This window comes from Pongo abelii, chromosome 7 (genome assembly GCF_028885655.2).
Source record: "Pongo abelii isolate AG06213 chromosome 7, NHGRI_mPonAbe1-v2.0_pri, whole genome shotgun sequence".
In the NCBI taxonomy this organism is placed as follows: Eukaryota; Metazoa; Chordata; class Mammalia; order Primates; family Hominidae; genus Pongo; species Pongo abelii.
In genome coordinates, this window is record NC_071992.2 from 75,271,181 (window position 1) to 75,386,662 (window position 115,482).

General features: G+C 40.1%; 1 pseudogene; it reads left to right on the forward strand.

The window, feature by feature from the left end:
- The first annotated feature begins 4,954 nt into the window (after positions 1-4,954).
- On the forward strand, positions 4,955-105,106 carry LOC100462004 (phosducin-like protein 3; annotated as a pseudogene).
- The last annotated feature ends 10,376 nt before the right edge of the window (positions 105,107-115,482 follow it).

Genomic DNA, 115,482 nt, shown 5'->3' on the forward strand with positions numbered 1-115,482 from the left:
GTAAATAATGAAGTGCACACATTGCATAACAAACAGGAACTCTTCTGATCCAAAGAGGTGGCATTGTTACCCTTAAACGTACTTCTCAGTCTAGTGTTAACGACTTCAGACATCTGTTCCTGCGCCTTTTAAAAGCCCTGGTCAGTAACCCCTAAATAGGTTAACTCCACATTTTTAGAAGATATATGTGCACAATAAACTCGAGTTAGGACCTTAAGTACAGTTTGTTTTTTATATGCTCTGGTCATTCATGAAGATGTCTATTTGCAGTTTGAATAACCTGTTCCTAAATCACAGCAGCCTTATGAATGCATAATTCCTCAAATAAGGATGGAAGTAATCCGTTTGGGAATGTTTAGTTTCTGTGCTCATATCCTTTACTGCCTGCTAAGCACCTCCACTTTTTAAAAAGACACTTCATAGCCTTTAAAAAAAAAAAAAAAAAAACTATTACAAACTGCTCCAGAAAGTACACTGAGATGGAAAGAAGTGGAGGGAAACCTCAACTCACTCAATTCTGCCACTTTCTGGAAGGTTTAACTAAATATATGGAAAACTACTGGCCAACATTAGCCTGGAGGATAACCGGTGGATTTTAAGCATTCATATAATTTCTCTTTTCCTTAACTGTGCAGAGGACTGAACCAGTTTGAGAAACTAAATTCATTCTTCACTCACTGCATTCTGGGTGTTCTTTAGTGGATGCTCGTTTGCATCTTTGCAAGCCTGGGACTGGCAGAAGCAGAAGCCTACCCCAAAGCCAGAGCTATTAAAAATAATAAGCACTACTGAAAATATTAACTACTTTTCACTGAAGGTCTCCTGAAAGGAACATTTATTTTTCCTCTCTTGAAAACTTTTTTGTAATCTTCTATTTATTTTAAGTTTCTTTTTAGAAGTATGTTCACACGTTAATTAAATGCCGCAGCTAAGGAAGCCCATACAAAGGCTATGAAGGACTTGGATAATAAAAGCACTGCCACTCTGAGCTCATCAGCAATGGCCTTTCTCCTCTGTCCCCCAAATGTGCCTAAGTATGACATTGTAGCCATTGTGTGACCACCAACTGTGTTTAAAATATCAGGTGAGCATATTCTCACTCATAGGTGGGAATTGAACAATGAGAACACATGGACACAGGAAGGGGAACATCACACTTCGGGGACTGTTGTGGGGTGGGGGGAGGGGGGAGGGATAGCACTGGGAGATATACCTAATGCTAGATGACAAGTTAGTGGGTGCAGCACACCAGCATGGCACATGTATACATATGTAACTAACCTGCACATTGCACACATGTACCATAAAACCTAAAGTATAATAATAAAAGAAATAATAATAATAAAATAAAATAAAATAAAATATCAGGTGAATCATAGAGATGTTTATCAAACCAGAGGATGGTACAATCACCGTGGTAAAAAACTGAATTTTCCATGAATAAATAGTGTGCCATATTTACAAAAGATAGGCTGAAAGATTGAATTATTAGTGTTTACTTTTACAGTAAAAAGACAATTTTGCATATAGCCAGCAATGTATTACTATTCAAATATGCAGTTGACTACTAGACAAACATACATTGGCCTATATTTGCTCTTTTTAAATTATTCATGATTATTCGTAGAATGTAACTCCTGTATGCAAGCCTAGGGTTCCCTGTCCAGCCACATATGAGCCAATCCTCTGAGCATCCAAATATTCAATTAACAGCCTTAATTGCTTTGAGACTGTGGGGTTCAGATTTTTGCTAATTAACAGCACCTTAAGACCTTCTCTTCTCAGGTCCCTGCACTATATTACCACCAAAGATGGAATTTCTATTTCTAGTTATTATAAGGTGTCTGTCACTAAAAAAATCTAAACACACAGATCAAAGATATAGGCCAATTCTTTGTTTTACAAAATAGAACAAGCACATCTAAATCCAATACCAGAGAATCTAAAAATATTCATACTCTGTATTATGAATATGTCTTCCATATATTCCTCCATAATTTTAATAGGCTTTCAGCCTAATATTATATTTCATCCCTTAAATTAACTTTATATTGCTCACATTTAGTGCTTGCATAGCTAAGACCAAACCATATTAGTAGAACAATTTATTAAAACTAAGACCTATATAACTACCATTTGATACTAAGAGAATATAAATAGAAATATCTAAAAGGGACAAACTAATCTAGATGTCAGAGGAACCGAAGTACTAAGGTCGCTTCCCAGAGTCCAGAACCTAGACAGCCCTCTCCTATCTTTCCTCACTGCTTGTCTACCGTACCAAAGCTTTCTTATTGTAATGGTGAGTCTAGGCCCTAGAGTCATAAATATGACCTCCTCTTATGTGCACGTTATGCTCTGGGATCACCTCAAGGGTACAACTAACATGCATGTCGCATGGCTCCTATACAAACTGTAATTCATAAACTTCAACAGCAATGAATTGGGTTCCTTCATGTGCGCTGCTCTGGACTAGGCACTGTGGGAGAACCAAAAATAAAAAATAAAATACTTCTTCTGCTCTCAAGGAACTCATGGTTCTCTGGGGGGAGGAGAGAAGTAAATAATTATAATACAAGGCAATATGCAATATTAATATGTTAAATAGAAATGCAGGTACCACTACATCTAAGGAAGATGGAATTGTCATACTAATGGGAATGATTTAGAAAAGTTGAACAAGATGGCATTTGGGGCAAACTAGAGGAAATGGGCAGAGTTTGGGTGGGCAACATGTGAGCAAATAACATTCCAGGTGTGAACAAAGATGCCAAATCATGCAAGTGCTCATTGCGGATCTATTTGCTCCCTCAAATGCCATCTGTGACTGCCAAAACCAATTCAGATACACTAAAAATAAGCACTTCTCTAGGCTTATGTCTCAAATAAGGCACTTTTTCCTATGGTTGTTTAATTCCTTATGTCTAGTTTTTCTTTTGTCAGGAAAGACAGCAAAATTTTCTTCGTTATATATATTTTGATTTCTGAAGGTTTCAAACTTTGTTGATAAAAAAATTTACCTCTTCCTTTTAAATTACTTTTTTCAACTGATTAATCTTTTATTTCACCTGCTTAAAGTTACATTTACAAGCCTTCTTTTTGTTTGACCTCTTCTTGGTCTTTTATCTTCAGAAACAAACGACTAGGGCTCCATGTAGTCATTGGAGATGACATCATTGTCTCTATCATTTGCTGCCCCTTCGCTACTTGACCATGTGACTTCTTTGACCAATTAAATATGAGTAGAGGTGGCATGTGCCATTTCCTAGAAGAAAGATTTAGGCGTTATCAAAAGCAGACCTAGTAGCCCATCAAGTAAAGGTGAGTTCAAGGATAATTTTTATTTGCTCAAATGCTGTTTTTGCCTTTATCTTTTTCTTCAAAGAAAAAAAAAAAGTACCTCTCTGGCCTGCAAAGAAACCAAACAGTCTAGTACAGTGCCCTTATCTTCACCTCGCAAATTTCTTGGATGCCCTAACTCCAGCTAGGGCCCTCACCACTTCATGGCAGAATGAGAAAGCCCTTATCCATAGAAAATCCCCATCTTCTCTAAGGAACATGGACCGCAGCTCTCTTCCCCTCTCTCAGACCATGCCAATTATGCCTGAGGCCCTACATGAATTCAGCACCAAAATGACTTATGCTGAAATAGGAATGTTTAAGATAATTACGTTGGTAACTCCCAAGTCACCAAAATCTCTAGGGCACCTTCTGCCAAACAAAATCCCTTATGTGTTTAAGCCACAGAGGTTAAAGTTACCTCTTCTTAGTGCTTTCACGATGCCCTGTATAGATCTCTAACCCTGAAGTTAAGATTGTATTTTAAATATGTATTTTATGAACTTCTCCTCTAAACAATGAGCTCCCAAAGAGCAAGGCACTAGGCAGTGTGGGAGAACCAAAAAAAAAAAAAAGAAATAAAATACTGCTTTTGCTCTCAAGAAATTCACAGTTCTCTGGGGGAGGAGAGGAGTAAATAATTATAATTATTAAAACTATAATACAAGTAAATAATTATAACTATAATACAAGTAAATAATGATAATACAAGAAATATGTTAAATAGAAATGCAGTTACCACTACATTTAAGGAAGATGGGATTTTCATACTAATGGGAATGATTCAGAAAAGTTTCTTGAAAAAGATGGCATTTGAGGCAAACTGAAGGAAATGGGTACAGTTTGGGTGGGCAGCATGTGAGCAAATAACATTCTAGGTGTGAACAACGATGCTGCTTTGTGTGCCCCCATGTAGCACATGGTAGGCACTTAGGAATTCGTTTCCCTGTGCCATCAGCCATACAGTGACCTGATTAGCCTGGATAAATATATTAGTGCAATAAAAGTTGTGGTTACTAAGGTGGAAGCTTTCAAGGCACAGTAAAGCCACAAAAAAGGGGAGTGATCAAGTTTACCTGGTGGCAGATGTGTCAACAGGGGCTTCATAAAGGAAGTGACTTGGAAGCTGGGCCTTGGGAGATAAATAAGAAACGGAAGGGGAGGAGGTAAAAAAAAAATACATTCCTCAAAGCATGATGTAGACTGATAAGAAAAAAGAAGGAAAAAAAGAAAGACATTCCAATAAAAGATAAAACAAAAGCTCACATATAGAAGCCAGTGTGGGTTCACTTTTTTGATCAAGTTAATTTTCTTTTTTCCATGGTATTAATAAAAGGGAAAACAACATATTGAAATCTTATGTCTATGTTTGTTTTAGTGTTTTTTTAAACATGTTTCAAAACAATAATGACATGAGATTAAATACAAAGCAGATGGAATGCTTAAGTCAGTGCCCGTTGTTGGCAGAATGGCAATACTGAAAATGTATTGGACCTTTGTCGACTTTAAGAGAAGATGTATTAGACCTTGTTGACTTTAAGAGAAGGTGCCAAGTTAGAATAGCCTCAAGGCCACACCTATTCCTTAGTTCCCACAGCTCACTCTGCCCTACAGCATGCTCTTGGCTGTCAAAGATGCTGCTATGCCTTTTAGGCAAGACAGCAAACCAAAGCACAGGAAAATAAAAACTTTAGCGCTGTGGTCACCTCCAAAGATGGCTGCCGTAATTCCCGCCCTCAGTAGGCATGTGCTGTTCTTCTCGTTTACAGGGGAGACTGTTTCCCCTTGAAGTGGAACCACGGCTGGTTTTATGACTTGTTTCATCTCCATTGGACTAGAGTGACACTATGCCAGTTTAGGGCTGAGACTTTAAGAGGGCTGGACAATTTCTCTTTGCTCTCAAAAACCAGTCAACATGTAAGAAATCCTGAGACCACTATGCTGTGAAAAAATCCAACCTAAGCCAGCCACAGGGAGTGAGAAGACGTGGAGGAACATTGAGGCACACTCATGTGAGTAAAGCTCTCTCAGATCTTCCAACCCAGTTTAGCCACCAGCTGAATGCAGCTGACACTATGTGGATCAGATAAAATGTCCATCAGAGTGCTGCCTGAATTCCTGGCCCACAGAATCATGAGAAATAATAAATCAGTGTTTTAAGCCACTAAGCTTTGGAGTGGCTTATTATGCAGCATAAATAATGGAAGCAACACTTACTATGAACCAGATATCATGCCAGACACTTCCCATAGATTATTCTCTTTAATTCTCGTAAGAAGCTCAGTAATCTCATGCAGTGTTCAGATGAGAAAATGAAAGTTTAGATGCGTCCACCACCACAGACAGAGGCAGTGAATGGTCTGAGAGGTCTGTGTCACTCCAGAATCCGTGCTCCTGGCCACCAAACCCTACTGCCTTCAGAGAGGGTGAATTCAGCCAAGGTACTCCATCTCCACCAAACACTGTTTGGAATCAAACACCAACTCACATGCACACTCCAGTCCAATTGCATCCTTCCTGGGCAAACCATGAGATATGTTGGACCAGTCTTGGCCGCTATGGTTAGAAGGGTCCAAAAAGGAGGAATAAAGGAAGCTGGGTTGGAAAACTACAAGAGAATTTTTTTTTTTATTGGCAGACTTTCTTTTTCTTTATTTTTTTATTTTTTTATTTTTTTGAGGCAGAGTCTTGCTCTGTCACCCACGCTGGACTGCAGGACGCGATCTCAGCTCACTGCAACCTCCGCCTCCTGGGTTTAAGCGATTCTCCTGTCTCGACCTCCCAAGTCGCTGGGATTAACAGGCGGCTCCCTGTCCACCACTTACCTTCAACCTCAGGCTTGTACCACTCAGACCAACAACCCAGGAAATGATGTCTGTTGATAGGTTGCAGAGTTCTCTCTTATTGGGGGTTGATTTACTAATTACCTATTATATATTATGTGTGCAACATGATTTAGCTAATTAATTCATAATAACATGACAAAGGTATTTACAGATGAAACTGAAACACAGAGAAGTGTTTTTCCCATGATCACACAGCTAACGAGTGGAGGAGTTAAGATTTGAACCTAGGTCTAACCAGCTCTAAAGCCAGAGATCCATAACCCTTTCCCAGCTCACACCTCAGAGTCAGCTTTTAGTCACTATTGTGCCAAAAATCCCATTCAAAGTGTCATTAGTTATTCATCCATTCACATTTGCAACCAACTCTCCATGGGATACGAATGGTTAAGTGCATACTTAGCAATCTAAAAAGCTACTCCTCAAAAACAGAAAGCATTCAAGATGTTTTATGTTAAATATTTCTATTCCATAAAGAGTTTGTGTAATGAGGAGGAACCAGGGACACTAATGAAATACACAAGACAGTAAACATTTCTAATGCTAATGGAGCACAGCATGTTTACATTATGATTGGAACCCCATTGATTAGACTTCACTGAATATAACTTTTAGCATAATTATCAATGATGAGAGACAGTCAAGCTTGGTGCTGAGTACATGCTGAGCACTAAAGACTGACTACACTACTTTCAACTGGTCCTCAATTATTTAAGGGGCATTAACACGACATGATAGCTTGATATTTCCGATCTTGACAGTGGAGATAACAACAGAAAAATGTGCTAAAACTATCGGGGAACCTGCCCCGATAGTCATGTAGGTTCTTTTCTATTTTCCCTAAGCGTCGGCTGGTTTGAGAAATAAAGGGGCAGAGTACAAAAGAGGGAAATTTTAAACCTGGGCATCCGGGAGAGACATCACATGTCAGTAGGTTCCATGATGCCCCACAAGCCACAAAACCAGCAAGTTTTTATTAGGGAGTTTCAAAAGGGGAGGGAGTATACGAATAGGGTGTGGGTCACAGACATCAAGTACTTCACAAGGTAATAGAATATGACAAGGGAAATGGAGGCAGGGCGAGATCACAGGACCACAGGACCAGGGTGAAATTAAAATTGCTAATGAAGTTTCGGGCACCATTGTCATTGATAACATCTTATCAGGAGACAGGGTTTTGAGAGCAACTGGTCTGACCAAAATTTATTAGGCAGGAATTTCTTCTTCCTAATAAGCCTGGGAAGGCTATGGGAGACTGGGGTCTATTTCACCCCTACAGTCTACAGACCATAAAAGACAGCCACGCCCAGGGGGTCGTCTATAGACCTACCCCCAGGAGCATATTCTCTTTCCCAGGGATGTTCCTTGCTGAGAAAAAGAATTCAGCGATATTTCTCCCATTTGCTTTTGAAAGAAGAGAAATATGGCTCTGTTCCTCCTGGCTCACCAGTGGTCAGAGTTTAAGGTTATCTCTCTTGTTCCCTAAATATTGCTGTTATCCTGTTCCTTTTTCAAGGTGCCCAGATTTCATATTGTTCAAACACACATGCTCTACAATTTGTGCAGTTAATGCAATTATCACAGGGTCCTGAGGCGACATACATCCTCCTCAGCTTAAGAGATGACAGGATTAAGAGATTAAAGTAAAGACAGGCATAGGAAATCACAAGGGTATTGATTGGGGAAGTGATAAGTGTCCATGAAATCTTCACAATTTATGTTTAGAGATTATAGTAAAGACAGGCATAAGAAATTATAAAAGTATTAATTTGGGGAACTCATAAATGTCCATGAAATCTTCACAATCCACATTCTTCTGCCATGGCTTCAGTCGGTCCCTCCGTTTGGGGTCCCTGACTTCCCACAACAAAAACTACATCAGAGATTTAAGTAACATAATTATCAGATATTAAGAATTATTTAAAATGGACCTCTCCAAAATGAATCTAACTTCAGAAGTCTGGGAGAAACACTTATCTTATTAAATATATTAATGTCATTAGCATAATATAATATGTTGGAAGGCAGAGTAGCACACTGGTTTTGTCACTTAATAAGTTTTTATCTTGATTAAATTATTTAACCTCTCTTTGCCTTAATTTCCTCACCAATTAAATGAGAACCATAATAGTACCAAACCAAAATAATTGTTGGGAGGATTAAATGAGTTAATATAGATAAAGCACTTGAACTAGAGCAGTCAGTTCTACTAGAATGCTTGTTTTGAAAATGCAAATTTGTTCCAATGAAATTGATATATTAGGGAACAATTTGAGCACAATGAGACTTCCATGCTTGTTTATGGCACCTTCATTTGTTGGAAACACAGAAAACTGCAGCCAGTTGAACTGGGTCATGCAGGGAATGCACAAAACGTGCACATGTACACACCTCAAACACCTGCCAACTACCTCAGTTCACTGTGTGCTGTGAGCCATCCCCCATCCTCATCAGGTGCTACAACTGCCCATCACATTTCAGCTAACCCTCCTTCTGTCCCTTCACAGTAACTCACAAGGTACAGCCTGTGATACTCACTTCCACAGGCAAGCATCAGGTCTTTTCCAAGTTAAAATGGATACTTATTTCAGCATTTATACCTTTCTTAACCATTGAACATGTGTAACAAACTACTGTCATTTTATTATGTTCCTTTTTGTTGTTGTTTGTAACATGTACCTAGTGAGGTTTTTGACTGTTGTGCCCCTAAACTCATTTTCCCCATAAACCCTGTGATTGTTATTGCCAATTTTGCATAGTGCTGTAGTTTTCAGGAGTGTGTGTTACATTATAGCAAAACTGACTGTCTCTGGCATGTAACAAGTACTAAGATAATGTAATTATTATTTTTATAGCTATTATAAGAAATGGTTGGTGTATATTATCTGTATATTTTCTTAGATCATTTCATGTTTGAGTTAATTTTTATTATCATTAGTTTGAGTACTGTTCATATATTTTTATTGTATTCATACTCAGGAATGTCATGATGATTTATACATTTGTGAGATTGCTCAAAGTGTATAAAACAATACAAGAATCATTTGTAACTTAAGGATTTCAAACATATTGAGCATCCTAGTAACATATCTATATCCCTTAGAGACCACAGATAAAAATAAGACCTGCTGGTAATCAGCAGTAGCTCTAGGTACTTGACATCAAGATAGTCTGGTTTTAGACACCCACATGCATTCAGAACTAGTTATCTCTAAGCCTCCTTAACCCATGATCACATAAATAGGGGATGATATTTACATTTCAAGAGTGACAGAGGTAATCAGCGGGTCCATCATGGAGCTGAGGTCATAGGAAGAAGGCCAGAAGATCTTTTGAGATGTGAGCTTTCTGCACATTGAAGGACACTATGAGAATACAAACACTTAAGTCCTGGGGTTCTTCTGGGCAGTCTGTCAATACTATAACAATACTGCTCTACCTAAGCTTTACTGACTTTAGCGTGCTCAATCATACATCCATTCATCCAGGTGATATTTATTGATTAGGTACTCTGGAAGACACTGTCCTAAAGGCTTTGGATACCGTGATGACTAGAATTGGTCTTTGTGCTCAAGGAACATAGAACTTTGGAAATAGTATACCCACACTCAAAATTCTTCAAGGTTATAACCATGAGAAACAGGCTTTAGAAATCATATAACCATTGGAAAAGGTCCCATAGATGGGGGGCTTTTGGGTTTCACACAGAGCCATCAACAAGGAAAGCCTGATATACAGAAGCCCTGACTGTAAATCAAAAAACAACCTCGTGTGCCTTTATTCTGAGAACTGCACACACATGTTGCTTCATCCACATTCATGCACTAAGACATTAGCACTCTCATCAACTCACAATGGTCAAACAAATAAAAGTCAATATATATGAGGGTTCCTGAACATTGTAAATAATTATGCAAATGCAAATTAGTTTCACAACCAAGTTGCTGCTCAAATCACATGTCTAAAACTAAACTCATTGCCAACTCACCCCACTTGCCCTCACACCTTGCTTTTCTTATGTTCTTTGTTGCAGCTAGGGAAGCTACCATTCATCCAGTCTGGAAAGCATGGAATCACCCTGTACTTCTTTCCCTCACAACTCCAGTGTTTCTCTCTAATTCAACCCTGTTAATTCCATTTCAAAACATTTCACTCAACCCCTGCCTTTCTTGCTATCCTCACAGTTACTGCCATAGTTAAAAATATATCCACTTTCACCTGGATGAGTGCGCCCACACTCCATCCTCTATTGCTCATCTTTGATATCAATGGTAGAGTTCACATCATATCTCTTTCCTGATGAAAAATCCCTGCTGACTTCCTGCTGCATGCAGCATGTAAGATCCCCTCTCCTGAGTACAGAATAAAAGGACCTTAAAAAAGGATAGCCAAATCTTGCCACTTAGCCTCATTAAATTTGCTCTTTATAAGTGACCCAAAACTCCAACCACACAAGACTTATTAACTATAAAATATCCAAGGTTCTTTTCATGCCCACCATGCCTTTTTGCATAATGTTCCTTCTTTGATCCATACCCTTTTCCTGGGTATGTTACAGGAAGGGGGGATGGCAGGGGAATAGGTGCAGGAAGACTCAATATTAATGAGTATATGTGTCTCTTTTAGGGTAGGAACTGATCAGAAACCTATCTCATTTATCTTTGCATTTCCAAGATCTAGTAGGTTCCCGCCTATAGTAGCCACTCAGTAAAGTTATAAACTAATGACTTTAAGGAACTCTTTCTATCTATGTCTACAGAATTGCAAAATAATCAAAGACAATCAATGGTTCACAGCCCCGAAAGAATCACAGTACCTTGGGAGGGTCCCTTGGACAATGCCCAACTTCCTATTGAAAGAACACCCAGGCATCTCTTTTGCCTACTTTAAATGTCTATCATGACTTTTCCTGACAGAAGAGATCTTGAAGATACCTTAATTTTAAAGGCAGTGCTCAGAAAAGTCATGTGATTTTCCCAAGTTTACACCCCTGTAGAAAGCCAAGACCTGTGGGCAGAGGATTACCCTGGTGCCAAGGAAGAGACTAAAGGCACAAACTGTTTCAGTATAATAAAGAAAATAGTTAGAATAAGAATAGTCATACTACAAATTAGATATAGAGATGATCATGGACGTTATCAATCATTAGTATAGACATTATTAATCATTAGTTTTAATATTTCTCTTTGTTGTATTACTAATATAACTAAGGAATAACCAGTGGGTATAGGGTCAGGTGCTGAAGGGACATTGTGAGAAGTGACCAAGAAGGCAAGAGGTGAGCCTTCTGTCACGCCAGCATAAGGGCTTCTTGAGGGCTCCATGGTCAAGCGGTAATGCCAGTGCCTGGAAAGGCACCAGTTACTTAGCAGACTGTGAAAGGGAATCTCCTTTCCTTGGAGGAGTCAGGGAACACTCTGCTCTACCAGCTTCTTGTGGGAGGCTGGATATTATCCGGGCCTGCCTGCAGTCATCCGGAGACCTAAACCCCTCCCTGTGGTGCTGTGCTTCAGTGCTCACACTCCTTGTCCACTTTCATGTTCCTCCCATACTCCTGGTTCCTCTTTGAAGTTCTTAGTAGATAGTGGTAAAAGAAATAGTGGAAGTCTTAAAGTCTTTGATCTTTTTGATAAGTGCATGGAAGAAAACGCTGACATATGCTGCCTTCTCTCTCTGCTTCGGCTACCTAAAAGGGAAGGGCCCCCTGTCCTATGATCACATGACTTGCTTCACCTTATCAATCACTTAGAAGATTCACCCTCTTTACCCTGACCCCCTTGTCTTGTATGCAATAAATAGCAGCACGCCCAGCCATTCGGGGCAACTACCCATCTCCGTGTCTTGATGGTAGTGGTCCCCCGGGCCCACCCGTTTTCTCTTTATCTCTTTGTCTTGTGTCTTTATTTATTACAGTCTCTCATCTCTGCATACGGGGAGAACATTCGCTAAGCCCCATAGGGCTGGACCCTACAAAGACCAGGTTCAGGTCTCTTTTAGATGCTTAACATTTTTTCCACTCTCTGTAGAACTATTCAGCATTTCTCTAACTAGAAATTCCCAACCTTGAATTTTGGCAAAGTTTTCTTTCTGTTTCTAATTGATGCTCTCTGGGTTTCCAGGGTTTATTCTGACAGTACACTCTCTTGGATACTCTTAACTGGGACTCCGTAAGAGTTCTTTTGTAATTGGTGGAGTTACCCTAGATGTTTGTAACACAATGAAAAATCCAAATACTTCCAGTAATGACTATAGTAGCTTCACTGTCTGTTTTTCCAACAGTCTCATGTTTTACTAACATCTATAGAGCTGTGTCTTGCCCAGAAATACAGACTATTTTAATCAATACTTTTTTTTTTAATTGAGATGGAGTCTTGCTCTGTCACCCAGGCTGGAGTGCAATGACGTGATCTCAGCCAGGCGCAGTGGCTCACACCTGTAATCCCAGCACTCTGGGAGGCCGAGGCTGGTGGATCACCTGAGGTCAGGAATTAATCTATACCAATTCTTAAAGTCATTGCAAGTGAATGAAATTAAATAACTGTAGTATGTGATTTCTGTCAGAAAAAAAAAATTAGCTCATTTTATGACCAGAAAAGAAATCTCTCACAATGAAACTGACCTAGGCAAAAAGGTATTGTGAACAGTCTTATGGCAAGTTAAATGCTGTTCCAAATTTTCAACATGATCCTGCAAATTTAACACAGATTATGAAAGGGCGTCTTGTGGACCTCATTCAGATTTTCTGAGATCAGTGACTATAATCTGTGTGAAAAATTAACACAATGACTCCAAATCAGTGTGCTCTTAAGAAGAATTTCTTTAAATGAATTAGAAGCGATTCTAAACTGTGGGAGGTGGTGAGAGCCAAGAATCATAATTTTTAAAAGCTCTTCCAATGGATGTCAATATATAATAAGACTAAGAGTCACTGGGCTAGAAATCCACAAACTAGATAGAGCAAACCTCAACTAAACCATCCCACAAATGTTTCCCATTTCCCCAGAGATGCCACAAAATTATTTAAATAAATTCAATGAAAAGCCTATAAACAGTCATAGAAAAATCACACTTCACACCCAGGCATGGCAAGGGGTTAGGGCAGGTGCAGGGGTGAGCACATCAGCACCAGGTACTGCTGGGCTTATTTACTCTCTTAACCCTCAGAACAACTCTGTGATGTAAATGTCATTATCTCCATTTTAGAGATGAGGAAACTGAGGCTCAGAGAATCTATGTGACTTTCCAAACATAATAGAAACAATAAGTGGTAAAATTAGAATATGTACAAAACGTCTAGCTTCTATGAGGGTGACTTCCATTACTACAATCATAGAATGTTGTGACTCCAGAAACATGATGAACAATCAATAAGTAGATGCCAATTGATTGCTGACAAGCTAAAATATATTTTTTAATGAATTTGACATTTAAAATGTTTCAGATCCCTGCTGATATACAGAGTAGGAAATGAGGATGCTAGCTTATTTGACCTAATCATTTCTATTCTTGACTACTGCAATTGCCTCCCAACCTGTGTCCCTCCCTTGAGTTCTCTCTTCATCCCAAAATCCCATGCTCTCAAAACTTCCATGCCCTCCACACAGGATCTCAATTGATTGAACCTACCTCTTATAACAACCAATGCCAGAAACTTGGTGGTCCCCAGATATACTGTGCATTTTTAATTATGTGAATTACAATGTTGTTCCCTCAGCCCAAATGCAGAACGCCTTTCACTCCTCTTCGCATTCTTCCCCTCCTCAGCTACCTTCATCCCTCATTGCCTATAAAACACTGCTCAAATTATTTCTTCTTATGAAGCCTTCCCTGATTCCCACACTTTACAAGGCTTTGGTATTCTTGAAACGTTTGCTTCATAATCATTGCTTATATGTCTTTCTCTGGCACTTGAGTATACACTCCCCAAAGACAGCAACTACACTTTATTCATCTTTAAATCCCCAAGACCTAGTAAGAGTCAGGCCCATAGTAGGCACTCAGCAAATGCTTATTGACTAATTCACATAACTAGATCTTACTATTTAAAAAAATAACTGATAACAAATGTTTGGGAAACTCCATACCTTTGACTCTCTAAAATGAAAATTCTGGGTCTACCGAGAATCATTTAGAAAGCTTTCAGGGCCGGGCACAGTGGCTTACACCTGTGATCCCAGCACTTTGGGAGGCTGTAGCAGGCAGGTCCCTTGAGGTCAGGAGTTTCAGACCAGCCTGGCCAACACGGCAAAACCTTGTCTCTACTAAAAATACAAAAATGATCTGGGCGTGGTGGCACGCACCTGTAATCTCAGCTACTTGGGAAGCTGAGGAAGGAGAATCACTTTAACCCATGAGGTGGAGGTTGCAGTGAGCCAAGATTGCACCACTGCACTCCAACCTGGGTGACAGAGCGAGACTCTGTCTCAAAAAAAAAAAAAAAAAAAAAAAAAAAGCTTTCAGGCAAAAAAAAACTGAAATATATTTCATATGCTGCACATTTTGAAGTCCAAAGTCCTATTCTTACAGACTGCCTCTAAACCACAAAAGATCTGAATTCATTATTATTTTATATTTTTAAACCATTAATTTTGTCCTTCTTGGGAACTGCTCCAGCCTGGATAACCTTCCCCTCTGTAAGGGAAGCCTGATGAGGACCTTGTGTTCCTGACTCATACACACATCCAAGCCCGTCTGTATTTGGGGTTGATAGAAACCTTGTGCCTTGGGGATGACTGTGAGAAAATGGTCCCTGCTGCATTCCAGAACATCTTACCGACAGGAAACTTCTGTTTCTTGGTTACACAAAAATAAAGAACTGTCTTTCTTTGCATCTATTGAAAAGAAACTTTTGTCTTCTTGGCTTCCAAGAATATCCAGGCCTGTCTCCTTTTCCAATCGACTGAAATGCAATTCCACCCCCAACCCCCTTTTTTTTTCATAACTGGTTTGGTACTAACAGATGCTTGTTATGGGACCAAACCAATTTGTGCAAAAAAAAGTGAGTTTTCATAGCATAAGTTGAAAAAGAAATCCCTTGTGGATATAGCTAGATAAATCCAATGGATAAACACCCACAAAATCAGACCCTAATTAAATTTTCCAAGGAGATATCCAGGCACATTCTAGTTGGTAAATTATGTGGTATCTGTACATTAGAGATAGATGTGTTTACCAAATCCTGGAATAATAAAATTAAGAAAGCTCCTCTTGGAGATTAAAAGATGTAATTTTAAGAAATATGAAAAGGTCTACTTTATGCAATTACTAAGCTTAGAAAAATTACATATGTTGACAAATTTATAGTTTCAAGAAAGATTTAGATATAGTCATGGGTTCAGTAGCCAGTGGATACACTGCAAAAGGAACATGTAAGGATATGTATGCCTCTGGGATCTAACACACTCGGAAGTTGTGTCCCATCACTAAATGTCCTTTATAATAATACAAGAACCTGAAACACCACCTTTGATTTATTCTTACATTAATATTTATACACACTCAGTAAAATTTGTAGAAGTATCTTTGTTGAAAGCATTGGGACTCAGAAAACTGTACCCCAAAATATGACACTTTGGCCTGCTGAATACATTGAACTAAAAGGGATTGAGAAGCCTCAGAAGCAGCCTCAAAGGGAATGTCTCTCTCCCACCTTCTCCTGTCCTTTTGTCTCCTGTCCCTCTTTCTCCCCCACAAAGGAGTCATAGAAATCAGAACTCCTCTTCCCCAAGGGGGCGCATAGAAACTAGAACCCCTATCCCCCAAAGGAAGCCATAAAACCTAGAAAGGGCACACTCTCTGTATTCTCCCTGGAAGATGCTCATTCCAGAGAGGTCCTGCCCCATACCCAGGAGAAAGAAATGCTACATGGAGAGGCCAAGAAAACTTGGAAGAGACAGGCTTTGCTGGGTTTCCCCATCAGTCTGTTCCCATTGGGTCATACCCTTTTGTACAATCACATTTCTACACCATTGCCCATTCTTCATCGAACCCAAGCATAAAAATAGAAGTTTTCCACAAGTCTTTGGGTCTTCATTCTGAAAGCTCCCATGTCATATAAAACTTTGATAAATTTGTTACGCTTTTCTCTCATTCACCTGTCTGTCTTTTGTCACAGGAGTATCGGCAGTGACCCTTATGATGGGTGAGGAAACATATCACACCCTTTCTTCCCCTAAAAAAGGAAATGCAAATAAACATTAGGAGCCCAATAATGAGATAATGATGTGGAGGAAACAGTGCATGAAGACTGAGAAAGTCAGGATCATTTGGAGTCAATCCAGAAAGTCTCAGCTTCACTGCACAAAGACCATTGTTTCACAATAATGGATAAGAAACATCAAAAGCATATATCCATTGTAAAGAGAAGCATTTTGTTTGTCTAAACCAGGGGTTTTCTAATTGTGGTCCTTGGACCAGCAGCACAGGCATCACCTGAGAAATGGTTAGAAATGCAAATTCCTGGGCTCCATTCCAGACCCAGGGAATCAGAAGTTCTGGGGAGGCTAAATTTGAGGACCACGGACCTAGATCTGTGCTGTCCAGTAGGACAGTCACCAGGAGCCACATGTCTTTATGGGATATTTGAAACATGGCTAGTCTAAATTGAAACATGCTGGCAAATGTAAGAAACACACTGGATTTCAGAAAATTAGTACAGAAAAAAAGAAGGTAAACTATTTCATTAATGTTTTTATATTGATTACATATTGAAATAATAATGATTTGGATATACTGCATTATGCAAGGTATATTACTAAAATCAATTTAATCCATTTCTTTTTACTTTTTTTTTGATCTGGCTACAAGAAAATTTGCAGTTACATATGACTTGCATTATATTTCTATAGGAAAACACTGGTCTATTGCAAACCTCTTAAAAGTGTAAAAATTGCCTCCACAAAATTCCTGTGAACCCAGAAAATCTGAGACAGGTCTCAGTTAATGCAGAAAGTTTATTTTGCCAAGGTTGAGGACGCGCCTGTGACACAGCCTCAGGAATTCCTCACAACATGTGCCCAAGGTGGTCAGGGCACTGCTTGGTTTTATACACTTTACAGAGACATGAGATATCAATCAACATATGTAAGAAGTACATTAATTCCATCCAGAAAGGCAGAGATAACTCAAAGCAAGTCCCCCATCCCCTCCCCCCCGGCCCCCAGGGGTTTCCAGGTCACAGGTAGGTGAGAGACAAATGGTTGCATTCTTCTGAGTTTCTGATAAGCCTTTCCAAAGGAAGCAATCAGAGTTTGCATCTATCCTAGTGAGCAGAGGGATGACTTTGAATAGAATGGGAGGCATTTTCCCTGAGCAGTTCCCAGCTTGAAAGGGCCCAAGATATTTTACTTTCACATTTCTTCCCTTTTCTTTTTTAAAATTTTCTGGAGAAAGCATTTTACAAGAAAATGAGTCTCTTTTCAGGTTTCATCTGATCTCTCATGGCTAGGATGGTTTTTTCCTAGATGTGTAGGTCCCCAAAGCTCATTTTTAGCAGGTTGTTAAGTCTCATGTCCTATGAAGAGAAAATAGGGGGAGGAAGAGAGAAAAACAACAACAAACAAAAGGGCAATCCTAGAAAAACTGAGATAGGCCACATTACTCTAAAGTCCATACATTAGTAGGCAGGTATGAAAGTGACTTATCTATGTAAATAGGTTGCTGTTATTTTCTTTTAAAGTTTAGTTTGTCTGACTTCAGTTCCCAGGGCTTAATGATTGACTTCAAATTAGGAAAAATGGGAAAAAAGGAAAAAAATTGAAAACATTATTTTGAAGACTTGTAGCCAAGAAAAATTAGAATTTGGTTCAAAATGTAGAGAATAATAAAAATGGAAAAAACATTAGGCAAGACTAATTTTTCTCTCTCCGGTTTCCCATTTTTACTAAAGACAGATCATGGTAGGACAGTTTTGCTGTATTATACTTGGCCTAATTATTTGTATACAGTGCAGCAAGAATAATTTGGTGGGTTTTTTTACATAGGTTTTAAATTGGCTTTGATGGAACTTTGTTCCATAAAAGGAATCTCACATAAGACTTTTTAAAGCTGAAGCCAGCCATGGATTTGTGCCATCAAATATCTATGAGTTGGGTGAATTTCCTCTTCTCTTGAGCTTCCAAGATAAACCTGGGGCTTCTAGACCTGTCAGTAAATGACTTTCTTTACTAACCACGGGTCAGAAACCCTGTACAGGGACTGTGTACACAAAATATGGGGCCAGTTTTTCCAAGGGCTTTATTGGCTCCATAAGTCTGATTCCTTAAAGGAAAGCACATCATTCCAGTCAAAGCCTTGGTAAAATAACCAGTGTCTCCAGTTGTGTCTCATTACAAAAGAAAACAGATTCTTATTGCACTTATGCAAATAACTGTATTGCCATAATTTAAGAACACTCACAAATAGTTTCCAAATTCTGGAGAAATCAGGTAGAGAGCAAAAAATATGCTCCAAATTTTGTTCATGGGAGTATATTAAATTGTTAAAAGCTGTCAATATCTCAAAAGAAAAGTTGCGAGACTCTGAAAAATAAGACAAAGCATCAGCAAACATTTTAAGCAAAAAGTCAAAAAGATTAGTTTAGTCCATGTAGTTAATTCCTGTTCTGCTCAATATTCATGAACTTTTTAGGTCTCCATTAATCCTGAAGGTTTCATCTCTATTCCAAAGTTACAGTCTCCAAAGTTATCAGAAACCTGCATTCAAGAGCACCTGTTGTATAGCTGATTATAAAACCACCTTCTAAAAAGGACCAAAACTAGACAACAATGGTCCATGGATGACAAAAAGTTTTAGGGCAACTGTAGTCAAAGACACAATTGACAAAAAAATTTGTTGGCACGCAATAATTTTAACATAACAATTACTATTATTACTGATAATGTACACTAAGTTATAGCAGAATTATAGGAGTTTCCCATAATTTTAGAACACATACCAATAACATAGTTATACCGTATGCCCAAAGAAAACACAACACCATTTCATATTTGACAATGCTTCCTGTATAATTTTTGTACCAAATAAGCCAAATTATGTTTTGTGTTTTTTTTTTTTTTTTGGACTTTAGGGAACCTAATATCTTAAAGGATTGATTCGGTCAGAAAAAAAACATAATTTATAATTTGATTTAGGAAAGCTTGTCAAATATCAAAGGTTTCAAACATTTGATATCACAAAACAGGATCACAGGTCATTGTAAAATAAGTCATTCATTTAACCAAAGTGATAACTCAAAGATTTCAAAAAAAAAAAGGTGAAAACTTTTATTTTTTGAGAGAGGAAAGTTAATTTTCCAAACAATATTAAAAACAGCATGAAGACAATTAAATTTGTTTTCCAAAATTTTATAAAAAATCTATAAAACTTTAATCTTGACCATAAGATATAGCTTACATAAGCCTTTTAAAACCTTTATAACCTTTATTAAGGAATTGGTTAATATTTCAAGAAAACCTTGATACTCACAGGGGCCCATATGCTGGTCTTGCATAAGTGTGTCTTTGATATTAATGATTAATTTATAGAGAAACTGAACTTATTTTATCTTCCAAAATTGGCCCTTACAATCATATGCACCCACCTCTTCCATGATAGTCCCTGGGCCTTGAGGAGTTGAATAGTTTTAATTTCTTCCCCTGTGTCTCAGGAATGCAGTTTATTTTGTTTGACATCTTCTACAGGGCCCGAAGGTGAGGCTTTAATTGCTCTCAGTGATTTGGCAGGACTTGATGTCCTTTTTAGATCCAGGAGTCAAAGCCCTGTAACTCAATGTCACAAGGACTTTAAAAGCACATACAGGAAGACACATGGATGGAATAACCTTAAAATTTTTTTTATCTGTGTCTCTCTTCCTAAGCAAACCAAAACTTAATATGATAACTTGATCATATTAAAGTTTTGGGTTTTTTTTCCAATATAAATCATCTTACTGTGACTTACACTGACTGTTCATGACATGCTCAGACTTTCTGGTTTGTCCTGAACATCCCTCTTTCTTAAACAACCAGTAATTTTATTTTAGGACTAAATTTACCATACAAGATTCTTTCTCATATAAAATTATTTCTCTTAAGCTATCTTACTGCAACAACAGTGAAAAAACACCTCTTTTATTTTCTGGTTCCTTTTACCTTGTTTTATATATAACCTTTAAATAAGCTTTGAATTAGACAAAAGTTGTTCACCTTTTTTTAATAAGGGCACAGTTTTTTTTTTTATTTTTAGCAAGAATGTTTTCCTACTATATATTTATTGGAAAATAACCAATGTATTAGTCCGTTTTCATGCTGCTGATAAAGACATACCCAAGACTGGGCAATTTACAAAAGAAAGAGGTTCCACATGACTGGGGATGCCTCACAATCATGGTGGAAGGCCAGGAGGAGCACGTCATGTCTTACATGGATAGTAGCAGCCAAAGACAGAGAGCTCGTGCAGGGAAACTCCCATTTTTAAAGCCATCAGATCTCGTGAGACTTATCCACTATCACGAGAACAGCACAGGAAAGAACAGTCCCCATGATTCAATTACTTCCCACTAGGTTCCTCCCATGACACACGGGAATTGTAGGACTTACAATTCAAGATGAGATTTGGGTGGGGACACAGCCAAACCATATCACCCAAATAATGAAATATCTATTTATTAATTTAATATAACTTTACATTCTAAATTATGACCAGTTTGTCTACAAGTATTTAGCCCATTACATTTACCTAATTATTTTATTTAAATTGTTTACCAAATTATTTAGGAAAACTGTAAGAGTCATGATTTAAAGTTGTAAAATTGCCGCTGCATAATTATAACTGAAACAGTGAAAAAAGGTTTGACGCAACTGACTCCATCTTGTTCTTAACCTCCAAGCTGCTCTTGTTCATTCCTGGGCATAGGCCAAACTAACTTTGGGGGAACCTTAGATTACAGCTTAGTTTTGAAACAAAGACAATAACAGTCCTTTCCCAAAGCAAACCTCCTTCTTTCCTGTGGACTAGACTGCCTAAAGCTACAAGATTAGAAATTTTGGTAATCTTACTAAATTTAAGATGTGGCTATTTCCATTAAACCAATATCAATATCTTATTTATTAAAAATTACAAAAGGAATAATTATTCTGTTTTGGGCTGGGTTTATAGTTTCATAAACCCTGTGCCAAAATTTGACACTTATAGTGTTTGGCAGGGATAAGTATGAAATTACTTGATTAATGACTGCCAACAAAAAAGTATGCTGGCAATTCTTAAGATATTTCTAATATTACTTTATCAATAATTTTAAAGCTAGCTTATTTGTTAAAGATTTTACTTAAATTACATAAACTTGAAAAAGCATTTGACTAGTCATTTCCCTTTTAGTTTCTGATTTAAGCACTTTTATTTTTTAAGCAATTAATTAGAGCTCTTTTACATATTTTTAGTAGTGAAACATTGTGTACACAACACATAAATAGATAGGCATGCTGATAGAAGTACATTTTATAGATTCATAGAAACCCTTTACTTCCATTCTTAGAATTTCAGATTCTTGATAACCTGTTTTACAACCCTGGGCAGTTGTCAACTAAATAGCCTTAAATTTGCATATTAAAGAAGCAACTCAGGTGAAAGTCAAATATCAAAATTTACATTACAAGGTGCAGAGAGAAAAGTTTCCTATGCTAGAGGGAAATTAAAATGGATCTAATTGCCAATTAAACACAAAATTATAGAAATTATAAAGGCCTTTTAAAAATACACACATATACACACACACAGATCCTATAGCTTTTACTTCAGAACTTTTAGCCATAAGATAATTACAAATTACCAGCTTGCAAAAAGAACTTGTTGGATCTAAACAATGGTTTTTATCTTAATAGAAAAATAGGACCAGGCACAGGGGCTCATGCCTGTAATCCCAGCATTTTGGGAGGCCAAGACAGGTGGATCACGAGGTCAGGAGTTTGAGACCAGCCTGGCCAACATGGTGAAAACCTGTCTGTACTAAAAATACAAAAATTAGCTGTGCGTGTGGTGCACACAAAACAAAAAGAGAAGAAAAATAACAGCAGATTTAGAGCAGGCAGAAAAGAAAAAGTCGAGAAAATGAGGACTTAAAACTCTGTAGTTTGCAAGTCGTGTGAAGAGACCACCAAACAGGTTTGTGTGAGCAATAAAGCTTTTTAATCATCTGGATGCAGGTGGGCTGAGTCTGAAAAAAGAGTCAGCAAAGGGAGATAGGGATGGGGCCATTCTATAGGATTTGGGTGGGTAGTGGAAAATTACAGTCTAAGGGGGTTTTTCTCTTGCGGGCAGGGGCGAGGGTCACCAGGTGCTCAGTGGGGGAGCTTCTGAGCCAGGAGAAGGAATTTCACAAGGTTAATTGCTCAGTTAAGGTGGGGCAGGAACAAATCACAATGGTGGAATGTCATCAGTTAAGGCAGGAACCAGCCATTTTTACTTCTTTTTTTATTCTTCACTTGCTTCAGGCCATTTGGATGCATTCATGCAGGTTACAAGGGATATGATGGCTTAACTTGGGCTCAAAGGCCTGACATTCCTGTCTTCTTATATTAATATGACAAATAACATGAAATAGTGTTGAAGTGTTGAGGCAGTGAAAATTTTGGGGAGGTGGTATGGAGAGATAATGAGCGATGTTTCTCAGGGCTGCTTTGAGCAGGATTAGGGGTGGCATGGGAACCTAGAGTAGGACAGATTACGTTGAAGGAAGATTTTGTGGTAATGGGTGATATTATGGGGTTGTTAGGAGGAGCATTTGTCATATAGAATGATTAGTGATGGCCTGGATATGGTTTTGGATGAATTGAGAAATGGAAGACACAAGGTCCGAATAAGAGAAGGAGAAAAACAGGTATTAAAGGACTAAGAATGGGAAGGACCCAGGACATCCAATTAGAGAGTGCCCAAGGGGGTTCAGCATAATTACTTGCTTGGTTGGCAAGTTTTTAGGCAATATCCTTGAGTTTTTTGTGTTGTCATATACCAGGCCATATTGATTTAGGTAAAAACAACACTTCTCATTTAAAAATATGCAGAGTCCCCTTTTTTTAGCAGTGAGTGAGTCAAGGCCTCCATGATTTTGGAGGAAAGAGAAATGTAAACCCAGCAATTGTTTGTTAAAGAAGGATTACAAATGGTAGGAGAGAGTGAGATTGATAGTGTGGTGGAGACAGCTGGGGAGAGGTAGAGGGTGGCATAAGAACAGAACCAAGAATATGAGTGACTATAAAAGTAAAGAATAGGACTTTATCAGGGTGAAAGTATTGGAGGGTGCCCTGCCAGCAAAGATTATTTATTTACTTTAAGAGGGAGTTAAGAATGTTGGTTTGGGGATAGCACCAGGAGATATCAGCTGTGATGGCTTGGAGAAACAGTGTAAACCGGCAGTATAAACAAGAGCAGGGCATGTATGAGTAGTTGAGAACAGTGAATAGGAGTATGACTAGACAGAAGATAGTAGGGATCATGAGATTTTGGGGTGCAGTTCAAGTTGGGCTGGTGTCTGGAATGAGACTGGGGCCTAATAAAAAGGAGCATCCATACAGGAGCTCAAATGGGCTGTACCCTGTAGCATCCCAAGGACAGGCTTTAATTCTGAGAAGGGCAAGAGGTAAAAGTACTGTCCAGTCCTTTTTAAGTTGGAGGTTGAGCTTGGCGAGGTGTGTCTTTAAAAGACTATTAGTTCATTTTACCTTTCCTGAAGATTGAGGACAGTAAGGGGTATGAAGTTTCCACTGAATACCAAGAGCCTGAGAAACTGCTTGGGTGATTTGACTAGTAAAGGCCGGTCTGTTATTGGACTGTATAGAAGTGGGAAGCCAAACCAAGGAATTATATCTGACAGAAGGGAAGAAATGACTGCAGTGGCCTTCTCAGACCCTGTGGGAAAGGCCTCTACCCATCTAGTGAATGTGTCTACCCAGACCAAGGGGTATTTTAGTTTCCTGACTCGGGGCATGTGAGTAGTCAATTTGCCAGTCCTGGGCAAGGGCAAACCCCCAAGCTTGATGTGTAGGGAAGGGAGGGGGCCTGCAAAATTCCTGAGGAGTAGTAGAATAGCAGATGGAACACTGAGAAGTGATTTTTTGAGGATAGATTTTTACGATGGAAAGGAAAAGAGAGGTTTTAAGAGGAAGGCTAGTGGCTTGTAACTTACGTGGAAGAAGTTATGAAATGACGACAGAATAGAATGGGCCTGTGAGGCTGGAAGGAGATATTTTCCTTGGTTCAAGAACTATTTGCCTTGTGCGGGAAGAGATTGATAGATGGGAGTTTCAGTGGGGGAGTAGGTGGGAGTGACTGATGAGAAGGAGAAAAATTGGCCATGAGAGACAGAAGTTGGAACGCTAGCTGCTTTTTTAGCTACCTTATCAGCATAAGCATTGCTCTGAGCAATGGGACTTGATGCCTTTTGATGGCCCTTGGGATGAATGACTTCAGCTTCCTTTGGAAGTAAAGTGGCCTTGAGAAGAGTTTTTATTAAAGAGGCATTAATGATGGAGGACACTTGTGTAGTAAGGAAACCTCTTTCTGCCCATATAACAGCATGGTGGTCCAGGATACGGAAGGCATATTTAGAGTCAGTATAAATATTGACGCATAGTCCCTTTGCAAGAGTGAGGGTTCAAGTTAAGGCAATGAGTTCGGCTTGCAGAGAGGAGTGGAGCAGGGCAGAGTGGTAGCCTCAATGATAGATGTGGAAGATACTATAGCATAGCCTGCCTTTGCTGGTGAGTGACGATTAGGCCTGGTGGAACTGCCATCAACAAACCAAGTGTGATCAGGGTGAGGAGCAGGAAAGAAGGAAATATGGGGAAATGGAGTGAATGTCAGGTGGATCAGAGAGATACAGTCATGGGGGTCAGGTGTGGCATCCAGAATAATGTGGGAGGCCAGAACGAAGTCCAGGTCAGGAACAATGGTAATTGTGGGAGCCTCAACAAAGTCCTTCAGAGTATAACTGAAGGAGCTGGGGAGCAGAAAGTATATGCATCAGGTGTGAGGAAGTAAATAGATTTTGGAAGTTATGAGAACTGTAGAGAGTGAGTTGAGCATAGTTTGTGATTTTGAGGGCTTCTAAGAGTATTATGGTGGCAGTAGCCACTGCACAGGAACATCACGGCCAGCCTAAAATGGTATGGTTAAGTTGTTTAGACAAAAAGGCTACAGGGCGCAGTCCCAGTCCTTCTGTAAGAATTTTGACTGCACAGCCCTGCACTTCGGCTGTGTGTAATGAAAAGGGTTGGGATGAGTCAGGGAGAGCTAGTGTGGGAGCAGTCTCTAAAGCTGTCTTCAAGGAACGGAAAGAGGAGTGGAGAAAGGATTTAGGAAATATGGGGTTAGCTAGGTTTCCTTTTGTGAGTTTATATAATGGTTTTGTTAGGATGGCAAAAGCAGGTATCCAAAGGTGAAAGTATCCAACCATGCCTAGGAAGGAAAGGAGTTTTTTTGTAGAAGGGGTTGAGGTTTGGGAGATCAGCCAGACATGATCAGCAGGGAGAGTATGTGTGTTTTCATGAAGAACTATGCAAAGATAGGTAATGGATGAGGAAGAAATTTGGGCTTGACTGAAGTAATGGGGGCTGTCTGTGAAGCCTTGTGGCAGTACAGCCCAGGTAATTTGCTGAGCCTGATGGGTGTCAGGGTCAGTCCAAGTGAAAGCAAAGAGAGGCTGGGATGAAGGGTGCAAAGGAATAGTAAAGAAAGCATGTTTGAGATCCAGAACAGAGTAATGGGTTGTGGAGGGGTTGTGGAGGGAGGTATTGAGGATAGAAGGGTATATGCGTTTGGCACCATGGGATGGATAGGCAAAACAATTTGGTCAATAAGGCACAGATCCTGAACTAACTTGTAAGACTTGTCTGGTTTTTGGACAGGTAAAATGGGGGGATTGTAAGGAGAGTTTATAGGCTTTAAAAGGCCATGCTGTAACAGGTGAGTGATAACAGGCTTTAATCCTTTTAAAGCCTGCTGTAGGATGGGATATTGGTGTTGAGCAGGGTAAGGATGATTAGGTTTTAATGGGATGGTAAGGGGTGCATGATCGGTCACCAAGGAGGGAGTAGAGATGTCTCATACTTGTGGATTAAGGTGGGGAGATACAAGGGGAGGATGTGAAGGAGGATTTGAACTGGCAAAAACAGCAGCAATGAGGTGTGGCTGTAGCCTAGAAATAGTCAGGGAAGCAGATAATTTAGTTAAAATGTCTTGACCTAATAAGGGAGCTGGGCAGGTGGGGATAACTAAAAAGGAGTGCATAAAAGAATGTTGTCCAAGTTGGCATCAGAGTTGGGGAGTTTTAAGAGGTTTAGAAGCCTGGCCATCAATACCCACAACAGTTATGGAGGCAAAGGAAACAGGCCTTGAAGGGAAGGTAATGTGGAGTGTGTAGCCTTCATATTGATTAAGAAGGAGACAGACTTACCCTCCACTGCAAGAGTTACCTAAAGTGTCTGTGATGGTCCAAGAGGCTTCTGAGGCAATCGGGCTGCATCAGTCTTCAGCCGCTAAGCCGAGAAGATCTGGGAAGGATTCAGTCAGAGAGCCTTGGGCCTGAGTTCCAGGGGCTCTGGGAGTGGCTGCTGGGTGAGTTGAACAGTCCGATTTCCAGTGGGGTCCCGCACAGATGGGACACAGCTTAGAAGGAATCCTGAGTTGTGGGCATTCCTTGGCCCAGTGGCCAGATTTCTGGCACTTGAAGCAAGATCCTGATGGAGGAGGTCCTGTCCTGTAGGAATGCTTGACCACTGTGGCTTAGGCATTTTGAAGTTCTTTTGTGCTGGAGATGTGGCTGGGGTTTCTCTCACGGTGGAGGCAAGGAATTGCAACTCAGAAATATGTTGCTACTTGGCTGCCTCTACTCTATTATTGTACACCTTGAAGGTGAGGTTAATTAAATCCTGTTGTGGGGTTTGAGGGCCGGAATCTAATTTTTGGAGCTTTATTTAATGTCAGGAGTGGATTGAGTAATAAAATGCATATTGAAAATAAGACAGCCTTCTGACCCTCCAGGGTCTAGGGGTGTAAAGCCTCACAGGGTTGCTGCCAAACGAGCCATGAACTGGGCTGGGTTTTTATATTTCATGAAAAAGAGCCTAAATGCTAACTGATTTGGGAGAGATTGGATAAAGAAAAAGGAGCATTAACCTTGACTATGCCTTTAGCTCCAGCCACCTCTTTAAGAGGAAATTGTTGGGCAGGTGGGGGAGGGCTAGTCATGGAACGAAACTGTAAGCTGGACCGGGTGTGAGGAGGGGAGGTGATAGAGGGATTATAGGGTTGGGGAGTGGAGGCTGAGGAAGAATTGGAGCCTGATTCAGCCTGATGGGAAGCGACCTGAGGAGGAGCAGCCTGGGGAGGAGGGGAGAGGTCAGATGGGTCTGTAGAAAAGGAAGATTGAAAAGACTCAGTGACACATGGGGTTGGGACTGAGGGGACAGGCAGGAGGGAAAGAAGGAAGATTTGGGATTAGTTGCATTGGGAACAGAGACTAGGGAGGGACCGATGTGTAAAAGAATGCCTGGACGTCAGGCACCTCAGACCATTTGCCCATTTTACGACAAGAAGTATCTAGATCTTGTAGGATGGAGAAATTGAAAGTGCCATTTTCTAGCCATTTGGAACCATTGTTGAGTTTGTATTGGGGTCAAGGAGTCAAGAAGAAAATAAGTGTTTAGGTTTTAGGTCAAGTGTGAGTTGAAGAGCTTTTAAGTTCTTGAGAACACAGGCTAAGGGAGAAGAAGGAGGAATGGAGGATGGAAGGTTGCCTATAGTGAAGGAGGCAAGCCCAGAGACAAGAGAGGGTAGAGACACAGAGAGAAGGGGTGGGGGGTGCTTGCCCCCCGGGAAAGTGGTGCTTGCTACTAAGGGTGAAGGATCAAGGCAGGCATCCCTGCGGTGATTAGACACCCCTGAAACGTGGGTGAATAATCAAGCAGGCCTCTCCGCAGTGATTAAACACCAAGGGAAGACTGTCTTCCTGAGTCCGTGACCGGCGCCAGAGTTTTGGGTTCATAGATAAAACGCATCTCCTCTGTCTCTACTAGAAAAGGAAAGGAGCTGAAATTAAGAGAAGGGAGAGATTGAAGGATGGTGACAAGACTGAAAGGAGAAAGAGGTTGAGGGATAGTGAGAGAGCTTGCATAAGAGAATAAAAAGAGGCCACTTACCCGATTTAAAATTGGTGAGATGTTCCTTGGGCTGGTTGGTCTGAGGACCTGAGGTCACAGGTGCATCTTTCTCATGGAGCAAAGAGCAGGAGGACAGGGGATTGATCTCCCAAGGGAGGTCCCCTGATCCAAGTCATGGCACCAAATGTCAAGAGCGTCCATGTGAAGAGACCACCAAGCAGGCTTTGTGTGAGCAATAAAGCTTTTTAATCACCTGGGTGCAGGCAGGCTGAGTCCAAAAAGAGAGTCAGTGAAGGGAGATAGGCATGGGGCCGTTTTATAGGATTTGTGTGGGTAGTGGAAAATTACAGTCTAAGGGGGTTGTTCTTTGGTGGGCAGGGGCGGGGGTCACCAGGTGCTCAGTGGGGGAGCTTCTGAGCCTGAAGAAGGAATTTCACAAGGTTAATCGCTCAGTTAAGGTGGGGCAGGAACAAATCACAATGGTGGAATGTCATCAGGTAAGGCAGGAACTGCCCATTTTTACTTCTTTTGTGATTCTTCACTTGCTTCAGGCCATCTGGATGCGTTCGTGCAGGTCACAAGGGATATGATGGCTTAGCTTGGGCTCAGAGACTTGACACTTAGGGCTTTTGTTTTGTTTTGTTTTGTTTTTTGAGATGGAGTCTCACTGTTGTCACGCAGGCTGGAGTGCAGTGGCATGATCTCGGCTCACTGCAACCTCCACCTCCGGGTTCAAGTGATTCTCCTTCCTCACCTCCTGAGTATCTGGGATTACAGGCATGCACCAACATGCCTGGATAATTTTTGTATTTTTAGTACAGATGGGATTTCGCCATGTGGGCCAGGCTGGTCTTGAACTCCTGACCTCAGGTGATCCACCCATCTCGGCCTCCCAAAGTGCTACGATTACGGGGGTGAGCCACCACACCCAGCCAAGGGCTCTTTTTTCCTTAATGTAAATGTGCACAAAGACCATATTATTTTGGCAAGTAGAGGTGCCATAAAACCTACAGACTGCTCAAAAGGGGGTCATTCTCCTTGTTTTCTCCTCATTCTTAGACTGTTTCCCATTTTTTTCTGTTTTTTTTTTTTTAATGGAGGAACTGAGCTATGGTCTATAGTTTTTGTGTGGTGGATCAACATGTGCTGCTTGTGGGGAGGACTCCACAGTGTGTCACCGCTGAGTAGTTTCAACCCTTTTATATGTCTCAGTTTCTCCCTCCAGAGGTCTGTGACCTCAGAGAGGGCTCAAAACACCGGATGATTAGCCCTTACATGTGTTACCTAGATGAGCCATTTATAAAATTAATTTTTGTTGGGGATTCCCTTGCAGGGCTGCTGCATGTCATGGGGTGGTCAATCTCTCAGACACTCCCATGGGGCCCCCGGTCACCCAGGGAAGCCTTTCAGCTGGGAGGAGCAAAATGCCCCTTCTCTTCAGGGCTAAGAAAACTCAGTCTCTCATTAACATATCAAAACAACAATTTAGTTCCTCATGCAAATGCACACAGACAAACTCAATTAAGATTAAAAATTTGGGAGAAAAGCAATAGAGAAGACCCTTTCAAATGCATCTCCAAACTAGAATTAGGATTCTTAAACAACAACTTCAAATGGGAACAAACAATGAAGCCCCAACAATATGATCACTGAGCCCTCTAACGGTAAGGAGAAATTCATGTTACAGGAAAGGGGGATGGATCCAGGCTCCAAGACAGGGTTCTTGGGTCTCGTGCAGGAAAGAATTCAGGGTGAGTCCATAGAGTAACATACAAGCAAGTTTATCAAGAAAATAAAGGAGTAGGCTGGGTGCAGTGGCTGACACCTGTAATCTCAGCACTCTGGAGGCCAAGGTGGGCAGATCACCTGAGGTCAAGAGTTTGAGACCAGCCTGGCCAATATGGTGAAACCCCATCTCTACTAAAAATACAAAAATTAGCCAGGTATAGTGGCACGCACCTGTAGTCTCAGCTACTCGGGAGGTTGAGGCAGGAGAATCACTTGAACCAGGGAGGCAGAAATTGCATGGAGCTGAGATCACACCGCTGCATTCTAACCCAGGTGACAGAGTGAGACTCCATCTCAAAAAAAAAAAGAAAACAAAAAAGAAAGGAATAAAAGAATGCCTATTCCACAGACAGAGCAGCCCTGAGGGCTGCTGGTTGCCCATTTTTATGGTTATTTCTTCATTATGTGCTAAACAAGGGGTGGATTATTCATGCCTCCCCTTTCTAGACCATATGGGGTAACTTCCTTACATTGCCATGGCATTTACAAACTGTCATGGCACTGATGTGAGTGCGATGTGAGGACGATCAGAGGTCACTACAAGCTTCTTTACTGCAACCTATTTAATCAGCAAGGCCTTTATGATCTGTCTTGTGCTGACTTCCTATCTCATCTTGTGACTTAGAACGCCCAACCATCTGGAAATCCAGCCCAGTAGGTCTCAGCCTCATTTTACCCAGCCCCTACTCAAGATGGAGTTGCTCTGCTTCAAATGCCTCTGACATTTAGACCAGTTGGTTGTTAATCTTTAGCCAAGCCAAACCGCAATTCACTTACTTACCTAGGAATGGGTTTCAGGCTGAAGACTGCTCTCTACCATCCTAGAAGCAGGAAAAACAACAACAACAACACACACACACTCACACACACAAAAAAAACCTGATCTTCCCTGTTGGAAGTGAGCTTAAACTCCATGAAGGAGTTACCTGCCTTCCCTCATGGGCTCAAGATATTCTCCTTTCACAGTCCTATAAAAGATTATATAACTTCTGCTTGAACATTTTCAATGATAGAGAACCCACAAATCAAAACTTATATTTCTTTTTTTTCTTTTTTCTTTTTTTTTTTTTTTTTTGAGACAGAGTCTCCCTCTGTCACCCAGGCTGAAGTGTTTTAGCATGATCTAGGCTCAGTATAACCTCCACCTCCCAGGTTCAAGTGATTCTCCTGCCTCAGCCTCCCAAGTAGCTGGGATTACAGGTGCATGCCACCACGCCTGGCTAATTTTTTTTTTTTTTTTTCAGTAGAGACAGGGTTTCACTGTGTTGGCCAAGCTGGTCTTGAACTCCTGACCTCAAGTGATCCACCCATCTCAGCCTCCCAAAGTGCTGAGACTACAGGCATGAGCCACCACACCTGGCCCAAAACTCCCATTTCTTAACAAGTTTTTCATATATTAAGATCTGCTTTGCTGTAGCTTCTTACCCACTCCTACCCCTACCCCCAACCCCGTTTACTCTGGTTCTGACCTCTAGAACTACACAAAATAAGGACAGCCCTTTGCTTCATGACAGTTCTTTAGTATTTTATAACTTGGATCACTGTCCACAGTGCATCTCATCTTTGCCAGACTGAAAATATTCCTGGTCCTATCGTGTGTCCACATAATATTAATACATAATTTCAAGAGCTTCTGCTCTCCTGGTTACACTCTGGATAAACATTCTTCTCTTCATAATATACCTCATGTAGAAAAAATGGTCCAAGTCTTAGAAACAGACCAAAGTGATTCCTGGTGTCCTTTCAGTGGAGGGCAGGACATTGTTAGCAGACCCTCTGGGATTCTCTAATTCCACAGGGCGTGCACTTTCAATTGCCTGTGATTGACTAGGCTATTTTACAACTCTGTAGGAATAGGGTTTAAGTTATACAAAATGGATAACGATGCAAATGTTTCCTGCCCATAGCAATGCAAATGATTCCCGTGCATGACAATGCAAATGAATTTTGTCTGGCAGAGAATATAAATCTCTGCAAATCAAAATCTCATTTTAAATGGATTTTAATTAATGAGTTAAATAAAATATTTGACACATTTATTTTATTTTTGTGATTTTACCTTTCTGAAAATTATGCTTTTAACCCTCAGGAAACAGGATTCCCACAATGCAGTGGACCCTTCCTGCTTGCCTGGTGACTCTATGCATGGGAACTCGAGAGCTTTTTAATAACCTCATTAGCACTATTGACACTTTGAGTACAGAGTGAAACAAAACACTTAATTATTTTCTTCACAGATGATACTGTAGCCAAGTTTCTCATATCTTATGCCTTTTATTTTGTAACACGAATGCTAGATTTTTTAATATTTATTTTTTAAGTTTAATGTTGAGAATGTGAGCACATTACTCCAGCCCAAGGAAACAATTGTCCTGTCATTTATGTCTTTATCAAAGAACAAACCAGAATCCAAAACTGCTCAGAACTCAGAGGACTTTGGTAAGCAGAACCTGCTTTCACGGCCGGGATGGGGGAGAGAGAAGGGAGTACAAGGGTTTCTCTGCAGAAGCACGATCCAGCCGAGGCTGATGCAGATTTGTGGGAAACTTACACAACTGGGGTGGGGGGGCGGTAAGGGGTCCTCTCCAGGAAGAACTGTAGTAACCACAGGAGCATCTCAAACTGGGCCTACTCTATTGATAATAGAATGTCTAAGTACCTTGCAGATATAACAGAGCCAAGACTGCAAGTCATATGGCCCAGGCATGTACAATAGGAAAGATTTGACCTCTGACATCCAAAACCAACAATTCCTCCCCATGGAACCAGGAAGACCAGGACACAACCAGAACCCGAACATCAGAACCATTTCAAAAGTGAGGGGGTCTGACGGCCAGGAAGATCCAGGGCTAAAATCAGCCTCAACGTACCTCACCAAAAATAGTCACATTTGAAGCTCTCCAATCAGACCTTACCACACCAAAATCCTTTCTGCCTTCCAATCCCTTGAAACTTGCCCCAGACTCAAATTTGGGAGACAGATTTCAGCCATGCCTCCTGTGTCCTTACTGGTCAGCCTCTCAATAAATCCTTTTTTATCTCAAAAGCTGGTGCCATAGTATGGCTTCTAATCACATCAAGCAGTGAGACCATTTGCTCAATAACAGAATAATGCAAAATTGTCCGTTTTTCTTTATACAATGTTACACATACTTCACTAAAATTACTCTCCTCAAAACAATATAAAATTAAGAATATAAAATTGCTAGAGCCTCTCCAAGGGCCTTGCAAGGCACCCTGTGAAAGTGAGGGGCCCTGAGCATAAGCTTCTTTGGCTTCCCCATTAAGTCTGTCTGAAGGTCTGCTAAGGTGTGCCGGTGCAGAGAATGTCCTCAGTACCTAGGAGTGCTGACTTCCTGCCTATCTCACAATTTTTATGTCATTCATTTCTGTGACTCCCACCTCTTTACAAAAGATATGTACAAGCTCCATGCACCTACTTTTTGGGGGTGACCACTTATTATTACTATTATTATTATTATTCAGCCCCATGACTTCCTATATTATTCTTAGAGATCACTTGGGAAATTGGTTATCTTGATTTTAACAGAATGAAGTTTTCAAAGCTGTTGACCTTTATAAAAATCTAGTCTCCATGCACATATTTTTTTGGAATCATTTAAAAATTATTCCGAGCTTACTCTGCTTTCCTTTTTAGAGGCCTCATAGATACAGACAAAGAATCTTTGCTTGGCCAAACTCTACTCAGCCTTCTGAATATTCTTCTAGGCCCATCTGTGCACTTCCATGTAAAATCCAGTTTTCGCAAGACCCTTGCTAAATCAGTTTAGCCAGAATTCACCTTACCCCAGAGATTCCCTCTTGGTAATTTTTCCATTTGCTGACCCCTATGCTGCTTCTTGGCTCTAAGGTCCCACTTGCCCATGCTATACTCGGAGTTAAGCCCAGTCTCTCTCCTTCACTGCAATACCCCATTGCTGTGGTCCCTATACCTATTGCGGTGGACCTGAATAAAGTCTGCCTTACTGTACTATGACAAGTGTCATTGAATAATTTTTTTCTTTAACAATACCTCTTTTCAGATGCCTGAAATTTTCTTGGGTTTTTTCCAGAGTAAAACAACAGATGTTGGTGTGGATGTAGAGAAAAGAGAATGCTTATACACTGTTGGTAGAAATGTTAAATCAGTACGACCTCTATGGAAAACAGTATGGAGATTTCTCAAGGAACTAAAAGTAGAACTACCATTCTTCCCAGCAACCCCATGACTGGTTATCTACCCAAAGGAAAACAAATTATTATATATAGAGACACCCACACTCATATGTTTATTGCAGCACTATTCACAGTAGCAAAGTCATAGAATCAACCTAACTGTCCATCAATGGTTAACTGGATAAAGAAAATGTGTATGTGTACACCATGGAATACTAGACAGCCATAAAAAAGAATGAAATAATGTCCTTTACAGTAACGTGGGTGAACCTGGAGGTCATTATCCTAAGTGAAATAACTCAGAAACAGAAAATCAAATACTGCATGTTCTCACTTATAAGAGGAAGTTAAACAATGGTATACATGGATATAAAGATGAAAATAATAGATGCTGCAGACCCCAAAAGCAGGGAGAGCGGGAAGGGAGTGAGGACTGGAGAATCACCTATTGTGTACAGTGTTCACTATTTGAGTGATGGTTATGCTAGAAGCCCAAACCTCACCATTATGCAATACATCCATGTGACAAGCCTGCACATGTACCCTCTGAATCTAAAATAATATTTCTTAAAGATATACAAAGGTATGAATTTTAAATATTATATGCATGGGTCATCACAGAAAAACAAAGTGAATACTCGAAAAGCAGTGAGATTTGAAAGCTTATATACTATCTTAAACCGGAAGGGGAGGGAGATATAGGTCACTTGGAGAGTAAATTATATTTAGGAAAGATGAGGGGCCGTAGAAGAACAGATGGGAGATATGATCATTTGGGACAACGTTTTTCTGGATTTAGTGTCAACTTCTAGTCTCCTCTGCTGTGAGAAGGGTCAATCTTCCCTGGTTGATAAAATTTCCTGGAGAGGGGATTTATGACAATTGAGATCCTTTTGGAAGACCTGTCTTTAAGCAGATAAGGGGAGTTCAGAGAAAGCCTCTCCCTGAATTTGCTGTTTTTCAAATGCCTTCAGCTTAAAATAATCAAAGAGTGGCATATTTTTGGGTGGCACATCCTGAATTACTTCATAGTCATATTTTGGGGTGGCATATTCTGGTCTTTAACAATACAAGGAGGAAAATGCATGAGAAAAACAAAGAAATATCTGGGCTTTGAGAAAGATTTGGAAATAATGACAAATCAAATATCTATTCATTTACTTTACAAGCATTTGTTGATCTCCTTCTTGTGCCAGACAAACAAATAATTGCACTGCAGGGTTAATAAGCACAAAGCTTATATGCAAAGCTCAGAGGCAGCCTAGAAGTAGGGTTGAGAGAGTAGCAGGTTAGAATGTGGAAAAATTGGTCAAATGGGCTTTGGGAATTATTCCATTAATTATTTAAAGAAGTTCTAGAATTTGTTAATTATGTTACACTTAACTTAGGAAAATATATTTGACCAATGCTTATATGGTGTTTAATCGCTGTGTGCCAGTCACTGTTCTAAGCATTCTATAATTGTTAATTCAATTAACAATCCAATGGGATAGTATTGTTATCATTCCCATTTTATAGATGAGAAAACTGAGTCTCTAAAGGTTTAGAAAGTATGATTCAGGGCCGGGTGCAGTGGCTGACACCTGTAATCCCAGCACTTTGGGAGGCCAAGGCAGGAGGATCACCTGAGGTCAGGAGTTTGAGACCAGCCTGGCCAACATGGTGAAACCCCATCTCTACTAAAAATACTAAAATTAGCCAGGCATGGTGGCACATGCCTATAGTCCCAGCTACTCAGGAGGCTGAAGAAGGAGAATCACTTGAACCCAGGAGGCAGAGGTTGCAGTCAGCCAAGATAGCACCACTGCACTCCAGCCTGAGTGACAGAGTGAGATTCCATCTTAAAAAATGAAGAAAAAGAAAGAGAGAAAGAGAGAAGGAGAGAGAGAAAGAAAGAAAGAAAGAAAGAAAGAAAGAAAGAAAGAAAGAAAGAAAGAAAGGAAGAAAGAGAAAGAAAGAAAGAAGAAAGTATGATTCAGAGGGTAGGTGGTGGAAACAGGATTTAAACCTAGACATTCTAGTATCAGGTTTCATGCTTTCACTGATGTGCTATGCTGCTATAAGAGCTTGAGTTCTGGCCGGGCGTGGTGGCTCACGCCTGTAATCCCAGCACTTTGGGAGGCCGAGGAGGGCAGATCACGAGGTTAGGAGATCGAGACCATCCTGGCTAACACAGTGAAACCCTGTCTCTACTAAAAAAAATACAAAAAATTAGCCAGGAGTGGTGGCAGGCGCCTGTAGTCCCAGCTACTTGGGAGCTGAGGGAGGAGAATGGCATGAACCCGGGAGGCAGAGCTTGCAGTGAGCCAAGATCATGCCACTGCACTCCAGCATAAGCGACACTGCAAGACGCTGTCTCAAAAAAAAAAAAAACCAGAGCTTGAGTTTCAACCTAACATATTTCTAGGGAAGTGCTTCTAGAACTTTAATATGCATGCAAATCCCTGAGGATCTTGTTAAAAAGCAGATTCAGTTTCAATAGTCTTGGCTTGGGGTCTGATGTCCTGCATTTCTAACAAGCTCCCAGTGACAACTGGAACACCAGTGTTCCAGGAACCACAATTTGAGTTTCAAGGGTCTAGGATCTACTGTAGTTTTATTTTTCTTTTTTAATAAAATATGCTCATTCATAGATTTTTCTCTCCATGTCTACTCCTGTGCTTCTGGGAAAATTATGCACAAACTTCACATTCTCATCACCACCATGAGTACTTGTGGCTCTAACCAACACCCTCTAGCATCAGCATATATCTGTATTAAGAATGTGAATGGAGCAAGGGAGAGGAGTGAGGAAGATTGGTTGAGGTTAGGGAAAGCAGGAAGTCAAGAGAGAGGGGACAGAATCAGGAAAGCAGAAGAAAGAATCCTAAGAGCAGAAACACCCACCTCTTTTGGGAAAGCTGTGAGGCATGTGTGTATGTGTGTGTGTACAACCACTTCTGAGTTGTTATTCCAAAACAGAATGTCCACTTCCATAAACAAAGTATTGTATACATACCTGTTTCTTAGTCCACTGAAAATGCTATTAATAACATCTATGAGGCTCTTGTGACTATGCATCATCACTGGGCATGTATTCATTTCTTCTGTGTGGAATACTGAAACTTAAATTGCATTCTCCCTTGACTAAGAGAACTGACTTTTCCACAATGTCTGTTACTTTACAAACTGCAGTTGTTTGAAAGTTTGATAAATGATTCTATAGTATCCTCATCTTGCCTATTAAATAGGTGGCCTCTCTGTTTCCTGGAGTAACACAAAGCTTATCTCCATTCTTTGCCTACAAATAACTTCCAAAGCCTTTGCAGAGAGGAAGGAGTCTTATTTCTTTTGGAGAATTTGAGTCATGGATCACTCTCTCTAAGAAGCCAGTATAGACTGGTGGGTTATTTCACAATTCATGGCAAATTCCATAAATTTAAATCAAAGAAGATAGTCCCAGCTCAGAATAGCATTTTCATCTAAAAAATGGTTGCTTTATATTTGCTCCAAATGATACTGTGATAGTATCATAGTAGCTAAGGCTCACAGGTGCTCACTTGGAACCAGCCCTTGCTCTAAGCACTTTGCACATATTAACTTCCTTGTGCCCAAGCATCGTCAGGACTTTTGACCACGTATTCCCAATTGTTTGGCATTCTAAAACAGCTAACCATTTCTAGTAATTCCAAATAGGGCACATGTTCTTTGGTTCACAATTACAGTCATTATTTTCCAATTTTTTATGTGTAAATGGAGGCACAGAGAAGTGAAGCAAATTGCCCAAGATCACACAGCTGGTAAATTTGAGAGCCAGAACCTGAAACTGGGAAGTTGGGATCCAGAGCCAAGCTCTTAACCACCATGTTTTGTTGTTTCTCAAGAGTAAACTATGTCATGAAACTGGAAAACAGTCCTTATCAAAAAGAGAAACGGTGGATCTCATTAATATGTAAGCTGTGCTTCGAAACCAACAAAGGTAAAATATTTAGTGAGTCTGCCAAGAGTTTTACTAGTCAGCTGCAGGAAAATGCAGCCATTGTTTTTGCCAACTCAGTAAGAGCAAATGTACCATGTGCCTGGCCTCAGCCTCTGCCTGGAAGGAAGGGAACTAGGAGGAAGACCAGAGTCAAGTGGAAAACTAGAAGAAGCGCCCCATCTCTGAGCAGCTTCCACTGGGCACAGTGGCTCATGCCTGTAATCCCAGCACTTTGGGAGGCTGAGGCGGGTGGACCACAAGGTCAGGAGTTTGAGAACAGCCTGGCCAACATAGTGAAATCCTGTCTCTACAAAAAATAAAAAAATTAGACGAGTGTGGTAGCAGGCGCCTGTAATCCTAGCTACTCAGGAGGCTGAGGCAGAAGAATCGCTTGAACCCGGGAGGCGGAGGTTGCAGCGAGCGGAGGTTGCAGCGAGCCGAGATCACGCCACTGCATACCAGCTGGGGTGACAGTGCCAGACTCCCTCTCAAAAAAAAAAAAAAAAAAAAAAAGCAGCTTCATAGGGAATGGAGTGGCTCTATTTGAGGAGTCAGGGTGGTTTCTACAAGACAGACAACAAGAGATGGGGATTTGAAACTATAAGAGTTGGATGTTTTAGACAGTGAAGGAGGCAAGGTCTGCCCTGGGTAATTTGCCAGCATGAAGCCTTCCCTGCATGTAAATCCTCTGCCTCACTGTGGCCATTTCCCTCATAAACTCTTTTGAATTCCTGCCATGCTAGTAAACAGTAGGCATTCAGTTAATATTGTTCAGAGACAGCTGGTTATAGGATTTTGCTTTAGCCACATTTAGTCAGTGGGAGGTAGGGAGACCAAGCCATGAACTCACAAGGGAATAAAAATAGTGCTCGTCTTAGCCATCTATTGCTGTGTAATAAATGACTCCACAATATGGGGGCTTAAACACATTCATCGTCTCACAGTTTCTGTGGGTCAAGAGTTTGGGTGCAGCTTGGATGTCCATCCCTGGCTCAGGGTCTCTCACCAAGGCTGTAGACAAGGTGTAGGCTTGGGCAAGGATCGATCTGCTTCCGAGTTCACACGCAGCTGTCAGCAACCTCGGTCCTTGGTGACTTTTGCCCAGAGTCCTCAGTTCCTTTCCACGTGGGTCTCTCCACAGCACCAGTTTCCCTTAGAGAGAAAGTGGAGGGTGATGAGCACCAACACAAATCCTGAGTCTTTCTAGGCCTTAATCTTGGAAGAGTCATGCCATCACCTCTCCCCATTCTATTGGCTAGAAGCGAGTCACAGAAGCTAGCCTACACTCAAGGGGCAAGGAGAGCACAAGGGCGTACTTACCCCTGGGGCACCTTAGAGGCAAAGGAAGACAGAAGCAGTGGCACAGATTTGATGAAGGAAAAGTCTCATCCAACAGTAAGATTATGATTTTTGATACAGAATCCTTTCTCTACATATCTAAGCCACAAGAAGTCTGTCAATTAAATTATACAAATATACCATAAAATGCAGTGACATTTTCTTCCTACGGGCACCATTTGTTGTCCAATATCTGCAAATGCTGGGCAATTTTCCTCCCTGGATGCACCACATGACAGTCAGCATGCCAGGACAGGTGTCCTACTGTTAGGTATGCTACTGGCATTTGGGGCATTTGTGTATATAGGGTGATCATTTATCATCCATATTGGACAATTTTAGATTGAAGGGACACTCTAAAACTACCAGGATCACAGACAAATCAAAATGTGTAGTCACCCTCCTTTAGGCCAAGCCAATCTCCAGAGTCCCTTCTCCCTGCCCTCCTTCTCTTTCTCTTCTTCAGCCTCCATCTCACTCTGGTTGTTTTTCTTCCCTCATTTATTCCACTCCCTACTCTCTGTACCAACCTTTGTCAGACAGATAGATTGCAAAAATTTTCTCTCACTCTGTAGGTTGTCTGTTCACTCTGATGATAGTTTCTTTTGCTGTGCAGAAGCGCTTTAGTTTAATTAGACCCCATTTGTCAATTTTTGCTTTTGTTGCAATTGCTTTTGGCATTTTCATCACGAAATCCTTGCCTCTGCCTATGTCCTGAATGGTATTACCTAGATTTTCCTTTAGGGTTTTTATAGCTTTTGAGTTTTACATTTAAGTCTTTAATCCATCTTAAGTTAATTTTTGTGTAAGGAGTAAGGAAGGGGTCCAGTTTCAATTTTCTGCATATAGCTAGCCAGCTCTCCCAGCATCATTTATTAAATAGGGAATCCTTTCCCCATTGCTTGTTTTTGTCAGGTTTGTCAAAGATCAGATAATTGTAGGTGCATGGTCTTATTTCTGAGTTCTCTATTCTGTTCCATTGATCTATGTGTCTGTTTTTGTGCCAGTACCATGAGGTTTTGGTTACTGTAGCCTTGTCATATAGTTTGAAGTCAGGTAGCATGACGCCTCCAGCTTTGTTCTTTTTGCTTAGGATATTCTTGGCTATTTGGGCTGTTTTTTGGTTTCAGGTGAATTTCAAAATAGTTTTTTCTAATATTGTGAAGAATGTCAATGGTAGTTTAATGGGAATAGCATTGAATCTATAAATTACTTTGGGTAGTGTGGCCATTTTCATGATATTGATTCTTCCTATCCATGAGCATGGAATGGAAAACAAAATGTTAAAAATATGTTTTAATTACCACATATAGACAGTAGCCAGATTGTTGTTAGACAGGTGAAATTAAGGAAACTACATTCACGAACTGAGTTATTCATTAAAATAATGCTGCTGCTTCCTCATTAAAATAATTCGGTTTCCCATTTATTGTTATTCTCTTGTCTTTCTTAGTAAATATCTGTTAACTCATTCTAAGAAAGCATGTATATGAACAGAAGAATATTTTCTTAAAATCAAAAAAGAAATTTCTTACAATCTTAATAGCAATCATTTCTGGATCCTACACAGAGAATCAATCCACATGGAAAGTAACAGTTAAAGTTTTTTAATGATCTTGAGAAACCGTATGTCTTTTTAACTGTTTAGTCATTCAGGAAAGATGAGCACAAAAGTGTATTTTCTCTTTTTTCTCAACCCATCTAAATTGAATTGGCAACAAATATGAAATCCATTTCTCAGAGCTATTACAGAGTGCATGTACAGTATTATGAAATACAGTCTAGGCTGCTATTAGTTTTGCAGCAAATAAATGTTTCTATCATACAGTCCTTATCAGGAAAATTAAATAAAAGGACTGATAACTGGTGGCTAATATTCTTTCATGAGCCAGCTTTTAAATAGGTCACATTGTTCTTCACTTCATTGGAAACTGAAAATAGCTGCTATATCAGCAATGTTTGTGAAAAATAGCACATTATCTGGAACTGTCTGGGGAGGGGGACAGTGTATTTCTTTATAAATTAGACATCTAGTAGAACCATAAAGTTTTAAAATCTGACAGCAGCTTTATAGCTCATATATTTTAAGTCCTTCATTTTCGATCTGAGGAAGCAGATATCCAGAAATATTAAGGGACCAAGTAAAACAACTATTTAGTATCAGAATTATGAGTTCAGTAGTTAAAATCTCTATTTCAACTTAAGTACATTTCCTATATTTTTTTCTGAATAAAGACAGTGAGGAAAAAAGCATTTACCCTTAAATTTTTTCTGTAATAAGTATCCTTTATAAGTTTTCAGATTTTATCCCTTGATGAGTCTTAACTGTAATAAAAGTCAATGAATCAAAGACAGAAAAATAAGACAGATAAACAATTTTATATCAGATAAACAACTTTTCTCCCTACTGTCTTTTAAGAGACAGAGAAAGGAATCAGGGGAGGATTCTCTCTACCTGCTCTAAAGGGGACAATATTAGCCTCACTTGTACTGCCTTCCCAGAACTGCCAGTCAAGCACACCCAGCCAAAAGCCAGGCTTCAAGAGAGACTTTTGAACAAGATCAGATTTTTCTCTAGTGCCAGATTGTCTTTGACCTCTCGGCCGCTCATCATTTACTAAATACGTTACAGGTTGTATTTTGTGTATTTCGGGCTTGAAGAGGGCTGAAAGTGAAAGTTTTGTGTCCAGAACGCATTAAATCAAGCTCCAATTTAGAACAGCCTTTTTCCTGTCTCCTGCTTGCTGCTAAGGGCCATTTTGAAAAACAAGAAAATGAACAGCTGGAAGCCTAAGCAATTAGTATTTTTTTTCTTTGTACTTGATCTCCTACATCTCAGCTCAAGGACATACAGGGAGACTCTGAGCTCTGCTAAATTAGTAGCTAGTGAAAGTCCCTTGATAAATTAAAAAGAAATGAATTAATATCAGTGCTTTGCAAGGTGAGGCCTGAAGCACCTCTCTGGCAGAGATAGCTTAGGATGACCCAGTTATGATGATAATGAAGGACTGGATAGGATGATAGTCCCAACAGAATTTTAAAAAATAGAAGATTGTGTAGAAATGGTAACCCACTTATAAACAACAGGTAACATTTATTGAGCATTAACTGTCTAGCAGACAATGTGCTAAACTATCTTCAAACATTATCTCATTTAGCTCATAGAAACCCTGAGAGATAGGTGTGATTAAGTAGTAGCTAAGTAGTAGCATCAGGGATTTGCATTCACTGCAGTCTCACTCCAGAGCTCACACTTTTCACTGCTATGCTATCATTTTGATAAGAAAGACATTTATCAGGCCAGGTGCAGTGGCTCATATCTGTAATCCCAGCAGTTTGGGAGACAGAAGCCCGTGGATCACTTCAGGTCAGGAGTTAGCCCAGCCTGGTCAACGTGGCACAACCCTGTCTCTACCAAAAATACAAAAAAAAAAAAAAAAAAACTAGCCAGGCGTGGTGATGTGCACCTGTAGTTCCAGCTACTTGGGAGGTTGAGGCACAAGAATTACTGGATCCGGGGAGGTAGAGGCTGCAGTGAGCCGAGTTCACACCACTGCACTCCAGCCTGGGTGACAGAGCGAGAGTTTATCTCAAAAAAAAAAAAAAAAAAAGACATTTATCAGTTTATGATGTGTTCAACGGTTTGTAATTATGCACAAAATCATTAAAAGACCAGAGTCAAAGAGCTACAATGGCTCCAAAAGTGTGAAGGAGAAGGCTCACAAAAATGAGCTAAGACAGAGAGAGATGCAAGTAGAAAAGCCTATGCAAGGCTGGAGGGATGATTTTGTCAAATGGTTTAGGAGAGGAGAAAGCAACAGCAATACCCGGCATTTTATTATCATCAGAGACAGGAAAGAGTGAATGTTTCCTTTCCCCAGTGGCCCTAATTTCAGGTAAGTAAGTAGAACGAAATAAATTCATATGACTGGCTCTCACTGCATGTCAACTTCATTGTTCTGGTATTAGAAAATATAAGATCAGATTAAGAAGGTCTTAATCAGGTCTTAAGAAAAGGAAGGCTGTGGGGCTTTCCTTCCAGAATTCAAACTATGTGTTTGGGTATGGAAAATCCCCACTCTGGATTTCTGTCTTCTCACTAGAGTGTAGATGCCTGGCCCTTTGGTTTCTAAGAAGGTTCTGAAGATAGGATAATGTAGCTGGGAAAATGGTGAACAAACATTAGTAAAAAATCACTGCCTGAAGTTAAAATGAACCAAATTTTAACCTAAAAAAAAAAAGTCACCTATTTTATTTACATGAAAAGGCCTATTTCAGAGAAAAGTAACAGTCTTTTCCCTCAGTTTGTGTTATTCATGTTGTTTAATTTTTGGTTTGCACATCTGAGGAGTTCTAAGATTTCATTTCATTTTGTGTAAACAGTTTCCAAACTTGGGTAACAGGGTTTCACTGTGGTGGAAAAGATGGAGCTCCCCACACACATACCATTCATTTGAAGTATTCCCAAGTTCCACTTTCCTCTGCAGAGCAGCTATTTAATTTGTGCAGCGGTGTTTGGACTAAAACATTTTGCCAACACTCGTACCAAATACTGACAGTTTTATTACAAATTACAAAATTAGAAGGCCATGGGTATAGACTTTACACATTTCCAGCTTACTTAGTTCAGCATATGGTAGTTTTCAGTTTGCTTCAGTTCTTTATTTTTATAGGTTGAGAAATAGAAATATACATTGGATTATAAGGTGCCTTCCAGCGATCCCTTTGTTAAGGGAAAAGTTACAACATTGGAAATAGATCCTGTGTTCATTTGTGTATCTTTCTTTAATCATGCATTGTGGCTTTTGCTGACCTAAGAGAGGGCACATGCCTACAAAAGTTCCATCTCTACTACATAAACTGCCGGGTAGTCTTCCAGGGCATTCCTTAAGTCATTAATGACATTGCCTGAACTGAACTGAAGTTATATAATAATATTGGACTACAATATTATTATTTCATTTCTAAAAGCACTTAGCAGATTGGAAATATTTATTAATAATTATGGTTTGACCCAAATGAAATATAATTACTAATTTAAACATACAAAATGTAGAGGGATAAAGTGACAACAAATATGGGTTAAATGCATTCCATGGGTCAGGAGCTCTACAGATGATCTGGACTCTGGATACAGTGGTTCTTGAGATACTCCTAGAACAAACGCCCCTTCCAGAGTTCACAGTGCAGAGAAGGGGATGGCCATTAAGCCCCCAGTGGCAGAGATCTGTGTTAAATGTGTCATTCAGGGACCCAATAAGCCAGGCACAGAAAAACAAGTTCTGTATGATCTCACCTATGTGTGGAATCTAAAACTATGAGTTCATAGAAGCAGAGAGTAGAAGGGTGGTTACCAGCAGCTGGAGGGAGGGAAAATAGGGAGATGTTGGCCAAGGGGCGCAAAATTTCAGTTATAAAATGAATAAATTCTGGAGATCTAATGTACAGCATGGTGACTATAGTTAATAATTATGTTTTGTATACTTGGAATTTGCTAGGAGAGTAGATCTAAAATGTTCTCACCACACACACAAAGGTGGTGATGGCTATGTTCGTTAGCTTGATTGTGGTAACCATTTCATAATGTATACATATGTCAAAACATCACATTATACCTCTTACATATATGCCATTTTTATTGTGAAAAAATAATTAAAAAATGAAGTTTGTGAGGAAGAGGAAAAAAGTGTTGTAATGCAAGAAGCACAGGCACGCACAGGCTGTGTGCATAGTGATGGGGAAGAAGACGCTTAACAGAGAGCTGGAAGAAAGGGAAGGGGGTTCCTGCCTTCACTTGCGATCTGGAGAAGAATTCATGTGTATTACATAGATGCTGGTAACACAACTGACTGTGGTAAGTTCTGTGTGCTTTGATCACAGTTGTGAGAATCAAAGAAAGTTTCTTCTAGGCAGTGATAATTTGAACTAGACCTTAAGAATGGGCAGGATTTCCAGTAGAGCACAGACAGATGCAGTAAGAAACAAGGAGTGCTTAGGGCAAAGCAGGTAGCACTGTCAGAGAGCAGAGTGCCTGCTGAGCGATGCGGCTGCCAGGGCAGGTGTACTTGATTTTTCAGTAGGTATCAGTATTAAAGCAAAGGTACAAGTTCCTCATATGGCTTAGCTGTTTCAACCCATTAATTCAATATGAGAAAACCAGATTATTTTGCTTCCAAAAATCTCTAAAATCAAAGGTCTCCCAAAGGCACAATTAGTATTTGGAAAATGCCAGAAGAAATTCCTATTCTCTTTAATGTTCCACTTGCCATTGGATGATATACCAGACATTCAAAGAGTTCAGTTGTTCTCCTCTGGTTGCCTGGGGTAAAAGAATGTAGGCACCTCTCCTGCCATTTGCTTACAACATTACAAGATGATTATTTTCTATTATAGAAGACAGAGAAGGCCTTGTCATGTATCGTAGCTACACCACACCTCAAGGTGTCTTTATAAGATGTTGTCTCTCTGGGGCAATGATGTAGGGACTTTTCTGGCTGCTGGTCATTTTAATAAAGTTCAAAATACAAGGCAAGGTGATGTTTTACAAACCTTAAAACCCCAAAGTAGTTTTGTTCCAAATAAGCGGGCTTTATCTGAATGCCAAAACTCCAGATAATCCCCTAACTGGTTCAAGGATGGCTTTTCCCAGTTGAAATTATTCTGTTGCCAATAATAGACTTAACAAAAGTTAAACTTTTACATATTCGTCATCTTGACAGGTTGCAGACGTTACAAATGTACATTCTTATATTTTCTCAGTTATGGTATTGGTCTTTCATATGGCTTCTGTATAAGATCACTTTATTTTTTTTTCTCTCAAACATATTGGTCTTTTTGAAATATGTACATCCTATGAGACTTCAACACATTTATATGAGATACTGTGAATTGATAAAGGTCATATTAATGCTTTCCTACAATAATTGAATACATTTTTTTTTAAAGCTGGGGGAAGAGGAGTTTTAAAAAAAGCTGACTTCTCGCCATTGGTACTTTGTATGAGCCCATTACACTTTGCTTTCTTATAAGAAATTTCTGTAATGCTTTTTGAGTGCTATTAAAACTGACCTCTTCAATAAATGTCAACTTACTGTCTAAAGGCAACCAAAAGAATTTTAAGTCAAATTATATTTCTACTAAAACTGAGTTTGCTTAGCTTGACTAGTGGAACGTTTTCTTTAAGAATTCTAAGTATTGTGGTAATATTGCAAAGTGAATACTCTCTCAGATTTTTCAAGAAGCTGTTCTAAGAGTGAATCTGTGGCCTCATGTTGTAAATCGGGGAGTAAGTTCCCCTTGTGGGGTCTTTAAGGATCTCTCCAACTCTGGAGATCTCTCCGGTCTCCGACTTGGGAAATTACACTCGGATAACATGTGAAATAAAAAGATTTGTTCTACTCATAGGTCATAGAGGAGGACACAGCCCACACCACGCCATGCAGGAGGCCACGTGGAAGAAGCACTAAGCCAGCGCTCCATGAAGCAGGTGGGGGCACAAGAGAGTGGGCCCCAATGAGCGAATGCCTTTGCTGGGGGTCCCAGTGGAGTACACAAGCAAGAGGCATGAGGGAGTGTTATTGGTGCTTTTAAATGTCACTAGTTCACAGTCAGAGGAGAACAAGAAGAGGAACTTGTGGCTGAACCAACCTTATCACACTAGTGCACCTGGGCCCTGGGTGGGGTGCTCATGGCCTGTGTGGTGTTGAGGCATGGGGAAAATATGAAGTTTTTAAAATTTACAATACAGGCCTCTTTGGTATAGACTGAAACCAGCAGCACGGCAGGGGTGGGGAAGAAGTGGACCAGGACAGGGAGATGCACCCTGGAGAAGATGGGAGCTCTCACAGTGTTCTCTGAAGCTGGCAGTTTAGATGGTGGCAGCTAGATGGGCTTGGTGAGTGGTGGTCCGGGTTGTGGGGCCCCATGCATAGCCTCCGTGGCCACTGTATTCATGGGCTCATGGAGTCAGCTCTAGAGGTGGTGAAGGGTAGGGGTGGGCTGATGTCAATAGGCTGGGTCATTCTGTCTGCTCAGTCATTCAGTGCCTCTTCCATGGACACTCTCGTGAGTGTTAACATGGCATAAAAATCTTCACTTTCAGGCCCACTCCTTCTATCCATCCACATGCATCTATGATCTTCCAGTACTTCCCATGATTGTCATTATTTTCTAACTGTGGGCTGCACCTTCCTTCATTATAAAGTGAGTGACCAAGGTTGCTGCCTGAACCTCTGCCCATTAAGAGGATTTCCTCTCACCACACTCTGCAAGCCACCTTTGAATGAGGCTGCAGCCCTCATGCACTTTCCATCTGCACCCACAGAGCAAGCCCACCTGCTATAAAGCAAATGTGGGCTTTTCCTTCCTCCTGTAGGAACTCCTATGTAGCTGGCATCATACACAAAAGGAGCGCTGTGCTGCGGGTGCCTTGGGGTTTGGGTAGACTGTCTGTTGGCTTGTGTCCACTAGTGCTGCTCTTCTTCATTCCTGGATGTACTCCTTTAAACCAAATTAAAGATAAAAACACATGAAACAGGCTAGGCATGGTGGAGCACACCTGTAGTCCACACTACTCATAAGGCTGAGGTGGGAGGATTGCTTGCATCCAAGAGTGTGAGACTGCAGTGTGCACAATCATGCCCGTGAATAGCCTCTGCACTCCAACCTGGGCAACATAGCAAGACTCCATCTCTAAAACACACACGTGCACACACACACACGCACGCACGTAACAAAATGCTCCCAAGTTTTTATTAGACCCAAATGTTTGCTGTTTATTACCAAAAAGATAAGATTTTCTTTTTAATAAAAAGAAAAACAGCTGGGTGCAGTGGCTCACGCCTGTAATCCAAGCACTTTGGGAGGCTGAGGTGGGGCGGGTGAATCACTTGAGGTCAGGAGTTCAAGACCAGCCTGGCCAACATGGTGAAATCCTGTCTCCGCTAAAAAAAAAAAAAAAAAAAAAAAAAAATTGGCTGGGCATGCTGGCAGGTGCCTGTAATCCCAGCTACTCAAGAGGCTGAGGCAGGAGAATCACTTGATCACTTGAACCCGCGAGGCAGAGGTTGCAGTAAGCTGGGATTGTGTCACTGCATTCCAGCCTGGGTGACAGAACAAGACTCCATTTAAAAAAAAAAATTAAAAAAAGAAAGAAAGAAAGACACATAAAATAAAAGATACATCCAATGAAATTAGGGTAGAAAAGCTCCTGTTTATTGCATACAATCTCTTTTTTTGTTTTTTGTTTTTTGTTTTTTGAGATGGAGTCTTGCTCTGTCGTCCAGGTTGGAGTGCAATGGTGCCATCTCGGCTCACTACAACTTCCACCTCCCAGGTTCAAGTGATTCTCCTGCCTCAGCCTCCCGAGTAGCTGAGATTACAGGCACCTGCCATCACACCCAGCTAATTTTTGTATTTTTAGTAGAGACGGGGTTTTGCCATGTTGGCCAGGCTGGTCTCAAACTCCTGACCTCATAATCCACCCGCCTCAGATTCCCAAAGTGCTGGGATTACAGGCGTGAACCACCACACCCAGCCTATTGCATACAATCTCTTTCATCTTTCCTTGCCTCTTACGAGTAGATATTGGTACCTATAAAGAAATCTGAATTCTAATAGGACAGTAAGTGCTGGAGTGTACATGGAGGAACTGATATATTAATGTTGTTGATCACTTCTAAAATCCTGTGTGCTTCACTACTGACTAGGAACTGTAGCCAATTAAATTTAAGCACACATATTTGTTCCTAGTTCAAAAAGAAAACAATGAGCTATGGAAACATTTCCAGTATAATCAAGCATAAATTTGCTGAAATGAACCATGTAGAATTTTTTTAACAATGCAAAAACAGAGTCGGTGATTTCATAGTAATCAAATCTTACAGCTTCTAAATTCTGCTCTTGTAATTGTAGGAGAGTGGATGAAGTATACAGAACTATAAATGAAAAGGGAATGAATCTTCCACCAACCACCTGGCTGTTCACATTGACAATTTGATTAATTGACAATACCTTTGGCCAAATAAAAACAATGGAATTGTAGGTCCTCCCAATTCTTAGTCCTTTAATACCTGTTTTTCTCCTTCTCTTATTCAGACCTGTGTCTTCCGTTTATTTTCTCAATTCATACAAAACCGCATCCAGGCCATCACCAATCATTCTATACGACCAATGTTTGTTCTAACAACCCCACAGTATCACCCCTTACCCCAAAACCTTTCTTCAGCTGAATCTCTCCCACTGTAGGTTCCCACGCTGCCCCTAATCCCACTCGAAGCAGTCCTGAGAAACATCTCCCATTATCTCTCCATAGCACCCCCAAAATTTTTTGCTGCTCCAACACTTCACTGTTTTGTTTTGCTTTTCTTATTAATGTAAGAAGACAGGAATGTCAGGCCTCTGAGCCCAAGCTAAGCCATCATATCCCCTGTGACCTGCAAGTATACATCCAGATTGCCTGAAGCAACTGAAGATCCACAGAAGACATATTCTTCTAGTCTTGATTCTGATGTTTCCCACATGCCTCTTACCACCAAAGTAACTATGCATCTCTACAAGCATATACATACATATCACAATGGCACAGAAACTCACATTGGAAATTAATTACTTTTCTGTTAAGGGTGTCCTCTTTCTTGTACTCCTTCTTCTAAATATTCCTAGAAGAGGTAACATACATTATTATCTCATGAAAATTTGCTTATCAGATCCTTATTTTCTGTGACCCAGGTTGTGAGAGAGGAAGTAGGAACAACAGAAAGTGAAGAAAGTGTCTAAGAAGAGGAAGTAGTGGCCTCAAAGACAAACAGCCTACTGCTTTTTCCATCCCTGACAACCAGATTTGAATTGCCCACTAATGCATAAGTGAATGCATAAATTGCTTGCTTTAGCGTAAACACAATCCCCGAAGTGAATTTTATTTGTTGCCACTACTAGCTACTCAGAAGGCAAGAAAGCACCCAATTCTTGTCTTTGTGACAAATTTGGGTATGCATAAACTAAGAATGCATACAATAAAATTTTCTCTGATGAAAAGGAAGAATGTTATTACTCTCTGCTATCTGATTTTTTCAGGCCCCAAAAAAGAAATTTTGATCTGACATATAAACCATATGTAATTCTTTCCTGGATCTAATGCAATTCACATGCACACCATGGAAGAAGGAGTTGAGTGGGCCTGGCTGACAGATGTAAGCAACACATATCCCCTCCTATGAATTGATTCTTAATTTCTCTCTAAGCAGGAAGACTGATATGGTGGTGGTTGTTTTTCTTTAGGCATAATGGTTAAAAGTTAATCAATGGTATCAGTTATTGATGACACAATGGTTATCTTTCCAAGAGATGAAAATAGATAGATGAAAACAGACATCTGCAGCTGCAGATACAGACTACCTGTACTAAATGATTCTATTTCATCACTAAGGAGGATGTGCCCAATGGAGCTGTACCCTGCAGCAACCATTTCTGCAAGAGTTACTTTTTAACAAGTGCTCCAAGCTCCAGATTGACTACTGTTTGGGAATTTGGCCAGTTAATGGAGAGGTGGCAGGTTCTGATTTAAAAATAAGGTGTTCAAAAGTCATTATCCCATTATTACAGCAGGCATTCCAGGCAAGTTTAAGTACACATCCTATGTCAGGATGATCTGGAACTTGCTGTGGGAAGAAATGGGTCCCTTATGACAGCTGCCCACTGAGCTCTCCCACCCCAAATCTGGTTCTAATTTCCCTTTATATTTCTGCCATCAACATTTAAAAGTTTTAAGAGGTAGTGATTTTTCTTCTAAAACACTGTCCTTGAAGTATATTTCTTTGGGCCTCACACTGCCTGTCCACCATACCATTAATGTTTGCTGACATACAGGAAATTCAGTTCAAGAGTAAAAGATTTTTGGATGCTAACCAATATTTATACTGTAACTGGGTATAAGTTTTTCAAAGGCCTCAAGAGTATGCATATTGTTGACCTACCAGTTTTATTTCCAATAATTTTTCCAAAGAAAACAACAGAGAAAATTTGTTCAAGGATTTTGCTATAAAAATTCTTATGGTAAAGTTGTATAATGTCAAAAAAAAGCAAACAACCTAAATATGTAACTATATGAAATTCCTAAATAATTTGTGATTAGCCCATACAGTAGAATATTTTGCTGTCACTTAAATAGTATTAGCTAAATCTTTAAAAATGGAAAAATATTTATAGTATAATATTAAGTTTAAAAAGAGCTTAGAATGCAACATTATGTTACTATATAAATCATAGGGGAGAAAAGACTGAAAGGACACACCCAAATGCTAAGAGGGATTACACATGAGTGATGGAACTGACAGACACCTTTTATAATCTCCTTGTTTTTCTGTATTTCTCAGAAATAGTCTATAATGAATATGAATTAATTTTGTATTTAGAAAAAAGTAATTTCTAAAACATGAAGTAAATTGGGGAGTGCAGATGTTAGTTGCTGGAAGCTCAGAGCTCCAGAAAAGCAAAGGCTTGCAAATTAAGGTGTCTATGCCAGACTTAGTAAACTGTTAGGTGGAAATGTGTGCTGTTGCTGTTTGTGCTTTTAACAAAATGTAATTCTTCAACTACCTTAAGTGATTGCAAACAGACATGTTTTTTCAGGAAGTTGTGGATGATGAGTATTTAATGATGCTGATGAGTTGAAGTGAAGAGCATTGATGTTGTAGAAGTAGGGAGTAGAATGGTGGTTACCAGAGGATGTAGAGGGAAGGGGGTAATGGTGAGATTGGTCAAGGGGTGCAAGGCTCCAGTTAGATAGAAAGAGTAAGTTCTGGTGGTCTATTGCACAGTATTATGACTAGAGTTTGCAGTAATGTATTGTATGTCCTCATCACAAATAAATTTATCAATGTTTAGGGTGATCAGTTTGCTAATTACCCCCGATTTGATCATTACACAATTTACACATGTATTGAAACATCACACTGTAATCCACAAATATATACAATGATCATGTGTGATATGGTTTGGCTGTGTCCCCAACCAAATCTCATCTTGAATTATAGTTCCCATAATCTCTACATGTCATGGGAGGGACCAGTGGAGAAAATTGAATCATGAGGTTGGTTGCCCCCTCATCCTGTTCTGGTGACAGTGAGTTAGTTCTTGTGAGATCTGATGGTTTTATAAGAGGCTTTCCCCACCTCTTGCTCCACACTTCTCCTTGCTGCTGCCATCTGAAGAAGGATGTGTTTGCTTCCCCTTCCATGAGGATTGTAAGTTTTCTGAGGCCTCCCCAGCCCTGTGGAACTGTGAGTAAATTAAACTTCTTTCCTTTATAAATTGCCTAATCTTGGGTATGTCTTTATTAGCAGTGTGAGAATGGACTAATATAGTAAATTAGTCCGTGGGGTTGTACCCAGCAAAGCCACAGGGGCGGAGCTGCCCAAGGCCATGGGAGCCTACCTTTTTGCATCAGCACACCCTAGATATGAGACATGGAGTCAAAGGAGATCATTTTGGAACTTTAAGGTTTAATAACTGCCCTATTGGATTTCGGACTTGCAAGGAGCCTGTAGCCCCACTGTTTTGGCCAATTTCTGTTATTTAGAATGGGTGTATTTACCCAATACCTATACCTCCATTGTATCTAGAAACCGACTAACTTGCTTTTGATTTTACAGCCTCATAAGTAGAAGGAATTTGCCTTGTGTTAGATAAGACTTTGGACTTGGACTTTTGGGTTAGCGCTGGAATGAGCTGACCTTGGGGGACTGTTGGAAGGGCATGATTGTATTTTGCATTGTGAGGACGTGAGATTTGGGAGGGACCAGGGGGAGAATTATATTGTTTGGCTGTGTCCCCACACAAATCTCATCTTGAATTGTAGTTCCCATAATCCCCACATGTTGCAAGAGGGACCCAGTGGAGATAATTGAATGATGGGGGTGGTTTCCTCCATCCTGTTCTCATGGCAGCGAGTTAGTTCTCATGAGAGCTGATGGTTTTATAAGGGGCCTTCCCCCACCTATCACTCTGCACTTCTCCTTGCTGCCACCATGTGAAGAAAGACATGTTTGATTTCCCTTCCAGCATGATTGTTAAGTTTCCTGAGGCCTTCTCAGCCCTGTGGAACTGTGAGTCAATTAAACCTCTTTCCTTTATAAATTATACAGTTTCTGGTATGTCTTCATTAGCAGCATGAGAATGGACTAATACAATGTGCCAATCATGAATCTTAAAAATGTTGGCCAAAGATAAAATGTAGACAATAACACTAGGTTTGAAGGTGGTGTGCTCAGAATTACTGGTGATAAGAACAAAGGTTGACAATTCCTTTGACTCCATATGAGGACTGACTTTTCCTCTGCCCCCACCACCATACTGCCCACACTCCCAGCTGCTCTAGGCACACACGCCCTGTCGACCAGGATGAGTAGACAACACACAGCCAAGAAGTCCCAGTGCCCAAGACTAGGCTGTTTTGTCAAGCCATCTCCAATTCCTATGCACCAGTGGTGGTGGCCAGGAAATGAGAACTTTCAAACTCAAAGTGGAAGAGGCCGGGCACGGTGGCTCACGCCTGTAATCCCAACACTTTGGGAAGCCGAGGTGGGCGGATCACGAGGTCAGGAGATCAAGACCATCCTGGCTAACACAGTGAAACCCCGTCTCTACTAAAAATACAAAAAATTAGCCCGGAGTGGTGGCGGGCTCCTGTAGTCCCAAATACTCAGGAGGCTGAGGCAGGAGAATGGCGTGAACCCTGGAGGCGGAGCTTGCAGTGAGCCAAGATTGCGCCACTGCACTCCAGCCTGGGCCACACAGCAAGGCTCCATCTCAAAAAAAAAAAAAAAAAACTCAAAGTGGAAGAAATGTTCATCACAATTTGAATGGCTGAAATGAAAATATCAACAGGAGAGCACAGCAAGGAGCAAAGGGACAATTGTAAGCAGCAGAGGATTGAAGTCCTTAAGCTGAACTGAAATGGGGTACACTTAGATTTAGAAAGCCTTCAGGCATGTGACCCAGGTCTCAGCGTCCTCATCTATGAAGTGGAGATGATGGTTGATTCTCATTATTCATGGTAGTTACACTCTAAAGTGACTGCAAACACTGAATTTGTGAATACTGAGCCAGTGCTTTTATGGGAAATATGGGGTTAGATCCCTGCCAGCCTCTGGTCACATTTCCATCAACTGATCAATACATTTTTGTAATGTGTGTTTCTGTTTAAACACAGCATATTGAATCCCTAACAGAGACATTTAACCCTTACTCAGAAGTAAATAGTGCTATTTCCTCAATAAAATATTGCTGATTAGCTAACATTGAACAGCCACCAGCACTACAACTCCTGCCTGAAGGAAGCTTATCTAACACACGCATTTTCTCCATAAGGTACCTCACAGCCTCTTGTGTTTAAGAACACCAGAAGGCACTTCAGCACTGCCCTTGGGGGCCATCTCAAACAGCAAAATCACCAGTATTGAAGTTGGGGTTACAAATCAATTTTTGCAAATACATAAATTTGCAAATACAGAAGTGATGAATAGTGAAGATTGACTGTAATAATAATAATACAAGCTGTGGAGATTAATGAAATAATCCATGTCAAACATTTAACAGCATGTGGTACATATGTACCAAATATGTACTGAACAAGTAACTGTTTTTGCCAAATATTTGAAGCCCCTATTAAGGTGTTAAGTATATAACTATGAATATTACCATACACTGTAAATGGGTACTCTAGAAAGAAGACTACAAAAACAGCCTAATGTTAAAATTACCTGATAAACAGGTACAGTTTCTTTGCCACAACTTTTTAAAAATGACTTTAAAAAAACACTTAAAATGAAGCTACCTATGTGTTTTTCATAGCAAGTTAGTCGAGTTAAAATTAAGACCCTTGGGAGATCTGGAAGTAGGTGGGAATGAGGAGCAAATTAATTGTTTTGCAATAAAAACTGCTCCCTAATCCTCCAATCCCTAACAGAGACAATTAACCCTTACTCAGAAGTAAATAGTGCTACTTCCTCAACATTAACAGGATTCAGTAAAGGATGTTTCAGTGTATTTTTTTTTTTTTTTTACTTTAACAACCACCTTGTTTGGCATATATTTTTACTTTGTTGTAATAGTAAACACAAGGGATCCCCTTTATTTAGCATAAAATTTCCTTGCCAGAAAGTAAATATTTGATGTTTATATAAGGAGCTATAAAAACAATTTCCTGAGAGATTTCTCCACAAAAATATTTACCTGCTTGAGCCAATGGATTGAGATGATTTGGAAACCAAACTTCCTTTCCAGTGTGGCTAGGTAGGCATTTCCTTCTAATTCATCCTTCACAACTCACTACAACATTTGAAACCTCTTGTCTTCAGGATTTTGTGTTCAAAATTTCGCTGAACTTTTTTTGTTTGTTTAACTTATCTAAAATATTAGTAATAGTCTATAGTATCTATAACATTTCTTTTCATTGTCTCAACTCCAAAACCCACTCCTCCTGCATTTCTGGTTTCTGTGATGGGATCACCATTCTTGTAGTTGCCCAGGCTTGTACCGTTGGATTCGCCTTTTACTTCTTCCTCTTCATTGCTGCATGCCAAACTCATTCAACTTCTTTATCCTGAGGCTACATTACAGCATGCATTATGTCCATCCCCATCTCTCCATTCCCATTGCCCTTGTACTAGTTGAAGTTCTCAATTCTTACTGCCAGAGCCAAGGCAATAACTTTGTAATCACCCTTCCATCTTCTTCCCCAAACCATCATACCCGTGGCTACCAAATTCATTTTTATAAAGAACTATTTTATTATCACCATGGCTTGACACAGCAAGAAGGCCTTCCCCAGATGCCAGCCTCTCAATCTTGGACTTCCCAGCCTCCAGAACTGTGAGCCAATAAATTTCTGTTTATTAGAAATTCCTAGTCTCAAATATTCTGTTATAGCAACACAAAATAGACTAAGACAACCTCTCAAACATGGAGCTCCCTATCTAAATCCTTTCCACATCTTGTTCTTTTCTATGGAACATATTGTCCACCAGGCAACAGTTGGAGTTTCAGTTCTTCAGAATGCACAGGGTCACCTTGCCTTGAAGCACTTCAGATCTCCATATTGTAGTCATATAATGGTTCTCTCTTGGAATGAAGATGATTTTTTTTGCCACATTGTATACTTACTCATGAGCTCTTTCATCAGAAATGCTGCAGTTTTGTAACTGCTGTTTTTAGAGTCAAAACATAATCTTCCATTTTATCTAAAATTTCCCTCTTCTATGGGTAAAAGAAATGTCTTTTTAAAAAGTAAGGGGTATTGTTCTCCTGTCCTGATATAGAAAATGATATCCTAATAGAAAAAAACGCTGAAAGGTGGTTACTAAGAAAAGGCCTTCAGTTTTTCTTTCCCAGAACACACTTGAGGTGTATTTGACATCTGTCCAACTCAAATTTCATTCCTTTTGAATGTCTTAGTTCCCATATTCCTTCCACGATGTAGACAAAAATCTCCATTTACCCTGTTGAAGAATCTCATACTAAAATCCTAAATCACAACAAAGCAAGGTTATGAGCATGGCTCAGAGCACGCACTGTGACCTCAGAAGGAAAGGTGACTATGGGGGCCTGGATTAGGAAAGATGTCAGGAAGGAGGTGGCATTTGAGTTAGGCCTGAAACAAGCACTAGCTGTGGAGCACCCAGAGTCGCAGTGAAGGAAAATGTAAGCAGGAGGCATGTAGCAGGAGAGGAATAAAGTCAAGATTTCTGGATGCAACGACAGAGAGCTGCAAGAGGTTGTTTTGGCCTGGCCCATGCTTCATGAAAGAAAATTATGAGACATTTGCTATAAAGGAGGATTGTAAACTGGCCCATGAGGAATCTCACTGCCAAGCAAAGGAGAGGCAGCACTTTATTCTGTGGGCAATGGGGAGCCAATGAAGGACAAAACAGCCAGCATAAAAAAGAACTTAACAGATCTGACAGAGCTGAATAACACAATGTAAGAATTTCACAATGCAATCACAAGTATTAACAGCAGAACAAACCAAGCTGAGGAAAGAATCTCAGAACTTCAAGACTGGCTCTCTGAAATAAGACAGTCAGACACCGAAGAAGTATGAAGTATGAGATTATGTAAAGAGGACAAATTTCAGAATCACTGGCATCCCTGAAAGGGAGGGGGGAGGAAGCAAACAACTTGGAAAACATATTTCAGGATATTGTCCATGAAAACTTCCCCAACCTTGATAGAGAGGCCAACAGTCAAATTCAGGAAATGCAGAGAATGCTTGCAAGATTCTACACAAGAAGATCATCCCCAAACACATAGTTGTCAGATTTTCCAAGGTCGAAATGAAAGAATGTTAAAGGCAGCTAAAGAGAAAGGGCAGGTCACCTACAAAGGGAACCCCATCAAGCTAACAGTGAACCTCTCAGCTGAAACCCTACAAGCCAGAAGAGATTGGGGGCATATATTCAACATTCTTAAAAAAGAAAATCTTCAACCAAGAATTTCATATCCAACCAAACTAAGCTTCCTAAGCAAAGGAGAAATAAGATTCTTTTCAGATAAACAAATGTCGAGGGAGTTCGTTACCACCAGATCTGCCTTACAAGCTATCTTGAAAGGAGCATTAAATATAAAAAGGAGAGACCACTACCAGCTAATACAAAAACACACTTAAACACACAACCCAGTCTCACTATAAAAGAACCACACAAACGAGCCAACATAAACAGCTAACAGCACAATGACAGGATCAAATCCATATATATCAATACTAATCTTGAAAGTAAATGAGCTAAATGCCCCACTTAAAAGGCACAGAGTGGCAACCTGGGTAAAAAAGCAAAATCCAATGGTATACTGTCTTCAGGAGACCCTTCTCACACATAATGACACCCATAGACTCAAAATAAAGGGACGGAGGAAAATCTACTGAGCAAATGAAAAACAGAAAAAAAGCAGGGTTGCAATCCTAATTTCAGACAAAACAGAGTTGATTTTCTGAAAAAAAAAATTTAATAAGCTAGATAGGCCACTAGCTATACTAATAAAAAAGAAAAGGCAGAAGATCCAAATAAACACAATTAGAAATTATGAAGAAAATGCTACCACTGATCCCACAGAAATTAAAAAAAAAACCATCAGAAACCACTATGAACACTTCTATGCATACAAACTAGAAAATCTACAAGAGATGGATACCTGGACAAATATACTCTCCCAAGACTGAACCAGAAAGAAATTGATTCCCTGAACAGACCAATAATGAGCTCTGAAACTGAATGAGTAATAGATGATAGCCCTGCAACCAATAAAATCTCAGGACCTGATTGAATCACAGCCAAATCCAATCAGATGTATAAAGAAGAGCTGGTACCATTCCTGCTGAAACTATTCCAAAAAACTGAACCGGAAGGACTTCTCCCCAGCTAATTCTATGAGGCCGGCATCATCCTGATACCAAAACCTGGCAGAGAACAACAAAAAAAGAAAACTTCAGGCCAATGTCTTTGGTGAACACTGATGCAAAATCCTCAACAAAATACTTGCAAACTGAATCAGCAGCACATCAAAAAGCCAATCCACCACAATCAAGTAGGCTTCATCACTGGGATGCAAGATTGGTTCAACACATGCAAATCAGTAAATGTGATTCATCACATAAACAGAAATAAAGATAAAAACTACATGAGTATCTTAATAGAAGCAGAAAAGGCTTTTGATAAAATTCAACACCGCTTCATGTTAAAAACTCTGAATAAACTAAGTATTGAAGGAACATATCTCTAAATAGTAAGAGCCATCTATGACAAACCTACAGCCAACATTATATTGAATGGGCAAAAGCTGGAAGCATTCACCTTAAAAACTGGCACAAGTTTGGGAGGCTGAGGCGGGTGGATCACCTGAGGTCAGGAGTTCAAGACCAGCCTGGCCAACATGGCAAAACCATGTCTCTACTAAAAATACAAAAATTAGCTGGGCATGGTGGCACTGTAATCCCAGCTACTTAGGAAGCTGAGGCAGGAGAATTACTTGAACCCCGGAGGCGGAGGTTGCAGCAAGCCGAGATCATGCCATTGCACTCCAGCCTGGGCAACAAGAGTGAAATTCTGTCTCAGAAACAGAAAACAAAATGAAACAAAAAACTGGCACAAGAAAAGGGTAACCTCTCTCACCATTTCTATTCAAGAGTATTAAAAGTCCTAGCCAGAGCAATCAGGCAAGAGAAAGAAATAAAGGGCATCCAAATAGGAAGAGTGGAAGTCAAACTATCTCTATTTGCAGAGATGATTCTATATCTAGAAAACTCCACAGTCTTGGCCCAAAAGCTCCCTCAGCTGATAAACTTCAGCAAAGTTTCAGATACAAAATCAATGTACAAAAATCACTATCATTCCTGTATACCAACCACAGCTAAGCTGAGAGCCAAATCAAAAAGGCAATTATATTCACAATTGCCACAAAAAGAATAAAACACCTAGGAATACAACTAATCTGGGACAAAATACCTAGGAATACAACTAACTGCTGAAAGAAATCAGAGAAGACACAAACAAATGGGAAAAGCACCCCATGCTCATGGATAGGAAGAATCAATATTAACATGGCCATACTGCCCAAAACAATTCACAGATTCAAAGCTATTCCTATCAAACTACCAATGACATTATTTACAGAACTAGAAAACACTATTTTAAAATGTGTATAAAACCAAAAAAGAGCCTGAATAACTAAGGCAATCCTATACAAAAAGAACAAAGCTGGAAACATCATGTCACCTGACTTAAAACTATACAACAGGGCTACAGTAACTAAAACAGCATGGTACAGATACAAAAATAGGCAGATAGACCAATGGAGCAGAATAGAAAGGCCATAAATAAGGCTGCACACCTACAACCATCTGATCTTTTACAAAGCTGACAAAAACAAGCAATGGGGAAAAGACTCCCTATTCAATAAAAGGTGCTGAGATAACTGGCTAGCAAGTGGAGAAGACTGATGCTGGACCCCTTACTTACATCATATGCAAAAATCAACTCAAGATGAATTAAAGACTTAAATGTAAAACCCAAAACTACAAAAACCCTGGAAAGAACCTAGGCAGTAACATCTGGACATAGGAACAGGCAAAGACTTCATGACAAAGACACCAAAAGAAATTGCAACAAAAGCAAAAATTGACAAGTGTAATTGAATTAAACTTAAGAGCTTCTGCATAGCAAAATAAACTATCAACATAGTAAACAGACAAGCTACAGAATGGAAAAAAATATTTGCAAACTATGCATCTGACAAAGGCCTAATATCAAGCATCTATGAAGTATGTAAACAGATTTACAAGAGAAAAACAAACGACCCCGTTAAAAAGTGGCCAAAGCACATGAATAGACACTTTTCAAAAAAAGACATACATGTGACCAACAAGCATATGAAAAAAGCTCAATATCACCAATCATTAGAGAAATGCAAATCAAAACCACAATGAGATACCATCCTACACCAGTCAGAATGACTATCATGAAAAAGTCAAAAAATAACAGATACTGGCAAGGTTGCAGAGAAAAGCGAACACTTATACACTGGTTGGTGGGAGGGTAAATTAGTTCAACCATTGTGGAAAGCAGTATGGCAATTCCTCAAAGAACTAAAAGCAGAGCTACCATTCAACCCAGCAATCTCATTACTGGGCATACACCCAGAGGAATATAAATCATTCTACCATAAAGACCTATGCACGTGAATGTTCATTGCAGCACTGCTCGCAATAGCAAAGACATGGAATTAACCTAAATGCCCATTAATGACATATTAGATAAAGAAAATGTGGTATGTATACACCATGGAATACTACACAACCATAAAAAAGAATGAGCTCATGTCTTTTGTGGCAACATGAATGGAGCTGGAGGGTATTACCCTTAGCAAACTAATGCAAGAACGGAAAACCAATACTGCATGTTTTCACTTATAAATGGAAGCTAAATGATGAGAACTTATGAACACAAAGGCAGGAGACAACAGACACTGGGGCCTCCTTGAGGGTGGAGGGTGGGAAGAGGGAGAGGAGCAGAAAAGATAGCTATTGGATCCTGGGCTTAATACATGGGTGATGAAATAATCTATATAACAAGCCTGCAGGACACGACTTTACCTATGTATCAAACCTTCACATGTACCCCTGAACCTAAAATAAAAGTTAAAAAGTTAAAAAATTTTTTTTTAAAACTTAAAGCCAAAGTCTTTTTTTTTTTTTTTTTTTTTTGAGACAGAGTTTCGTTCTTGTTGCCCAAGCTGGAGTGCAATGGCACAATCTCAGCTCAAGGCAACCTCTGCCTCCCGGGTTCAAGTGATTCTCCTCCCTCAGCCTCCCGAGTAGCTGGGATTACAGGCATGCACCACCACGGCCAGCTAATTTTTTATATTTTTAGTAGAAACGGGGTTTCACCATGTTAGCCAGGCTGATCTCGAACTCCTGACCTCAGGTGATCCACCCGCCTTGGCCTCCCAAAGTGCTAGGATTACAGACGTGAGCCACCACGCCTGGCCAATAAAGCCAAATTCTGAAGTAAAATATATAAAGAAAAGTAAAACTAAAAAATAACCCAAAGATTTCTCAACAAATCAAAAGTTCATAGAATTGTAGCAAAATCATTTTAACATTTTTTCAGGAGGAAAATAGAGAATCAAAGAGAAAAATTAACTTTCTCTAATGTCACACAGGTTATATATATCAGATAATATGCAAATTTTTATTTTCCCAACAGCCCTATGAGATAAACATTAATATTCTCATTTCTGAGGTTCCAGAAAACTTGGATAAGCTTTTCCAGGTCGCTATTAAGTATGGGAATTTGAATTCAAATCTGTGATTATCTGACACGAATACTTGAATGATTAACTGTGTACTATCGTGTCTCCCAAGCAGTTATTGAAAAAATGAGTATTGGAATTAGAAAAAAGATAATTTTAATACAAATCAGGGTTTTGTATATGTAAAATAGGACACATTCAGGGGACATTTCTCTTCTCTACTACTAGTTGCTCAAGGTAGCCCTATGTGCGTGATGGAGGAAACATGGGGCCCACTGAGGTCCACCAAAGGCCACACCTTACAAGATGGCTCTGAGATTAGATGAATCAGATGAGGAAGAAGCTCATGGCTCAACAGATTTCAGCATTATTTCCTAAAGCTAAGATCCAAAGTTTTAAGTGGTAAACTTATTAAAACAAGCAGGCAGAAACTTCAGGCCTCAAGTCATTACAACCTCTCACCCTCCACCTGCAGCTAGAAGTAGAGGGGTATAGCTGTTGCTGCCTTTGTTTGATATTATTATTGTTGGTGACTTTAAGTGAAACAATGTATAACAAAATCAATTTTCCCATAAGCTAATTGATATAAACAAGAGTTAGGCTGAGTGGAGTGGCTCACACCTATAATCCCAAGACTTTGGGAGGCTGAAGTGTGAAGATCACCTGAGCCCAAGAGTTTGAGACCAGCCTGGGCCACATGGTGAGACCCCCATCTCTACAAAAATTTTAAAAAAAAAATTAGCCAAACATGGTGGTGTGTGCCTTTATTCCCAGGTACCACTTGGGAGCCTGAGGCAGGCGGATCCCTTGAGCCCAGGAAGTCGAACCTGCAGTGAGCTATGATCACACCACTGCACTCCAGACTGGGCAACATAGTGAGACCCTGTCTCAAAACAAAAAAGCAAGAGTTAAGTTTCTGTGGCAAATTCATGGTCACAAACATCACCAAACTTCTAAATAAAGACCCAAAACACCTTTAATATTAACCATGGGAGCTATGCATACATTTAAGAAAGATTAATAAAAACAAGAAGGATAATTTTTCCAATTTCTGGTGAATCTGTAAGTGATGGCAGTCATGGTGGTGATGAGTTAAATCAAGAAATAAATGTTTGAAAAGTGAAAATTGTCAGGAGCATCTCCTCCCACCAGGCAGTTCAAAACCAAACCATCACAAATGTGGCAACTCCCAGAGAGCTTTCTTCTTGCATCATTTATTGTCGTACATTTGTATTGATTATTGTAGACTTTATGCATTTTTATTTGACAATAATTCATAATTCATTCATTCATTCTCCAAACTGTTTATTCCAGTTCAAGTCTGCAGGTGGCCAGAACTTATCCCAGTGGCTCTTAGGCAAGGTGGGAGCCCACCTGGACAGGACATCATCCCATCACAGGGCACACACACACACACACACTTACACTAGGACCACGTGGACATGCCAGTTCACCTAACTTGCACATCTTTGGGATGTGGGAGGACACCAAAGGAGCTGGAGAAACCCCATGCAGAAAGGGGAGAAAGAGCATGCAAACTCCACACAGTCAGCGGCCCCGGCCAGGAGTCCGTTTTTTGTTTTTTGTTTTTTTTTCTCATCAACATCATAATGAAACCACTTTGAAAGAAATAATGTTATTTGGAAACCTGCTTTGTGTGTTAAGTGCTTATTATACACAAAATGTAAAGCATTATGCTCTTCACTAATTTTTATTTTAAAAACATAGCTCCCATTCCAAATGAGGCTGTAGTAAAATTCTCTGAAGATTAAAATGAATGCACTTAGGGAGTATATACCAAAAGAAGCAGACTTTGCTGTCAGCCCCAAATATCTGAATTCCAGCAATGAAAAATTTGGATGTGAATTCAAAGGAAGTTTATAATGTTGAGAGAAAATAGCACTGCAGCTATTTTCTGGGAAGCCTTAAAAGCCTGCTTCTGAGAATTTCTTTCCTTTTTGACATAAAATTAAATGAATTGATTAAATTCTATGACTTAGGACATTTTTTAAAAATCCAGATGAATAGCTCTTCCCTTTTCCTTCTAAACTGAATTGACTGCTTTTTTGTGCCTGCAGCTAGAATTTTTTTAAAAAAACTATAATTGTATATAGTAAAAGTCTTTAGGCAGATCTCCATTTTACATACTCAGTTGCTGATGTTTTATATCTATTAATTCTCAGTCACTGCTCTGAATTTAGCCATTACATCCAACTTCACTATATTGCAAATTCTCCAAGACATGAGAGAAAAATATTAAAACTTCTTCCTGATTCAAAGTCCTCTTTGAAAAGTAATATAAAAACACCAAATAATTTGGTAAGTAGAAAGGAAATATGATCATTTTTGTTACCTACAAGATATGATGTATCTCCTAAAAATAAAAGTATAGCTAACTTGACTCTTGAGTTAACTTAAATGTTACAACCTGTTTCAATTCTCCATTACCCAATCTCAAAGGTGAATTAATATACCTTTAATACTAGGGACTAAAAAGAAAAAATACAGCTACTTATCTGAGTGTCTGGACAAACAGACAAAACAGATATCGCTACTCTCTTCTTGAGTTGGTGGCTGAGGTTTGGGCAGGTTACTCAACTTATGGTTTAGGGGAACTGGTTACTCGGCTTGCTGTCTAATTAGATATCAAACAGAATCTGAGCAAGTCAGATGTGCAAGAAAGAAGCTCCACCTCCAGGCCCCACTGTAAACCTTCTCGAAGTGCTTCCTCCAGCTCCATCTCCTCTGCCACGCCCCCAGTTCCCATCCATCAGGGCAAGACTAGCTTTCCATTGGTCCTTGTCCCCTAAGGCAGAAAACTTTCCTGTATTCTTGGGAAGAAAAGACTTGGCAATGATGCAAATCAAAATATTTATCTAGCCAGTACAGAATTATCTGTAATCCATTTACCTTTTAAGCCAAAGAACACTTAATAAGCCCTGGACATCTCTTTTTCACTATTGGGGAGAAAATATAACAATGTACCAGAAAAGCACCATACACAATCTGTCATTTGCTGCGTCTGTTTATTCCCAGCTTCCAAATTTAGATAATTACTCACAAAACTCTACATCGATCTATCTACAATATTTGCAAGATATGTAATGCTTCCTTTTATTGTATTAATTTATATTTAAGTTATAGCTTTCATATTCCAATGTATTTTGTATTTACAACACTCTATAAAGTGTCTACTAGATTCTGTTTGTCTCCAAGACCAGGTATTGGCAACCACTATATTTATTTTTTATTGATATGACCACACGAAGATAGGCAATGAAATATAATAGCCAGAATGCTTTCTATTATCCCCCAAAAGAGAGGAAATGGTGAAGGGTTTCAATGCTATAATAAGAAGGTTAAAATAGCAAAAAGCTATGTAAGGGATGGTCCTTTACCTCTGAGTTTTGTGCCAAGGTAAATAAAACACACTAAGTTACCACTACTACTGTCCACAATAGTTGGTAATTAAATGTAAGGAAGAGTTGAGGTGGGGAATTAATTTCAGAATTAAATATGTTAAGGGAATGTGGAGGGTGGGGAACACATAAGAGATGTCATTTGTCACTAATGTGCTGTCACAGGAGGAGAAAATCAAGAACATGATAATTTCCAAATTACACTGAGATACTGGAGATTTCTCAATTTGTTTTCCTTTTTGTACTCCTGATATCTTAACTGACCTTGAAATTTGCATTCTTCTTGCTGTTTCTTCTTGGGAAAATTATTGCTAACTACTTTTTCTATTTACAAACTTGTTAGGTTAAAACAATACATGTTGAAAGAACTGCCAAAAAAATCAAGAACAACATTGTCCCCAATCCACTCTTCATTTCCTTCCTCTTCTTATCTCTTCCCTCACTCATTTACTTCTCATTTTCCTTTGATTACCACGTTCTAGTCAATCATGAAGGAACAACGTATTTCATGCTTTAATTTGTTTTCATGCACTAGTCCTATCTTTGAAAATTGAGTAACTCAGTGAAAGAAAAAAAAAATCCCAACCCAAACAAGGCAAATACCCAAACAAGCAAAGTAAGTAAGCGAGTAACACCATACAGTTGGTTTTAGGAATTTTGTTGTTGTTACTTAATCCTGAGAGGTAAATTAATTCACTTTTATGCCTTTCGTTTGTCCATCCATAAAATAACTTATAGTACTTTTGTGAGTTTCTGTTTGTAGAAAGTCTTACAGAATCATATATCTAGTACTTACCATTTACAATACAAATAACTATGCTTGACTCTCTGAAACATCCAAGACGCAAATGTCCTCATTCTCTCATTAAAGAGCTGTGTAGACTGAGGCTATAGAGATCATGATTCTGCCAGGGCCACGCAGTTCAGAAGAGCTGGCCAGTGTTGAGGCACGCTTCTGATTATGCACCCTGGGTTCTCTTTACTGTACCACACTACTTCTAAGAAGTGGCTATTAATCATCACATTTTCCCGTGTTACTGAAGGATCACTATCTACTTTTTAACTGATGAGGCTGTGGAAAAATGCATGAAAAATTTGCCTTGGCATCTGAGCTAAAGAGAAGAGGAAGGCACATGTTTCAGCTTGGGCTGCCATAACAAAATACCACAGGCTGGGTGGCTAAAACAATATACATTTATTTTTTTCACAGTTCTGGAGACTGGAGAGTCCAAGATCAAGGTACAGTAGGGTTCAGTTTCTGGAAACTTCCTGGCTTGCAGATGGCCACCTCTTGCTATATCCTCACATGGTGGAAAGAAAGCAAGCTCTGATCTCCCTTCCCCTTCTTATAAAGACCCTAATTCCATCATGAGGGCCCCACCTTCATGAGCTCATCTAACCCTAATTACCTCCCAAGGGCCCCCATCTCCTAAAACCAGCACACTAGGGGTTAGGGCTTCACACCTCCTAATTTTGGGGGAACCAAAATACTAAGTCCATAATAGTAGATTTAATGCAAATTTATCTGCATGCTAAGTTATAGAACAAAATAATTACTAGAATTATAGAAAGTGAACTCAAATCATCTGGCTCAATTTCTTTACAGGAGACAAATGGGAAATTAATCAATCTGTTCAACCATGGTCAATTTCTCATTTGTATTTGATTCTTTCTTATTTTCCTGCTACACTTCACACCACAATTACCTACATATACTGCCTTTCTTCTCTCCTTATTAAATCCCTCAGTTTCCAGCAATCTGACTTACATCTCCACCATTCTACTGAAGTGTCTACTTAGCCAAACTCATTCTCTAGAATTAGAACCAATGAGACATTGTTTTCTCTAGAAACAATTCTCTGAACCCCCAGACACATAGAATCAAGATCACACACAGTCTGGTCACTCCCGAAGAGTGAGATGAACTCAAATCCCCTCACCATAGATCATGGAAGTTCTGCCTCATGCCCCTCATACCCCCAAACCCAAGTTATCTTCAACGTCCCAGAGCATTATGTTGTCAGCAGTTCAAGCTCGAAGGTTCTGCTGCCACTGAATTAGCTCAGCTCAGGGATTGTCCTGCTGAGCTCTGTTGCTCTGGGCTGCTCCAGCTCAGACCTAGGATGCAGATTTCTACTTCAACTTCCACTAAACACAGCCCCACTCAAGATATTTGTGTAATAGAATATGTTATTGGTGAGGATTTAGCATTAATTACCAGGGGACATGCAATAGGCCACAGCCACTGCTGAAGTCAGGCTCGGCCTCCGGCCATGTATCCAGCCCTCCTATTTCCTTCCTTCACTCCCTCCTCCCAGCACCCAGCTCAACTCCCAACTGCATCTAGTCCATTCCTTCATGAAAAGTGAACTATCTCTCTCTCTTTTCTTTTTCTCAGAAACACTGTCTCCCTATGTTGCCCAGACTGGACTTAAACTCCTAGGCTCAAATGATCCTCCTGCCAAAGCCTCCTGATTAGCTGGGAATATGGGACTGTGCCACCACATCTGGCTTAAGTAACTCTTTTGTCTCCTTGGCTGCTACTAAACCACGCCCTCTTCTCACATCATCACTCATCTTCCACTTAAAGACAGTTTTCTTCCTAAGAGCAATTCTGGTCCCTGCTCTGAAGAAATAAATGTTCCACCCCATGATAGGCAATTAGGTCATGAGGGCAGAACCCTTGTGAATGATATTAGTGCCCTTATAAGAAAAGACATGACCGGGTATGGTGGCTCAAGCCTGTAATCCCAGCACTTTGGGAGACTGAGGCAGACAGATCACTTGAGGTCAGGAGTTTGAGACCAGCCTGGCCAACATGGTGAAACCCTGTCTCTACTAAAAATACAAAAATTAGCTGGGTGTGGTGGTGCATGCCTGTGATCCCACATACTCAGGAGGCTGAGACAGGAGAATTGCTTGAACCCGGGAGGCAGAGATTGCAGTGAGCAGAGATTGTGCCACTGCACTCCAGCCTGGGCAACAGAATGAGACTCCATCAAAGAAAGAGAGAAAGAAAGGAAAGAAGGAAAGAAAGAAAGAAAGAAAGAAAGAAAGAAAGAAAGAAAGAAAGAGAGAGAGAGAGAAAGAGAGAGAGAGAGAAAGAAAGAAGGAAAGAAAGGAAGAAACAAAACAAGATGGTTGAGCTCTCCGTCTGCCGTGTGAGGACGCAGCAAGAAGACAGCCATTTATGATCAAGGAGGTGGGCCCGCACTAGACACTAAACTTACCAGCCCCTTGATCTTGGACTTCTAGCCTTCAGAACTGTGATAAATAAATTTATCTATAAGCCACCCAGTCTATGGAATTTTGTTATAGCAACTTGAACAGAATAAGGGAGTGGGGTGCAGAGCCTCTTTAGATGCTGCTAAGGAAGCTGTCTGATTCTCACATTTTTAATTGTGATTAGCCAACCCAAGCCTGCCATTTTCTTTCTTCCATGCATCAACAGTGCCCAGCAACAGCTGTCCAACTCCATTGTCCTTGTATGTTCTATCTCCTCCCACTCCCATTCTTTTCAAATGACGGAGCTATAACACAGCAGCATCCCCTTCCACCTGCACTCCATTGTAGCTCAGCATACGTGAGTGTCTCAGCCATCACACGCTGCCGCATGCTAGGGGCACCAACACCTTCCCTGCACCAGGGCTGGCTCCTAATTGCCAGCCTGCCAGTGGCTGACAAACTCCAGTACCCCATTCTTACCATCTGCTTCTAGGACACTCCTGGTACCTGCTGCCCTAGGTTGGATTTCCTAGGAGAAGAATCAGAGACAAAATGTAAGTGAATGTGATTTAATGAAGGAGTACCCTTCAGGAGAAATTGGAAGGGGTGGGAGAGAAGTAGCATAAGGAAAGAGAAGGAATAGAGCAAGGCTGTGGTCTCAGGACAAATAAAAACTTAGCCTGAACCCTGGGGGGATGGGTGTCCAGGAGCATCGTTCTGGGCAGAGCTGCCCCACCTTAGAGGCAAAGGGGTCAGGGTTTGTACCCCTGTATCAGTCATACCCCAACCCTGAGATACTGGGTCTGGAGTAATATGTATTTTCTGTACTTTAAGTCAGGCAACCTCAGACCTAAGCTTCTACATTTTTCTAGGCCCTCTCCCTGTTAGGTTTTTAATCTGCATCAAATTACTTATCAATTCTAAACTTTAGCTACCATCCCTGAAAAATTAGGAAATTAATTTTTATTTCAAAAGATAATTGTGAGAATGAAAGGAGCTAATTGTATAGAACACTTGCACAATATACCTTTATGAGTGCAGTAGTGAGCACTAGCAAATGCTAATTCCTAATCCTCTCACCCAGTCCCAGCACACTGTTATTTGATTTGGGGCAAGTTAGTTAACCTTTCTAAATATCAATAAAATATGTCCATTTTTCTTTCCTACAAATCTTACAGTATTGTTGTAGCACTGAAAAAACACACAACCACTAATATGGTTTTGCTCTCTGTCCCCAACAAAATATTATCTCCAATTGTAATCCCCACATTTCGAGGGAGAGGCCTGGTGGGAGGTGAATTGGATCATGAGGGTGGTTTCCCCTGTGCTTTCTCATGATAGTGAGAGAGTTCTCATGAGACCTTATGGTTTTAAGTGTGGCGCTTTCTCACTTTCTCTCTCTCTCTCTCTCCCCTGCTACCTTGTGAAGAAGGTGCCTGCTTCCCCTTCACCTTCCACCATGATTGTAAGTTTCCTGAGGCCTCCCCACCCATGCAGAACTGTGAGTCAATTAAACCTCTTTTGTTTATAAATTACCCAGTCTCAGGTAGTATTTTTATAGCAGTGTGAAAACAGACTAATACACACACACACACACTCACACACACAAGTACTTTGTTTTTTTTTTTGAAACGAAGTCTTGCTCTTGTCATCCAGGCTGGAGTGCAATGGTGCAATCTCAGCTCACTGCAACCTCCGCCTCCCAGCTTCAAGCGATTCTCCTGCCTCAGCCTCCCAAGTAGCTGGGATTATAGGCGCCTGTCACCACGCCTGGCTAATTTTTGTATTTTTAGTGGAGACAGGGTTTCACCATGTTGGTCAGGCTGGTCTCGAACTCCTGACCTCAGGCGATCCACCTGTCTCAGCCTCCCAAAGTGCTGGGATTACAAGTGTGAACCACCGCGCCTGGCCACAAGTACTTTTAAAACTAAAAAATGTTAAAATTTAACATTCTGTTAGCCTCAAAAACATTTGCTATTGAAATCTTATCCAGTTTCTAAGAGTTCAGAAAGTTAGCATATTTACTTTATCATAAACTTTTCATTGAAACTTAAGATTTGCAAGCTTGATTTTTCTATTGTTATTCTGCCAATATGATGCTATATCATATGAATGGAAACAAGAAAAAAGCTATAAGGTATATTCTGCATGTAATTATAAAAGACTCTGAGCCTCTGACTGCAAATATAAATAATTCTTTAACTCTTAATTTTAAATCAAGGTAAACATGACTTTATTTTCCTTGAGTGTATTGAGAGTCTAGCTACAACGTATTAACTACTGAATGGTTCCTGTGTGAATGAAGTACCATTGGTACGATTTCTTACCTGTTTTATTAGAAATATATAAACAGAATGATTTGTTTATGTTTTTAATTCTTTATTTTAAATCGGACAAATATAAGACAGAAAATGCAAATAACTACATCATAATACCTTTTGTTAAGTGTGGACTTAATATCTTTTGTTAAGTGTGAACAGATGTGTGCTTACATATTCAGTTCTACATCTGACAAGGTGTTTTGTTCAAAATTATAATCTTATAAAAGGCGTTCCTGTTTTTGAAATTTTCCTTTTATTCTTTCTTAAGGAGTAAATCATTTCTTGATAGGGCTTACTTTACTATCCATCTTCCCGGTTGCTTAATAACAATGACAGAGACTACACAAAAAGAAAAAAGGTAATATTACTGACAAAGTGACATCTGCAAAAATGACAGAGTAAGGATCTCCAAAAATTTTCTCTTCCACAAAAACAACGAGAAAACTCATAAAAATTGTCAGAATCAAGGCCAGGTGCGGTGGTTCATGCCTGTAATCCCAGCACTTTGGGAGGCCAAGCTGGGAGGATCACTTGAGCCCAAAACAAAAATTAGCCAGGCATGCTGGCGCACACCTGTAGCCCCAGCTACCTCGGTGGCTGAGGCAGGGGAACCACTTAAGCCCAGGAGTTTGAGGCTGCAGTGAGCCAAGACCCCACCACTGCACTCCAGCCTTGTCTCAATAAATAAATAATCAGAATCAACTTTTTCAGAACACTAGAAACTAATCGAAGGCCTGCAGCAACCCAGGTAGTGTTTATTCAAGAAATGGCTGAATCTCATGAAGAAAAGTGAGCTTTGCGATGACATAACTTACTCTATTCCCATCTTTCCCTCCCCAGTTCCACAGTAACCTTGAAAACTAAAAGTTCATTAACACAGTGAAAATCAATAGCCTGGCAGCTACAGGAGGAGGCAGAAAAGGATTAGATCTCCTTTGAAGCCCCATTCTCAAAGAACTGTCATTATTTGACCTGTCCAGTGGTTCCCTGGAAGACCCCACTCACAAAGCCTTCTTTATTTGACCTGTTTCATAGCAGACCCAGTGTGAAAAGCACTGGTGTAAGATTGCAGCTGCCTTAGGTGGTAGATAATAGTTGAGACAAACAATGAGCCAACTAAAAAGCTTTAAAAGAAGAAAAGCTGGGAAAAGAGGTGTTTATAGAGGCTTTGATAAGCTCTGACATATTCCGTGGAACTTAAAAGGTCATGAGCATGCCCAGAATTATGCATATGCTCAGGAAAGACCTGAGAAGCAACTAAGCCCTTATGTCTGGATAACCTTCAGGCTCTGCATAAGCAGGAAATGAAGGCTAAGGCAGAGTTGTCAACTGCCTGACTGAGTGCTGAAGCCTTGCTTCAACACACGGAAACCCTTGGTGAAAACTGGTAGACTTACTGGTTTCAGGCATTTAAGAAAATTTCTGTTCAATCATTAGCTGACCACTAAGCTAACTGAGCACAGACTTCAATGACCACATATGACAAAGAATACACTCTCAGAATTTGATCAGAAAGGTCACTAAACAAACGACAACAACAAACAACCCTGGAGAGTGAGGAGAATCCAGAGTTTGCGGAAATGAAAATGTTCAGTTCTCAACAACAAAAGTATAAGACATGGAAAGAAACAAGAAAGTATTCCTCATACACAGGGAAAAAGCAGTCAATACAACCTGTCCCTGAGGAAGCCCAGATGTTCCACTTGCCAACAAAGATTTTAAATTAGCTATTTTAAATGTATTTCAAGAGCTACAGGAAAGCATGTCTAAAGAACTAAAGGAAAGTGTGGGAATGATATCTCACCAAATGAAAAATATCAATAAAATGATTAAAATTATTTCTTTAAAAAAGAACCAAAAAAAATAGAAGTTCTGGAATCGGACTAAAGAGGTTCAACAGCAGTTTTGAGCAGGCAGAAGAAATAATCAATGAACTTGAAGATAGGTCTATTGAGATTAATTGGTCTGATGAACAGAAAGAAAAAAGAATGAAGAATAATGAAGGGAGCCTCACTGAGCTGTGCTATGCCATGAAGCATGACAATCAATATATGCAAAATAAGTGTTTGGGGAGAGGAGAGAAAAGGCCAGACAGAATATTTGAAGAAATAATAGCTTAAAACTTCCCAAATTTGATGAAAACCAATACTACACATCCAAGCTCAATGAACTCTTAAGTAGAATAAAAATAACATTGGCAAGGAATTAACTTTGTTAGAGATTTAGTGTTTTGTAACTGTGAGTTTCTAAGGAATTCTCATTTATAATTGAGTTACTTGATTATTTTTCTTATGTTGTATCACTCCATGATAATGTAAAAGAGAAGGTGTTTCTGATGTCTAAAATCTAAGTTGGGGCAGGGCACGGTAGCTCATGCCTATAATCCGAGCACTTCGGTGGGGGCCAAGTCAGGAGGATCACTTGAAGCCAGGAGTTCAAGACGAGCCTGAGCAACAAAGCAAGACACTGTTTCTACCCCTAACCCAACCCCAGAGAAATTAGTTTGGTGCAGTGGTGCATACCTGTAGTCCCAGCTACTCAGGAGGCTGAAGGAGGAGGATCACTTGAGCCCAGGAGTTCGGAGGCTGCAGTGAGCTATGAGCACACTACTGCACTCCAACTCCAGCCTGGGTGACATGGCAAGACACCATCTCTAAAAAATAAATAAATAAATAAAAGTAAAATTGAAGGTGGTGGAGATGGGAGAAGAAGGCATTTGGAAAAGAACAGAAACAGCACTAGTCTTCAAAGCCCATATATTATTAAAAACATAAAATAAAAAGTAAATTAAAGCATAAATGTGCATACATATGCCATAGTTAAATATTTAGGCTAAGTCTGAGCTCATATTGGTATGTTTTTTAATAATACATAAATAAGTTCACGGACAATGTCTTATTTGCTTAGCACTGTTGCTATCAAGATAATGGTCATAAGGTAGAAGTCCAATATTTTGCTTAAAGTTTTAGAATTCTCTTTATTAGGATGCTTAATTTCAGTGGTAATAGATTTAAAATAACACAAAATTGGGAATCTTTATATTCTCATGAAAAATTCCTATTTTTGAAAAAAGTTAATAAGTCTTAAACAATTTAAGATAAGAGTACACAGCTGAAAGTCATAAATTCCCTAGGAAATTTGTGATTCAAAATGGGATAATTAGCCAGGCATGGTGGCTCACGCCTGATATTCCAATATTTTGGAAGACCCAGGTGGGAGGATTGCTTGAGGCCAGGAGTTCAATACCAGCCTGGGCAATATTGCAAGAGCTTGTCTCTAAAAAAATAAATAAATAAAATTTAAAAATTAGCTAGGTGTGCGCCTGTAGTCCTAGCTACTCAGGTGCACACTCAAGGTTACAGTGAGTTATGATTATGTCACTGCAGTCCAGTCTGGGTGACACAGTGAAACCCTGTCTCAAAAAAAAAGAAAAAAGGGATAATTAAAACTAAAAATCAATTTTTTGAAATTATAAAGAATATTTACAGAGGGGGAGTCATTCATTTTTAGTTTTTACTATTTAATCCTGACTTTGTTTTCCTCCCCCAAATTAAAAGCTATAGAGAATATTCTGAAAAACCCTTTTTATTGTTTTTTAAACTTATATTTTAAAGTAATTTCAAACTTACAGAAAACTTACAAAAATAGTACAACAATGCCTGTATATTTTTCACCTGGTTCCCCCAACTATAAACAATTTACCACACAGGTTTTCTCATTCTCTATCTGTCTCTCTATCTCTTCTGTCTCTCTTTCTGTCCCTCTCTCATAAATATAATTTTCTTGTGAGCCAGTTGAGAATGAATTGCAAATATGATATCCTAATTATTTTAGTGGGTATTCAAGGACATTATTCTATATAATTAGAATATCACCATATCTGTCATGAAATCAATATGTTACTATAATCTAATGTACAGACCCAATTCACATTTTGTCATATTTCTCAATAATTCTCTTTATAGGAAAAAGAAAATTTTACCAGTCCAGGATGAAATCTCAAATCATGTGTTACACTTAGTTGTCAACTCTTGTGTCTCCTGCAATTTCAAATGGCTCCTCAGTCTTTCGTTGCCTTTCTTGAACTTGAATTTTTGACAAATACAAGCCAGTTATTTTGCAGAATATTATTTAATTTTGATTAATATGATGAAATAAGTTTTAAAAGAAATTAACAATGGAAAGGAACTTCAAGATTTTATAAATTAATCAGCACTCTCTATATATCCTATATCTCACCTCTATGCAGCAGAAAGAACACCCCACCCTTGAGAGAAAGAATGGGGCAGAGAGAGAGAATAGTGAAAAGAAAAAAAGGGAGTTGTGAGAAAATTAAAGCAATCAGAGCATTTTCAGAACAAGAGAAATAGCTTTTCTACAGCCACAGCCTTTTATTTAATTCATTAAAATCTCAAAAATTTTAAATCGTAAATACATTTCAGTGGAAGTAACCAGTAGCTATGTATAAATAGGCCACCGTAGTCAAAGCTCAGTGTATCTAGGTATCTATATTTCTTTCCAGACTTGAAATTCTAGCTTCACCTTTACATTTTACATAACCTAGAGTGTTTGCAAAACCAAGCTATGTTTATTATTCCGTTTTCCCTGAAGAACAATTATCACCTTATTAGAACTCATGTCTTCTCCGTCTTCATTGTCTGATTTCCAACTGGTAGTCCCAACAGTTTAACTGTGGGTATCTCAGTTGTTTCATTACTGTAGTGATCATTCCAGGATCTTTTATTTTCTTACTTCTCAATAAATGTAATTCAGCCAATAAGTAAACTGTTGCATGCAATCATTGAGTATTCATAATTATAAATATTATTTTCTGAAGGAAATTATATTACATATTTGTAGCATCAGACTACAAATTTTTCAAAACTATACACAAAATATAGAAATGCATTTGCAGCAGTGACATCAAGGTTCACATGCTGTTATTTCTAAAAATTATACAATGACTTGATCAATGTGGTAGTGCTTCATTCGACTCCCATTTTTTCATGAATCCTATAGTTGGTAATATATTACTCACTGGTTTTGCTTTACCAAGATTTTGTAAAAGCTTTAAAGTATTAGCTCTGAATTAGATGGAAACTTCATAAGTCAGAATTCTATTTTAATTAACCTAAAAGTATATATATGGTTAATTCTTTTGAATTTCTCTTGTAAAACATGTGTATTCTTTTTTCTATACTCATTTATCATGCAGCTCAAATAAGAAAGAGATGAAATAATATAGCAGGCAAGAGCTTTCAAAGTGATTTTATCCAAGACCTTCATTTGAAAGGCAATTGAGAGAGGCTCAGAGAAACTGTGTGTCCAGGCTTGCTGACACCAGGTCTACGATCCTTGCTGCTATACTACACACAAACGGACTTGCAAATCTTCTTAAGATGATATGTTTCATGCACAAAAAAAGCATCGGCACAGACTGTGTCCTGTATATCCTTGACAGAACACAGGAACATCCTCTGCTTGAGAAGGTTAGCCTGCTCCCGATGAGTGCATTTGCGGAGGGCTGAGAAGACAGCCAATCAACTATGGCCATCACGGCCAGATCACTGTCTTACAGAGCCAGATTGTGGGTAAGCCCTGGTCCTGCTAGCCTTCTCTAGCCTCACTCCTACATAACATCTAACAAATATTTTATGAATATCCATGTGATGGGAAAGCAAAGTATTAGCCTGCCCAGAGGGCCTGCGAGTCTCCATTCAGTTCTGCAATACTTGAGATCACTTCCTGTGCCAGGATGCAAAAATTGAGTTGGGATGCAATTTTACCCAGCCATTGAAGAAATTTCAATAAGACCTTATTCAAGACACTTTGGCCACATAAAAAAATGCAATAGATATTTAAAAATTCGTCCAAGGATTTAAAAGGAAAGGAAAACCAATAAAAGGACAGAATCAGAATACAAATATAAGGTAGAGAAACCAGATGAGAGGTGGAAAACTTAATCAAATAAGTTGTAGTTTTGTTTGTGTGATTGCAGTTCATTAAACCAATTTTTTTACGAACTGATGGGGCTTGCCTTTGCCGAACTGATGTGATCAGACTGTTTCCTTTTGTGTCATACAGGCAAGATATACAAGGAAAAGCAACTTCATTATTTAAACATAAGAAACATGTTTCAGCAAATTCGTGTGTACTTAACATTTACTGAGTACTTCATATTACTGAACACCCTGCCTGGCTCTTTTGTGTGTGATCTTTATTGAACCCTCATGACCATTTACAGAAATATGATTTGTATTTCATGTGCAAATTAGGCACTAATTGCTACAAAAGTGTTACAAGTTAGGGTTGGAAGAAGGCATGAAAGATACAATAGACATTTATACATGGAACAGTATGCGCCTTTGTATTGATTATCTATTTATTGCTGCATAATTAAGTAACTTAAAACTTAGTAACTTAAAACAATGATCATTTATTATCTCTGATAATAAATGTTTGTGGGTCAGGATTTCAGACAGGGCATGTGGGGATGCCTTATGTCTTCTGCACAATGGGGCCTCAACTGGAAGACTCGAAGGGTGAGGCTGGCATCATCTGAGTCTCGTTTACACATCTGGTGGTGAGGCTGGCTATTGGCTGCAGATCTAGCAGAGGCATGGACTTCCTTACAACATAGCAGCTGAGTTCCAAGGGTAAGCATCATGGGAGACAGAGGTAGAGAGAAAACAAAACAAAACAAAACAAAACAAAAAAACAACTCTCCTTTTTGTGATCTAGCCTCTTAGCCTCAGAAGCCACATGGGATTCCTTCCACCATACCCTGTTGGGGCAGTCCGGACATGCACAAGACTATACCCTGATTAAAGAGTAGAGAACATCACTCCCGTCACTCCCAGCTCCTGGTGGGGGAGTGTCCGTCAGACTGCAAGAAGAGCATGTGGGATGGGACAAATATATACATGTGGCCACCCATGGGATATACAATTATTCCCACATTCTTACTCTCTGTTAAAAATCTTAGGGTGAGCCCTGGATTTAGTCAACACCAGGAAATATGTCTCATGTCAGGCAGCCAGAGAAGGGAAGTGTAAAGGATTGTTCTTGATTGGGGGATCCAAGTAGTCTTCACAGAAGAGACAGTATTTGAGCTTTATCCTGATTTGGAGGATTTCCATTCATTTATTTACTGAGTGCCTGATGGGGTATATTGTTGATAACATGCTAAGTGGAGAACATATAGGAAATTCTACTTCCCAAGGCACAGGCTGAGGAAAATCTCACAGAGAGGGCCGCAGGGCTGACCCCTGTGGTGAGCTACTCACCAGCACCTTTGGTTCTTTCCTTCCATGGGAACACCCGTGCCAGCCTTGCTAGAAGCCAGCAGTTTCCCAGAGATCCTGATCCACACTTCCTGGCTTCCCTTTATTCTCTACCACAGAGGACAGAAGTACCTTGGGAGACATATCAATAAGCAATTTGGGGACCAAGTTAGAAACTATTTTATATCACTAAGGGAGAAAAATCCTATACAACATAGTAGATAGACTAAAACAGTCTATTTGTAGATTATTGAGTTCACATTTTTAAAACTTTCAAAAAAGATAAATTTATTGGAATGTGAATTCAGTATTTAAAATATATAAAAGCAAATATTTTTCTAATTTCCATTTCCTTTTATTTCACTCTTTCCTATTATTTATCTCTCTCTCCCCATGGGGTTCCACATAGAACACAGATCAAAAGCTTTTACTCATTGATGGAGAAATATGCAGAAAAATCAAATGACACTTGTAATTAATAATTGGACAAAATAAACTAGAAATGTCAAAGCCATCATTATGATTTTCTAAATCCCATCACTTATTCTGTCCCTGAACAAGTGAAACTTTTAGCAAGGGTAGGGCATTGGTTTTTTTTTAATAGCTTCAAGCCTTATATTTTATTACAGAACAACTTCCTAAAGTAGGATATGTCCCAGATTTACATGTCAATGTTTCAGGAAAGAAATATTTACTATTTAAAACCCATATGCATATAAAATAGCTGACTTAGAGAACTCAGTGTAAGTTCCATGTCTCTTCTCTGATAAGGAAAAATTGACCATGATTCAACTATGATTTCTTTTCTCATATATATGATTAGCTCATAACTTCAGACTTATTTTGAAAATAATTGGATGCCTTTACAGTTAATAACTTTGTAAATTTTAGTTCTACTGGAGGATCAAGGCCTTGTTATTTAAGAACAAAGTGATTCCAAGAGGTTAAGAATTTCACTAGGTGCAGACATATATTTTTCGAGGTTGGAGAATATTTTTTAAAACAGAAGTGGAACGAAATCCAAAACTCTAATTTCTCCCTTCTGAAGATGGTTAGATCTGGCTCAGAGATAAAGCTTAAATATAGTGAAATTTAGATCAACTAGCTCATCAGGCTTAAGCTGATTCAGAGACCTGTCCAGTACAATAAAGCTCCCGGACAGTCTATTATCGCCCTTCTGCTTCATAAGTGGTATTCTTCAGTTCACATCAAGATTAAAAGTACAGAATGATTTGTAGGTGTGGCCTATGAAGTCCATGTAAGTCACATATTTATTGATATAGTGATCCCTAGGCTAAAACTACACTATCAAAAGGATATACTGATCTGCAATAAAACTAGTGAATAAGAATCCCAAAATATGAGAAGAAGGAATGAACCACCAGTATTGACAGGATTCATTTGGTATCCACATTCATGTGGGAGCAAATGGAAAGAGGAAAATGGGGAATCTGAGTGCCCTGAGAACAAGAGCAGCTGATGGAATCAGCAAACTGATGCACAGGTAAAAGCAAGGACATGAGGAAAGGTCATCACATGCAGAAATAATATTGGTTCTGGGAATTCTCAAAACTTGCAATCCTGGGCCCACTTCTAGAGCAAACTCCTCTATCTGCTCACACTGCCATTGTAAAATACCATATGCTGGGTGGTTTAAATGACAGAAATTGATTTCTCACAGGTCTTGAGGCTGGAAAGTTCAAGATCAAAGTTTCAGCCAACTCAGTTTCTGGTGAGGGTCCTCTTCTTGACATGCAGATGGCTGTCTTCTCACTATGTGCAGATATGGCAAAGAGAGAAAAAAAGCACATTCTGATGTCACTTTCTCTTTTATAAGGATATCACTTTTACCAGTTCAGGGCTTATGGATGGTTAACTTTATGTGTCAACTTGAATGGGACATCAGAATGTCCAGACAACTGGTAAAACATTACTTCTGGGTATGTCTGTGAGGATGTTTCCAAAAGAGATTACATTTAAATCATTAGACTGAGTAAAGAAGATTTGCCCTCACCAGTGTGGGTGGGCATCATCCAATCTGTTGAGCGCTTGAATAGAACAAAAAGGCAAAGAAGGTTGAATTCACTTTCTGCCTGATTGCTTGAGCCAAGGCATCAATCTTCTGCCCTTCGTGCTCTTCAGACTTTAGTCCCAGATTGGAAGCTACACCACCAACTCTCCAACTCTCAGACCTTCAAACTACACCACCAGCTTTACTGTGTCTCCAGCTTGCAAACAGTAGATCACAGGACTTTTTGGCCTCCATAATCATATGAGCCTAAGAAGTAGGGAATATTCCCAGATGGGATTCTGCAAAATAACTTATTTTTTATATATAAAATAAATTTGAGTCTATTTCTCTAAAGAACCCTAAATACAGGGCTCCATTCTTATGATCTTGTTTAATCTTAATCACATCCTTAAAAGCCCTGTCTCCAATACAGTCACATGGGGGTGAGGGCTTCAGCATATGAATTTTGAGGAAGGGGACATATTTCAGTCTATAGCACTCTCACTGATAATAAATTGAATTTCACCGAGGAGAAATTAATAAACTGAGCAGGACAGGGACATGTGGATCAAAGAAAAAGGGAATCCAAATAAACATGGTGAGAAGAGCAGAGCTACAGATACCTTTTATTTTGGTTTTCTGTAAATCACATGATCTGAACTACAGAAAGAAAAAAGAATAAGTAAAAATGAATGGAGCCTCAGAGAAATATTAAACGTCTTTAGTTACACCAACATAAGTATAACACAAATATCAAAAAGAGAGGAGAAAGAAAAATAAACAGAAAAAATATTCAAAGTAATAATGGCTGAAAACTTTCCAATTTTGCTGAAAAACTGTAATCTACACATTCAATTAGCTCAACAAACTCCAAGTAGGACAAACACAAAGAAGTCCACACCCAGACATATCATAGTAAACATGCTAAAAGATAAAATTAAGCAGAAAATTTTGAAAAGTGCAAGAGAAAACTGATATACAAGCAGCCTTCAATAAGATAGACAGCTAAATTCTCAGAAGCAATGTAGGCCAGAAAGCAGTGAGATGTCCTATTCAAAGTGGAAGGGGAAAATTCTATCAACCAAGTATCTTATGTTCAGCAAAAACATCTTTTCAACCTGCAGTCAAAATAAAGATATCTCCAGGTAAATAAAATCTGAGAGAATTTGTTGCTAGAAGACTCACCTTACAGAGAATAGTAAAGCAAGATTTTTAGGCTGAAATCATGTGACCCCCCAGCTAGTAATTTGAAACAACACACACACACACACACACACACCCCCACACACACACACACTACCAGGAAAAGTAATCAAATAACTATAAAAGGCAATCTAAATGCTTACTTTTTCTTTCTTCTCTTAACTGATTTTAAAACCAATTATATAAAAGAATGGGTACATGATTGTTTTGTTGTGTGTATAGCATATACAAATGTAATATATTTGACATCCATGGCACCAAGGAAATGGGTGGGAGCAGAATTGTATTGGAGTAGCAAAATAACAGCTGATAGTAACTGGAACACATGCGAACAAATTCAGTGAACCAGAAACTGTAAATTAGAAGAATTAGAAGAAATATAACAAACTATAAATAAATGCCTCCTCTCCCTTCTTTTATTGGATTCTTCAATAGACATAAAATTATATAAAGTAATAACTGAAAATATATTATTGGTTTATAAAATTAAAAGATGTAATATATAATAATATTAGCATAGGAAACAAGAAGAGAGAATAAAGCTATATAGAATTAGCATCTCTATATCTCACTGAAATTACATCTAATTTAGTTTCTGGTAAATTAAGGTGTACATGGTAATCCCTAGAGGAACTACTAAGAAATTAACTTTAAAAAGTGAAAGTGTTATTAAAAGAATTAAAATGTGACAAAAGGACATACTTTATTAATGCAAAAGAATGCAGTAAAGGAGGAACAGAACAAAAGATATGTGACATAAAGAAAAAAATAATAGACATAAATTCAGCAGTATCAATAATAACATTAATTGTGAATGGGTAAAATGATCTATTCAAAAGGCAGAGATTGTAAGACTGGATTTAAAAAACAAAATCCAACTGTATGCTCTCTATACGATAATATTCCTACAAATTTTAGGTACAAAGATACAAATAGGTTGAAAGTATACGGATGGGCAAAAATACATGATGCAAACAATAGCCACTAGAGAGTGGAGTGGCTATACTAACATCAAAGTACACTTTAAAACAAAAAAAGTTACTAAAGATAAAGAGGGACATTTTTTAATGATAAAATGGTAAATCGCATCAGGAAGGTATAAGAATTATAAATATAAATACATCTAACAACAGAGCCCCAAAACACATAAAGGAAAGGCTGACAGAATTAAAGGGAAGAATAGAGTTGCACAATAATAGTTGAACACTCCAATGTTCCACTTCCAATAATGAACAGAACAACTAGGCAGATAAGAAAGAAAATAGAGGCTTTGGGAGGAAATGGGAGATGTTAGTCAAAGGATACATAATTATGGTTAGAAGGAATACATTTCTCTTTTTTAATTTTAATTTTTAGTTCTGGGGTACATGTCCAGGATGTGCAGGTTTGTTAATAGGTAGAAGTGTGCCATGGTGATTTGTTGCACCTATAAACTCATCACCTAGGTATTAAGCCCAGCATGCATTAACTATTTTTCCTAATACTCTCCCTCCCTCCCACACCTACCCCCACTGACAGGCCCCAGTGTGTGTTGTTCCCCTCCCTGTATACATGTGATTTCATTGTTCAGCTCCAACTTATAAGTGAGAACATGCATTGTTTGGTTTTATGCTCCTGCGTTAGTTTGCTGAGGATAATTGCTTCCAGTTTCATCGATGTCCCTCCAAAGGACATGATCTCTTTCCTTTTTATGGCTGCATAATAGAAGGAACACATTTCAAGAGATCTCTTGTACAGGAAGGTAATGTGAGGTAACGCACCTGTTAATTATCTAGATTTAACCATTCCACAATGTATATGTACTTCATAACATCATACTATACCCATAAAAACAAAATGCTGTCAATTTAAAATAAAGAAAATGTATAAAGGAAAAGATAGAGGACTACACAAACTATACATAGCAGGAAACTTCCCCAACAATAGCAGAACACATTCTTCTCAGTGCACATGGAGCATTCCTTAGAATAGGCCATATATTAGGCCATAAAATAAGCCTCCACAAGTTTTAAAAGACTGAAATCAATTAATGTATTTTCTCTCTCAACAGAATGGAATGAAATAAAAAATTAATAACAGAAAAAAATTGTAATATCATAAATATGTGGAAAATAAACAACATGCTACTAAATAGCCAATGAGCCAGAGAATAAATCACAAGGGAAACTAGAAAGTACCTTGAAATAAGTAAAAATGAAGACACACATACCAAAATTTATGGGGTACAGCTAAAGTAAAGCTCATAGGAAATTTATAGCTGGGAATGCCTACATTAAAAAAAGATTATAAATCAACAACCTAATCTTATGCTTCCATGTTAAGATGCTGGAAAAAGGAAGAACAAACTAAATACAAGCAATCAGGAGAAAGAAAATAGTAAAAACAAGAGTGGAAATTAATTAAGTAGAGAGTAGAAAAACAATAAAGAAAAGCAGCAAAATCAAATATTAGTTGGTTGAAAAGATCAAAATTGACAAACTCTTTTTGCCAAACTAAACAAGGAAAAGGGAAAAGACTTAAGTTACTAAAAGTGTAAATAAAAGAGGGGACATTACTACCAACATTACAGAAATAAAAGTAATTATAAGAGGATACTATGAACAATTTTATGCCAACAAATTAGGTAGCTTAGGGCCGGGTGTGGTGGCTCACGCCTGTAATCCCAGCACTTTGGGAGGCTGAGGCGCGTGTATCACTTGAAATCAGGAGTTCGAGACCAGCCTGGCCAACATGGTGAAACTCCATCTCTATTAAAAATACAAAAATTAGCCAAGCATGGTGGTGCATGCCTGTAATCCCAGCTACTTGGGAGGCTGAGACAGGAGAATCACTTGAACCTGGGAGGCAGAGGTTGCAGTGAGCCAAGACTGTGCCACTGCACTCCAGCCTGGGTGACAGAGTGAGGCTCCATCTCAAAAAAAAAAAAAAAAAAAAAAAAATAGGTAACTTAGATGAAGTGGGCACATGCCAAGAAAGACACAAACTACCCAAACTAACTCGAAAGAAATAGAAAATTTGAACAAATCTATAACAAATAAATAGGTGGAATTAGTAATAAAAAAAAAACTTACAATAAAAAGCCCAAGACCAGTTAGCTTCACAGGTATATTCTACCAAACATTTAAAGAAAAATTAATATCAATTCTTCACAAACTCTTTCAAAATAGAAGAGAATGTAACAATGGAACACTTCCCAGCTCATTTTGCATAGTGTATATCTGATAAAGGACTTGTTAGAATATATAAAGAACCCTTATAACTTTTTTTTCTTTTTTTCTTTTTTTGAGAAGGAGTCTCACTCTGTCTCCCAGACTCAAGTGCAGTGGTAGAATCGTAGCTCACTACAACCTCCACATCCCAGGTTCCCAGGTTAAAGCAATTCTCATGCCTCAGCCTCCCCAGTAGTTGAGATTACAGGCATGCGCCACCATGCCTGGCTAATTTTTTTAGTAGAGACAGGGTTTCACCATGTTGGCCAAGCTGGTCTCCAACTTCTGAACTCAGGTGATCCTCCTGACTTGGCCTCCCAAAGTGCTGGGATTACAGGCATGAGCCAACGGGCCTGTCCCCTTATAACTCAATAATAAAGAGACAACCTAATTTTAAAGTGAGCAAAGAATAGAGGCTGAGCACGGCAGCTCACGTCTGTAATCCCAGCACTTTAGGAGGCCAAGGTGGGTGGATCACATGAGCCCAGGAGTTCAGGATCAGCCTGGGCAACATAATGAGACCCTATCTTTAAAAAAAAAAAAAAAGAAAGAAAGAAAATAAACGAAAGGAAAAGAAAAAGAATAGGAATAGGCATTTCTCCAAAGATACACAAATGGCCAACAAGCACATGGAAAGACATTCAACGTCACTAGTCATCAGGGAAATGCAAATCAGAACCAAAATGAAACACCACTTTACCCCTACTAGAATGGCTATAATCAGAAAGTTGGATAACAAGTGTTGGCAAAGATGTGGAGAAATTAGTACCCTCACACATTGCTGGTGAGAATGTAAAATGGTGCAGGCATTTTGGAAAAGCCTGGCAGCTCCTCAAAACGATAAACACAGAATTACCATATGGCCCAGAAAATCCACTACCAGTATATTACTCAGCAGAAATGAAAATATACGTCCACACAAAAACCTGTACTCAAATATTCATAGCAGTATTACTTATAACAGCCAAAAAGTGGGCACAACCCAAAATGTCCATCAACTGATGAGAAAATAAAGAAATGAAATATTATTTGACAATAAAAAGAAAGGAGGCACTAAGAGATGCTATTTTAAGCTCAGACACACCTGCCAGCACCAGGCTTTCTCCACAGGGTCCACGCTCACTCCTCAAGGTTCCTCTTACACTCCTCAATATTCATAAATCTAACCCATTCCTTTTCTTGTTTCCAACTTTGCTGGCTTCTGAGGTTGCTACTGTGTGATAACTTCACGTCCTCTGTTTACCTCTCCACATATCCGTTAACAACTCTGTGCCCATTAACAATCCTTTATATTAAGTGACCTGTGTTCAGTGTGGTGTGGTTTCTGCCACTTGACTGGACTTAACCTCCCACCCCCTATGAAGAGGTCTTCTTGCCAAAAAATATCAAGCTAAAATCTGGTAGAAGTACACACTCAATACTACCTATTAAAACCTTGCCAAACTACAGAATCTGAATCTAAGCAAACTTCTAGATAATCTGAATCTAAGCAAACCTCTAGATACCAGTTTATAGATAGCAATTTATAAGAAATCCAGGGGTCAGGGGAACACATAACTCATACCACAGAAATGTAGTCAGCAAAACCCAGACTGTGAAAAATTTACAGAAGTGACCTGGTTTCTTCAGTGAAAAAACAACAAACTACCAGAGGGGGAAAAAAAAATCTTTACGGGACAACCCGGGAAATGTGAATACTTCCTGGATAATAGATGTTATTAAAGAATTACTATGGGTTTTCTTGGCTGGGCGTGGGGGCTCACGCCTGTAATCCCAGTACTTTGGGAGGCCAAGGTGGGTGGATAACCCGAGGTCAGGAGTTTAAGACCAGCCTGGCCAACATGGTGAAATGCCATCTCTATTAAAAATACAAAAATTAGCCAGGCATGATGGTGGGCACCTGTAATCCCAGCTACTCAGAAGACTGAGATGGGAAAATTGCTTGAATCCAGGGGACTGAGATTGCAGTGAGCCAAGGTCCTGCCACTGCACTCCAGCCTGGGTGGGCAATAGAACAAGACTCTGTCTCAAAAAAAAAAAAAAAAAAACAACCAACTACTATGGGTTTCTTTAAAAGATATGGTCACAAGGTATAAAGTTTGAATCAAGGGAGTAACCTTGGGATAAATAAAATAATGGCCCCTGTTTTGGGGGGAAAAAAAACCTCTCAAACCATTTTTCCTATTCTCTCACTTAAAACAACAACAATCATCAACACAGAAGATTTCTGTAAACAAATGCGGAGGGATGGGTTTCTCTCTACCAGCAAGCAAGCAACTGACTCTGCAGCAGACTGCAGTTCAATTCCCACACTACTTGGAGATACTGTGAGATCCGGATTGAGGGCTTAGTCTCACAAGACTCCCCCATCCCAGATACCAGTCATTATTCTGGGACTCTGGCACTTCTGACCAGTTTCAAGTTGGAGTTCCCATGTCCTGCTCTTTGGGTTCGATTAATTTGCTGGAGTGACTCACAGATCTCAAAGAAACAGTTACGTTTACCAGTTTGTTACACAGGATATTGCAAAGGATACAGATGAACAGATATGTAGGGCAAGGTATGGGAGAAGGGGCACGAAGCTTCCATGCCCTCCCTGGGCACGCCACCTTCCAGGAAGCTACATGTGTTCAGCTATCCTGAAGCTCTCCCAACCCTGTCCCCTCGGGTTTTTATGGAGACTTCATTTCATAGGCATGATTGATTAAACCACTGGCCATTGGTGATCAACTTGACCTTCAGCCTCTCTCCTCTCTCTAGAGTTTGGGAGGTAAGGCTGAATGTCGCAACCTTTGAATCATGCCTTTCTCTTTCCAGTGACCAGTCCCACCCTGACACTGTCAGTCAACACACAAAAAGATAGCACTCTGGAGAGTCCAAGGATTTTAGGGGTTGTATGCAAGGAAAGGGGAACGAAGACCAAATATATATTTCACAATATCACAGCCTCCAAAGCTGCCTATGACCTAATCTGCAGAACTTGTGAGCAGGTTCTGTTATATGACCAGGAAAATTAAGGTTGCAGATGGGATTAAAATTGCTCATCAGCTGATTTTGCAATGGGGAAATTATTCTGAATTATCTAGGCAGGCACAGCGTAATCACAGGGTCTTTATAAGCGGATGAAGGAGGGAGGAGAGTCACAGAGAAAGAGAGGAAGTGGAGGTAACAGTGATGCCATTTCCAACTTTGAAGATGGAAGGGAGCCGCCAGCCAAAGAATGGGGCGGCCTCTGGAAGCTGGGAAGGCAAGGAAATGGATTCTCCACTACAACCCACCCAAGGAAGGAAGCCTTGCTCACACCTTGATGTTAATCCAGTGAGACTTATTTTGGACTTCTGACCTCAAAAGCTGTAACATAATAAATCTGAGTTGTTTGAAGCCACTAACTTTGTGGTAATTTGTTACAACAGCAATAGAAAACTACTACAAACCCAAGGGGCAAAAGAAGGGATTGGGAGAGGGTGACAAAGAAAGATAAATTTTAGGGGCCAAAATACATTATTCCACAACCCTGCACAAATCTCCCTAAGCATTTTTCTCTCCTTTACATAACGTTGCTCACACATCTTCCTCCTATCTGACTAAGATATCTTTGAAGTCAGGAAGTGACACTCACCAGCATTTGCAGTCTTAAAGCCTTATTGGAGCACTCTGCATACCACATGATTGTAGGAGAGAGGAAGAGAATGAAAAAGATCCAGAATATAATATTTAGTCAGATATTCCACAGACTCCATGGAATACATTTCTAAGAACTAGTGCACACTACTTTATTGCATTATCTAAATGCAATAAACTCAAGTATACTATGCAGACACACATAACCACTCTAGAAAATAGATGGCGTGTGAGATGTTGAATCACGTTTAACCCTGACTGAATTTCTCTGTTCTAAATCTTGGTTTGGCAACTTCTGATACAGCAAAGTACTGAATGATAGAATTCAAAGGTAACACACGTAATATCTTTAAGAAATCTCTTTACTTTAATGGGCCAGGTGGGATTCAGGAGACAACGTGTAAGTGATCTAATGTTATTAACATACCTTTGTCTTCCAATAATGTCCCAATATGCTGAATAATGTATTTTAAGTAAATGCAGATATCTTTTTTTAAGTATAGAGCATGTTGAGATCCTAGTAATGACAGTTGAGTATTAGAGAATCACAGAAGTTAAAATTTGTTGCCAGATTTGGACATTTGGCTGCCACACAGACATTACAGATGACAGACAAATCATTCGTCAACAAAATTAAGTGAAATACACTTCAACAAATTGAACTATCATTAAAAATATAACTTGTGAGATGTGATGACTGGGAAAAACTTACAAAACAAACTCACTGGCAGGAGACCAGAGTAACCGTGTCATTTTATTTTACATTTTATTTTATTTTATCAAAGTTATGCTTGGTTCCAGATCTGTGGGACAATATTTTTAATATGGAAAACAGAATGTCAACAAAACAAACAAGAAAATGACTTGCAGCCTTGAAGTATGCTCAGGGCAAGGTAGTGTGGGTGACGCTCCGATTGAAGCTAAGTCAGAGCCAGAAATTGCTTCATGTTTTAAGTATAATAATCAACAAGTCAGAATCACAGCCAATAATTAAACTTCTTAGGCAGATGCTTCATCATGACATTCATTTCTGCATACATACTTTCAGGTTGGAAGTAGAAATTCTCAAAGGTCTGACTAACCAATATACAAAAACAATTCTGAAGACTTTAATTAAAGAAGCACCTTCATACAGTGTTCTCAGATTCAAAAAGTTTTAAAACGGGCTTGGATTTGGAGGAATGTAGGAAGCAGACAGACGGATGGGGAGAAAGGAGGATGGTCAAAGAGACAGAGCCCTTGGCTATGAGAATCAACTTCAACCAGGAAAGATCCACTTTTACTAATTTTACGAAGTAGGATTTCACATGAGTTATCTTTAAAGATATCTTCAAAGAAAGTGTTTACTTACTTTAAAAAGAGAGTCCAAAAATCACTGTCCTAAAGAATGGATATGTTTTGACAAAAGTAGAGGCAATAAGAAATTTGTAGTATAGTGATGTCAAGGAAGAAAACTAACTTCTGAGCTATTGTCTACATTTCTGTTCATTTAATTCCATTCTCTCTGAGCCATCCTGGTGCCTCCTGGTTATGAGAACACCCCCTTATCTTACACCATCCAAAAAACAGAATCCTGTAATTCCTTTGGTAGATTTGGGTTTCTGGTTTACGTAACTATTGGCTATGGCAGAAACACCTAGGATGCTATCTCAGTGTGTTTACATGGTTCCTTTTGATTCTAGATTTAGATGGTGCCTTTTGGCTTCTTATGCTTGTTACTTATAGGGAATGCAGTTTTACAAGGTAAGATCTTCCTGACTGTCGTATTATTCCATGTAGAAACTAGCTCAGCTCCTCCTAGTCACTAAGAAACCAAAGGCTGTAGTAACTCTGTCTCCCTAGCACCTCTCTGGATTTCTATACGGTCCATGCCTCCCGTAAGACTAATTTCAATCTAAAAACTGTGTCTCCTAATTCTGCCCTGAATGTGTCCTGGAATATGTGTCAATATTTTCCCATCTCTCCATGGTCCTTCTCATTTCTGTCTGAGGTTCTATCTTCTGTTGACATGCCCAAGAGTCAGCTCAACCCATTGCATCACCTCTTTTCCTTTATGTTAACTGTATTTCTGAACTCAGCAGTCTTCACAAGTCCAGAAAAGACTGACTGTAGTCACACTGAAAATATGAGTTAACAGTAGTAATTTTTCTAAATATTTCTTAGAAGAAATGGAAGAACAGGACCAAATCCCATACCGTAAAATTTACTACTTAAGAAGAAATCACCATAAAATCAGTCTATCTCCAAAGTTCCACCCTCCCACTAGGCCACCTGGGAGCGTAATTTTTCTCCACTGATCCCCTATGCAGGGCCCAACTTCAATAGTTCCTGTTTTCTTTTTCCTGGATTTATTCCCCAATCACACATGCCTCTGAAAAGAATTTTCAGAAATTCTTGACAACTATGAAAGGCTTGTACAGTCTAACTGTGTAGTCAGCAGATGGACTTTTAGAGACAATGTTACCTAACTAATAATATCCTACTGATATCAAAAACATTGTCATGGTTTTTTCTTCAAATAACACTCATAGATTTTTGCTATTTAAATAACAATGACACATCAGAATTGTTTCACTGAAACAGAGGATTGAAAAAGCCCAAAATGTTATTGAATGACTGCATTCTTTACTGTCGGGCAGGCTGCCATTTGAATGGCAAACAGGTATCAGTGCTTTTTCAGGACAGTCTCCCTCAGTGTCCTGTAGAGTCATTCACTTAGCTCTGTTGGCATCCAGAGTCTGGTGGCCCCTTATAGAGGAAGCCTGGCTTCCTGCAGCTCCCAACCACGTTGACAACAACTCATGCTCAAACACAGAAGAGGAACTCCCCAGCCTTCCAACACTCTAGACTCTGCATCTTGGGAATGGTTAACTGGATAGGGCCACCATCACCAGAGATTTAAGGATCAAAAGAGTAAAAATAAAACCACAAGCATTGCTATGGTCTGAAGGTTTTTTGTCTCGCCCCAAAATTCATATTTTGAAATCCTAACTTCCCAAGGTGATAGTTATAGGTGGTGGGGCCTTTGGGGAGGTGATTAAGTCATGACGGTGTCGCTCTCCTGGGATTAGTGCCCTTATAAAACAGGCCCAAGGATCATGGCGGACGGGAGGCAGGACTAGATTGCAGCTCTGGACAGAGCAGCATGCAGAGGCTTGCGTTGTAAATTTCAGCTCCAGATCGACTGCAAGAGCAAACCAGCAATCCCGAGAGGACCCACAGACCCTCTGAAGGAAGCGAACTGTTCCTGCAGGACCCGGGAGATACCCCAAGTACTGTGACAGCCCCAACTGCAGAAGTGGGAAAGGGAGACCGAACACACACCACTACTGGAGAAGCTGAAGATCTGTTTGCGGGAGAAGTTTCCAACTTTACCTAGAGTTGAGTCAAGTGAGAGAGCCAAGCCTAGCAATTTGAACAGGCGAGAAGCCTGCTGGCCAGAACTCAGGAGAGGGCGCGAATCTGGCGTACAGACTTCACAGGCAGGGGAAGAACTAAAGCCCTTTTCTCTCGCAGCTGGGAGGTGGATAGCCTCAGGCAAAGTTTCAAGCCCCTCTCGCCCTCTGCCTGGAAACAGGCTGTTGAGGGAGGGTATGGTGGGGGAGGTTACATTTATCCCTTCCACCATATAAGGACAAAGTGAGAAAGCGCCACCTATTAAACAGAAAGCAAGCCCTCGCCAAATACCAAATCTGCTGGTGCCTTGATCTTAGATTTCCCAGCCTCCAGATTTGTGAGAAATAAATTTGTTGTTTATGACACCCGGTTTGTGGTATTTTGTTAGAGCAGCCCAAATGGACTAAGACCAGCATTAGTAAACCTAATTACTTTCTCTAAGAAGGGAATTGGGACCATCAGAAAACAAATGAGATAATTCAGCAACATTGATGATGTTGGATGCTATGAATATCTAGTAGATACATGTAACCCCTTCCCATTGCGCTCTAAAGTTGAAATTAAAATAATGTGCCAAAGTTCTTTATATGGCATCTGGGACTCCTTTACAAGTGATTACAAATAAACGGATTTGTTTTCTAAAAAGTTAATCATCTAGGCAGGGCATGGTGGCTCAGGCCTGTAATCCCAGCACTTTGGGAGGTCAAAGCACAAGGGTCAGTTGAGCCCAGGAGTTCAAGGCCAGACTAAGCAACATGGCAAAACCCCAGCAAAATACATATATATATACACCTACATGACCTATCTCTCAGGTTGCAATAATTGTAAGGACTCCCTACAGCTTAAATATCACACTGGAAAACAATTTGGCAAATTGATTTATCAAAAACAAAAGCCAGAAGTAGGACTGACCACATATTGAGGAACATTGTTGTCAGCATATTTGACCAATGATGGGCCTGGATGCAGGCCCAGAGGTACACCTCAATCCCTCTTACCACTTCAAAAGATGGAGCTGCACGCTCTTTTGGGTTTTTTGTTTGTTTGTTTTTTGTTTTTTGTTTTGAGACAGAGTCTCGCTCTGTCACCCAGGGGGCAGTGCAGTGGCACCATCTCGGCTCACTGCAACCTCTGCCTCCCGGGTTCAAACGATTCTCATGCCTCAACCTCCCCAGTATCTGGGATTACAGGCATACACCATCACACCCAGCTAATTTTTTGTATTTTTTAGTAGAGACGAGGTTTCACCATGTTGGCCAGGCTGGTCTCAAACTCCCGACCTCAAGTGATCCACCTGCCTCAACCTCCCAAAGTGCTGGAATTACAGGCATGAGCCACCATGCCCAGCCGTGATGTTTCGATTCATGGCTGAAACAGGTCCACAGAGATGGGCTTATATGCCTGTAGTTAAAGCTTCAAAGTGAAATGCAAGTTCTCTATCAGGAAGAGCTGACTATGGACTCCAAGATGTTTGGGAAAAGATCTGTGTCTATTCTGACATGGGTCCTTGAACAGACTTCATGGAGTAGTATCTGAGTCCTGGGGACAACGGTAAATGCAGAAAAGGCAGAGGGTGGCGTGACCCTATGTCTCCGTGGGGCCTCGGGAGCCCTGGATGCATTATTTTAACAGCTTCTTGACAAGCATAGAGCTAGGTGTGTGAGCTGGGGTGGGACTCTGTATGAAGGCAGTGGCGAAGAGAGCGCAACTTCAGGAAACTACCCAGGGAACCAGGGAGACACCAGCGGAAGTGGCAGGCACCCCCTGAGCTTCACAGGCAGGGAGGTCTGGATCTCCAATCTCTGAGGAGATGGCCAGTTACAGGGACACACCTGGGAAAAATTAATCCCCCCAGCCAGGGTAGATAAAGGAAAGGCTCCACGTTGTAAGTGAAACCCCTCTTGAGAAGAACTGGCGCGAGGATGGCAGGTGGCCCCAGCACAGAGGCAGGAAAAAAGTCTGTAGGCTGCAGCTGCTGCCAGAGTTTGTATGGGCTCCAAAAGTGGTGTCAGTAGCAAATAGTCAACAGGTCTTAGAAACTGATAAAGAAAAGGCAGGAAAAGTAAAGAAAAAGGGGAAGAAGGTAGAGAGTTGAGCCAAGTGAGAATTACTGTCAATAATAAAAGTGAGGTTGAGGTTTTGTTGGAAAATCCTCCCTTGTGCCCTAACAGTATTTTCTTGTCTCTCCCAACACCAGACAGCCTCCCACTTCCCCAGCCTGGGCCTAATGTCCCAAATGCTTTCCCCTACAACACGCTTTGTTTCATATTCCCTCCTTCCCACGTATTGTTAGCGATAGCCAAGTCTCACCATGTTACCTTCTCATTTATCTGATCTTCAACAAAAGACTCTTGAAAATACAAAACTTTCATCCTCAGGGGTAAGTTTATATCATGGTATGTCAGTCTTTGTAGCAGGTTGGTGAAGACAGAGTTTCCTTCAAAATCCACACTGAAGAATTGCTTGCTACATTTGTATATTAAAGCATGTCTCCTTAGGCCAGCCCAATTTGGGGTTTAAAATAGAGCTGTCCAAACAGTAGGTAAGTGTGAATCCCTCACTCTGCCATCCATCTGCAGTTATAGTCCATCCCGTTAGAAAGCATCCCCATCCCCAATTACTTCTGTGATGTTTTTTGGGGGGTTGGGGACTCATATCCTGTCTGTGCCTGTCATTTTATTGCTATCTTGTTCCCGGTCCCTTTAGTGAGGGACACAGCCTGCTGCCTCCAAGCTACTGAAGGCTCCACCCACTGTCATGAATGCTGGAGTCACTTCCTACTACTGGGATCGTACCCTGTGGACATTTTAATTGGTTCTAAACCCCAAAAAAATGTAATTAGTTCTGTGCTATTTCTTTATTTGTACCTTACCTACTTCCAGAAAGATTTAAAATTTTAAAAATATGTACAAGGAAACTAGATAACAAGTAGGAAGTGAGTTTATACAAACATAATGTTAGAAAGAGAAAAAATGAAGCTATAAGTGAAATTAATACATAGAATGCATGCCATATAATCACGTGCACTTGCTTGGGGTGGCCTGAACATTTATCTCTGAGCTGTCTAGCAGCCACTTCAAAAAAAGTGAATCATAAACAAAATCTGTTTCATCCTCAGTATCTGAAATCTGAGAAACATCTCCTATGGATAGAGCTTTATAAGGAAGTTTCTCTTTAATTTAATACCCTTAATCTTTACCATTACTCTTATAGTAAAAACAAGAATATTCATAAGGTCATTTGTAATATTGCTTCAAAGTGTATTTATGACATGTTACATAAACAGAGTTCAGTAATTTCACTGTAGGAGGTAAAAAACTATAGGTTTAGGTTTCGGACAAAAATCAAAGTGAATATCTAGGAAATGGCCTGCAAAATTTTCAGGCATAAATCCATAATTTCCATAAATCTTATTTCAGAGTGCCCTAGAATCAGGGTAACCCTTCTTGAAAAGGACTTAGACATGCAGATATTCCGTGTTGCCATGACACATAAACTTCAGGCTCGGTCAGCTGAGCCAGGAGTGAGGTTAACAGATTCTTACAAGTTGAACCGGGCGCAGTGGCTCACGCCTGTAATCCGGAGGCCAAGGTGGGCGGATCACCTGAGGTCAGGAGTTCGAAACCGGCCTGGCCAACATGACGAGACCCCATCTCTACTAAAAATACAAAAATTAGCCAAGTGTGGTGGTGCGTGCCTGTAATCCCAGCTACTCAGGAGGCTGAGGCAGGAGAATCACTTGAACATGGGAGGTGGAAATTGCTGTGAGCCCAGATCGTGCCAGTGTACTCCAGCCTGGGTGACAGAGTGAGACTCCGTCTCAAAAAAATAAAAATAAAAAAAAAAGAGGCACCTAAAAAGGTCACACACAGAATAGAAAGCCTCAGTGCCTACACGGAGGAGGGCAGAGAGTACAGGGGGACACAGACAAGGTTTTCTACTCTAATACACAGAAAAAGAAGTAGCTGGGTCTCAAAGCTCCATTATTCAGAACATAGAAACAATAATCTTTGCAGGGAAATTGATTTACCAATATCTCGGCAAAACAAAACAAAAAAAAAACCACCTCATTAAAACACCAGTTAAGCAAGCACCCAACTTTAAGTAGTGTAAGTATCTATGAAACCCCTAAGATCATTGGCTGAATTGACCTCAATGTAATTAACTGGATTTACCTGTTTTATAGGGTTTTTAACTATAAGCCAGTTGTAGGTTGGAGAAGTCTATTAAAAATTAAGAGGTTTTTTTGTTTCTGAAGACCCTCTTTCTGGAAATACTTTCAAAGGGAAGCCAATTGTCAACTAAGGTCATTCATTGTTCATAAAATTAAACCACATGATCTGCATATAATAAAATGCTTAGACTTATTTTCAGGGACAAAGGGTGCGAATTTTATTGAGTCATTTTCAATTTAGGTATATTCAACTGAAAAGTAAGCATTTTGTTTCTATCTAAACTTTCCAAAAAATGTAGAACCCTTGCAAGCCCAATAAAAAGTGAGTACTTTTATTTTAAAGCATATTAACAATTCAAATGTAAAAATTCCATGTTAAAAGAAAAGCAATAATAAACCCCATCAGAAGGTGCTGGTAAGATATTGTAGTTTGACTTTGAGCTTAAGAAAATAAAAGAACAAACTAGTTCCAGGGGAAAGAAGGGCTGTTTATGTATTTTATTGTTAACTATTTTGGCAGACGGGAATGTTTCTTTGGTGACAAGCTCAGAGCCATGTCAATCTGCAGTTAGACCACTCCCTCCCCAATTTCATCAAATTTGTGGCCCAAAGTCAGAGACTTGATAAGGCCCTCTTGGTGGGGAAAGGGCTTAACCTTTAATCTATGAACCTGCTAAACTGCTTGAGAACAGGATGTGTCAGCTTTCTGTTATTTGATCCCATTTCACCATCTGTCCATCTTTACCAATGCAAAACAGAAGAAGCCAATGTATCTTAAATATGATGCCCTGGGAAAATGTAAAACAGAAAGACGGAAATTGACCCTCTATTTGTGCCTCCATCTGCAAACTCTTTCATTCTGGCATCAATTCTGGAGCCAAATTTCTATTCATCCCAGACAGCTCTACCATTATCTCAGTATCATTTATTATACAACTTTTTTTTTTTTTTTTGAGACAGGGTCTCCCTCTGTTTCCCAGTGGTGCCATCTTGGCTCACTGCAGCCTCTACCTCCCGGGCCCAGGCAATCCTCCCACCTCAGCTTCCAAGAGTAGCTGGGACCACAGGTGTGTGCCACTGTGCTGGCTAATTTTTGTATTTTTAGTAGAAAGGGGGTTTTGCCACGTTGGCCAGGCTGGTCTCGAACTCCTGGCCTCGAGCAATCCACCTGCCTCCGCCTCCCAAAGTGCTAGGATTACAGGAGTGGGCTACCACACCCAGCCACTTATTATATGACTATTAAAGCCAGATATTTCAGATTATGAAACTTTGTTTCCATAACAGATGATTTCAACATCATTTATGGTTTATGGCTTAGGAGGAGGAAATCACATAATTTAGTCTAAGCACTACAGATATAATTTTATTCTTGCCAGTAAAGAAACTGAACAGTGAGAAATTCAGGCTCTTTCTCCAGACCCCCCAGAGAAGGAAAACATTTTCAAACAATCCAGAATAAAGCCACTAAAATGGGTTCAAAAAACACTGGAGACACAATGACAAAATAGAAAACAGCATTGTTCCTTAGAAAATGAACAATCAAGCTGTAAGCATCGAATGAATAGTTTAATGTTGCTACTCTAAAATGTGTATTACAAGATGAAACAGGAATCTTGACTGAAAATATGGATAAAATCTGGAAATGTAATGAACACAATATTTTGCAAAGTCATTTTAGATGAAGGCCTTTAATAATTACAACTTCCAACTCATAGGCTGTAGTTAAAAATCCATGACAGGACTAACATCAGCCGTCCCTGACGCACTTCCGATTAATATGTAAAACCCAAGACTCTCATACTCCCTCCTCAGATACAACTCACGTAGAAAAAATAAATGTCAGGAGAGCAGAAGACCTTTCAACTAGATAGAACACTGTGTTAGAAAGAGAATTAAGGGAATTTGATTCTGACATGACCCCATCAAATCCCAAACCTCATTTTGCTGATAGAGATCAAAGAAAAAAGCAAAAAGGTTGAATCTACACTTGTGTGCTAGTAAAAATTCCATTGCAAGTTTTACAGAGAGAACAACTGATATTTGGGAACATATAGGGAACGTGACTGAAATGCCAAATAGAAGTCTGCAAGATTAAACTGACTTCCAGCAGGTATTTAAGCAGCCATAAGCAGAGTAAAAACTCACTATTAGGAAATCCTTTCTTCCTATCAGCAGCATCTCTCTACCTGAGCCATCACGCTTGTTAAACGGGAGTACCGTATTCAACAAAAAATACCTACGGCAGGCAAAGTTCTGACAGCTGAGGTCCAGTGTTACCATGAAGACCTTAGTCTTAGCGATTGTGCAAAAGACAGTGCTCAGACTTCGGTAACATGAGGTAAAAAGAGGTCATGAGCTTTACGAATCATTTTCTAAACTAAATCATATTTCTGTTAACGGGCTTTTAGGTCTTAGTTTTTAAAATGTTTCAAGAATGTTCAAAAACTTTCCATTTTTCAGTACTGGGTAACTTAAGAAGAACAGCAAGTTCACATATACTCAGATTGCTCTTACGTTCCTATAGGGTCCCAATACCCATGTCAGAGTTGAATAATTTTACAAGTGAAACTTACCAGAGTTGCTCATAATTAATATTGTTCCCAAGTAATTAGCCAAAAGAAAGAAGTAGTTGTTAGAGTGTGTTATGGAAAATTTATCTAGCACCCAACAAACCTTGCTGCATGGCTATGTGTTGGGCCCCAGAGCTCTGACAATGAACTCCTTCCCTCATTGCCTTAGGAGCTGCTTTGCAGACAGACACTAATGATGTTCAGTGGCAATGACAAGACAGCGTTGCCTCCTTCTTGTAATCAACACAATCCTGTCTCTTATGAACAAAGGAAGAGGGCAAAAGCAGTTAAATAGGGATGTCCTAGAAATGACATACAAAAATAGACTTAACATGATTTCCGTAAATAAAACAGGACATTGAGAGCAAAGTGCTTAATCTGGAGTTTTCTAGGAGAAGGATCTAAATCTGTGGTTTCAGCCTTTTGCACAACCCCATTACCAGCTAATGTCACCCAAGACCCAGCGGTTGAGATATGAAAGAACACCTTAAGAGGTAGGAGGCAGGGACCTTCAGAAGCCTTTTGCCCAGTCAATAACAAAGGAGAGAGGAGTTAGGTGTTACTGACCTCCAGAAAAATCACCAAGAGACATGTTGGTAAAGACATGACAGTCACTAAGCAAACTTAGGGCTAAACCCATTTAAAATCCAATAAACACCAAGGAGGGCTGTTGCTCTGGACTTTCACAGCTTCTTAGAACCTGCAACTTTTTCAGGTAGCTAATTGCTTCTTCCCATCTGCTTCCCCAGAAAGGAGGCCCGCAAATGCCCCAGAAGAGAGACCTGAGTAAGTGAGAGAGCATGTTCCAGAAGACACTCAGGAATTGCCCCAAGCATGCCTTGTGTCCAATATGCACTTAAAATGTAGCTATTGAGTAATATGAAGATGTAACTTAAATGTAAAATATACACCAGATTTCAAAGACTTAATATGAAAGAAAAAAACAGAAATATAACAGAAAGAACAACAGATACAGAAGTGAGCAAAATAATTATTTTTTCCCCAAAAGGTACATACCTTTTGGTGTGGAATAGATGGAGAATAAACAAAAACCAGCCAGGCACAGTGGCTCGTGCCTGTAATTCCAGCACTGTGAGGCCGAGGTGGGAGGATTGCTTGAGGCCAGGAGTTCAAGATCAGCCTGGGCAAAACAGTGAGACCCCAAATCTAAAAACAAAAGCCAAAACCTGTGTAGCATAATACCAGGTGAGGAGAAGTTTAGAAAATACAAAGTGGGTAAAGGAATAGAAAAGAGTGGGGTCAGGGAACACTCTTCAGATAGCAGGGCCCAGGACAGCCTTTCTGGAAAGTTGACACTTGAGCAAAAGCACAGGATGCCGCATCTAGCACCCTTGAGTACAAGGACAAATACCAAGCCTTCATGCACCCCAGCTCCCATCCAGAGAGGCACAAAGGTGGCTATCTCCTTGACACTGGCTGGAAACACCCCGGGAAGTAACTCAGCAATTGTCTATAGTCTTCACACTCTGCAGTCCTCTGGAGAAAATAATAGAGGAAGCTACAAAAACATCTCACCCTTGAAAAGACTGCCTTGTGGCCGAACATTAAAACATTTTCCTAGATTTACTAAAAACAAAAGACCGACTAGAGCTTTTGGAGTCTCCTGTCCTAGACACATGCCTATGCTGAAATATTTTTCTCAGTATTAGAAATAATAATAATTGTTATAATTTAGCTAGTTAAATTTTTTCCTAAAAAATAGAAGAAATAACCAAGCAATAACCAAAGTTTAATGTGATATGTTCACTAGCATTATTATTATGATTATTATTTTGAGAGAGAGTCTCGCTCTGTTGCCCAAGCTGGAGTGCAGTGGCGCAATTTCAGCTCACTGCAACCTCTGCCTCCTGGGTTCAAGTGATTCTCCTGGCTTAGCCTCCTGAGTAGCTGGGTTTACAGGTGCACACCACCACACCCAACTAATTTTTGTATTTTTAGCAGAGACGGGATTTCACCGTGTTAGTCAGGCTGGTCTCGAACTCCTGACCTTGTGATCCACCCACCTCGGCCTCCCAAAGTGCTGGGATTACAGGCATGAGCCACTGCGCTTGGCCCACTAGCATAATTTTCAAATAGATATATTTTAAATTTTGATGAAGCTAATAAGATGTTCGAATTTAATAAGATAGAAGAGTTTAAAATGAAAAGCAACAATTCTCTTTTTCAGGCCCCCGCAATCTCAATTCTGTGTATCAGAGCACTATATTAACTATGATAATTTTTTTATTTTTAGTTTTTCTGGTAGTTACCTGCTCTCTAAATAACAGGCTTAAATCACTACAGTTTGGTAAAGTCTCAACACCTATGGACTTTCTAAGGCACGATAATCTTCCTCTCTCCTCCCCTCCTGCCACTGAAGGTAAGAATCATTCGTTCCTCTGTTGATTATCTTTTAACTTAAATACTGCATATAAATATGCAAATATCTCTTGAGCTCTCAAGTGGTAAAAAGGGATTATTAGTGGTTTTTTTCTTTCTTCTTTTTTTTTTTTTTGAGACCGAGTCTTGCTCTGTTGCCCAGGCTGGAGTGCAGTGGTGTGATCTCTACTCACTGCAAGCACCGCCTCCGGGTTCACTCCATTCTCCTGCCTCAGCCTCCCGAGTAGCTGGGACGAGTAGCTGCCTCAGCTACTCCCGAGTAGCCTTCCACCACACCCAGCTAATTTTTTTTTTGCATTTTTAGTAGAGACGGGGTTTCACTGTGTTAGCCAGGATGGTCTCGATCTCCTGACCTCGTGATCCGCCCGCCTCGGCCTCGCAAAGTGTTGGGATTACAGGCGTGAGCCACCACACCCAACCTCTTCTTTTCTCCCCACCTTACCTTATAACTTCCAGCACTACTTTAAGTACGTTGACTTACTTTTTCTTGTCAGTTTTGATAACACTTTCTTTTTTTGTGTGTATGCATAATCAAGTCTTCTTTCCCTTGTTATTTGATCTGAAAACTTGAAAATCAGCAAACAGTATTTATGTTATTATGACTATGTAATATTATTGACTGTGCAGCCAAATATTATTATTACATTCCAAATTTTCGTGTTCTTTAAGAGTTTCTCCTCCTCCTCCTCCTCTTCCTCCTTCTCTCCCTTTTCCGGTTTCTCCTCTTTCTTCTGCTTCAGTTGCTTATTTGCATTGCTTGCCTTTATCAAATCTTTACTTTTCCAATTTCTCAAAGATCCCACAAATCGTCAGCCTCCCATTTTTCCAGATCTTTCCCTCTTTGTGCCTCCATCTAGACTGAGGGTCTGCAGATGTGCTCCTTAGCTATGATACGGGAACCTCACTTTGTTATTCCTCTGAGATGGACCCCATGCCTTCTTTCTTGACTTACTACCTTGTTTAGCTGGACCGTGTCCTCCAAGTAACTCCCTAAGAAACTATATGGAACAAGTAAACCTAAATCCTACATACCTGAAGAGCTGTTCATTCTATCCTCATTCTTGATTGAGAGCTTTGCTGAGTATAAAATGTGAGATTGAAAATAGTTTTACCTTGTAACTTAGAATGTGCATTCCAGCTGGGTGCAGTGGCTCACGCCTGTAATCCCAGCAGCTTGGGAGGCCAAGGCAGGAGAATCGCTTGAGGCCACGAGTTCAAGACCTGCTTGTGCCACACCCAGGAACTCAAAGCTGCAGTGAGCTAAGATCGCATCACTACACTCCAGCCTGGGCAACACGGGGCGGCTCTGTCTCTTAAAAAAGAAAAGAGGAGAAAGTTCATGACAGTATTTGTTAGAAATCCAGGGTTGCTGAGGGGAAGTTCAAAAGATAGTCTGATTTTTGTTCTTTTATAAGTGACCTTGTTTTTTTGCTTATTTGTTTTCTTTATCTCTGGAAATTTCTTGTTCTCTTTTAATATTTTTCTGGAAACTTTACAGTGGTAAGTTGAAATGAGTCTATTATCTATTCATTGTTCTGGGAAACTAGTATCATTCAGCTGTAGGAAAACCTCTTTTGTTATTTCTTGAAATATTTCCTCCCACTCATTTTTTCTGTACTGTCTTCTGAGATTCCTGTTATAGGTTGAACATTCCTAAAATCCTGAAAATCTGAAATCCAAAATGCTCTAAAATCTGAAACTTTTTGAATGCCAACATGATGCCACCAGTGGAAAGTTGAAAGTTTCACACCTGACCTCATGTGATGAGTCGCAGTAGAAACACAGGCACATAACACAAAGTTTATTCAGCATTTCCAGAGGGAAAAAGATCTTCCCAGCTTCCTTTAGTGTCATTATCTTTTCCGCACATTCCGCACACTCCCAGAATCCCCCATGCAAGCACGCCCACAGGAAGATAAAGCCCCACCTGCCAGTGGTTCACCACCAAAATACAATTGCGTTTGTTTTTAAATATGTCAATTTTAGTTGCTATTTTAATTACAAAACAAACATGTTATATACCCGTAAAATACAAAGGCAAAAAATAAAAGACAAATCGCTTAAAAATACTGTCAAATCAGTTGTGGATGATGAGCTAGAAAAATTGTTATGGGAGAAGTTTTAAAAATCTAAAAAGATTCTGCTCTTGGCCAGGCGCGGTGGCCCACACCTGTAATCCCAGCACTTTGGGAGGCCGAGGCGGGCAGATCACGAGGTCAGGAGATCGAGACCATCCTGGCTAACATGGTAAAACTCCGTCTCTACTAAAAATACAAAAAATTAGCCAGGCATGGTGGCGGGTGCCTGTAGTCCCAGCTACTTGGGAGGCTGAGGCAGGAGAATGGCATGAACCTGGGAGGTAGAGTTTGCAGTGAGTGGAGATCTCACCACTGCACTCCAGCGTGGGTGACAGAGCAAGACTCTGTCTCAAAAAAAAAAAAAATTCTGCACTCAAATTCCACTGCAGGTGTTCTTATAACCCAGACATTTTAGAAATTATAAATGAGGCATTATAGATGTATTTTATGCAAAAAAAAAACAACTGCAGAACTTCCAATCAATGGACTCATAATCAATGAACTCATAATCAAGGAAGAGCTCTGGACTTATATCAAATGACTGACTAATGAAGATAGTGTTATATATGTGGGAATGAAGTTAAACTTTGTGAAGTGATAGTTAATTAAAATATGGCAAGCATTTATTACAGTACCTGACACAGCAACGTTACATAAATAGTGGGCATTATTGTTAGTTAAAGTGTTTTTTTTGTTTTTTTTGAGAAAGAGTCTTGCTCTGTCACCCAGGCTGGAGTGCAGTGGCATGATCACCGGTCACTTCAGCTCAACCTCCTGGGCTCAAGGAATCCTCTACCTCGGCCTCCCAAGTAGTTGGAACCACAGGCTAGTGCCACCACATTGACTAACTTTTTGTACTTTTTGTAGAGACAAGGTCTCACTATGTTGCCCAGGCCGGTCTTGATCTCCTAACCTAAAGCAATCCTCCCGCCTCAGCCTCCTCCCAAAGTGCTGGGATTACAGGCATGAGCAGGCAGAGGTTTGTTATTTTACTCAACAAATACTGATTAAGAATCCAACTCTGGGCAAAAGGGAGCTGAGGGGTGGGGGCACCGTGGCACAACTGGCTTCAGCAATTGCAGACAAGATGCAGGACCCCAATGCAGACACAGTTCTTTCAGACGTTCCTTGGCAGGCAAGATGCCCTTGTTGTGTAAGATGTAATTTCCCACCAAGGAAAGCCTGAAAGAATTGGAGAAAAAGGAGGAAGAGTAGCAGTGTGTCCTCTAGCAGTCAGTGGTAAAAACATATGAAGATATGACTTTGAAGAGCTGGAGGGTCTTGAAGACAAATGTAATGAGAAGAATGAGCATGCTATTGAAATGTACAGACAGCAGAGACTGGGTGAGTGGAAAGTAATTAAACTGAAGAATAAATGTGGAGAAGTCTTGGAGGTCTCAGGAGAGGATATTGTTCAAGAAGTTACCTGGTGAGGGTTTGTGGGTCATCTTGCACCTTTACAAACAAGGACTTCCCCTCTGTGCCCTGAGCAAACAGCACCTCAGTGGACTTGCCGGGAAGTTTCCTGATGTCAAATTAATCAAAGCCATTTCAACAACAACCTGCACACCCAATTATCCTGATAGGAATCTGCCCACGAAATTTTTTTACCTGGAAGGAGATATCAAGCCTCAGTTTATCCGTCCTCTGGTGTTTGGCGGCATGAACCTGACAAGAGATGAGTTGGAGTGGAAACTGTCTCAATCTGGAGAAATTAACACAGACTTGGAGGAAAACCCTAAGAAACCAACTGAAGACGTGTTGCTGTCCTTAGTGTGGCGCTCTGTCCTCATGAAGAGGGACAGTGATTCCAAGGGTGACTGAGGCTGCAGCTGCTGGAACTTGCTGAACTTTCTTGTGACAAATTGTCTGGATTTTTTTAAAAAGGAAAAAGTAAGAATAAATCCTTTTGGTTTTTAGTTTTGTATAGATTATGTTTCAAATCTTTACATTTCAGAAGTAATCATTGCCGGAAATTTTGTTAATTTTTTTGGAACTCTTTTTTTTAAATTGTAGTATTTCCTTTAAAAAAAAAATTAAAACCGCTATTAGTATTAAAAAAAAAAATCCAACACTATTCCAGGCCCTGGGCATACAGTGATGAGAAAAACAACCCAGAACCCTGCCCTGTGGATCTTACCATTGAGAGGGAGAGGCAGACATTGACCAAATTATCAAGTAAATCCTTAATTGCAATGTCTGAGAAGGGCTATGAAGGAAAAGTACAGGAGGAAATGACAGCACACATTGGGGTCCTGGTCTACAGGGAGGGTCACTAGGAAGTCTTTGAACTGAATTTTGCATCATGAGTCAGAGTTCACCAGACAAGGAAAGGGCAGGTTCCAGGCAGAGGGAGCAGCATGTTCCAGTACCCTGCAGCATGGAAGATTGGCCCTGGGGCATCTGGAACATCCCAGCCACATGCTGAAGTTTGAATCAGTTTGGGAAAACGATGAATGCAGTAGGGTTCATGCCAACATCTTTTATAGATTCTTTGTCTTTCTGACCAAAAATATATGTTTAAGTCTTATCTACATTTTTCTTCCCATCATAATTATAAATTCAAGGAGAAAGTAAGGGAGGATAAAAAAGAAGAAAAGACAAAGTCATGCATGTCTTGGATGTTAAAGGGTAAGTCATAATTTGTCTGCTTCCTGCCTGGTAGAAAGAAGTCCATACAGTTAATTGTGGTCATGTGATTTAGAGAGGTCAGAAGTGTCCATTTTTAATGACTTCTTAATATGTATAATTCTGGCATAGTCTGTAATCTTCCACAGTGGAATAATACTTAAGACTTCTATTTGTTTTCTTTCCATTAGTTGCAGCTGTTTTCTACTGTTATTTTATTCAAGTAATTAACACACTGATTTATTTTGTCTTGGCAGCCTGGAGCAACAATGCTAAGAGTACACATTTTTATGTCAAACAAACACACAGACCTTTTGAAAATGAATCACACCGGATTCCTTCTTTCCAGATTCTCCTGAAGTCAAGTAATAAGAATTCTGGGGAATTCATACACTATTGGCCAAAAAGGTTTTACAAACAACAATAATCTGCATAAACTCTTCACTCTTTAAGACCATTTGTCTTAGTCAGCTGATTTTCCTCAGAACACAGCCAGTGTTCTGAGGCACACATAAATGTGTGCATGTTCATATTTCAGCCAGTGAGGAAGCCTGAAAAGCCATGGTGCTGAAAGTGCATTTCCCATAGTTCCTTGTTGTGAGATCATAAGGGGAAGATGTTGTATTGTGGATAAAATGCTCTGGATCTTAGCTGAGACTAAGTTGCTAAGCAAGCCAGACTTTAAGGTTCAGAAAATTTACTCTGGACAGCAAATCTTAAACTTACAATGGTCTTAATTAAGGAGCAGTGAGTTAAATTGAGTGTTTAGAGGCCAATTTTTTTTAATTTTAAATAAAGAACATTTGTTCGGTGTGATACTGCCAACAGGACTTTATTCATTGTACTGGTCTGTCTTTACAAATCTGCCCAAGTAAACCAGCCAAATCCCCTTAGTCCATTCCAGAATCACACTGGGAACACCAGCATGAATTAATAGTAAGTCTGAGTTCCACAATAATTTGTGAATAGCACCCCCTTAACTGCCAATAAAAATTTGCAAAAACGCTAATGGCTAACCAGGTGTGGCCTAGAAAAAAAATGTTGATGACTTTTAATGCAAAAATTCAGGTCCAGCCAAACCAAAGGAACCTTTTTCAGGAGTCATGTGGCCTGGCTTCTCAACTCCGTTTTGTGGCTTATTCTGTGTGGGCTTGCATAAATCAGTTGACCTTTTTATTCCTCTATTTTCTCATCTTTAAAATGAGGGGGCTGTGCTAATCATCTATATTCTTTTTCACTCCAAAATTCTAATTTCACATCTCTACATCATTTCAAGTAGCACATGGTCTCTATATAAATGGATCCTGCTAAATTGATTCTCACAAAACGTTAAAAAGTTTACTTGTTTAAGTAGGTTAAACATCCCCACATTAGGAACTCTGAATCACATTCTCCCTATTAATTTTCTCATAAATAGCACAAAAGTAAGTTGCAACCCAGTTTTGCCTGCAATATCATAAAATCTAAATTAGTTGAATTTAAACCAGTGAAATGTTAAGTGTCATTTAAAATTGAAATTAATTGTGCATGTTCTGTCTTGGGTCCTTGTCTCTTTCTCTACACCATCTGCCCAGGAAATTGTAAATTGCCCAAGTTTCCACAGATATTCACAACTCCTGAGAGTCTAATTCCAGACAATTTCTCCCCTGAGCTCCAAACTAATATTTAATACTAATAGTTTCCACTCCTTGAGTGCCTGTTACAAGTACTGAGTGTGATTCTAACCACTTCGCCTCTACCTTTATAATACTCCCACTAAGTAAACATTGCTATCTCCATCGTCAAGATGGAGATCAGAGAGTGATCAAGGCACACTTTGATCCCTTGTCACTTGTCAAAGCCATCATTGTAATGCAAGTCTTCCTGGCTCAGACATCCATGCTCTTTTTTTTTTTTTTTTGATGGAGTCTCACTGTCACCTAGGCTGGAGTGCAGTGGTGTGATCTCAGCTCACTGCAACCTCCACCTCCTGGATTCAAGTGATTCTCCTGCCTCAGCCTCCCAAGTACCTGGGACTACAAGCGTGTGCCACCACACTCAGCTAACTTTTGTATTTTTAGTAGACATGGGGTTTCACTATGTTGGCCAGGCTGGTCTCGAACTCCAGACCCCATGATCCACCCGCCTTAGCCTCCCAAAGTGCTGGGATTACAGGCGTGAGCCACTGTGCCCACCCCAGACATCCATGCTCTTTCCACTGTTCCACAAAGGTGAACGACATCAGTAGAAAGGCAGGATATTAAACCAAGATTACTGTTCCCGAGGACAGTCTTCTTCTGGGCATAGAGAAGTGGGGGTTGGAGGAAAGCCACCGTCCAGTGGGGACGAGGTATGGAATCTGAGGTCAAGAGCCATGGCAGGCAGACTGGGAAGGCAGTTCTGAGCAGGGAGGGAACAGCTTTGTGGGCCAGGACAAGGAAAGTCAGCTGCCATAATACATCATGGGGTTGGCTGGTTGCAGCGGCTCACGCCTGTAATCCCAGCACTTTGGAAGGCCGAGGCAGGTAGATCACCTGAGGTCAGGAGTTCGAGACCAGCCTGACCAACATGGTGGAACCCTGTCTCTACTAAAAATACAAAATTAGCCAGGTGTGGTGGTGCATGCCTGTAATCCCAGCTACTCAGGAGGCTGAGGAAGGAGAATTGCGTGAACCCAGGAGGCGGAGATTGCAGTGAGCTGAGATCGTGCCACTGCACTCCAGTCTGAGGAACAAGAGTGAAACTCCATCTCAAAAAAAAAAAAAAAAAGAAATCATGTGGTTGTCAAGAATGAGCAGGAGGTGATGCCTATCATCTGATAAGAATCTATGGAATAGATTTCATATTTTAAGAGAAGCATTTTGGAAGTTACTTTAAAATTGTTTTGGGAGATTTTTTTAGGGGTCTTACTCTGTTGCCTAAGCTGGTGTGCAGTGACACTACAGCCTCAAACTCCTGGGATCAAGCAATCCTCCCAACTCAGCCTTCGGAATAGCCAGGACTACAGGTGCATGCCACCACACCCAGCTAATTAAACAAAATTTTTTTTTGTAGAGATGGAGTCCCACCATGTTGCCCAGGCTGGTCTTGAACTCCTGGGCTCAAGCAATCCTCCCACCTCAGCCTCCCAAATTGCTGGGATTGCAGGTGTGGGGCACCATGCCACACCTGAAAAGCTTTTAATGCTGAAATTGGATTATCTCACTCTTCTGTGCCATACTACTCCCCGACTAGGGTCAAAGTCTTCCCAGTGGTGGTAAGACCCTGCCTGCCCCTGCTGCCCGTGATCACTGACCTCATCTCCTAATAAGGCCTTCTTCTTACCCTGCTCCAGCCTCACCAGTCTCCTCCCCTCTCACATCCAGCAGGCACACTCTAACTCAAGGCCTTTGCACTGCTTTTCCCTCTGCCAAGAACACTCGTTCCCCAGGCATTTGTGAACCTCACTCCCTCGCCTCCCTCTGGATGTTGTTCAAATGTCTCCTCTGCAGTGAACCATATCCTAGACCACCTTATTGAAATCTGCAAACCTCCTCCTTTCCTGTGCCACACACAGATGCCCTCCTCAATACACTGTTGCTCTTTCATGTTTCTCCAAAGCCTCATTACACGCTCACAGACTGCTGTGGGTTGAATTGAGTCTCTCCAAAAAATGTTGCAGTCGTAACCCCCAGAGCCTGTGAAGGTGACATTATTTGGAAAGAGGATCTGCTATGGTTTGGTTGTTTGTCCCCTAAACCTCATGTTGAAGTTTGATCCCAGTATTGGGGACGAAGCCTGGCAGGAAACGTTTGTTTCGTGGGGACAGGTCCCTCATGAACGTTTGGTGCTGTCCTCCCAGTGTTGAGTTCTAGCTCTACTAGTTCCCATGAGCACTAATTGTTAAGAAGAGCCTGGCACCTCCTCCCCTCCCTCTCTTGCTTCCGCTCTGGCCATGTGACCTCTGCAAGGCTCCATTTTGCTTCCTGAGGCCTCACCAGAAGGAGATGCTGACACCAGGCTTCTTGCACAACCTGCAGAACTGTGAACCAAATAAATCTTTTTTCTTTATGAATTACCCAGCTCAGTATTCCTTGTAGCAACACAAAAGTGGACTAAGACAGGATCTTTGTAGATTATCAACTAAAGATAGGGTCATTAGATTGAGCCCTAATCCAATACAATTAGTGTCCTTATATAAAAAGAAATTTGGATACAGGGACACACAGGAAGAACACCACACAAAGATGAAGGCAGAGATCTAGGTGATGCTCCTACAAGCCAAGGAACACCAAAGATTGCCAGCAAACCACCAGCAGCTGGGGACAAGACCTGGAACAGATCCTCCCTCACCGCCCCCAGAAGGAACCAACCCTGCTGACACCTCAATCTTGGACTTTCAGCTTCGAGAATTATGAGACAATAAACTTCTGTTGCCTAAACAACACAGTTTGTGGTACTTTGTTATGGCAACCTTAGCAAACTGAAACATATACTAAATCATTTGCCTGGGTTTTTTATTTATTACCTGTCTTCATCCCACTCCACCTGCTGAGCTCTACATAGGTAGGGATTTGTTTGTTTCTTTTTGCTCTTATATCCCAGCAGTACATATGTGTTGAATGAACAAATAATTTGTTGAATGAACAGACAATTGCCCCTCAGACCACATTTCTAGTCTTTTCTCCCACCTTTCCCCAAGACAAAGTAATTTCAACTTTTACCCTAAATACCATGGACTTTGACACCTCCTTAACTTTGCTGAGATTTTCTCTGCCTCGGACGGCCACTTGCCCTTCTCTCCCTGTCAAGGTCTCCTTATCATTTAAGACACATCCATGTCATTCCTTCAGTGACAAACTCCCTTCCATCCCCTTTTCTGTTTTATTATCCACTGTGGATGTGGCTCTTTGCCTGTAAACAGTGGCCTCCTTGAGTTCTGGGACCATATCCTATTAATCTTTGTAGCCCCAGAACCTGGCCCTGGTCTGGCACACCAGAGGTGCTCAGTCAATGTTTGCTAGATTGAATTAAATCTGTATCCTGCAGCTTTCCCTCTTGCTGCCCTTCCCTAGACTGCTAGCCACAGCAGGGTACAAGAGGATTAGAAGGAACTTTGCAGAGCAGAACTCAGATTAGGGCATTCGAGAGCTACAGGGCTGCGCCTCTCTGCAGAGTCTTTGTCTTCGTGCAATCTCATGAGAGTTTCCTAAATTGGAACAGTCGGCAATGTTGTATCCAAATCACTCAGCTAAGCCTTCAGAGGCATTTGCCAGAAATCACACCAACATAAACAGCTCAATCAAAGATGGGGTGCAAATCCTCCTCCTTTTTATAAAGTGGAGCAAGTATCCTGTTGGAAAAAAAAAAAAAAAGAAAGAAAGAAAAGAAAAAGACGGTCATTTGAGACACCACTTCCCAGGTTGCTGGGCAAGAATATGCTGGCTTGGATTACAGGTAATAGTCCTGTCTGTTTTCCTTTCTGCCCTAGTTCTTTCTAGTTGGTAGGATAAAGACCCAGTGTTTTCACCCATCTTTGCAAAAAGGATAAACCTGAGCCACCTCCAGAAATGAAACAGGCATTGTGGGATTTTTTGGGTTTTGATTTTTTTTTAAAAGATGGGGTGTTGCTATGTTGCCCAGGCTGGAGTGCAGTGGCTATTCACAGCTTCTATCATGGTGCACTGCACCCTCAAACTCCTGGGTTCAAGCGATCCTCCTGCCTCAGCCTCCAGAGTAGCTGACATGACACTACAGGCACATGCCACCAAGAAGGTGAAGGGTGTGTTTGGTCAACATTCATTTAGACTATTTGAATATTCCTGTGGGTGTGATCTGAAAAGCCTAGAACAGGCTCAGCTTCCCAGAAATTCTAACTGAATGGGACTAAAATATTGAACATGCATTCTAAGGACTCACTATTTGTTGTCAGAGGGTTATCTGCCCCTGTCTGCTTTCCAAGAGGCATTAGCTCTCAGAGTCTTGCAGTCATTACTAGAACAACAGAATAGACCCTAGGAGACACAGAAAATGCCAAATAACATAATTTATATCTTCACTCCTTGTGGGTACTGTCATAGCTAGGTTAGCTTCAAATTCATAAGAATAAATAACTTCATTAACTCTCATTGTATGCATTTAATTGTAACCTGTTTTAAAATGCCCAGTTAATCATATTCAATGGGTCATTCAGTTATAGACACAAACTATGAGCATATTCAGTGCTCAGGTCTGTGCTTTTCTTTAAATCCATCAAAAAAGGGTGCCCCTGCCAAGCATGGTGGCTCATGCTTGTAATCTTAGCACTTAGGGAGGCCAAGGTGGGAGAATTCCTTGAGGCCAGGAGTTCAAGACCAGCCTGGGCAACATAACAAGACCCTGTCTCTACAAAAAATTTAAAAATTAGACAGACGTGGTGGTTCATGCTTGTAGTCCCAGGTACTCAGGAGGCTGAGGCAGAAACATCACTTGAGCCCACGAGTTCAAGGTTGCAATGAGCTGTGATCATGCTAGCCTGGGAGAGAGAGTGAGACCCTGTCTCAAAAAGGGTGGGGGAGTAACTCCTGTTTTTGACTTATTCAGTAGAAACTGTACTTTGAGTACACATACAACCATTCTATTTTTCACTTTCAATAAAAATTCAATAAATTACATGAGATCTTCAACACTTTATTTAAAATATGCTTTGTGTTAGATGAGTTTGCCCAACTGTAGGATAATATAAGCGCTCTGAGAGTGTTGAAGGTAGGCAAGGCTAAGCTGTGATGTTCAGTAGGTGAGGAGTATTAGATGCATTTTCAACTTAAACAGTGTGTTCAACATATGATGGGCTTATTGGGAGATAACCCATCAAAGATTGAGGAGCATCTGTATATTTTGTGTTTATGGCTAAAGAACTGTCCTCAAATTCTTAATAATTCAATTCAGCCCTCCACTTGGTCCCCTAAATTCACTGTGGAGACAGATATTGGCATGCATGATCAATCTTTGTGTATTGGCCCCATAATACTTCAAGCTACTACTACTATTACCATTATTATTATTATTATTTCTACTATGGCATGGACAGGCCTTTGTCCAGTGGGACTGGTGGTTCTTAACAAGTAGTTAATCACAGTCACCTTTCAGATCAAAGAAAGGCAGTACCCTCTCCCCAGAAACGCTTCACATGCTTCACACACTATTTTATCTGTAATTTTAGGAGGTGCAAAAAGTTAATATCCTTCTAAAGCAGCTGTCAGCAAACTTTTTTCGTAAAAGCCAGATAGTAACTATTTTAGACTCTGTAGGTCAAGAGGTAAAATCTTGGACATTATGTATGTACTTATATAATAAGAGAGAAAATAAATTCCCACACACTTTAATTGATAAAATTCAAAATATAGTAATAATAATTGAGTATAATCTTTCTGTAATACAAGTCTACTAATGGGAAGAATGGACGTGGCGGGGAAGGAAAAACAGTTCACCTAATTGTGATTGGAAGTTAGCATTCCCTATCCCCTAATCCATGGCAGATGTTTGCTTGTAGGAGTGATTCTTAGCTTGAGGGCCTTAGGAGTGCAGGCAGTGGGCTGGATTTGGCCTAAGGGCTGGTTTGCTAATCCCTGCTCTAAAGAGCTAGAGACCGAGATCTAGGCTATTTTCAGGAGACCCTGCTGTGACGGTGCTTAGGGCTGACCTTAACTAGATGCTGCTCTTGGCTCTGGACTCTGGTGACAGGAAACAGGCCTACACAGCAGCAGCCTCCAGAGCCAGCAAGGATTCCTGGTACAATGTTCTCGCAGCAGGGCTGGCTGGCTGCTAAATCGGGGCCACATTCCCACTGCTTGGAGCTGCAACCAGGAACGCGCGGTATACTAAACTCTATTAACCTACACTCTATGACCTCCATAAAACTTTCTCCATAATCAGCAAGAATAACAATGCATAGGGAAAGAAATTCCTTTGCCCGGTGTTTGAAAATTGAAATGTTAAAAGCACATCAATGGATAAGGCTTTTTAATGAATAAAATTGTTTTCTTAATCTTCAGTTATCTTTCGATCAATAGTCACTTTCAGAAAAAAAAGACCATCCTGAAAATTTTTTAAAGCTTAGAATAAATCACAATAAACTAATCAAGAGGCAGTGTTCAGCAAAAACGATTATGTGAAGATGTTAGTCTTGTCCTCACGTAGTTCATCTCTTCCTACTTAAAATATTCCATGGTAAGTCAATCACAAGAGAAATGTATAATTCTGTATAATGTTTTCAGGCCTAAAATGTATGAAAAGCTTAGGCCACAAAGAAGAATCATAAATGCATTTCATTGTCGGCTGGAACCTATCATTTTATTTCAGTAATGGTTAAATAAATAAATAAATAAATAAATAAATAAATAAATAAATAAATGCAACTCCCTTGATTGTAGATGGGCAGCACGGTTTGTGGCAAACTTGGTGCAAGTTCTCCACCTAGTGGATATTTTGAAAAGTGTAATAAAATGTAAATGTGCATGCCTGTTTGTGATAACAGACACAGAGATAAAGACACCAAGAATAGTGGCGACCAGACTCCATATCAGTCAGTGACATCCTATCAGGTGTTCATCTTTTTTCTTTCCTATTTTTTCTCTTCCACCCAGGCGCTACAGAGTTCAATGCGATCCACCTGCCCCAGGAGGTCGCTTAGAGGGATTGCGCCATGCCGGAGTCTCCAGAATGGGTCCATGCCTTTCCTGGAATCCGGCACCAAGGCTATTCCATCTGCAGTGTTGCCATGCCACCAGCACTGGGATGGCCAATGACAAGGCTGGCTGGCTTCTGCGGAGTGAGCCCTTCTCTCTTCCTGCTTGTTCAGTGCCTCAGGCATGGTGGATGCTCTCTGGCAGGCTCCGATGAGAGAAACCAAGACCTTCATGCCAGTGCCCAGCCACTCGCTTCTACACCAGACCTGCTTGTCCCTGATGGTCCAGGCTTTCTCCTTGCAGGCCCAGCCGTCTGCCCCAGTTCAGGAATCCCTGCCACTCTCCTTAGCGCTCAGTTGATGATGAGGCTTGCTGCCCAACTCACCACCCCTTGGCGTTCCTATCACCTCTGTGTTTCAGGACCAGCCTGAGAGAAGCTGCAGTGCAGCAGCAGTCCAGTGTCGGCTTCCATCTTATCCCACGCTGACCCATCCACAAACTAAGCTTGGCATTTCTCCTCCTCCACCAGCGATCAAGAAGAACCCCCACCATGCAGACAGAGTAAAAAGAGGAAGAACCAGTATGCCTGTGGTGGAAGAATGGGGGTCCGAAATCCCGCCGTTGGGTTTTTTTTCCTGCTCTTTATTTTTCTCAAAACTTTAAAAATGAAATCTCAGCTTTTGTACCTCAAACTGATTCTAGTACTAGAACTCCTATTTTAGGTAATGAAATGGGGAAGAGCGTGAGTGTAGGAAGAACAGGAGAGGGATACGAAATGATTGAAAGGAAGAAATAGCTGCGTTGGAGGATGTGCGTGGGCCATATCTGGAGAGAGGATGAATGAGTAGAAAATCGAGAGCTTTCTCCACTTGCCTTCCACGCTTCATGCTTTTTAATTTTTTTGTTTGTTTGTTTTTAGAGACAAAGCCTTGCTTTGTCACCCAGACT